We start from the raw sequence: 144,179 nt of genomic DNA on the forward strand, positions 1-144,179 counted from the left end.
GGCACATCGACAGATTATTCACCTAGTGGGCTCAGGGATTCAAACCAGCGACATTTTGGTTACTGGCCCAATGCTCTTAACCACTAGGCTACCTGCCGGTCAAAAGTAGTGACACCTGGCGGCAAAACATTCATTTAGTTCATTTCTTTCAATTTAATTTTGTCATGGGGCATAGATAAAATGTTGCAGTTTTATAGAAACAAATGCATGCAATTATACTCATTTTGCCATGGGGCAGAGAGATTGCTAATTTCGAGCAATTCTACACATTTTGTAATGACTTATGCCTAGTTTATATGATCTGAGTGAGAGTGACTAACAAAATCAATGGGGGCTCCCTGGAGGTCAGGGCCCCTGTGCATGTGCCCTGTGTGCCTGTTGGTATTCGGTCATGATTACTACTGGCTAGGCTAACAATTGTTAGCTGACATGGCTAATTGAGTGACTCAGTGACAGACATAACAAGAGAAAATAAATATATGCACAAATTTCGAAATTGCACCTGGTGTATTTTACTATTCTTACTCTCAATAGTCATTTGAGACCCCAATGAGTTCCTAAATGTTTTTTATGTTTTGGGTCGGGTGCCCTAAGCGACAGTTTATGTCGCTTATGCCTGGAACCGGCTCTGATTACTGTGCATTATAACTATTTGAAACAACATAGCTGTCAATGGCAGGTTAAAGTGGTTGGTTTTAAAAATGGTACAGCTCTTTAACGGTTTAAGCTACAGCAGACACTAGACTAAACTAACATTAACTATTTAATGTTTTAAATGTGCATACATTTGCATAAAAGGAATACATTTACCACAGTACCTAACTTCCCCTCTGGTGTCTTCAACCATCCACCAGAGGGCATTGAGGGGGTTGAGCACCTACTCCAACTACGGCAGGATGGCCAGGCCACAGCGGAGTACACGCTCACCTTTCGGACAGTGGCAGCATCCAGTGGACACCCTCCGCCTCCCTTGGACATCGAGGGGAGCCCCACCTCTGCCGTCAGATCCCCGGTCTACTAACTACAGGTCCTGGCAACCATCATGACGCACACCTGCAATTCATTACTCCCTTGATCACTTTATTTAGCACTCTTTTGTTATTAGTCACCAGGTAGTATTGTTTATGTTTCTATGTCAGAAGCTTCTCTTGTTTTGTATCGCTCCATGTTCCTTATTATTAAACTCACTAACTGCACCTGCTTCCGGACTCCCTGCGTCTATATTACACTATCTCTTTAATCAAATCAAAATCAAATCAAACTTTATTTGCCACATGCGCCGAATACAAGTTGTGGCAGATCATGGGGTTGGGTCAAAACGTTTACACAGATCAGACACGTACAGAGTAGGATTAGCTCAGTTTCAAAGGTGTTTATTAAAATAATAGTCCAAAAGAAAAGAATAGGTCTCTCCCAAGAGACCCTCTCCGGGATACCGTCCTTTGGGGATCAAAACCGAACTCCCTCCTGTTACCTCTGGTACCATCCCCAACTATACGGGAGTCCTTTCCTCCCCAAGTCTATTTCCTGTGTGCTGCCCTTCTGGCAGCTTTATGGGACTTGTACAGCTGGTGATCAATCAGCCCTTGATTACTCACCAATCCCCAATCAGCCCCAATTAGTCCTGGCAGGAGAGCCCGTTGAGACCTGGCACGTCCAGCAGATGGAGCCATCGCCTCGTGATGTATACACCGTCTGTCACCAGGCCTCGACGAGTCTCCCCCTCATGGCTGACCTGCTGTACGCCACAAAGTGTAGACTTTACTGTGAAATGCATACTTACAAGCCCTTAACCAACAGTGCAGTTCAAGAAGAAGAAAATATTTACCAAGTAGGCTAAAATAAAAAGTAATAATAAAAAGTAACACAATAAGAATAACAATAACGAGGCTATATACAGAGGCACTGGTAACGAGTCAGTGTGCAGGGGTACAGGCTAGTTGAGGTAATCTGTACATGTAGGTAGGGGCGAAGTGACTATGCATAGCTAACAAACAAACAGCGAGTAGTGGCAGTGTACAAGAGGGGGGTTGTCAATGTAAATTGTCCGGTGGCGATTTTTATTAATTGTTCGGCAGTCTAATGGCTTGGGGGTAGAAGCTGTTGAGGAGCCTTTTGGTCCTAGACTTGGCACTCCGGTACTTCTTGCCGTGCGGTAGCAGAGAAAACAGTCTATAACTTGAGTGACTGGAGTCTCTGACAATTTTATGGGCTTTCCTCTGACACCGCCTATTATATAGGTCCTGGATGGCAGGAAGCTTGGCCCTAGTAATGTACTGGGCCGTTCCACTACCCTCTGTAGCGCCTTAAGGTCAGATGCCGAGCAGTTGCCATACCAGGCGGTGATGAAACCAGTCAGGATATTCTCGATGGTGCAGCTGTAGAACCTTTTGAGGATCTGGGGACCCATGCCAAATCTTTTCAGTCTCCTGAAGGGGAAAAGGTATTGTCGTGCCCTCTTCACGACTGTCTTGGTGTGTTTGGACCATGATAGTTGGTTGGTGATGTGGACACCAAGGAACTTGAAACTCTCGACCCACTCCACTACAGCCCTGTTGATACTAATGGGGGCCTGTTCGGCCCGCCTTTTCCTGTAGTCCACGATCAGCTCCTTTGTCTTGCTCACATTGAGGGAGAGGTTGTTGTCCTGGCACCACACTGCCAGTTCTCTGACCTCCTCCCTATAGGCCGTCTCATCGTTGTTGGTGATCAGGCCTACCAGTGTTGTGTCGTCAGCAGACTTAATGATGGTGTTGGAGTCGTGTTTTGCCACACAGTCGTGGGTGAATAGGGAATACAGGAGGGGGCTAAGTACACACCCCTGAGGGGCCCCAGTTTTAAGGATCAGCGTGGCAGACGTGTTGTTGCCTACTCTTACCACCTCAGGTTGGCCCGTCAGGAAGTCCAGGATCCAGTTGCAGAGGGAGGTGTTTAGACCCAGAATCCTTAGCTTAGTGATGAGCTTCGTGGTCACTATGGTGTTGAACGCTGAGCTGTAGTCGATGAACAGCATTCTCACATAGGTGTTCCTTTTGTCCAGGTGAGAAAGGGCGGTGTGGAGTGCGATTGAGATTGCGTCATCTTTGGATCTGTTGGGGCGGTATGCGAATTGGAGTGGGTGTAGGGTGTCCGGGAGGATGCTGTTGATGTGAGCCATGACCAGCCTTTCAAAGCACTTCATGGCTACTGACGTAAGTGCCACGGGGCGGTAATCATTTAGGCAGGTTACCGTCGCTTTCTTGGGCACAGGGACTATGGTGGTCTGCTTGAAACATGTAGGTATTACAGACTCAGTCAGGAAGAGGTTGAAAATGTCAGTGAAGACACTTGAGAGGTGGTCCACGCATGCTTTGAGTACGTCCTGGTAATCCGTCTGGCCCAGCGGCTTTGTGAATGTTGACCTGTTTAATGTGTCACTGACTGTCTGTGTAGACTTGAGTTTAGGTTTTAAAAAATATAATTTTAGAATACCGCTGAGGACTTTCTCTTGACCAACAGCTTGCTCTTGTGACATTGACGCATGGAGATTTTTGTGACAGAATAGTTCATGTTCACATTTAAAAAAAGGTTTGACTACTGTAAATATTTGATCTGTGGGTTTGGGATCGATTTGATGTTACAGCCTCTAGTAAACATATAGGGCGGAATTTGAAAAAAGATTGAGGCCAGACCAAGTTTCACCATGGTCCAGAAGTAGGCTAGAGTTCCATTAATGATGACATCAAAATTATTATAATCTAGTGCAAAGAGTCTAACCCCAAAATAACGGTAAAATTATTGTTTATTTACTGGTGCTAATGTTCAAGGATGCAATTTTAAAATGTAATGTTTAAGAAAAGTCTTACTGTATTTTTGTTGTATTGCACATTGAGAAATATTTGGAGCTAAGTAAATTCATGTCAAGAACATAATAATGGCCTACTGGTTAAATACACACATATATACAGTATATATATATATATATATTTTTTAATCAATATTTTGATGGTATGATTCTTGTTTATTTACTGGTGCTATTGTTCAAGGATTCCATTTAGAAATGATGGTTTAAGAAAAGTCTTACTGTATTTTTGTTATATTGCACAAACAAATTGCACTTTACGGAAAAACGATTGATGTGTGTCTATAAAACTGGGTCCAGTCTACGCACAAGAGTTCCTAGAATGCAAATCAGATGAGCTTGAACAAAAAGCTAGGTCATAGGAAGTGTTGCTGGACTTTTACTGTGGTCAAAAATCTTAAATATAGCACTGTGCAGGAAAAACAATGATTTGTGTGATGGAAAAGTGGAGTAGGGAGTACTCAGTAAGGTCTGCAGAATCAATAATTGGTGTCATTTCATGGGGCACTGAATAATATGGAGTGTTGCTGCTGGCCTTTTAATCCACCCATTCCATTGGCCACAATGCAAATCACTGTATATGGAATACATATACGCTTATAGAGCAAAAACTATTCTATGTGCTGAGGTAAAAGTACTCTAGGGAATACTCAGTAGGGTCTGTAGAATGTATATATGGTGTCATTTCATGGGGCACTGAATAATACAGAGTGCTGCTGAACTTTTACTGTTGTCAAACAGCTTAAAATCGGGTGCCTGGACACTATACGGTACAAATATAGCGCTGTACAGGAAAAACGATTCTTTGTGCCGATGTTTCATTCTTAAGTTTTTATTTTATCAGAATATAAAAAGTTATGAATCATTGTTAATGTTTAAACAATTATTTTTCGTGTGTCGTTAATAAATACAGGCTATTGACGTTTTATACTATTACGCGGATTACTTTTATATTTTTAAATCTGAAATTCCGTGAACCGGAAGTCGCTGACGAGACAGTGATTAAATCTTTCCAATTGATTTGTACAAGTCGATAACAGTCGAGTCGTTGCTGTAGTTTGTTTATACTGTAGCCTACGTCCGCTAAAATACAGGTTTAAAAATGAATTTTAAAGTCCGCGCTGCAAGAAAAGAGGATTGTAAGGAAATATCTAGAATGATTATGGTGAGTTTGCTAAACAACGTCGTACACTCAACCTGTCACATGGTGCATGTTCAGTAAAAGAAATACTGTTTAGCCTCAATGTTAAAATTGTCATTTTATGTCCATAGCTCTATCAATTAATTTAAGAGTAGTTACATTTATACAAGTATACAATACTTCAGCTTTTTACCAAACCAGTGGTGGGGTGAAGGCTTTTTATTTTTATTTATTTTTTATTTAACTAGGCAAGTCAGTTAAGAACAAATTCTTATTTACAATGACGGCTTTGTTGTTTTTTGAACTGCAGATTGTCCCTTTAAGAACCAGTGGGTATATATCAAGATGAGGAATATTGAACAGATTCCCAGATGGCAGTTTGCATGTGTGTCTTACATGAAAAAACACGTTTACATTACCAAGTACATGAATGGGGTAAACCTACTCTAAGAGTATGTATTAGAGAGATTTGAATGCTAATCAACCCATCCACTGTGAGTACATCTGTTGTTGAGGTACAGTAGATCAACAAAGGTACAATACTCTAGCAGTAGTCAAGTTGCTGGTGCTGAAAAGCCTTGTTAGTGCATAGGTCAAATTAGATTGACAATGTCCTGTCTTTTTCGGCTTCAGAAAAAAGCTAATATTTTTGCTAGCTTTTTGTATTAATTTCAGTAAAAGTAATTTTGCTGCACTCACTGCTTTTTTACATTGTAGCGATCGCAAGCCAAATAGCCTATCATTCATAATAGCTGCATTTACATTGCAGTATAATTGCCTGTGTCCAAGTTGTGTTAGGCTACTACAGTTTGCTGAGTGCAGTAATTTTGCAGTTCAAGTGCAGATGTATTTTTACATTCTGCAAGTTATGTAAGGATGGAAGTAGAATGTTGGTTAGAAACCTGGGGTGCATTGTTTGATTAAAGGTTTGTTACGTTGCGTAACGGCTTGTACTGTGTAATCATTCGTCCAAAACGTTTTGCAATGGAAACCGTTAACTCCAAACGGAAAACGTTTGGATTTTTTTTTACACTGCTGCTACTTGCTGTTTGTTATCTATGCATAGTCACTTTACTCCTACCTACATGTACAAATGCCTCGACTAACCTGTACCCCCGCACATTGACTCGGTACCGGTACCCCCTTTATATAGCCTCTAGGGAACCAAATGGCTACCTGGACTATTTGCATTGTGTGCCCCCCCTCTCTTTTTACGCTGCTGCTGCTCTCTGTTTATCATATATGCATAGTCACTTTAACTATACATTCATGTACATACTACCTCAATTGGGGTGACAAACCAGTGTTCCCGCACATTGGCTAACCGGGCTATCTGCATTGTGTCCCGCCACCCACCACCCACCACCCGCCAACCCCTCTTTTATGCTACTGCTACTCTCTGTTCATCATATATGCATAGTCACTTTAACCATATCTACATGTACATACTACCTCAATCAGCCTGACTAACCGGTGTCTGTATGTAGCCTCTCTACTTTTATAGCCTCGCCTGTCTTTTTACTGTTTTATTTATTTACTTACCTATTCTTCACCTAACACCTTTTTTGCACTATTGGTAAGTAAGCATTTCACTGTAAGGTCTACCTACACCTGTTGTATTCGGCGCACGTGACAAATAATAAACTTTGATTTGACAATGACTCGGTACCGGTACCCCCTGTATATAGCCTCCACATTGACTGTGTACCGGTACCCCCTGTATATAGCCTCCACATTGACTCTGTACCGGTACCCCCTGTATATAGTCTCCACATTGACCTCGGTACCGGTACCCCCTGTATATAGTCTCCACATTTGACTCTGTACCGGAACCCCCTGTATATAGCCTCCACATTGACTCTGTACCGGTACCCCCTGTATATAGCCTCCACATTGACTCGGTACCGGTACCCCCTGTATATAGCCTCCACATTGACTCGGTACCGGTACCCCCTGTATTAGACCGCATATTGCATTGGATGCATACATGTTTACTGTATAGCCTTACCTATAGTGTGCACCCATAAAATGGGGTATCGGCCTACTCAGTGACACTCAAAGATTACAACTCTGTAGATTTTACAATAAAATTAGCATCATAGCTCTTATTGCAGCTTTTTGAATGTGGTAAGTGAGGACCCATATAAAGGTCATTTCGAGGTGTCATGAAAAAAAATTCACCTCCCTTCTCCATTGTTAAACATATTTTCACATGACTCCTCTTGTAGGGTAAACATTTTTTTGCACCCCCTCATTGAATTAATTCAAAAATAATGATTACGACCACAAATGACAATAACTGTAGAGACCCTTTATTTATAAGAGTGGATATCGACTACCACTTCAGCATGCTTTTGTGGCACAGTGGTTGCCACGCAGGTCTACAGGCCAGAAGGTCGAGAGTTCGCCGACCACCACAGACGAGACGCTGCCTGCCTGTTTTATCACACTACAATCAGAGCCAGCTGCAGAGAGCAAGGGGGCACCTGGACGGTACGTTGGCTGTTGGTGAGAAGGGCCTGGGGGTTGGGAAATGGGCCGGAGAGGTGATGAACCAGGCCGGGGAGATGATAAATCAAGGGCCGATGAACCATCTGTAGATTGGCCCTCAGGGCCCTGCGCCGTCTCTGGACTGTCGAAAACACCATCCCCTTTCAACACCTACAAGCAGATGGCGAATACAATACAAGCAATCTTAAATCATCTCCATGGGCTCCTTTGAGTTAAAAAGCTTAATCAAAAGAACTGATTTCATAAACATCTCAATCTAATTAACACATTTGTAGTGGCCTTTCAAGTGTCTTTTTCCACATGCTCTAACTAGGTCTGCTAATTCATTATGATGACAACACAGGAATCTAATATTTCCCTCTCACAATTTCTCCCATCCAGAAAAGAGCTGATTTGACATGTTCTAACTAGGTCTGCTAAACCATAAGATCACAAAACACACACTGTACAAGAGGACTCGGCTGCATGACAAGTACATACCGTACCTGGCTTATTAGTCGTCTGTCTGACGATGTTTCACGTGAACACGAAGACAATCCAGTTGTCAGATAATAGGTGGGACACACACGCCAGCCCTACTCCTAGCCGCCTTCAACATTTTCAGATTGCGAATGGAGCCACTCCTTTTGTGACGAAAACGAAATTGCAACACTGCACTACGCTCCGTCGACTTTGTTTGAAGATACATCTTCAGCCTTGCGGACAAACACGCTGCTATGGCCTAATAGTCATTGCATAGGCTATAAACCTAAATGTAGGCCTACAACGTTTTACATTGGGGATGGGCACGATTATTTGAAAAGATGTTAGTATTGAATTACTTCGGAGAGTATATCATTTTTAGAAAAAATATATAGGCCTATTTTAAGAGGCTCCATGTGAAGTGGGGTTTTTCTAATCAATGCAAAATGGAATTAAAATGATGGAATTAAGTTGGCTAAATGAGGAGTAGGCTACATGATCATACCTAATACTAATACTTCCCAGAGATCTAGACCGCCGTGTGCCCGGTGTGTTGATGCTCAGGAGGAGACCTGTGCGTAATCCTCTCTGCCAACTCCTTTTCTCTACTCAACCCAACCCCCCTCCTAAATGATCTTTTTAATTTATCTTCTTTGCATTATATTATCCAATAAAGTTTGTTTTAATTCAAACCAAGTCGCGGAAAACCAAAGGAGAACTCCAACACCCCTCCCCTTGTCCCTTTCCAAACTTCACCTCACCCTATTGCTGGTGACCAGCATGCTGCTACACTGGTGCTGGTGACCAGCATGCTGCTACACTGGTGCTGGTGACCAGCATGCTGCTACACTGGTGCTGGTGACCAGCATGCTGCTACGCTAGTGCTGGTGACCAGCATGCTGCTACACTGGTGCTGGTCACCAGCATGCTGCTACACTGGTGCTGGTCACCAGCAAAAGAAAAACATGAAGGCATTGCTAACAACAGCTAAGAATTTAGCCCACTAAGCTACTACTAACTAGCCGAGCTGTACAGACCCCACGGTCCGGCTTTAAGTAGCACACGTATAACCCAGCTAACGGAACATCTCGCCCATAGCTATGGCTACTGCTTTCCCCGTACTGGATGAACTAAACCAAGCACTCGAATTTGAACGCTTCGTGCTGCTTATTCCCACCAAGGTGGAAGAAAGAAAAGGGGTGATTCTAACGCCAGAATAGCCCAATAAATATATGTTAACAATATGTTCACCTGACTGGATGAGTTTAACATGCAGTATTTTTTTTAAATTCCTTAGACGAATTAGCATGTTACATATATAGTTAGCATAACGTTTTCTAATTTCATACATTTCTTCGAATTGTTACAAACTCTGTTTTACATAAAGCATGTAGATATGTTAATAATATGACCACCCTACTTTAAGTGATATGGCTTAAGTTACTGTAATGATGTATTCCGTGCAAATAGTCTGGGTTGCCATTTGATTAGGTGTTCAGGAGTCTTATGCCTTGGGGGTAGAAGCTGTTTAGAAGCCTCTTGGACCTAGACTTGGTGCTCCGGTACCGCTTGCCGTGCGGTACCAGAGAGAATACCAGCACGGCTGGAGTCTGACATTTTTTAGGGCCTTCCTCTGACACCGACTGGTATAGAGGTCCTGGATGACAGGAAGCTTATATGGTTACTAATGTCATAACAATATTACCACCTTATCTTGAGATATTGGACAGAAAGTGTTGAATTTAAGATTCCAGACAGGTAATTTGGTGCCTCATCGGAAGGGATTATCATTGACCTTTTCCGATTACTTGAAAATAAGATCTCAACAATAGTAAGTCCTATCCTGATGAAATAAAGTGTTCTGTGTTTCTGAGAAGCTGCTCTATATCATGGAATACACCAGAACAAAAGTTTTATTTTGACCCCCATCAAAATGGGAATTGGGAAGTGAAGTGGTCCGCTATTGGCCGTTGCTCTTGTCAGTCTATGAAAGACATTGTGTCATTGGATCTTCCTGAGACTGCCCCTACGAGGAGTTACCCCACAGTGAGACACCATCATAGAACCATGGTTACTTTAAGTAACCTTCAGTTTCTTCATGTAGGCCTACTGTCTTTTTACATTTCCACCCCCCACATTTGTCTGTTTCTCTAGGAGTTGGCTGTGTATGAGAAAATGGCAGACCAGGTGAAGACTTCTCATGAAGGTCATTTGACAACTTTTGCCAGTAATTTAAAGTTATTTCCTTTAAACTTGAACCTGAACTTAACCTGTCTCCGTTTCTCTGGCAGAGTTGGAGCGTGATGGGTTCTCTCCAAACCCCTTCTATGAATGCCTGATCGCTGAAGTGCCAGATGAACACAAGACCAAAGATGGTAAAAGATCTGCATTTCAATGGAACTTAACATACATGTACATGTACATGTGAAAATGTGTTGTGCTTGTATGGAAGCTCATATGTTCATATCAAATTTGATCAGATTGCAGTGCCTAATCATTAGTATTCAACCCCCTTGGGTTTCTTCACATTTTATTACAAAGTGGGATTAAAATTGATTGAATTGTCATTGATCTACACCAAATACTCTGTCAAAGGTTTTTTTTTTCTCGACTGAGGGACCTTACAGATAATTGTGTTTGCGGGGTACAGAAATGGGCTTGTTGCACACAGAGTGAGTTCATACAAATGATGTGATTTGCTAAGCAATTGTTTATTCCTGAACTGTTAATACTTTGTGCACCCTCCCCTGGTGAGGATAATGGCACTGAGCCTTTTTCTATCATGTTTTATAAAATGGGAGAACACATTGGGAGGGATCTTAGACCATTCCTCCATAGTGAATCTTTCCTTATCCTTGATGTCTTTCGATCTGCGCTTATGGACTGCCCTCTTCCATTCAAACACACATGTTTTCAATTGGATTCAAGTATGGAGACTGAGATGGCCATTGCAAAATGTAGATGTTTTTTATGTGTTTGAGGTCATTGTCTTGCTGGAAGATCCACTTGCGGCCATGTTTCAGTCTCCGGGCAGAGGCAACCAGGTGTGTGGCTAAAAGGACTTGGTAGTTGGTAGAGTTCGTGATGCTGTTGACCATAAGGTCCCCAGGACCAGTGGAAGCAAAACAGCCCCGTCACCATGTTTTACAGCTTTAGGTATGGTATTATATTCTGTGCATGCATCATTCTTTCACAGCCAAACCCAGCACTGGTCTGCATGGCCAAATAGCTCTATTTTCATCTCATCTGCCCGTAGCACCCAATTCCAATGCCATTTAGCAAACTGCAGCCGTTTACATTTTCTGATTGCTCTCAATAAAGGCTTTTTTATGTCAACCCTTCCAAGTAGCCTATTATCATGGATGTGGTGTCTAATTGTAGATTTGTAGACCCCAAGATGCAACCAAGTTCTGAAATTCTCCCACTGTGGCCTTTGGACTTTTCTTTGCCTCCTGAAGCATCTTCAGACACAAGATACACTTGGATCCTCTACCGGGCAGGTTAAATGTTGCCTTAATGATGGTAAGATCTATATTCGTTTTTTCAGTAGTTTTCTTTTGTTCCCATTGCCTGATTTATGAAAGTCAACAACCATTTGTTTCTTTCCCCATGGTGATGATGACAGAGATTGTACACACTCATTTTATACCCCAGTGGCGACATGAAAAAATGCTATAGTACACTATGGTCTAAATACTGTAGTATTACTATATTTATATACTATAGTATTCAGTAGTGTTTTTGGACATGACTGTAGTAAAATATAGTATTCACTTGTGTTTTTGAGGACTTAACTGTAGTATATTATAGTAACACCTGCCGATTTAGAGTTAGCAAAAATGGCATAACTACCAGACTAAGCCGGTTACTGTTTAATGAGGGGAACACCTCAACCAGAACATAAGACACACAGGTTTGTGACAGGCCACCTATTGAGTTGGGTCAACCGTTCTGAGAAATGCAACAGACCATACAACACCTTAGCAAAAATATAAACAATGTATTACAATTGTAACATCTAAACGTCAGACAGGTTCTAGGCCAAATAAAGGGAACCCGTATAGAGGCAGATATGAAGAACAAGCAACGTTTAAAGCTTAGAGGATTAGGTTTGCTTGTTTTACACAAATAACACATTAACAAGAGTACACCAAAATGACTTATTTGATCTGTTACCTCTACTGGATATACACCAGTGGTTTCAGAGATTCAAGTTCACAAGATGCCCAAAAACAGAGAGAAACAATACTGTACTTCTGATGGTAGAAAATAACAGTAAACTTAATTTATGTAAATCAATATTTTAGAAATACAAATGACTACTTAAAGACAGTCACCTTATTGGAGGGCGCTGCCAATAAACTGCCTGGACCACAAACCAGCAAAGCCTCTTCAAACAAATCAGCTGAAAACAAAATGACATTGCAGTGGCTTTACATAAGGAACATCTTAAAATTGTAACACATGAATAAACTCACTGATGGTCAAACTCAACACACCATTCAGAACTATCGACCACACCCCTGACATTTATTCAAGACAGCATGGTCACCAAATGGTTGCTCACAGAAACAAACCGACGCTCTCCCCTGAACATGATCAAGGGGTGCTTTTTATACAGTTCTTGCATGTCCTCCCCTAATAAGGGTGCTCAGAGAAACACTGACCAAAACTTTGGTTCCTAGCCTGTCACACAATATTCTTCTGTTACAAGATTGTAACTTGATTGAGGTTAAGATGAGGGTTATGGTGATGCCCATCTACTGTGTGACTCCAGTTAAAGAGCAGGTGGAGGCAGAGATGCAGTTCAGTTTAAGAGTCTTTATAGATTCAGGTAATGGAGACGATACAATACAGGGAATGAGTGACAGTTGTTGACATGAGACCAAGACTCTTGAATTGAGTCTTGGTTGGCTTTGTATGGAGTAAAGTTTATCTAAAAGGAGACGCAAGGTGCAAATAATAACAGCAATGAACATACATAATCATCTTTTAATGGCAATAATCAATGACTATATGCAAATGCAATACGCATATAAATGGGTAAAGCTATGCATATATACAGTGGGGAGAACAAGTATTTGATACACTGCCGATTTTGCAGGTTTTCCAACTTACAAAGCATGTAGAGGTCTGTAATTTTTATCATAGGTACACTTCAACTGTGAGAGACGGAATCTAAAACAAAAATCCAGAAAATCACATTGTATGATTTTTAAGTAATTAATTTGCATTTTATTGCATGACATAAGTATTTGATACATCAGAAAAGCAGAACTTAATATTTGGTACAGAAACCTTTGTTTGCAATTACAAAGATCATACGTTTCCTGTAGTTATTGACCAGGTTTGCACACACTGCAGCAGGGATTTTGGCCCACTCCTCCATACAGACCTTCTTCAGATCCTTCAGGTTTCGGGGCTGTCGCTGGGCAATACGGACTTTCAGCTCCCTCCAAAGATTTTCTATTGGGTTCAGGTCTGGAGACTGGCTAGGCCACTCCAGGACCTTGAGATGCTTCTTACGGAGCCACTCCTTAGTTGCCCTGGCTGTGTGTTTCGGGTCGTTGTCATGCTGGAAGATCCAGCCACGACCCATCTTCAATGCTCTTACTGAGGGAAGGAGGTTTTTAGCCAAGATCTCGCGATACATGGCCCCATCCATCCTCCCCTCAATATGGTGCAGTCGTCCTGTCCCCTTTGCAGAAAAGCATCCCCAAAGAATGATGTTTCCACCTCCATGCTTCACGGTTGGGAGGGTGTTCTTGGGGTTGTACTCAACCTTCTTCTTCCTCCAAACACGGCGAGTGGAGTTTAGACCAAAAAGCTCTATTTTTGTCTCATCAGACCACATGACCTTCTCCCATTCCTCCTCTGGATCATCCAGATGGTCATTGGCAAACTTCAGACGGGCCTGGAAATGCGCTGGCTTGAGCAGGGGGACCTTGCATGCGCTGCAGGATTTCAATCCATGACGGTGTAGTGTGTTACTAATGGTTTTCTTTGAGACTGTGGTCCCAGCTCTCTTCAGGTCATTGACCAGGTCCTGCCGTGTAGTTATGGGCTGATCCCTCACCTTTCTCATGATCATTGATGCCCCACGAGGTGAGATCTTGCATGGAGCCCCAGACCGAGGGTGGTTGACCGTCATCTTCAACTTCTTCCATTTTCTAATAATTAAGCCAACAGTTGTTGCCTTCTCACCAAGCTGCTTGCCTATTGTCCTGTAGCCCATCCCAGCCTTGTGCAGGTCTACAATTTTATCCCTGATGTCCTTACACAGCTCTCTGGTCTTGGCCATTGTGGAGAGATTGGAGTCTGTTTGATTGAGTGTGTGTACAGGTGTCTTTTATACAGGTAACAAGTTCAAACAGGTGCAGTTAATACAGGTAATGAGTGGAGAACAGGAGGGCTTCTTAAAGAAAAACTAACAGGTCTGTGATAGCCGGAATTCTTACTGGTTGGTAGGTGATCAAATACTTATGTCATGCAATAAAATGCAAATTAATTACTTAAAAATCATACAATGTGATTTTTTGGATTTTTGTTTTAGATTCCGTCTCTCACAGTTGAAGTGTACCTATGATAAAAATTACAGACCTCTACATGCTTTGTAAGTAGGAAAACCTTCAAAATCGGCAGTGTATCAAATACTTGTTCTCCCCACTGTATATATACATAGTAGCCGTTAATAGTGAAGGGCCAGAAAGGGGGTGGAATAGCATGCAGCATGGTAGGCCGAAGCTATAGCAGACTAATTTATCAATGGCTGCATAGTATGGCAAGCAAACAAACAAAATGAAAATAGCAAGCATAGCCATAAAACAGGCCTAGTTAGCATAACAAAGGCAATGCACAAAAAGGGCAACAATTATTAACGTGTCAATCATCAGACAATCATAAATATGCTAGGTATTTGAAATGCTCCTCTTTGATAATATGATATGTGACTTCAAGTCTTACGTATTTATGATTGTCTGAGTAGAGCAAGCCACTATCTTCCAAAAATACCACAGCTTCCAAAATATAAACACATGTAACAACTTGTAAGATTTTACTGAGTTACAGTTCATATGAGGAAATCAGTCAATTTAAACAAATAAATTAGGCCCTAGTCTATGGGTTTCACATGTCTGGGAATACAGATATGCATATGTTGGCCACAGATGCCTCACAATGGGCCTCGGGATCTCATCACGAAGACACATTTCCGAGTTGAGCAGGACTATTATGAGATGGCGTTACATTGAGATGCCACCGGGCTGCAAGCAAAGTCGGGAGAAGAGGAATATTGGGACAGGGACTATTGAGAATTTTCCAGAACATGTGTGGCCGTTATACATTTCAGGATAGTCAGCAAGATGAGTGCACTATATGTGGGTCTGGGTCATTAGACACCATTAGACATGCACCTGTCTGGGGAGTGGACATGACTGGTTATTTCTGTGACGGTGTTGTGGCCTAATATGTACTGTTGCTATGGTTACACCTATTGGGTCTTTTCCAGAACACGGGTGTTCCTGTCGGAGGAACTAGCAGGATGACGTGTGTTTGTTTTTGTAAAGTGCTATGGACTGTTGCTATGGTCCTACATCCATGCACCTGTCTTAGTCGAGAACAAGTCTCTATGTTTGATCTATTGGTGTGGCTCTACAGTTTCCATGCCCTAATATGAAACCAAACTAAAATGAGTGCAAGGCAATAAGATAACGGTGGCTAAATGCCAGAGGGGATGAGTCCTTAAGAGGAGTTACTATGTGTGACATAAGGAGGAAAAATGTATAAGAAGTATGTGCCAAGACTGGAAAGTGAGTTACTTTCATGAACCAACTCAGCTTTTATAATGGTGTAATAAAAGTCTGTTTGACTGAATATTTCCACGATAGGACACCGAAAGGTGGATTTCCGAGGAGGAATGGAGGGGGGAAAAATATGAAGAAGAGGTTGAAGGGAATGTGGAAAGCAGAGGTTGGATTTGAATTTGAGGAAGATGGCAATAAAAATGGAGATGGAGTGTCGAAGAAGATTGGTGTCACGTGCGAACAGAGTGAGCTGTGCACCAGACCGAGTTCTGGAGGTGAAGTGGAAGTGAATGAGGGCGAGTTAAGTGAGGTGGAAGGTGTGGTGAAGAGCTCAGAACCTGAGCCTGACATCAATGAACACGATAAAGAAGAATCTGGTGCAGTAGGAATGGGTGGGAAAGGAGTTGGGTGCAGTTGAATCAGTGAAAGTATCTTGAAGTGGACCTGTGATATTTGTTTGTTTCTTCCGACCAGATGGAGCGGGTGATCCGTGTCACGCAACTTCGGTCAAGACCTGTTTTTTTGCTTTGCTCTTAGGAACAGGGCACCGTTGAAAGGAGTGATTACTGGGGTAGCGTTAAGCGTCGCGGTGGAGCAATTGAAGTTGAAGATTCCTGGTGTTTGTGACGCCCATCTTTTGTTGTGACGCAGACCCGGTGGGAAGCGTGGTGAAATAGAGGAGTCACTGTCAGTCCTTTTGAGTTTTGAGTCAGTCTTTACCCAGCATTCATGCTAGGATACAATTGAAGTCGGAAGTTTACATAAACTTACGTTGGAGGCATTAAAACTCGTTTTTCAACCACTCCACAAAATTCTTGTTAACAAACTATAGTTTTGGCAAGTCGGTTAGGACAACTACTTTGTGCATGACACAAGTTATTTTTCCAACAATTGTTTACAGACAGATTATTTCACTTATAATTCACTGTATCACAATTCCAGTGGGTCAGAAGTTTACATACACTAAGTTGACTGTGCCTTTAAACAGCTTGGAAAATTCCAGAAAATGATGTCATGGCTTTAGAAGCTTCTGATAGGCTAATTGACATCATTTGAGTCAATTGGAGGTGTACCTGTGGATGTATTTCAAGGCCTACCTTCAAACTCAGTGCCTCTTTGCTTGACATCATACGAAAATCAAAAGAAATCAGCCAAGACCTCAGAAAACAAATTGTAGACCTCCACAAGCCTGGTTCATCCTTGGGAGCAATTTCCAAATGCCTGAAGGTATCACGTTCATCTGTACAAACAATAGTACGCAAGAAAAACACCATGGGACCACGCGGCCGTCATACCGCTCAGGAAGGAGACGCGTTCTGTCTCCTAGAGATGAACGTACTTTGGTGCGAAAAGTGCAAATCAATCCCAGAACAACAGCAAAGGAACTTGTGAAGATGCTGGAGGAAACAGGTACAAAAGCATCTACATCCACAGTAAAAGGAATCCTATATCGACATAACCTGAAAGGCCGCTCAGCAAGGAAGAAACCACTGCTCCAAAACCGCTATAAAAAAGCCAGACTGCGGTCTGCAACTGCACATGGGGACAAAGATCGTACTTTTTGGAGAAATGTCCTCTGGTCTGATGAAACAAAAATGGAACTGTTTGGCCATAATGACCATCGTTATGTTTTGAGGAAAAAGGGGGAGGTTTGCAAGCCGAAGAACACCATCCCGACCGTGAAGCACGGGTGTGGCAGCATCATGTTGTGGGGATGCTTTGCTGCAGGAGGGACTGGTGCACTTCACAAAATAGATGGCATCAGAGGAAGGAAAATTATGTGGATATATTGAAGCAATATCGCAAGACATCAGTCAGGAAGTTAAAGCTTGGTCGCAAATGGGTCTTCCAAATAGACAATGACCCCAAGCAAAATGGCTTAAAGACAACAAAGTCAAGGTATTGGAGTGGCCATCACAAAGCTCTGACCTCAATCCTATAGAACATTTGTGTGCAGAACTGAAAAAGTGTGTGCGAGCAAGGAGGCCTACAAACCTGACTCAGTTACACCAGCTCTGTCAGGAGGAATGGGCCAAAATTCACCCAACTTATTGTGGGAAGCTTGTGGAAGGCTACCCGAAACGTTTGACCCAAGTTAAACCATTTAAAGGCAATGCTACCAAATTACTAATTGAGTGTATGTAAACTTCTGACCCACTGGGAATGTGATGAAAGAAATAAAAGCTGAAATAAATCATTCTCTCTACTATTATTCTGACATTTCACATTCTTAAAATAAAGTGGTGATCCTAACTTGACCTAAGACAGGGAATTTTTACTAGGATTAAATGTCAGGAATTGTGAAAACCTGAGTTTTAAATGTATTTGGCTAAGGTGTATGTAAACTTCCGACTTCAACTGTACAGTACCAGTCAAAAGTTTGGACACACCTACACATTTCTAAAAACAATTTTCTACATTGTAGAATAATAGTGAAGACATCAAAACTATGAAATAACATATGGAATCATGTAGTAACCAGAAAAGTGTTAAACAAATCAAAATAAATTTGAGATTCTTCAAAGTAGACACCATTTGCCTTGATGACAGCTTTGCACACTCTTGGCATTCTCTCAACCAGCTTCAAGAGGAATGCTTTTCCAACAGTCTTGAAGAAGTTCCCACATTTGATGAACACGTGGAGTGGTTGAAAAACGAGTTTTACTGACTCCAACCTAAGTGTATGTAAACTTCCGACTTATATTATTATTATTAATATATATTTTTTTGCTAAATAGGTGGGGCTCACCTGCCCTGAATGACGGGTCACCACTGATCTTGGTGGCAAATGCTGTTTGCCTCCAACCTTGTTTTAGTACCACAGCTTCCTCTGAGCTTGATGTCAGTGGCCATCGACAACAGGGCATCATAGATCTCCCCGAGTTGGTAACGCACAGGTTTCACAGCCTCCACCCGGCTCTCCCAGCTCGTGGTGCCTGGTGGTTTCACTGTGAGTCCATCTTTTACGTACTTTTTCGGCAAGTCCCAGCGGTGTGTAGATCCGGATAAAAAAATCTCTTGGATGGTGTTAAAAAAACTCAGGAGCCTCCAAGCAACATGATGCTTCATCAGAGAGAAGCAGGTTCAGTGAGTGCGCGCTGCATGGCACAAAAAAGGACCTTGGATTGATATCCTGCACTCTCTTTTGAACTCCGCTGTGCCTCCCCCATATATTCGCTCCGTATTCATACCCTTGCCCTCTCATGTCCATGTTGTCATGTTTCTGTAGTTTTGAACTGAGCAACTCGGTCATACCCGCCCCTGTTGCGTCAAGCAGTTCACTAAACTCCAGGAAGTGCTCTCGTGCGCACTGACCCATCATCCTCGGTTGAAACAAAATGCACCACCATGGCCGTCTGCTCTGTTTTGCTCTTGTCTGGTGTGCTGTCCAAAATTATAGAAAAATATTTAGCTGCTTTTAGCTCACTGCACGCTGTCTGCTGGATCTCTTGTGCCAGCATGTCAATGATTTTGTTCTGGATTATTTTAGAGGTAGTGCATGTGTTTCTTTGGATTGTACTCTCCTTACATGCTCCTTCATGATTCCATCAAAAATAACCAGCATTTCCACAAACTTCAGAAAGTTCCCATTATTTGGCTCGTTCAGCCTGTCAGTGGTCCCACGTAGCGCAATGTTCTGGGTGGCCATTACACGTATCAGGGCTATGAGTCAATGCAGCATCTACTGCCATTGGAGAGTCTCCGTCAATAGCTCGCTGGGCTTGGGCATCAATAGTTTGCTTGGACACCAGCCTGATCTCCAGCTCCTTCCACCTCTGGACACTATCTAGGTGGTCATGCGACTTGTCATGCGAGCTGAGGAGGTGGCACAGATTCGTCCAGTCCCTGGTTCCATCCCTGACCATCCCTGGTTCCATCCCTGACCAGCGCAGATTTGCAATCGTGTGAAAAAAGTTTGAGGCAAAAATAGAAGGCTGGATCATTTTGCTTGGAATAGACAAGCCATGGTCTCTCCACTCTCTCCCTGTTCGCCATCCTCCTATTGTGTAGTGGCCCCTCATCTCTTGGGAAATTCCCCCCCTTTCCCTGACGTGGCCCAGCCTGCACTAACATGTCCCGTAAAGATCCATTCATATATTTTTGCCACTCACCGGGATCTTTTATGTTTTTTGTCTGGTAGTCGGATTTAGCAGCAGCACCACCACTGTCATCGGGGACGGGGAGCGACGAATCTGATTCTGGGTCCAAGATAGTAGCTCTCCGCCAGCATTGCTTGGTGTGGCTAGGCCTGGTGCTACCACCTGTTCTTGTCCACGCAGAGAGCTGTCGTCATCGGTGGAAGTGTATGGCTCGGACTCCTCCGGTTCGCCCTCTTCGCTGTTAGAACCAGCGAACTGGGGCTCGTCCATCTCGGCGAATGAACAGCTTGTCCTAGGAGGCTTGCCCTTCTCCACACCGGCTGATGGACAATGCTGCACGTTCATACATTTAAGCAGAGATTTTATTTGTTTTAGAGATTGCGCCACTTTTCTCATTCATTTTGTTTAAATATTTGCTTCCTGATAGTTTTTGTCTCTTAGACATGGTAGCAAATCTTGTTTGAGATCTCCATAGCTTACTTTTAGCTGAATTTATATCCACTAGTAGTAGCTAGCTAATGTTAACAGGCTAGGTTAGGCTACTGCCTTAATCACTAATCGTCTTAGTCACACACAAACACTAAAAAACAAAACAATAATTTGATTAGCAGATTAATTTGTATTAATGTTTCACAATTGGATAATCCCATATAAACACACACATCACCATAGCTACCAAGGATAGTGGGAGTGAACTTCGGGAGAAGCGGGAATGGGGTGGGGGCGGGAACTGAAGCAACGGCTATGAGCTGGTGGCTGGGGCACCGGCTGTGTAGTAGCCAATCGGGGGCGCCGGAGGGCGGTAGTCAATTGCCAAAATGTCACCCCAAATTCAAGTGCCGACATAGGCAGCCGCCAAATCTTGCCTAATGGGAGAGCCAGCCCTGAGTATACTACAGTCATGTCCGCAAAAACACGACAGTGAGTACTACCGTAAAGTCCGCAAAAATACTACAGTGAATACTGTAGTATAATACAGACATGTCCACAAAAAACACTATAGTGAATACTAGTGCTGAGCGATTTAAAAAAACGTTGTCGGTTCAAATACTTAAATTCCATTTAGTTAGTATTTTTTTTGTGAGCCCAACGCACTGTTTCTCGAGAGACATGAAATCATTTGCGAGAGAACTCAAATCTAGAACCTTGTGAGACGCTGGGCTAATGGGATTTTTCATTAAGCAAATATTCAAACCTAGTTCAGTGCAGAAACGTGGTAATTAACTACAATGACCATAATCCACTGCCTCAGTTTTTTCTGTTTCGAACAGAGACCGATCAGAGAGGAAGTCGAAGTGAGAGGTTTCACTCTCGCCAAAATCTGTCAAAAATAAGTCCTTCGCGTTTCTATGGGATTATTTTGTCGCCTGTCTTCCTGCCTTTGGGACAATGACTGCTATTGTTAGGGCGGAGGCATGAGCATCTCATCGTTATACAGATCTCTGGATGGAAACACTTTCACGCCTGCTACGTTACAATAGATGCACGCAAACTGCATAGATCGCATGAGAGGAATGTACACAACAGAACCACGAAAGGGACAGAGACAGTTTGTGAAAGTATAACTTATCTACTTTGAAGAACAAGTCATGATTTCATCAGACCGCTCTGAAGAATACTTAGGCAATCTAGCTAAATAGGGAGAATAACTGGTTGGCTGACTGCTACTGCCTGAGCAGAGATGAGATGATAACTTTAAGGTAAAAAAAGAAAAGTCATCAAATAAAAACAAAGTAATATACACAACATAAATATTTAATTATTTCATAGTAACTTCAAATTGTTCTATTGAGGTCTACCCAATGTGGACCTGACAAAGACAATGGAATATTTTTTGTTGTTGAATTTCCTTTAAAAAGCTCTAAAATCATTGTAATGTCAATATAAAAGTACCCAGGCAAGATGGCGCCGACAGACATGGCAGCTCTGCTTCTAGCTCCTAAGCAACTTTGCAGTATTTAAAAAATATGTATTTATTTTACATTTTTTAATTTAACCTTTATTTAATTATATGCAAGTCATTTAAGAACAAATTCTTATTTACAATGACGTCCTACCCCGGCCAAACCCAGACGACGCTGGGTCAGTTGTGCTCTGCCCTATGGGACTCCCAATCACAGCCGGTTGTGATACAGCCTGGAATCAAACCAAGGCCTGTAGTGACGCCTCTAGCACTGCGATGCAGTGCCTTAGACCGCTGCCTGTGTTATTTCTTACATTATTAGCCCAGAACGATTTTTGTGTTATTACATACAGCCGGAAATAACTTTTGGATATCAGAGCGGTGGTAACTCACCAGCATTACGACCAGGAATACGACTTTACCGATCCTTTGTTCGTTCCCCCCAGGGCAATTGAACTTATCCTAGAGGCTTCTAGTCCGACTCAGGAGGCGTGCACACCATCCACTGCTTCCGAGTATATTACTTGCTAATATACAGTCTCTGGACAATAAAGTAGACGAGCTCAGGGCGAGGATCTTCTTCCAGAGAGACATCAGGGACTGTAACATACTCACGGAATCATGGCTCTCTCCGGATATACTGTCCCCGTTCAAACAGCCAGCTGGGTTCTCAGTACATCGCGCAGACAGGAATAAAGAACTCTCCGGGAATAAATATGGTAGTGAGAGGAAGCCCACTGGTGGGCAGTGGGAGAAGATGTAGCGAGAGGGATTTTGGCCAACATTCTGCAAATTTTCTCATCAATGAAACATTTGCTCTCAATACAGTTTTTTGTTCCCAGAACTATAGTCTACAATGGACAGAGTGGACTAAGTTTTGTAGACTTTACCCTTTGCAAAAGTTTTTTTAAATTGCGCTGTGTAGAAGGAGTGCAAAGGCGAATTGAGTTACTGCACACGCGCACTTCACAGAGTAGGCTTTCCCAAACGGAAATATGCAGACGCATGCTAGAATGTTCCAATAGGATCTCGCTAGTGCGTGCCTGGCTCTGCCCATCTCCTTGCTTGTTCAGCCCACTATGACTCATTTTAATACAAACAGTGTAGTTATTCCCTCTGTAAGGCAATCAAACAGCCAAAACGTCAGGACAGAGACAAAGTGGAGTCGCAATTCAACAGCTCAGACACGAGACGTATGTGGCAAGATCCACAGACAATCACGGATTACAAAGGGAAACATCGCGGACACCGACGTCTTGCTCCCGGACAAGCTAAATACTTTATTCGCCCACTTTGTGGATAGCACAGTGCCACCGACGTGGCCCGCTCCCAAGAGTTGTGGGCTCTCGTTCTCCATGGTCGACGTGAGTAGGACATTTTAAGCGTGTTAACCCTTGCAAGGCTATTGGCCTAGACGGCATCTCTAGCCACTTCCTCAAAGCATGTGCAGACCATCTGGCTGGAGTGTTTACAGACATATTCAATCTCTCCCTATCCCAGTCTGCTGTCCCCACTTGCTTCAAGATGCCACCATTGTTCCTGTACCCAATAAAGCAAAAGTAACTGAACTAAACGACTATCGCCCCTTATCACTCACTTCTGTCGTTATGAAGTGCTTTAAGAGGATAGTTAAGGATCATATCACCTCTACCTTACCTGACACCCTAGACCAGGAGTGTCAAACTCAAATACCCAGTGGGCCAAAATGTAAAACCTGAACAAAGTCGCGGGCCAACATTGAACAAATGAACCTTTTAATATGGACCCAAACAAGTTTTGCTTTAACATTGAATATGGAACAAGCATCGCTTATTACCATACAATATATAATTTAATAGTGGAGACATGCAAAATCGAATTTCAAATGAAAAAACACATCAATGGCATTCATTTATTAAATAAATAAAATTGAAATAAAAATCGTATGCCTCCTTTCTATTTGCAGCCTTCTGATTTAAATACCAAAATAAACATTTTCCACTGGCTAATAATTTTACAAATAAAATGATAATAAATCAATCAACCATTCAAGCCCATGCCTTGTAGCAAGAAAAAGTGCACAAAGAAAACGTTAATTATTGCACACTGATCTAATCTGATGTGCCCAAGCCAGATACCTGGCATCTCTTCTTGGATGCTAGTTCACTCCTTACTTACAGCCACGTTGACTCCACAAACAAGACAAACAGGTTTGTCTTTTACATATGTAAACAGATATTCTGCCTCCCACTTGTCCAGAAAGCTCCTGTTTTCTGCCTTTCTTTTCGCCATTTTTGGGAAGGGATAGCGCGCTGACAGTTGTAGCGTCTATGTTGCTATGACTACTGTCACAGAGGAGAGGGCGTTTCTGGGTCCTGTCCTGATTGGCGCGCGAAAACAACAGCAGAGCATTATGGGATTCGTAGTATTAGCGGTGAATGCGCTGTATAATACCGGCGGGCCAGCTCTAGTAGTAATTTGGTATTGTCTCGCGGGCCAAATATAATTACCCCGCGGGCCAAATTTGGCCAGAGTTTGACACCCATGCCCTAGACCCACTTTAATTTGCCTACCGCCCCAAAAAACAGACGATGCAATCGCCATCACACTGCACACTGTCCTATCCCTATCTGGACAAGAGGAATACCTATGTAAGAATGCTGTTTATTGACTATAGCTCAGCATTCAACACCATAGTACCATCCAAGCTCATCATTAAGATCGGGGCCCTGGGTCTGTGCAACTGGGTTCTGGACTTCATGACGGGCCGCTCCCAGGTGGTGAAGGTAGGAAACAACACCTCCACTTTGCTGATCCTCAACACAGGGGCCCCACAAGGGTGCGTGCTCAGCCCCCTCCTGTACTCCCTGTTCACCCTTGACTGCATGGCAACGCAGGCCTATAACTCAATCATCAAGTTTGCAGACGACATCACAGTAGTAGGCCTGATTACCAACAATGACAAGACAGCCTACAGGGAGGAGGTGAGGGCCCTGGGGGAGTGCTGCCATGAAAATAACCTCACCCAACGGCAACAAAACAAAGGTGCTGATCATTGACTTCAGGAAACAGCAGAGGGAGCACCCTCCCCTATCCACATCAATGGGACTGCAGTGGAGAAGGTGAAAAGCTTAAAGTTCCTCAGCGTACATAATCACTGACAAACTGAAATGGTCCACCCACACAGACAGTGTGGTGAAGAAGGCGCAACAGCGCCTCTTCAACCTCAGGAAGCTGAAGAAATTTGGCTTAGCACCTAAAACCCTCACAAACTTTTACAGATGCACAATTGACAGCATCCTGTCGCGCTGTATCCGCCTGGTACGGCAACTGCACCGCCCGCAACCGCAGGGCTCTCCAGAGTGTGATGCGGTCTGCCCAATGCATCATCGGGGACAAACTACCTGCCCTCATTTTGACAGCTATCTTTTTGAGATGTAATTTTTTACTTTTTAAACAAAAGCTCTTTCTCTGAGAAATTATATTAGTATAATATAATTTCCCCCTTTTTTGCATACAATATAGCTCAGAATTGTATTATTTATTTCGTATTTTTTGCTCATCTTTATCAAGGGTGTCAATAATTTGAGGTGACTGCATATAACTAAGACATTTTAGTTATTTAGTTTTTATTTAATTGTAAACATTTTTATTTCTTTTCACTTTGACATTATGGAGTATTTTGTGTAGATCCGTGACAGCCGTTTATTATCCCATCACGAAAGACGGCACCCTACACAGAGCAATGTCCCCAATCACTGCCCTGGGGCATTGGGAAAAGTTTTAGACCAGAGGAAAGGGTGCCTCTTACTGACCCTTCAACACCGCTTCCAGCAGCATCTGGTCTCCCAAGTTCTAGAGTTTCATCAGAACGTTCCAACAACATTAATGTAAAAAATTCATTACACCTCATGTCTTGTTCCTGTTGTCGAACCAATAAAGTCCCTGTTAGATGAGCTACTGATCCATTCATAGCTGTTTGTCTGTTGGCAAGGTTAGAGATACTCACACACAGTGCTTTTAACACACAGTGCCTTCAGAAAGTATTTATACCCATATTCCACATTTTGTTGCGTTGTTTTCACCCATCTACAGAAAATACCACAGGGACATTCAATGTCGTCTAGGTAAGCAACTCCAGTTGAACTTGATAGGTGTAAGCAATAGGGGGAATGCACGTTGAAGTAAATCTCAGCTGTGTTAGAAGTCAATAGAACACTTTTGATCATAGTGATTGAGGAGTATCTTTAGAACAGGCTAATATGCCCCACCAACATTAGACAACTATTCAGAATCAATGATGACCAACACAGACATGGTGGCGTAGCAGGAAGATCTGAATGCTGTGAGCCAAGAGGTTGTAAATTCAAACCCAGGTAAGGACATGTTGAATAATAATGACTGAATAAATGAACATGCACAATATCATATATGTCAAATACTGTATATAAGTTTAGGCCTCCCGAGTGGCGCAGCGGGTTAAGGCACTACATCACATCGCTGTACTGAGGTGCCACTACAGCTATGACTAGGAGCCCCATAGGGTGGCACACAATTGACCATCCGGGTTAGGGGAGGGTTTGGCTGGGGGGCTTTAGCTCATCGTGCTCTAGCGTCTCTTTGTGGGGGGCCGGGCGAAGCTGACTCGGGTTGTCAGTTGAATAGTGTTTCCTCTGACACGTTGGTGCGGGTGACTTCCAGGTTAAGCTTTGTGTCAAGCAGCGCGGCTTGGTGGGACATGTTTTGGCGATGAGACAAGGTTGTAACTACCAATTGGGTATCTCGGAATTGGGGAGAAAATTGTGTTTAAAAAATGTATACTGTAAGTATGTTAAAAGCACTGTGTGTGAGTATCCCAAACCTTGCCAACAGACAAAAAGAGCTGTGAATTGATCAGTAGTTCACCAATCAAGGAATTTATGGGCTTGGCAACAGTAACAAGGTGTATTGAAACATAAACATTTGGGACCATCAGGCGACGTCCTGACAACCGACACACATTAATGTTCTTGCACTGTCCCATAAAACGTGTCTAGAACATTAATATTCTGAAAACCTAACCGTGCTCTAGATAAGTTTTGCTTGACATTAAGGGAATGTTCTCCTAACTTTAACACCAAAACATTCTAAAACGGCTCTCAGAAGGTTTTTTGCTAACATGGATAGAATGTTCTCCTAACTAACGGAAAACTGGACGCTCAAACATGAGGGGAACATTACGGGTAACACAGTTGGGTATCAGCTGACACTGCTTGTTTGTTGTGTGAAGGGTACACCGTCGTTGGGTACGCCCTTTACTTCTACACCTACAGCACGTGGAAGGGGCGGTCCGTGTACATGGAGGACCTCTATGTAATGCCTGACTTTAGAGGTAAATATGCATGTACACTTATTAGCCTACTGTACAACTATACTACCGTGTCTGTACAACAGTATCTGTTAAGTTCATAATTGAGTCAGCCAAATGTTCTACCAGATGTATAGAAAGAAATGGGAAAATTGGAAGAAATAAATCACACTTTGGGCTTTGCATTTGGTGTTTAAACACGGGAATGATTTGAGAAAGTACTGCTGTTAGGCTAGAAATGCTCCACCTCATGTCTGTTTAAATTTCTCCCTGTAGGAAAAGGCATCGGAAAGGGACTGATGGCCAAAGTAGCTCAGGTCGGTTTCACGTTCCACTGTATGGCCGATCCCAACTGGGACTCCTGCATCTATCTACCATGTTCATTATTATGTATGACTGACACATGAAGGACATTGTGTGATAAGAAGGTTCATTTATTGCCATTGAACCGCGTCCTCTGAATAGAAGTGATGCTGTGTTCTCTCTATGCTTGATTAGTTGTGTGTGGTTGCTTCTCCAGGTAGGGGTGGAGAAGCAGTGTGTGCGGCTGCAGTTGTCTGTCCTAGAATGGAACAAACCTTCACTAGATTTCTACATTGCCAAGGGTGCCGAGGACCTGACTGCCAAAGAAGGTTGGCACTTCTTACGGTTTGATGGACAAACCCTGGACACATTAGCTAAGGAAGCACCTAAAGATTAGAGCATTTTATAGGCCTGGGTCTAGTTTAGTTCCGCCCATAACATCACACAGTGGGCAGGTTCATTTTGCATTGGTGGGTGGAGATTTCACTTTTCACTTTAGGACTAATGGAAACGCAGCTCAGCCGGAGCCCTGGGCGATGCAAAACAAACAAACCCAGTCCTCCTTTATGTTTAATGTGCATTTAAATATAGTCAAACATTATTAAATTTTTATATATACAGTGGGGAGAACAAGTATTTGATACACTGCCGATTTTGCAGGTTTTCCTACTTACAAAGCATGTAGAGGTCTGTAATTTTTATCATAGGTACACTTCAACTATGAGAGACGGAATCTAAAACAAAAATCCAGAAAATCACATTGTATGATTTTTAAGTAATTAATTTGCATTTTATTGCATGACATAAGTATTTGATACATCAGAAAAGCAGAACTTAATATTTGGTACAGAAACCTTTGTTTGCAATTACAGAGATCATACGTTTCCTGTAGTTCTTGACTAGGTTTGCACACACTGCAGCAGGGATTTTGGCCCACTCCTCCTTACAGATCTTCTCCAGATCCTTCAGGTTTCGGGGCTGTCGCTGGGCAATACGGACTTTCAGCTCCCTCCAAAGATTTTCTATTGGGTTCAGGTCTGGAGACTGGCTAGGCCACTCCAGGACCTTGAGATGCTTCTTACGGAGCCACTCCTTAGTTGCCATGGCTGTGTGCTTCGTGTCGTTGTCATGCTGGAAGACCCAGCCACGACCCATCTTCAATGCTCTTACTGAGGGAAGGAGGTTGTTGGCCAAGATCTCGCGATACATGGCCCCATCCATCCTCCCCTCAATACGGTGCAGTCGTCCTGTCCCCTTTGCAGAAAAGCATCCCCAAAGAATGATGTTTCCACCTCCATGCTTCACGGTTGGGATGGTGTTCTTGGGGTTGTACTCATACTTCTTCTTCCTCCAAACACGGCGAGTGGAGTTAGACCAAAAAGCTCTATTTTTGTCTCATCAGACCACATGACCTTCTCCCATTCCTCCTCTGGATCATCCAGATGGTCATTGGCAAACTTCAGACAGGCCTGGACATGCACTGGCTTAAGCAGGGGGACCTTGCGTGCGCTGCAGGATTTTAATCCATGACGGCGTAGTGTGTTACTAATGGTTTTCTTTGAGACTGTGGTCCCAGCTCTCTTCAGGTCATTGACCAGGTCCTGCCGTGTAGTTCTGGGCTGATCCCTCTTCTTCCTCATGATCATTGATGCCCCACGAGGTGAAATCTTGCATGGAGCCCCAGACTGAGGGTGATTGACCGTCATCTTGAACTTCTTCCATTTTCTAATAATTGCGCCAACAGTTGTTTCCTTCTCACCAAGCTGCTTGCCTATTGTCCTGTAGCCCATCCCAGCCTTGTGCAGGTCTACAATTTTATCCCTGATGTCCTTACACAGCTCTCTGGTCTTGGCCATTGTGGAGGTTGGAATCTGTTTGATTGAGTGTGTGGACAGGTGTCTTTTATACAGGTAACGAGTTCAAACAGGTGCAGTTAATACAGGTAATGAGTGGAGAACAGGAGGGCTTCTTAAAGAAAAACTAACAGGTCTGTGAGAGCCGGAATTCTTACTGGTTGGTAGGTGATCAAATACTTATGTCATGCAATAAAATGCAAATAAATTATTTAAAAATCATACAATGTGATTTTCTGGATTTTTGTTTTAGATTCCGTCTCTCACAGTTGAAGTGTACCTATGATAAAAATTACAGACCTCTACATGCTTTGTAAGTAGGAAAACCTGCAAAATCGGCAGTGTATCAAATACTTGTTCTCCCCACTGTATATATATATATATATATATATATATATATATAAAGTATGGACACAGCTACTCATTCAAGCTGTCATCAAGGCAAACGGTGAATACTTAAAATGTATTTTGATTTGTTTAACACTTTTATGGTTACTACATAATGTGTTATTTCATAGTTTTGATGTCTTCACTATTATTCTGCAATAGTAAAAAATAAAGAAAAATTCTGGTACTATGGACTGTTTGTGTATAAATATAATTTGTTTAGGTTGATGTGTCCTCAAGCTGTATTAAACCTAAATCTATAATTCAGAAAAGCAGCAACATTGAACTAGCACATAGCCGGTTGAGCGTTTGTCTGAACATTGTGAGCAAGCATTTTAACCCTCTACCACTTGAAGGTGCCAAATCATTTGTGAAAACTCAACTTTAGTTTTGCTAAATAATTAAAGTCATAACTTTTAATATAGATTTTAGCAACCTACATATACAAATATAGATAATAAAAAAGGTTTTACATAAGAAATATGTACTTTTTGTGAGGTAATCTTGACCTGAGTACATGTTAAAAATCATTTCATGCCATAAAAATAGTAAGCCCTAAAACACATTTAGAACAAACATAGAGAGATGCACCATTGTTTCAACTACAAAATAAATATATTGCAATTAGGCTTTAATCATCTCTACCCACTGGCCACATCGTCAATTCAACATCTAGGTACCGGAGCGCCAAGTCTAGGGACAAAAGCCATAAGACTGCTAAACAATTAATCAAATGGCCACCAGACTATTACATAGATTTTTTTTTTGTATCAGTGATGTCCATTTCAGAATCCAGTTGAAATCGCTGTCTTGTCTGAAAAACTAAACAAGATGCACTGTTATTTATTATGCCAGTAAATATTTATACAAAATGCTATACCATTACCAAAATATATTATATTTAAGATGACTGTTTTTCCGGTCCACAGCTCTACAGCCTATTAGGAATGAAGCCAGTGTATTGCCCTAGGGGATCAACAAACTTGTTTCGAACACGCCAGACACAACATCTAGGGATCACCCACTCTGTTCCCTTGTCCCAGGGCTCCATACTGCCAAACAACATATTGTCTGTATGCTGCATTTCGGTACACCTCGTGGTCTGTGCCTGGATCCTGCAGATCACCCAATGCCAACATGTCATTTCTTACCATTTGGATTAGCCGCAAAATCCCCTCATTGCATGTGTGCCGTCCTGGTCACACATCTGTTGGGGCCCTGGTCGCAGCACTTCCTCTCCAGGTCAGTGGGCATCGCCTGGAAATTCAGGCAGGTGCAACAGCCTGAATTTCGGATAGCGACTTGCTCCAGGACCTCTTTCTTAAGAACAAATTCTTATTTACAATGACGGCATACCAAAAGGCCTCCTGCGGGACCGAGGGCCTGGGATAAAAAATGTATACAATATATAAGACAAAACACACATCCCAAGAGAGACACCACTACATAGAGAGAGACCTAAGACAACAACATAGCAAGGCAGCAACACATGACAACACAGCATGGTAGCAACACAACATGACAATAACATGGTAGCAACAAAACATGGTAGCAGCACAAAACATGGTACAAACATTATTGGGCACAGACAACAGCACAAAGGGCAAGAAGGTAGAGACAGCAATACATCACACAAAGCAGCCATAACGGTCAGTAAGAGTGTCCATGAGTCTTTGAATGAAGAGATTGAGATAAAACTGTCCAGTTTGAGTGTTTGTTGCAGCTCGTTCCAGTCTCTAGCTGCAGCGAACTGAAAAGACGAGCGACCCAGGGATGTATGTGCTTTGGGGACCTTTAACAGAATGGGACTGGCAGAACAGGTGTTGTATGTGGAGGATGAGGGCTGCAGTAGATATCTCAGATAGGGGTGAGTGAGGCCTAAGAGAGTAATATAAATAAGCATCAACCAGTGGGTCTTACGACGGGTATACAGAGATGACCAGTTTACAGAGTATAGAGTGTGTCCTATAAGTAGCATTGGTGGCAAATGTGATGGTAAAGAACATCGAGCCGCTCGAGAGCACCCTTACCTGCCGACCTATAAATTAAGTCTCCGTAATCTAGCATGGGTGGGGTGAAAGAGATTACAATAGAGGAAACCAGGTCTAGATGTAACTTTAGCCTGCAGCTTTGATATGTGCTGAGAGAAGGACAGTGCACCGTCTAGCCATACTCCCAAGTACTTGTATGAGGTGACTACCTCGAACTCTAAACCCTCAGAGGTCGTAATCACACCTGTGGGGAGAGGGGCATTCTTCTTACCAAACCACATGACCTTTGTTTTGGAGGTGATCATAACAAGGTTAAGGGTAGAGAAAGCTTGTTGGACACTAAGAAAGCTTTGTTGTAGAGCGTTTAACACAAAATCCGGGGATACTACGGGTGTGTTTGAAAATGTTTTCTGGAGTGCCAGAGAGTGCTCTGAGCGTTAGTAAATTCAGAGCATTGTCAGCTTGGCCGTTCGTAAATTCAGAGCGTTTCTCTCTCGGAGCATTAGGTACCTGCGCACACTGCAGGTACCTAACCAAAACAAATTCAAATAATAATATATTCCATTGTGGGAAAGGGGGGGGCTGAGATAATACAAAATACAAAAATAAATTAAACAACCATCTCACTCTTTCAGTCACATTTAAATCACATCCTTACACAGGCTCAGGTACCTGTGAGCATTAATCGACAGGATTCCATGTAATGCCGTTACAGAAAAGTACTTGAGTCCCAAAAAACGCTCAGCTGCACTCACAAGGATCCCTATTGTCTCCGATTTCCTCTTCGTTTACGCTGTGCAGTTGATAACCAAAGTAATAAACAAGAAACATCATCTGGTGTCTCTGCTCCTACGACCATTACTTCTTCAACTTCACTCCTTTCTTCCACTCTTCTCACCGCCTCCAGATAGGAAACTTTCTGGACAGCCATTATTCTTGCCATATCCGTCTCCTTCACCCTAACAGGACACTTCAGAAATGTGGGTGTATGTTCACCACCACAAATGCAGCATTTAGGTTCAGCTGGCATATAATACTCCTCCCGTCTACATACACTTGACACATTACGGAATAATTGACATTTATCACACTGCATGGGTTTGGGCACGAAGGCTTTCACAGGGAATCTTATATAACCCAAATACATGAAAGAATTTTCATCCAAAAACAATAGAATGGATGGAGTGGGCTTCTGCACTCCATCTACCATGCGGGTCAGTCGTTGTGCACCAACCACTTGATCAAATTCTTCATGTATATCCTTTGAATTTACTTCTAGCGGATTGATTTTGATTGCTGAGAAACGCTGCCTGCATGTCTGTCTCGTCCTGAGTCCCGACACATTCACTACTATGGGACAGCTGGAGATCGAATTTGAATATTGAAACAATGTTGCAAATGTCGGAGAGACAGACAGTAAGGTTTATACAAATCTCTGCTGTTGAAAACTAAATGTTAGTCTGAAATAAATGTGAGATAATGTATAGATGCTTTTTATAGTGGAGATCAAGTTTATAAATTGCCTGGCTGGGCTGATGAGACAGTCGATTGCGCAGTCAGATGGAACAGAGTAAATAAGCATTTTAACATCATAGATTTAGCCGGTGGTAACTTGTGGAATAGCATAGCATTCAGGATTAAAACCACCCAATGTATAACATGTTACAGGTCACGACATCCTATTCAGACTTCTTCTTCGATGAGGTTTCATGGCGGTTGGCATCCCAAATTTTTTTACATTACCTCCACCTACTAGACTGAAATATAACTCCCTTATAATTTGCTTAAAAATATATATTTTTTAATAAAATAAATAAATCAACAAATACCCTACCATCTACATTTCTTTCCTCTTAATGCGAGGAAATGCTCAAACTTAATGCTCAAACGCATTAAGAAGAAATGTCACAAATAAACTTTAAACAAGGCACATCTGTTAATTGAAATGCATTCTAGGTGACTTCCTCATGAAGCTGGTTGAGAGAATGCCAATATTGTGCAAATCTGTCATCAAGGCAAAGGGTGGCTACTTTGAAGAATCTCAAATACAAAATACATTTTGACTTGTTTAACACTTTTTTGGTTACTACATGATTCCATATGTGTTATTTCATAGTTTTGATGTCTTCACTATTATTTTATAATGTAGAAAAGAGTAAAAAATAAAGACAAACCCTGGAATGAGTAGGTGTGTCCAAACTTTTGACTGGTACTGTACACACAGACACACACATACATACACTACCGTTCAAAGGTTTGGGGTCACTTAGAAATGTCCTTGTTTTTGAAAGAAAAGCACATCCAATTGATCAGAAATACAGTGTAGACATTGTTAATGTTGTAAATGACTATTGTAGCTGGAAATGGCTGATTTTTAATGTAATATCTACATAGGCCCATTATCAGCAACCATCACTCCTGTGTTCCAATGGCAGGTTGTGTTAGCTAATTCTAAATTTATAACTTTAACAGGCTAATTGATCATTAGAAAACCCTAAAATTATGTTAGCACAGCTGAAAACTGTTGTTTTGATTAAAGAAGCAACAAAACTGGCCTTCTTTAGACTAGTTGAGTATCTGGAGCATCAGCATTTGTGGGTTTGATTACAGGTTCAAAATGGCCAGAAACAAAGAACTGTCTTCTGAAACTCATCAGTCTATTCTTGTTCTGAGAAATGAAGGCTTTTCCATGTGAGAAATTGCCAAGAAACTAAAGATCTCGTACAACGCTGTGTACTACTCCCTTCGCAGAACAGCGCAATTCTGGCCTAAACCAGAATAGAAGGAGTGGAAGGCCCCGGTGCACAACTGAGCAAGGACAAGTACATTAGAGTGTCTAGTTTGAGAAAGACGCCTCACAAGTCCTCAACTGGCAGCTTCATTAAATAGTACCCCCAAAACACCAGTCTCAACATCAACAGTGAAGAGGCGACTCCGGGATGCTGGCCTTCTTGGCAGAGTTGCAAGGAAAAAGCCACATCTCAGACTGGCCAATAAAAAGAAAAGATTAAGATGGGGTAAAGAACACAGACACAGACAGTTGGATTTCTTTGACATGCTTTTGCATGCGTATGCGTGTGTAGCCTCACATTTGAACAGGTTACCGCTGATGCACTAACCTGGAGGAGGATCCTGATGCACCAGGGGTTCCGCAGGTACTTGGTCAACATCGTGCAAACACTGTCAGAGGACTGGGAGCGAGAGGAGATCAAATCAAATCAAGTTTATTTTATATAGCCCTTCGTACATCAGCTAATATCTCGAAGTGCTGTACAGAAACCCAGCCTAAAACCCCAAACAGCAAGCAATGCAGGTGTAGAAGCACGGTGGCTAGGAAAAACTCCCTAGAAAGGCCAAAACCTAGGAAGAAACCTAGAGAGGAACCAGGCTATGAGGGGTGGCCAGTCCTCTTCTGGCTGTGCCGGGTGGAGATTATAACAGAACTATGCCAAGATGTTCAAATTGTTCATAAATGACAAGCATGGTCAAATAATAATCATGAATAATTTTCAGTTGGCTTTTCATAGCCGATCATTAAGAGTTGAAAATAGCAGGTCTGGGACAGGTGGCGGTTCCATAACCGCAGGCAGAACAGTTGAAACTGGAATAGCAGCAAGGCCAGGTGGACTGGGGACAGCAAGGAGTCATCATGCCCGGTAGTCCTGACGTATGGTCCTAGGGCTCAGGTCCTCCGAGAGAGAGAAAGAAAGAGAGAAGAGAGAATTAGAGAGAGCCAAGATTTTCAAAATGTTCATAAATGACAAGCATGGTCAAATAATAATCAGGAATAAATGTCAGTTGGCTTTTCATAGCCGATCATTAAAAGTTGAAAACAGCAGGTCTGGGACAGGTGGCGGTTCCATAACCGCAGGCAGAACAGTTGAAACTGGAATAGCAGCAAGGCCAGGCGGACTGGGGACAGCAAGGAGTCATCATGCCCGGTTTGCCGTGACGTATGGTCCTAGGGCTCAGGTCCTCCGAGAGAGAGAAAGAAAGAGAGAATTAGAGAGAGCCAAGATTTTCAAAATGTTCATAAATGACAAGCAGGGTCAAATAATAATCAGGAATAAATATCAGTTGGCTTTTCATAGCCGATCATTAAGAGTTGAAAACAGCAGGTCTGGGACAGGTAGGGGTTCCATAACCGCAGGCAGAACAGCTGAAACTGGAATAGCAGCAAGGCCAGGCGGACTGGGGACAGCAAGGAGTCATCATGCCCGGTTTGCCGTGACGTATGGTCCAAGGGCTCAGGTTCTCCGAGAGAGAGAAAGAAAGAGAGAACGAGAGAATTAGAGAGAGCATACTTAAATTCACACAGGACAAGATAAGAGAAGTACTCCAGGTATAACCAACTGACCCTAGCCCCCCGACACATAAACTACTGCAGCATAAATACTGGAGGCTGAGACAGGAGGGGTCAGGAGACACTGTGGCCCCATCAGAAGAAACCCCCGGACAGGGCCAAACAGGAAGGATATAACCCCACCCACTTTGCCAAAGCACAGCCCCCACACCACTAGAGGGATATCTTCAACCACCAACTTACAATCCTGAGACAAGGCCGAGTATAGCCCACAAAGATCTCCACCACAGCACAAACCAAGGGGGGGCGCCAACCCAGACAGGAAGATCACGTCAGTAACTCAACCCACTCAAGTGACGCACCCCTCCCAGGGACGGCATGAAAGAGCACCAGTAAGCCAGTGACTCAGCCCCTGTAATAGGGTTAGAGGCAGATAATCCCAGTGGAGAGAGGGGAACCGGCCAGGCAGAGACAGCAAGGGCGGTTCGTTGCTCCAGAGCCTTTCCGTTCACCTTCACACTCCTGGGCCAGACTACACTCAATCATATGACCTACTGAAGAGATAAGTCTTCAGTAAAGACTTAAAGGTTGAGACCGAGTCTGCGTCTCTCACATGGGTAGGCAGACCGTTCCATAAAAATTGAGATCTATAGGAGAAAGCCCTGCCTCCCGCTGTTTGCTTAGAAATTCTAGGGACAATTAGGAGGCCTGCGTCTTGTGACCGTAGCGTACGTATAGGTATGTACGGCAGGACCAACTCGGAAAGATAGGTAGGAGCAAGCCCATGTAACGCTTTATAGGTTAACAGTAAAACCTTGAAACCAGCCCTTGCCTTAACAGGAAGCCAGTGTAGGGAAGCTAGCACTGGAGTAATATGATCAAATTTCTTGGTTCTAGTCAGGATTCTAGCAGCCGTATTTAGCACTAACTGAAGTGTATTTAGTGCTTTATCCGGGTAGCCGGAAAGTAGAGCATTGCAGTAGTCTAACCTAGAAGTAACAAATGCATGGATTAATTTTTCTGCATCATTTTTGGATAGAAAATTTCTGATTTTTGCAATGTTACGTAGATGGAAAAAAGCTGTCCTTGAAACAGTCTTGATATGTTCGTCAAAAGAGAGATCAGGGTCAAGAGTAACGCCGAGGTCCTTCACAGTTTTATTTGAGACGACTTTACAACCATCAAGATTAATTGTCAGATTTAACAGAAGATCTCTTTGTTTCTTGGGACCTAGAACAAGCATCTCTGTTTTGTCCGAGTTTAAAAGTAGAAAGTTTGCAGCCATCCACTTCCTTATGTCTGAAACACAGGCTTCTAGCGAGGGCAATTTTGGGGCTTCACCATGTTTCATTGAAATGTACAGCTGTGTGTCATCCGCATAGCAGTGAAAGTTAACATTATGTTTTCGAATAACATCCCCAAGAGGTAAAATATATAGTGAAAACAATAGTGGTCCTAAAACGGAACCTTGTGGAACACCGAAATGTACAGTTGATTTGTCAGAGGACAAACCATTCACAGAGACAAACTGATATCTTTCCGACAGGTAAGATCTAAACCAGGCCAGAACTTGTCCGTGTAGACCAATTTGGGTTTCCAGTCTCTCCAAAAGAATGTGGTGATCGATGGTGTCAAAGGCAGCACTAAGGTCTAGTAGCACGAGGACAGATGCAGAGCCTCGGTCTGACGCCATTAAAAGGTAATTTACCACCTTCCCAAGTGCAGTCTCAGTGCTATGATGGGGTCTAAAACCAGACTGAAGCATTTCGTATACATTGTTTGTCTTCAGGAAGGCAGTGAGTTGCTGCGCAACAGCTTTTTCAATTTTTTTTGAGAGGAATGGAAGATTCGATATAGGCCGATAGTTTTTTATATTTTCCGGGTCAAGGTTCTGGCTTTTTCAAGAGAGGCTTTATTACTGCCACCTTTAGTGAGTTTGGTACACATCCGGTGGATAGAGAGCCGTTTATTATGTTCAACATAGGAGGGCCAAGCACAGGAAGCAGCTCTTTCAGTAGTTTAGTAGGAATAGGATCCAGTATGCAGCTTGAAGGTTTAGAGGCCATGATTATTTTCATCATTGTGTCAAGAGATATAGTACTAAAACACTTAAGTGTCTCTCCCGATCCCAGGCCCTTGCAGAGCTGTGCAGATCCAGGACAGCTAAGCCCTGGAGGAATGCGCAGATTTAAAGAGGAGTCCGTAATTTGCTTTCTAATGATCATGATTTTTTCCTCAAAGAAGTTCATGAATTTATTACTGCTGAAGTGAAAGCCATCCTCTCTTGGGGAATGCTGCTTTTTAGTTAGCTTTGCAACAGTATCAAAAAGAAATTTTGGATTGTTCTTATTTTCCTCAATTAAGTTGGAAAAGTAGGATGATCGAGCAGCAGTGAGGGCTCTTCGGTACTGCACGGTACTGTCTTTCCAAGCTAGTCGGAAGACTTCCAGTTTGGTGTGGCGCCATTTCCGTTCCAATTTTCTGGAAGCTTGCTTCAAAGCTCGGGTATTTTCTGTATACCAGGGAGCTAGTTTCTTATGACAAATGTTTTTCGTTTTTAGGGGTGCAACTGCATCTAGGGTATTGCGCAAGGTTAAATTGAGTTCCTCAGTTAGGTGGTTAACTGATTGTTGTCCTCTGACGTCCTTGGGTAGGCAGAAGGAGTCTGGAAGGGCGTCAAGGAATTTTTGTGTTGTCTGAGAATTTATAGCACGACTTTTGATGCTCCTTGGTTGGGGTCTGAGCAGATTATTTGTTGCGATTGCAAACGTAATAAAATGGTGGTCCGACAGTCCAGGATTATGAGAAAAAACATTAAGATCTACAACATTTATTCCATGGGACAAAACTAGGTCCAGAGTATGACTGTGGCAGTGAGTAGGTCCAGAGACATGTTGGACAAAACCCACTGAGTCGATGATGGCTCCGAAAGACTTTTGGAGTGGGTCTGTGGACTTCTCCATATGAATATTAAAATCACCAAAAATTAAAATATGATCTGCTATGACTACAAGGTCTGATAGGAATTCAGGGAACTCAGAGAGGAACGCTGTATATGGCCCAGGAGGCCTATAAACAGTAGCTATAAAAAGTGATTGAGTAGGCTGCATAGATTTCATGACTAGAAGCTCAAAAGACGAAAACGTCATTTTTTTTGTTGTAAATTTACATTTGCTATCGTAAATGTTAGCAACACCTCCGCCTTTGCGGGATGCACGGGGGATATGGTCACTAGTGTAACCAGGAGGTGAGGCCTCATTTAACACAGTAAATTCATCAGGCTTAAGCCATGTTTCAGTCAGGCCAATCACATCAAGATTATGATCAGTGATTAGTTCATTGACTATAACTGCCTTTGAAGTGAGGGATCTAACATTAAGTAACCCTATTTTGAGATGTGAGGTATCACGATCTCTGTCAATAATGGCAGGAATGGAGGAGGTCTTTATCCTAGTGAGATTGCTAAGGCGAACACCGCCATGTTTAGTTTTGCCCAACCTAGGTCGAGGCACAGACACAGTCTCAATGGGGATGGCTGAGCTGACTACACTGACTGTGCTATTGGCAGACTCCACTAAGCTGGCAGGTTGGCTAACAGCCTGCTGCCTGGCCTGCACCCTATTTCATTGTGGAGCTAGAGGAGTTAGAGCCCTATCTATGTTAGTAGATAAGATGAGAGCACCCCTCCAGCTAGGATGGAGTCCGTCACTCCTCAGCAGGTCAGGCTTGGTCCTGTTTGTGGGTGAGTCCCAGAAAGAGGGCCAATTATCTACAAATTCTATCTTTTGGGAGGGGCAGAAAACAGTTTTCAACCAGCGATTGAGTTGTGAGACTCTGCTGTAGAGCTCGTCACTCCCCCTAACTGGTAGGGGGCCAGAGACAATTACTCGATGCCGACACATCTTTCTAGCTGATTTACAGGCTGAAGCTATGTTGTGCTTGGTGACCTCTGACTGTTTCATCCTAACATCGTTGGTGCCGACGTGGATAACAATATCTCTATACTCTCTACACTCACCAGTTTTAGCTTTAGCCAGCACCATCTTCAGATTAGCCTTAACGTCGGTAGCCCTGCCCCCTGGTAAACAGTGTATGATCGCTGGGTGATTCGTTTTAAGTCTAATACTGCGGGTAATGGAGTCGCCAATGACTAGGGTTTTCAATTTGTCAGAGCTAATGGTGGGAGCCTTCGGCGTCTCAGACCCCGTAACGGGAGGAGTAGAGACAAGAGAAGACTCGGCCTCAGACTCCGACTCGCTACTCAATGGGGAAAACCGGTTTAAAGTTTCTGTCGGCTGAATGAGCGACACCGGTTGAGCATTCCAACAGCATTTCCCTCCAGAAGCCATGAGAAAATTGTCCGGCTGCGGGGACAGTGCGGGGGGATTTATACTAACGTTACTATCTGTACTTACTGGTGGCACAGACGCTGTTTCTTCCTTTCCTACACTGAAATTACCCTTGCAGCACAGCTATCCTCGCCGTAAGGCGATCATTCTCCTGTATATTATGAGTACAGTGAATGCAATTAGAAGACATCATGTTAATGTTACTACTTAGCTTCGGCTGTTGAAGGTGCTGACGAACCATGTCCAGATAAAGCGTCCGGAGTGAAAAAGTTGAATGAGGGAAAAAAGTTGTGATGGAAAAACTAAAAATATAAACGGTAATTAAAAAGAAAAAAAAAACGTAAAGTTGTCAGCTAGCAAAGCAAAGTAAAGTTGGCAACAAAACGCACAGCAACACGTCTGCAAATTCAAGAGGAAGTGACGTGTGACTCCTGAGAATACATTGACATTGATTGATGGAAGTCCTGAGACAAAATGTCTATGATGAGACAAAATGTCTCTCATGATGTCTATCATGAGTTAATATTGTCCGAAACCCAAGGTTCTTCATCGATCATCGCCGATGTTTGGGTTTACACTCTGTCGTCAAAGGATCTGCAACCCCTTTGTGACTTCACCACAGCGCACCTCAGACATTTCTGTGCATGTTATACAGTGGAGGCTCCTCAGAGGAGGAAGGGGCGGACTATCCTCAGTGAATTTCAGAAAAATCGTAAAACAGTTTGCCTTTTTAGATTAACTATATTAAATATATTCACGTCACCAAAGAATTGATTAAAACACAATGTTTTGCAATGAAGGTTTACAATAGCCTCAAAAGCACTCTTTAGGGTAGCGCCATGGTCTAGCTGGAGGACAACTAGCTTCCGTCCTCTTCTTGGTACATTGACTTCAATACCAAACTTAGGAGGCTCATGGTTCTCACCTCCCAAGATTTACACAGTAATTATAACTTCCAGAGGACATCCTCCAACCTATCAGAGCTCTGACTGACATGCTGTCCACCCAATCAACAGATCTGAGAGTGAATCTAGTACAGAAAGCATAAGCTACAGCTAGCTAGCACTGCATAAAACGTGGTGAGTAGTTGACTTAAATACAATAGTTGAACAGTTTTGAACACATTTTTTGCCTACTCAAACACAGAGCTCAAACAGAGGGATGTTATGTTAGCTAGCTGGCTTTGACCATCCAACAATACTGGAACCCTTCCAATTCAAGGTAAGCTTTCGGTTTTACAAATTTATTGCCACCGGTGGAACTGCTAAACTGCACACTAATGTTACTGCATGATTGTAGCAGGTTTACTAAGGCGTTAGTTATATTAGCTATGTTGACTGTGACGTTACTTTAGCCAATATGGTGACAATGATGTAGGCTGTGTGTAGCGGTTTTGAAATGGTTTGGAAAGATTTTTTCACCTGGTCATATACAGCTGATGTGTTGTGAATTGAAGTACACAAGCAAAGGGAAAATATGAGAGGAGAGCGCATAGATGTGAGAAGGAATACAATGTGGCTGCTATGAAAGTAAACTCTTTACGTGTGATCGGGGGGGTATTCATTCTGCCGATTCTGTTGTAAAATGTTTATTAAAACAGAAGCAAACGGAGCGGGGATAAACATACCTGGATTTGTCCAATAGAAACTCTAATTTTCAACTGCTGGACTAATGATTGCGCCTTAGATCAATTTTCTCTGGATCTGTGTGCACCTACGTTGTAAACTTTCAGTATCATGTAGTAGCCTAAACCTATCACTGTTCCATTGAACTGGATGAATGGAATATGAATGAGAGTCATCCAATATGCTGTAACAGAAATAAGGCCATGCTCATGAGACAAATAAAATCATCCTCCCTCATCTTAAAACGACAGACCGCCACTGACATTTATTCCAACTTTAACCAATCAGCGACCTCTCATTTTACATAGCATAATTCCACCGCTTTCTAGATTTGAGGTGGCACAAGTAAAGTTTAACCAGAAATTGAATCTTTGTCAACCTTCAACTGCACTTGGATGTTTTGTTCACAGGAGGTTGGTGGCACCTTAATTGGGGAGGATGGGCTCATGGTAATAGCTGGAACGGGATGAGTGGAATGGTATTAAATACAAATAGTTTCCATGTGTTTGATGCCATTCCATTTACTCTGTTCCGGGCATTATTATCAGCAGTCCTCCCCTCAGCAGCCTTCACTGATTGTGTTGTGTGTGTATGTTTTAAAATGTCTACTATTAAACACTTTACACTAAAAAGTCTCCAAATAAAGTTGGCAACTTCAATAAGTCCTGAAGTGTCTAAAAGCTAGGTAAATATCAAGTTACAGTGCAACAGTTCTTTAAGCAATGGACATTTATTAAGGTGGGAGTTAAGAGTGTACAACAGCGACAGATCAAGGTTTAAACGGCGTATCCAACAATGCCTCCTTTTCCGATGCACTCTCCAATGTAGAACCACATCAACACTTCAGTGCACACCAATCCATTCCTGAACGCATCCTGTAACAAAAGCATATTGACATTAATCCCAAACAAATACCATTGAGTCAAACAAATCTAAAAACCAACATGACAGACAATTCCATATTTCCCAATTGGTTAGGATGTTGGCCTAATGTCTCCTCTAGTGGATTGCAGCTACTTATTTTGAGAATGATACTTGTAAGAGTTGAGATAAGGCACAACCAATGTTCCCGCTAAGCTGTGCGCTTGTGCAAGCAGCAGCCCCAAGACTACCACGAGCTGCCGCTCAGAAATATCAGCCCACAGAGAGAAGCAGGAGATTGAACTTGACAACATTTTCTAGAGCAGTTGTCACAAACCAGTCGATAGCAAACCTGGTCAATCTCCAAGGCATTCCTAGTCGGTTGACTGTCAACACTTTGTATTCAACCCTTTTATAAACCATAAAATGCATGTTCCTTCCATTTCCACTCAGCGCTACAACAGTAATGAATGAGTGGGAAATTATCTATAGGCTTGGGTTATGTGGCCTGGGTCTTTTTTTAATATCGAGGAATATTTCACTTCCTCTGTTCATAGGCGTAATGTGATTTTGTACATGAGGAAATAATGGAACACTGTGTCCCTTTTTGGTCAGTGTCAGCGGAGGAAAGGGAGAGCGAAGGGATGAGAGGCGGAACCTCAGTCTGCTCCTCTCTGCCTCCACTAAAGCTGACTACAGATGTAGACTCCATCATTCCAGTAAAATAAAAAGCGAATTATTGAAATGTAGGCTCACTCAGCTGTTTCACAAGTAATACAACAGATCCATTACCAGTGTGATCATATAGCCTACCTCTTACTTCAAAAGAAAATGTCCCGAACAGTGCATTGGCAGGGCAATTCAAGCAAAGCCAATATGAGGTGGTAATATATTGGGCCTATAGCTTACTGCACAAACCTCATTGCTAGAGTACTGTTTTTAATTGGTTAATGTTGCATATTCTTACAAGCCATCAGCGGTAGATCTCGGCTTGTATTTTGACTCAGTAAAGTTTGTGACCACTGTTATGGAGTTCCCTGTTAACACGATCGACGTTTCCCTTTACTGTGGTAATTGTGACACGCAATATTAGCCACTTTCAATGCAACATACCAAAACAAACTATGCAACAGATTTTGTTGTAGGCAGAATGCATTGCAGTAGGATTCTATTGCATTGACACGCACTACTCAGACCGTACTCTACACAGACCAGTGCACCATAACCAATCAGTGCTGCAGTAGGCCTATATGCAAATAGACCATTTCCATTGAACTGGACAGTGTTTACAGCATTAGCGGTCGTGAGTAGATGCGCTTGTTTTGAGATCAAAGCGAGAGCTGCATGTAGCCACGTGTGCACATTTGTTCATATCCTTTGCTAGTTAGTGAGTTATTAGCCCAGTTATAGATCATTCGTAGTCGGCACAAAACGTGTACATTTCAAGACATATTTGAAAAGCGAGTCAGGTAAGGAGCTTTTTTTGTCTTAAAGGGGCAGTGATGTATTTTGAGACAGGCTTGAATAAGTTATTTAGCCAATAGGCAGAGGGTAGCATAATTTGTCAGATTCTCTGTAATAATGGTATGAGAATAATAATGCATTTTATTTTGTAAAGTGGTTTCTTACATCAAACAACATTTTCAGTCATCCCCTTGTCTGAAGAACAAGTGGATAAACAGGTTTATGTCAAGCCCTGCATGTTCTTTTTTTTCTTCTCAAAAGTCTCATGGAATGTAGGCCTACATGGATTGGATTCTACTGTAGGCTGAATGATAGAACAGCTATTTCCGTGTTAAAATGTTATGGGATGCATTTTATCCATCGTTTTTGATGGTAGGCCTACATTATGATCAAATAGCCACAGTACAGCCTCAGCGTCTACAGCAAACGCACGCTGGAAGTTCACCACGATCAAATTTGCGCTCAGCAGACCTGAAATTTGCTCAGTGACAAATTGTTTTGGAGGGAACATTGATCACAACACCCACATTCAGAGAGCCAATGGGCAAAAGAAAGAACTTGCTAGCTACTTGTACACTATTGTATTGATAACCACTCAAGCAATCTTCTCAGTTCTCACCTTCACTGTCGTCTGTCCAAGGCGTCCACTGTTGAGACCGGTGAGGATGTTCTTGATTCCTGCAATGGCCTGGGGAATCTCGGCAGGGGAAGGGGGCACGAGCTCGACTTTAGCGTAGTGCCAGAAGGTTGCTAGCCGGGGCTTGGAGTAGGTGGCAGCGGCTGAAAAAACAAGATGAACACGCCATGTCATGAAATGTGTCCTCTGCTGCACGCTGCTGGGTCAAGCGAGATAAGAAACATTAGCTAACGTTAGATATAGTTTACAGGTGACCAGCTAGGTGACTCAAAGAGCTTGTCAGAACACCTACCTGAGATTGACATTTAGCTAGTTAGGTAGCCAAGTTACCTAGCTAACTAACACTATCTACTATAATTAGTTACCACATCTAGCTAGCCAACACTTAGTTGGAAACAAGTTTTTATTCGAGATTGATGGTGACTTGGCTTGTTCGTTTGTCTACCACTAGCTAACTACACTGAGTGTACAAAACATTAACACCACAAGGATATGCACTTTATTCAGTACTACTGCAGTTACTAAATAATTCCAATAGGTGGCAGCATAAGACCACAAATTACATTTCTGAATAATATTTAGCTTCCTCCCTGGATACACCACTCCCCTCACATGAAAATTCCTGCTTTTTTCTGCCCTTTCCACACTGCTAACGCAAGAGGAAGAACTGAAAATGTGTTTAACAGATTACTGTGACGTAATATAATGATGCTTCATGTCTATTATTACCTGTTTTTATGCTCATGTTTATACTTCATTACTATAACGATTATCAATAAGGCTGAACATTAATTCAGTCACCTCTGGTTGACAAAAACTTATTTTCCTAATACATTCATTGTCAAATTCATCAAACAGCATCGACCCGCTCTGCCTTCTCGCGCAAGCGAGGGGCATGTTGAGGTAAATTTGCTAACCGCGAGGGTTGCATAATGTAATTTATTGGCGGGCTGGAAGATGCACTCGTCCTCTCTATTCCCGAAGCAGTTTACTCCCAATATGATACGGTAACAAGGTCTTTTCATAATGCAATTCTACTAGGGTTGAGGTTAGCGCATCTGACTAGTGATTATTTGGCCGGGGATTATTTGTACCTGCTATCGTCACTATTTTTTTGCTCTCCCAAAAGCAACACAGCCTTAATACGAGATATATAGCTAACTGTAAAGTAATGAGTGACCATTTTAGAAAATCATGGGACATATAGTCTTTGGTTGCATGCTATTTTATGTCAATCATATTGCTGCTATAACCTATAACTGATGCTTCGGGATCTTATGCTGCCATCTACTGGAAATATTGAGCAATTAAAAGTTATAAATTCATGTAAAGACATCGGTGAGGCAGCTGAGAAATAGTGTATTTTTCCTGTTAATTCCTTAGATCAGTCAAACCTGCCCCACGCCAATTGCTGGACTTTCACAGAGGTTACTAGGTCACCCAGTTCATACCACATTTGAAAAAGAAAACAAATGTGGCTTGTTAAAAGTTCTAGGCTACCCTACCTTAGAATTAGGGGTTAGGGTTAAGGCTAAAATAGGTTATACGTAGGGTTAGAGTTTCTGTATAGCACTCTGTGACATCTGCTGATGTAAATCAGGCTTTATAAATTAATGTGATTGACTGTTAGGGTTAAGGCAAAAAACAGTATTGGTTTATAGCGCTCTTGCGCCTCCCTGTGGCCTTGTGGGTACTACAAACATAATTCGCGACACTTGCTAGGCTCTTAATCTGAGGTAGCAACTGTGTCAGATCTACAAATCAATGAGCTAGCAACTCAATTCGCTCAATTCGATGCCTACGAAGGAAGATTGACGCATATCAAATTCCCCAGCAGCCATTTAAAAACAACAAATCGTCAAAGATTAATAGTTAAAAATGTATTTTGGTTGTTTAAAATTAAATCAAAGTTTTTGTCACGTGCGCGGAATACAACAGGTGTAGTACAGTGAAATGCTTACTTACAGGCTCTAACCAATAGTGCAAAAAATGTGTTAGGTGAACAATAGGTAAGTAAAGAAATAAAACAGTAAAAAGACAGGCTATATACAGTAGCGACGCTACATACAGACACCGGTTAGTCAGGCTGATTGAGGTAGTATGTACATGTAGATATGGTTAAAGTGACTATGCATATATGATGAACAGAAAGTAGCAGTAGCGAAAAAGAGGGGTTGGCGGGACACAATACTGATAGCCCGGTTAGCCAATGTGCGGGAGCACTGGTTGGCCACATCTTGAAAAAGATGACAGGGACCTTCGTTTTTCTTAGGTTTGACACCTTTTTCTGAAAAAAATATGGTTAACCATGACCAGAAAAAGTTTAACGTTAGATGCGTCCTTAGCATCGTGTGTCACCACAACGTGTACTCTAAGCGAACAAAATAGCCGTAACCTTGTTAATAATTAAGTTACCTGAGGTAAACCTGCAACCTTAACGAGGGATCAACTCATTGCAAACAATGCGAAGCTGGCATGGTGACGCAAACCAATGGGCTGGGAATAGAACCGTTCTGAAGGCGGTTTGGTGCAGCGGTGCTCGATACAACTAATAGGAGCTGGCAGGGGTGAAAGATGCACTAAAATAAGGCCAGAGATTTCGCGATTACTTCATAAGTAAAGCTGGAACATAAGGTCTTACTTTTTTTTTTTTTTTTAAGCGTTACAAATGTCAGCCTACTGTGGGAAGCATTGGCGTCAACATGGGCCAACATCCCTGTAGAACACTTTCGAGACCTTGCAGAGTCCATGCCCCGACGAATTGAGTCTGTTTTGAGGGCTACAACTAAATATTAGGAAGGTGTTATTGTTTTGTACACTCAGTAGTTAGCTAGCTGCAGCCGGCTAGATGCGCTAAACTGTGACATAGCTAACTAACTACTAGCATAGCCACCGATGCCATGCCAGCGTGACTGTCAACTTGAATACAATAACACGCTGGTTTTAATAGCGTCGACGTTAAGCGTATGTCTATATACAATCATTTAATTTACCTCCGATCAAAGTAGGTACTTTGGCCACAAATTTCTGGACTGCCTGTGCCATGATGGTTTTCTTCAGAGTCGTGAATACGCAATCGGCTATTTGCTGCAACTGAATGTCACCTCCAGCAAGAAGGACCCCTCAAGTGCGGCTGCCCTATGATCTGCCTGAACGGAAATAGCTGCAGAGCTGCCTAATTTATTATTATTATTATATATATCTATATATTTTTATAAATCTTTATTTAACTTGGCATGAATCATAAACTACTCTGTTTGTTATTCTTTTTTCCCCACCTAATCTTGCTCGATGTCGAAATCCTTTCAGAAAGGTGAAAAATCGTTGTTTTCAATGTCAATAACAGACTGGCAAATTGAGGCCAGTGTATGAAAGTAAAATAGTCACTTAAAAATATACACGAATGTAAAGTATGATTAGCACATAAAATATGAGTTGCACCTGTATAATCAAATTTAATTTGACACGTGCGCTGAATACAACAGGTGTAGACCTTAGTGAAATGCTTACTTACAGGTCCTACTAACCAACAGTGCACTTTTTAAGGAAAAAAAAGTTATTACGTGAACAATAGATAAGGAAATAAAAAATAGAAAGACAGTGAATAATAACAGTAGCGAGGCTATGTACAGGCACCAGTTAGTCAGGCTAATTGAGGTACTATGTACATGTACGTATGGTTAAAGTGACTATGCATATATGATAAACAGAGAGTAGCAGTAGCGTAAAAGAGGGGGTGGTGGGTGGCGGGAGACAATGTTAGGGGGCACCGGTTAGTCGGGCTAATTGAGGTCCTATGTACATGTAGGTATGGTTAAAGTGACTACGTGTATATGATAAACAGAGAGTAGCAGCAGCATAAAATAGAGGTTGGGGGGGGACACAATGCAAATAGTCCAGGTAGCCATTTGATTACCTGTTCAGGAGTCTTATGGCTTGGGGGTAAAAGCTGTTGAGAAGCCTTTTGGTCCTAGACTTGGCACTCCATTACTGCTTGCCATGCGGTAGTAGAGAGAACAGTCTATGACTGGGGTGGGTGGGGTCTTTGACAATTTTTAGGGCCTTCTTCTGACACCGCCTGGTGTAGAGGTCCTGGATGGCAGGCAGCTTAGCCCCAGTGATGTATTGGGCCGTACGCACTACCCTCTGTAGTGCCTTGCGGTCGGAGGCCGAGCAATTGCCGTACCAGGCAGTGATGCAGCCAGTTAGGATGCTCTTGATGGTACAACTGTAGAACCTTTTGAGGATCTGAGGACCCTTGCCAATTCTTTTTAGTTTCCTGAGGGGGAATAGGCTTTGTCGTGCCCTCTTTACGACTGTCTTGGTGTGTTTGGACCATTCTAGTTTGTTGGTGATGTGGACACCAAGGAACTTGAAGCTCTCAACCTGCTCCACTATAGCCCCGTCGATGAGAATGGGGGTGTGCTCGGTCCTCCTTTTCCTGTAGTCAACAATCATCTCCTTAGTCTTGGTTACGTTGAGGGATAGGTTGTTATTCTGGCACCACCCGGCCAGGTCTCTGACCTCCTCCCTATAGGCTGTCTCGTCGTTGTCGGTGATCAGGCCTACCACTATGTTGGAGTCGTGCCTGGTCGTGCAGTCATGAGTGAACAGGGAGTACAGGAGGGGACTGAGCACGCACCCCTGAGAGGCCCCTGTGTTGAGGATCAGCGTGGCGGATGTGTTCTTACCTACCCTTACCACCTGGGGAGCGGCCCCTCAGGAAGTCCAGGATCCAGTTGCAGAGGAAGGTGTTTAGTCCCAGGGTCCTTTGCTTATTGATGAGCTTTGAGGGCACTGTGGTGATGAATGCGGAGCTATAGTCAATGAATGGCATTCTCACATAAGGTGTTCCATTTGTCCAGGTGGGAAAAAGCAGTGTGGAGTGCAATAGAGATTGCATCATCTGTGGATCTGTTGGGGCAGTATGCAAACTGGAGTGGGTCTAGGGTTTCTGGGATAATGGTGTTGATGTGAGCCATGACCAGCCTTTCAAAGCACTTCATGGCTACAGATGTGAGTGTTACGGGTCGGTAGTCATTTAGGCAGGTTACCTTAGTGTTTTTGGGCACAGGCACTATGGTGGTCTACTTAAAACATGTTGGTATTACAGACTCGGACAGGGAGAGGTTGAAAATGTCAGTGAAGACACTTGCCAGTTGGTCAGCGCATGCTTGCAGTACATGTCCTGGTAATCCGTCTGGCCCTGCGGCCTTGTGAATGTTGACCTGTTTAAAGGTCTTACTCGCATCGGCTATGGAGAGCGTGATCACACAGTCTTTTGGAACAGCTGGTGCTCTCATACATGTTTCAGTGTTATTTGCCTCGAAGCAAGCATTGAAGTAGTTTAGCTCGTCTGGCAGGCTCATGTTACTGGGCAGCTCTTGGCTGTGCTTCCCTTTGTAGTCTGTAATGGAATGCAAGCCCTGCTACATCCGACGAGCGTCAGAGCCGGTGTAGTAACGATTCGATCTTAGTCCTGTATTGACGCTCTGCCTGTTTGATGGTTCGTCTGAGGGCATAGCGGGATTTCTTATAAGCTTCCGGGTTAGAGTCCCGCTCCTTGAAAGCGGCAGCTCTAGCCTTTAGCTCAGTGCGGATGTTGCCTGTAATCCATGGCTTCAGGTTGGGGTATGTACATGCGGTCACTGTGGGGACGACGTCATTGATGCACTTATTGATGAAGCCAGTGACTGATGTGGTGGTTTCATCAATGCCATCGGAGGAATCCCGGAACATATTCCAGTCTGTGCTAGCAAAACAGTCCTGTAGTTTAGCATCTGCATCATCTGACCACTTTTTCATTGCGCTAGTCACTGGTGCTTCCTGCTTCAAATTTTGCTTGTCAGCAGGAATCAGGAAGATAGAATTATGGTCAGATTTGCCAAATGGAGGGCGAGGGAGAGCTTTGTACGCGTCTCTGTGTGTGGAGTAAAGGTGGTCCAAAGTTTTTTTTCTCCTCTGGTTGCACATTTAACATACTGATAGAAATTTGGTAAAACGGATATAAGTTTCCCTGCAATAAAGTCCCCGGCCACTAGTAGCGCCGCCTCTGGGTGAGCATTTTCTTGTTTGTTTATAGCGGAATACAGCTCATTCAATGATTTCTTAGTGCCAGCCTCAGTCTGTGGTGGTATGTAAACAGCTATGAAAAATACAGATGAAAACTCTCTTGTGTTAAATTGAGGGTTTTGAGTTTGAGTGACCAATTTAAATTACTGAGCAATGTCATTCTACATTTTGGTTGGATAATTAAATTGGGTTTTGATTATGATATGGAAACTGAATGATTTTTAAAAACTGACAGATTGATTTGGGTTTAGTATGTTAACTATATGAGTGAAGCAATTAATATATTATGGATTGATTGTTTTGATTGTTGTTGTGTACTAAAGATGTTGACACTATTCTCAGCATGCCCTGGTGAATGGAGAGGGTGAACTCTGATCCTGAAACTGATCCTAATCTATTTGATCTGTAGGAGTTGCCTTATAAGTTAGTATCTTTCATACAAATCTTAATCTTGTGACCCATTCAATACATCTGTTGTTTGTCATGAACATTCAGGAGGATGTACTTTGCTATAAAAAGGTGTTATATTCTTTGTCTCGGGGCTCTCAACTAATCATCTGAGGGTGATTCGTCAACCAGCCATCATTATCGCAGAGCACTCAATCAATTCACTTTGTGTGTGTGTGTGTTGTATTGACCTGCTCCCTTATTAAGTGAATAAAGATTTAGTTGAAGTTTAACTCTGAATTGTGTGATATGTTTGTCTGTCCTCATTTGATAAAGAAATTAACCACCACAGGGTGCTTTGCTGGTGACACTGTAATTTATTATTTATTTAGAATTCAAGGCACACTTAACCAGCATGGCTACCACAGCATTCAGCAGCGATACGCCATCCCATCTGGTTTGCGCTTAGTGGGACTATCATTTGTTTTTCAACAGGACAATGACCCAACACACCTCCAGGCTGTGTAAGTGCTATTTGACCAAGAAGGAGAGTGATGGAGTGCTGCATCAGATGACCTGGACTTCACTATCATCCAACCTCAACCCAAATGAGATGGTTTGGGATGACCGCAGAGTGAAGGAAAAGCAGCAGCCAACAAGTGCTCAGCATGTGGGAACTCCGTCAAGACTGTTGGAAAAGCATTCCAGGTGAATCTGGTTGAGAGAATGCCAAGAGTGTGCAAAGCTGTCAAAGCAACGGGTGGCTATTTGAAGAATCTCAAATATAAAATATTTGGATTTATTTAACACTATTTTGGTTACTACATGATTATTTGAGTTTTTATGTCTTCACTATTATTCTACAAAGTAGAAAATAGTCAAATTAAAGAAAAACCCTTGAATGAGTAGGTGTGTCCAAACTTTTGACTGGTACCGTATATCTTACAATCAATAAAGCCAGTCCAACCAATGGCTGTAACATGAGAAATAAAGAGTTCTAACAAAGTGTATTCCACCCATTTACAAATACACTCAAACACATTGCATATTATGTATTCCATCCATTCACGAATAAAGATTTCTCAACAATGTCAATCCAAGCTACTCTATCTCCACATAAACATGCTGTTACATAGTTAACTTGGCCTTCTCTCTGACCTCCACCTCTCCTCTTCCCTGGGCTGGTGTGGGTAACACGAGTAAGGTCTCAACCCCACAACCAGCTCATTCCAGGTTCCAGGATAGATTGAATGAGCAGGTTGAGCTAAGCGACAACTCATTATTCCCAACATAACCTCTTTGCTAGGAGACGCCCCCCCCCGTCACCACTGTTACTCTACGCCTCATGACTACTTACGGAGTTTGTTGGGGAAACGGAGAAAAAGTTGTATCTTTGCCTCCACGGTGTTCTATGCGTTAGCCCTATGAGGTTGTTGAGGTTAGGTCCACAGTAGTCCCTCGCAATAGACTGTTTGTCCCAAAGAGTCTCTCTAGGTTTCCCTTTGATCAGGAAAACCTAGAGACTCGGTATATAGCAGTCACACACAAGACTGGTATATACCGGTTCCAAACTTTTTCCATTTAAGAATGATGGGGGCCACTGTGTTCTTGGGGACCTTCAATGCTGCAGAAATGTTTTGGTACCCTTCCCCAGATCTGTTCCTCGACACAATCCTGTCTTTGAGCTCTACGGACAATTCCTTTGCCCTCATGGCTTGGTTTTTGGTCTGACATGCAGTGTCAACTGTGGGACCTTATATAGACGGGTGTGCTGTTCCAAATCATGTCCAATCAATTGAATTTACCACAGGTGGACTACAATCAAGTTGTAGAAACAAAGGATGATCAATGGAAGCAGAATGCACCGGAGCTCAAGTTCGAGTCTCATAGCAAAAGGGTCTGAATAGTTATGTAAAGAAGGTATTTCTGTAATTTATTTTCAATACATTTGCACACCAAAAAATATATAATGAAAAAAATATATATAACTTTGTCATTATGTGTGTAGGTTGATGTGGATTTTTTTTAATACATTACAGCCTTATTCTAAAATGTAACAAAATGTGGAAAAAAGGAAGCGACTTAAACAAGTTCCAGGATATAAGCTCAAAGGTGAGTGATGTATTGTATTTTGCATCGCTAAAAGAAAGCAATCAGTTTATTGTGCAGAAAAAAAAGAAAAAGAGTCAAATCGAACTGCTAAAGGGTATACTACAAAGCAGGATCAATGAGTTTGACAGCAATTTTCTTTATACAGAAAGAAGTATTGATCTTGGTTCAATAAGTTTAACTTAGATACATGTTTCTAGTTGAGTCAATTTGACCATGCCCAATTCAAGCTTATCTTTCTAAATAAAATTAAGTTATATTAGAATATTTGTGACCGACCAGCTCGATTCGGTCTTAAGTAGCAACATTTGAAATTGTGTTTTTTTTTTTTTTACATTGGATAAAAGTATAGATTCAGAACTAGAAAATTGTATAACATACACTACAGTTGAGGAACAATGGGAAAGTAATTCTGCTTTGGAAGTTAATAAACCCACTTTTGAGAAAACGCCCCCTGAATGTTTTGGTACACCTACTGGAGAGCCCTTCTTTGTCTACATCCATTCAGCATCGTTCACACCCTCTTCATACTTAACTCCACCCATCTCTTTAAGGATTCACATGTGAGGCCAGGTGCTAAACAGAGAGTACGATAGTGTACTAAACAACCTAAGGATATCAAGACTAAAGGCTGGTTTCTACTGGAGTCTGGTTTTAGGTCTGTAGACAGTTGTCTCAGTGACATCATGAACATTCTATTGTCATCCGACATCAAACTTGTCATTGTTGTTATGAAAAAGTATAAACACAAAAACGACAGGCTGCATGACATCAGCAGCCTGGTGGTCCAAAATAGTATAACTGGTGTATTTTAACACCAATAAACCCATCTGTTTAAACACAAATGTACTATATATATATATATATATATATATATATATATATATAACTTGGACAGTCTCGTTGACCTAACGTTATATCCTAATTTGACTTTGGTGCAAATCATGTTATTCTTCACATTACTGGCTCTCGTAAACTCACACTATATCAAAGTTTATTTTTCACATGCACAGGATACAGAAGGTATAAATGGTACAGTGAAATGGTTACTTGCATAGTGGAGTCTTTTGTTTAGACATGTAGCTAGCTAGCTAAATAATGAACCATAATCCCAACTCATAACGTTACTACCCTGCATGAATCTGCAGGTAGCTAAAGCTTACCAACTAGGTTCAATGTTAGCTAGCTAAAATTAGGCTATAACTAGCAATGCATATGGCTCAGAGATACAAATAATATTACTACACAGACCATACACAAAAGCTAACAGTATGCTTTAAATTGCAATGAAAACAACTTTGGCAAAATTAGAAACGTATAATATCTGAAAATGTAGCTAGACTCTCTTACTCGTATACATGGATAAACGCTTCTCCCTCTTTTTAAAAAACATTTATACGTCATTTTACCAGGTAAGTAGACTGAGAACACGTTCTCATTTACAGCAATGACCTGGGGAATAGTTACAGGGGAGAGGAGGGGGATGAATGAACCAATTGTAAACTGGGGATTATTAGGTGACCGTGAAGGTTTGAGAGCCAGATCAGGAATTTAGCTAGGACACCGGGGTTAACACCCCTACTCTTACGATAAGTGCCATGGGATCTTTAATGACCTCAGAGTCAGGACACCCGTTTAACGTCCCATCCGGAAGACGGCACCCTACACAGGGCAGTGTCCCCAATACATTGGGGATGTATTTTTTAGACCAGAGGAAAGAGTGCCTCCTACTGGCCCTCCAACACCACTTCCAGCAGCATCTGGTCTCCCATCCAGGGACTGACCAGGACCAACCCTGCTTAGCTTCAGAAGCAAGCCAGCAGTGGTATGCAGGGTGGTATCTTTGTCATGTATGCTATGGTTGCCCTTAGTTTGAAGATGTAATCCGGAGACAGGTGTTTTATACAACAGCCTTCTGTGTGTTCTCTGACTCCCTCTGCATATTTGCAATCAAAAGCCAGAATTTTCTCCATCTCCTTAGCTATCAAACTCTGCTTCCACCGGGCATGCCGCTGATTTTAAAACTCGGTCCTCCAGAAAGTGGAGAACATTAGCAACACTTTTGCAGTTCTTTGTAATATCTTTCAAAAAATACATGTTAGAAAGGATTACCTACACATACTGACCAGCTCATGTTACAGACAGAAGAGTATTACCTACACATACTGACCAGCTCATGTTACAGACAGAAGAGGATTACCTACACATACTGACCAGCTCATGTTACAGACAGAAGAGGATTACCTACACATACTGACCGGCTCATGTTACAGACAGAAGAGGATTACCTACACATACTGACCGGCTCATGTTACAGACAGAAGAGGATTACCTACACATACTGACCGGCTCATGTTACAGACAGAAGAGGATTACCTACACATACTGACCAGCTCATGTTATAGACAGAAGAGGATTACCTACACATACTGACCAGCTCATGTTATAGACAGAAGCGGGCTACATGGCAGACCAATCCAAACTCATCTCTCGGCATGTCCAGCCAATCATGGCTAGAGGGAAGGTTCCTGGCTTTTTCCATGGCTCGTATTTTATTCCTATTTACAGATGGCATACACATTTGTTATTAAGGCACATGAAAGTTCACATGTTCCAGAACACATTTCTGCCAACAAAAACAAAAATAAAAGTTTACGTTCAAATGCCTCCTGTGAAGTAGTGACGCTTGACATACGGATAGTTTCCTGAAACAAGTCACATTTACGCAAGTTAGCTGGTTCATTTATTGATCCTGCATTATAATATAGGCTACCCCTATCGAGTCCCTTCAGTTTAGCTCAAAAATGTTTATGATGCAAAACATAGCAACTGTCTGGGTCTCCACAAATGATGGATCAGATGTTGGAAAACACCTCTTCAGTTCAACTCCACATCTTCTAAAATTTGTGCTGTGAAGCATGTGCCCTGCACTGAGGGCAGATAAGGCCAGCTCTGCTGGTTGAATCGCAATATTTAGGAGCCACTGTTAATTTCCCTCCATACTCTGAACCCTTGAAGAGGTCCTCCTCCTCACACAGGTGTGCCTAGTGACAGGTGCAGCTCTTCCGTCTCAACATTCCTTAAGTCCTGGTGCCTCTCTGTGCTGGGTCACTGCCCAGATGCGAGAGCCATGAGAGGAGCAGTATGTGTGAGGAGTTGTAGTAGTTATACGACCTGCATGCCAAGCTGCTGAGCAGTGTCCTGTAGCATCACAGTGTCCTCCCCTGCCTGAGACGGGTCACCACTAGTCAGAACATAGAACACCCCCTCCCCCTGATCCCCCACCCCACCCTCCTCCAACAGCACCCCTCTCATCTCCACCTGTATGTCCGTGGAGTGTGCTACCGCCCTGGCATCCTCCTCGTCCTCCCCAGGCCCCAGGCTATCTGTCTGGGAAGCATCGTCTCCCTCCTCCCCCTCCTGGCCCTCCGGTCTCTCTCTCATCAGTTGTTCAGTCAGCTCCACGCTCTCATAGCGAATCAGCTGCAGACGCATAAAGCCGTCCTCGTGTTTCTTATACCTGGGAGAGAGAGGGAAGAGAGAAAGAAGTTAGCCACAAGACCAAAATGATGATCCAAATAGGCTCAGACTTTCTCATTCATTCCCATTCACCTACTAATGATACTGGTGCCAAACTACGTATATTGAATGAGATCTTACCAATGCAGACTATCTCCACATAAACATGCTGTTAGATACAATCTCAACCACACGCACTATAGAATTGGTTGTCCTAGTATGCTGGCTATAAATGCTCTGTTTGCCATGTTGAATGGCTCAGTGGTTGGTACCTGAATCGGGGGTGTCCGGAGGGCCATTTGAACTGGTGCTTCTTGAGGAGGTGGGCAGTGAGGTTGTTTCCCCTAGTGAAGCACTGCTCACAGACATGACACTTGTAGCGAGCCACAAAATCTCCCTGAGTTGTCAACACAAAAGGTAAACATGTTCAAATATAGTTTAGGCTTTGAGCGCATACATTAGAGTTGTCTTTACATGGCCGACTTGCACAACAGGGCTTCAAATGGTTATTTTCAGCACGGTTCCAGCAACTATGGCGGATGCATAACTAGGCCTGTCCAGTACAGCTTGGCTCAGCAGTGTGAAAAGTATACATCTCCCTCTCTCACCTCATGTACTTTCTTGTAGTGGTTCTTGATGGAGTGCAGTGAGCGTGTGGTGTAGTCACAGTTAGTGAGGTCACAGCGGTAGGCCGGCTCAGTGCTGTGGGTGTCCAGGTGTTTACGAAGGTCGATAAGGTTTTTACAGCTGAGATACACACACCACAGGAAAGATGGGTCACCCTTTACTAACATTCAGGCAATTGTTAACACTTGACCACACTAAAACAGGTACTTCTAAGATATAATTAATTTCCTTTTATAATAAAGTATGGACATCATCTCTGTCAAAGACGGATAGTGTTGGTTTATAATACAGACCGGGAGTCCTGGGTATTACTTTAGTATCTACTAACCTACCTGTACTCGCAGTATTCACAGCTGTAAGGCTTCTCCTTGCTATGGCGGAACTTGATGTGGTTCCGCAGCGATGAGGGGGACGGGCAGGTCATGTCACACAATGGACACTTGTAGTGGTTGACTAACAGCAGATAGGGGCAGAGAGAAAAAGGAACCGATCAGAACACTGCACTACTCGGCAGCAAACGATAGTAGCGATTGATCAACGTGTGATCTAAATACAAAGGGAATTCAAGGGGCTGACCATGATTCCTCATGTGGTCCCGCAGTAGTCTCTCCGTTGCAAAGCGCTTGGAGCAGTGGGAGCACTGAAACCTCTGACCTACGAGAGACAAGGGAAGGAACACACACACACGCGAGACAGTCATTAAGTAGTAAATATGTTATTGGGTTATACTTCAATGTTAACAAAGCCCTAAATCCAATCCACCCCTGAACATCCCCTCTCACCCTCGATGGTGGTCTGCCGTCTGATGTGGTCAAAGAACTTGGTGTTGTTGGCGAACATCCCTCCACAGATTGGGCAGGCCACCACCTTCTCCCCAGTGTGGCTCCGCAGGTGCTCCCGCAGCTTAAAACGCCCTTTAAACTTGGCCTCGCAGTCTAGAGAAAAGTCAGGGGGAAATAAGTAGTTGATATTCTCAGTTGTGGTATTCACTCTGGTTCCAGGTATCATTACAGCCGGTTATAGGCCAACCCTGCTCTTACCTATTTTATCCAGTCAATTCAAAGATAATTTTAAAAAAATACACACCAACTGAAAGACTCAGTCACCTCTCAGTTTCTCCTGAATAGTTGTAAGCTGCCACCTTCTGTACTACCATCTTGACAGGGGTCAGTGGACTCACCCTTCCAGCCACAGCACACCAATGTCTCCTTATCAGCAGAGGGTACGTCCATACACATGCTGTGCATCTCCACATGGCGGTAGAACCACTCTGGGTTGACCAGAGAGGGTTGCTGCAAACACGCATACAAAAAGACGTGTTCCTGTCAAAGACCGTTACTACGAGAGTGAGACCAACAAAAGCACATGATCTGATAACTTCCCCACTTAAACTGAGGTGCTTCATCCACTTGAATAGAACCTAAACCCATCTAAAGAAAACAGCTGTGTGTTCTGTGCATGTCCCTTGTCTATGCCCGGCTTAATACTAGGTCTGTCTGTCCACGAGCTTCACATCTAAGCTAGATATGACCCACACTAACAGCGTCTCACCTCACATTGTTCCCACTGGCAGATGAAGTTGTCTGTTATGTCAGGCACGATGTTGCGGTTGTGGAGGCCAATGGTGCAGGTGCCGAGGCTGGGCTGGGCCTTGAATACCCCCTGGCCCCACTGCTTCAGCTTGGTGTGGTAACAGTGAAAATACACATGGCGCTTCAACTCCTCAGCACTCTCCACAGAGCAGAACCCACAGTCTTTCCATATACAACTGTGCTCCTCTAGTGACAGAAAACAAACAAGAGACATGAATTTCAATGTGTGACCATGAAATTCCAAATACAAACTCGCAGAGTTCGGTCATCATTATTATCCCATAATTGTGGAAGACACTCATGATGTACACTGTTTACAGTGCATTCGGAAAGTATTCACACCCTTTGACTTTTTCCACTTTGTTACTTTACAAAGTGGGGTCACTTAGAAATTCTTGTTTTTGAAAGAAAAGCACATTTTTTGTCCATTAAAATAACATAAAATTGATCAGAAATACAGTGTAGACAATGTTAATGTTGTAAATGACTATTGTAGCTGGAAATGGCTGATTTTTTATGGAATATCTACATAGGCGTACAGAGGCCCATTATCGGCAACCATCACTCCTGTGTTCCAATGGCACATTGTGTTAGCTCATCCAAGTATATAATTTTTAAAAGGCTAAAACCCTTTTCCAGTTATGTTAACACAGCTGAAAACTGTTGTTCTGATTAAAGAAGCAATAAAGCTGGCCTTCTTAAGACTAGTTGAGTATCTGGAGCGTCAGCATTTGTGGGTTCGATTACAGGCTCAAATTGGCCAGAAACAAAGAACTTTCTTCTGAAACTTGTCACAACAGACAAAAACAGTGTGCTTAATCTAATAACACACAATTATACGTGTTCATGTCTTTATTGAACACACTGTGTAAACATTCAGTGTACAGTTGTGGGTATATGTGGGTTTTGGTTTGTCCACCTGCCTCTTGAGGATTGACCACAAGTTCTCAATGGGATTAAGGTCTGGGGAGTTTCCTAGCCATGGACCCAAAATATCGATGTTTTGTTCCCCGAGCCACTTAGTTATCACTTTTGCCTTATGGCAAGGTGCTCCATCATGCTTGAATCAACTTTAGGAGACGGACCTGGTGCTTGCTGAACTTTCTTGGGTGCCCTGAAGCCTTCTTCACAACAATTGAACCGCTCTCCTTGAAGTTCTTGATGGTCCGATAAATGGTTGATTTAGGTGCAATCTTACTGGCAGCAATATCCTTTCCTGTGAAGCCCTTTTTGTGCAAAGCAATGATGACGGCACATGTTTCCATGCAGGTAACCACGGTTGACAGAGGAAGAACAATGATTCCAAGCACCACCCTCCTTTTGAAGCTTCCAGTCTGTTATTCGAACTCAATCAGCATGACAGAGTGATCTCCAGCCTTGTCCTCGTCAACACTCACACCTGTGTTAACGAGAGAATCACTGACATGTCAGCTGGTCCTTTTGTGGCAGGGCTGAAATGCAGTGGAAATGTTTTTTGGGGATTCAGTTCATTTGCATGGCAAAGAGGGACTTTGCAAATAATTGCAATTCATCTGATCACTCTTCATAACATTCTGGAGTATATGCAAATTGCCATCATAAAAACTGAGGCAGCAGACTTTGTGAAAATGTATATTTTGTGTCATTCTAAAAACTTTTGGCCACGACCGTAGGGTGGAAAAAGTATGTGAACCCCTGGATTTCATAACTTATTGATCCTCTTTTAGGCTGGGTTTCTGTATAGCACTTTGTGACATCGACGGATGTAAAAATGGATTAATACATTTGATTGAATAACCTAAACCAAACGTTTTCTGTAGTTGCGGATCAGACCTGCACAACAGTCAGGAGGAATTTTGGACCATTCATCTTTACGAAACTGTTTCAGTTCAGCAATATTCTTGGGATGTCTGGTGTGAACCGCTCTATAGGTCATGGCACAGCATCTCAATCAGGTTGAGGTCAGGACTCTGACTGGGCCACAGCAGAATGCGTATTTTCTTCTGTTGAAGCCATTCTGTTGTTGATTTCCTACTGTGTTTTGGGTCGTTGTCCTGTTGCATTACCAAACTTCTGTTGAGCTTCAATTGGCGGACATATTTTTTTATTTTATTTATTTCACCTTTATTTAACCAGGTAGGCTAGTTGAGAACAAGTTCTCATTTGCAACTGCGACCTGGCCAAGATAAAGCATAGCAGTGTGAACAGACAACAACACAGAGTTACACATGGAGTAAACAATAAACAAGTCAATAACATGGTAGAAAAAAAAAGAGAATCTATATACAATGTGTGCAAAAGGCATGAGGTAGGCAATAAAACGAATAATTACAATTTAGCAGATTAACACTGGAGTGATAAATCATCAGATGATCATGTGCAAGAAGAGATACTGGTGTGCAAAAGAGCAGAAAAGTAAATAAATAAAAGCAGTATGGGGGGTGAGGTAGGTAAATTGGGTGGGTAGTTTACAGATGGACTATGTACAGCTGCAGCGATCGGTTAGCTGCTCGGATAGCAGATTTTTAAAGTTGTTGAGGGAGATAAAAGTCTCCAACTTCAGAGATTTTTGCAATTCGTTCCAGTCGCAGGCAGCAGAGAACTGGAAGGAAAGGCGTCCAAATGAGGTTTTGGCTTTAGGGATGATCAGTGAGATACACCTGCTGGAGCGCGTGCTGCGGGTGGGTGTAGCCATCGTGACCAGTGAACTGAGATAAGGCGGCACTTTACCTAGCATAGCCTTGTAGATGACCTGGAGCCAGTGGGTCTGACGACGAACATGTAGCGAGGGCCAGCCGACTAGGGCATACAGGTCGCAGTGGTGGGTCGTATAAGGTGCTTTAGTAACAAAACGGATGGCACTGTGATAAACTGCATCCAGTTTGCTGAGTAGAGTATTGGAAGCTATTTTGTAGATGACATCGCCGAAGTCGAGGATCGGTAGGATAGTCAGTTTTACTAGGGTAAGTTTGGCGGCGTGAGTGAAGGAGGCTTTGTTGCGGAATAGAAAGCCGACTCTAGATTTGATTTTGGATTGGAGATGTTTGATATGAGTCTGGAAGGAGAGTTTGCAGTCTAGCCAGACACCTAGGTACTTATAGATGTCCACATATTCTAGGTCGGAACCGTCCAGGGTGGTGATGCTAGTCGGGCGTGCGGGTGCAGGCAGCGAACGGTTGAAAAGCATGCATTTGGTTTTACTAGCGTTTAAGAGCAGTTGGAGGCCACGGAAGGAGTGTTGTATGGCATTGAAGCTCGTTTGGAGGTTAGATAGCACAGTGTCCAAGGATATAGGATACATATAGCCTAACATTCTCCTGCAAAATGTTTTGATAAACATGGGAATTAATTTTTCCGTCAATGATAGCAAGCTGTCCAGGCCCAGAGGTAGCAAAGCAGCCCAAACCATGATGCTCCCTCCACCATACTTTACAGTTGAGATGAGGTTTTGATGTTGGTGTGCTGTGCCATTTTTTCTCCACACATAGTGTTGTGTGTTCCTTCCAAATAACTCAACTTTAGTTTCAACTGTCCTGCACAGAATATTTTGCCAGTAGCACTGTGGAACATCCAGGTGCTCTTTTGCGAACTTCAGACGTGCAGAAATGTTTTTTTTTGGACAGCAGTGGCTTCTTCCGTGGTGTCCTCCCCTGAACACCATTATTGTTTAGTGTTTTTCGTATCATAGACTCGTCAACAGAGATGTTAGCATGTTCCAGAGATTTCTGTAAGTGTTTAGCTGACACTAGGATTCTTCTTTACCTCATTGAGCATTCTGCGATGTGCTCTTGCAGTCATCTTTACAGGATGGCCACTCTTAGGGAGAGTAGCAACAGTGCTGAACTTTCTCCATTTACAGACAAAAAAAAGGCATGCACTGATTCTCGCACACAAGCTTGGCATCATTCACAAGCGATAGTATAATCATTCACAAGTGATGTGGTAATATTGTCACCCATCAGACTGTTCTTGATCTAATCTTGTCTTTACATATACTAAATAATATGTGACATTTGTTTTGATTTAGAATGGACTATTATCATGCACCCGTTTCGAAACAGGGGCAGGGAGGAGAAAAAAATCTACGCACTTAAATAGCAAACAGAGGATGCTTTTCCTATGGTTTATTTTCATGCCAGCCAGATAGGCTATATTCCTGTTGTAAAGAGAAGCAAATGTGCTTAATATCAGGAAAGTTGAGAAATACACATAGTAGGCCTAGCCTATATAAAGCTGATGGGATTCTCCTCTTTTTAATAGAGGCCATTCTCTATTACTCTATCACACAATGCCTTTAGAAATGTTGCGCAACATGAGCTATCATGAAGTGTTTGATTAGATTTTTGATTACATTTGCATTGACGTCAGAGTGATTAGTGGGACAATAGTGTGCGGAGCACCAGGTAATTAGTATGTTTGGTAGGCTACTAATGACCATCAGCAGCAGCAGAGCTTGGAGGAGCCTAATTATCGTGATTAAACAGTCACATGGAATTTGACTGCCCTCATGACTCGTGACCATCGGTGTGGCAGTAATACGATCACCGTAACAGCCCTAGTCCTGCTAAGCATTCAAAATGGAACAAGTACTTTTGGGTGTCAGGGAAAATGTATGAAGTAAAAAGAACATTATTTTCATTAGGAATGTACTCAGTAAAGTAAATATTTTCAAAAATATAAATAGTATTTATATTTTTGAAAATGTTTACAGTCCATGGTAAGACAAAAATATAAATAGTATAGATACCCCAAGAAAAGACTTAAGTAATTTAGTATTTTTACTGAAGTACTTTACACCACTGAGCATATCACTCATCCCTTGGTGCTAGCACAGATCCAATACTCAGAGATCATCTCAGGACCCCTCACCCTTGACCCATCCTCCTCTACTTTCTTCACTGCCTCAGCATACGACACCTTCTGCGCTACTCTGACCACCTCCACCTGCCTCTCTCGCACCGGACACTTCCGAGCCCCAGCAACATGGTCACCCCTACAGCTGACAACTTTACCTACCGAAACTACACAATCCTCTGTCCCATGCCCACCTGTATAATTCCCACATCTTGGCATCTCCCTCCTAAATACTGCTGCTACATGACCATAAACGTTGCACCTGAAACACTGCAGTGGATTCGTCACAAAAGCTCTAACAGGTCTGCGTCACACCAAACAGCGGGAGCCACAAACACCAGGAATCCTCAACCTGTACACTTAACGCTACTCCAGAAATCACTCCTTCAAATGGTGCCCCATTCCTAATCGCAAAGCAAGAAACAGATCTTGACCCATGTTGCGTGACACAGAGCACTCACTCCCTCTGGTCCAAAGAAACAAACTAATTTCACAAGTCCACTACAGGTTACCTTCACTGATTCAACAGCTTCCCCACCCACCCTGAAACCACAAATAGGTCCGCCAAAAGGCAAGGATCCACTTTCTCCAAAAATGTCTCTCCTCCTGGACCATATTCTTCTTCAACATGTCCATCAATGCCAGACACGGGCTCCAAGCTCTTTACTACACCTTCCACCTAGCTTAACTCACCCTTATTCACTTACATTTCACCACCAGGACTAGGTCTGGCACTGTTTGCACTTGACACCAATCATCTTCGACACCCCATTTCAATTTTTACTACTTTCTGAAATTTGATTGATGGAACAATCCAGCCAATAGGAGGCTGATTGGTCAGAAGTAAAAAAAGGTACTGGCTCCACAGCAGCTCAAATAAAACATTTGACTTATGAATCTCTGTTTACAAACTTTAAAAAACTTTCTTCGAGTTTACGAATCTCTTGGTAACGTGACAGAACTCAGCGCGCAGATTAAAATGTACAAGTGTATTTTTGATTCACAGCAGAATATTCATAGTCGTAAAAATAAATGCTTGCAAATCTTATTCAATGTATTCAAATGTCAAGTTACACATGATACAAGCTCACTAAATGTAATCACATATTTGCAAGTCGTACTTGCAGCCACAAATAATGTGCAACAACGAAATTCAAAATACAAACTCACAGGGTTCATTATTATCCCACACACTATAGGCGTAGGTACTTTATCTCAAATCATATTAACTTTTCTTTGTCCTGTGTTTTGATGAAAAGTTAAAGTTGAGCATTCACTGGCTTTTCCTCTCATGTAATGTCTCTCACAGAGTGCCACTCCACGTCGGAGGCACAGGCTGTGAAAAGAGACGACTCCATTCTCCCCCCCCACCCGCTCACCAAATGAGAAATTGTCACCTTCCTCTATGTCCAGCGCCTTGAAGTGACCCTCCACATGCCCGCAGAACTCCTGCATCTGATCGAATGACTCTTGACAAGAACCCCACTCACACGCCAACTCAAGCGGTGAGTCATCTTTTCTCGCCGGTTTGTTTGCAGGAGGCATCTCTCACTATGAGTCTTATGCACGGTCGTGTATTGGGAAAAAGATAACGTCGTTATATGGAAACGAAAATTGTCTTGCTAGCTAGCTAAACTGGACAGCTGCCATTAGCCAACGTTAATATCCACGTGTGACAACAACGTTCTGATATCGTTACAACAAATGTGATCATGTTGAAAAGTCCAAAACACAATTGCTCAGTTATTTAGACTAAGAATAAACAAATCTACAAGTTCGCTAGCTACCTGGATGTTGTTAGCCAAACGTTTCCTGATGTGTTTCTGAGCTCCAATCAGAAATCACTTCATAGTCAGTGTCCAATGGACTTTCAGTAAAAGTCAGCCCAATAATGTATTGGCCAATCACGTAAGGCGGTTCCATGGGCTAGATGGGTACGACTGGAAAATTGACCTCTGAAAACAGGAACGATTAGAAACAGTTCCATTTAGAAATATCAGTTGTGTCTGTATTCGGCATTAGACTCAAAATAATGAAATAACAATTTCATAAAGGACATGATTTGTTCTGAGCACTTATTTATTTCCTGGTTTGAGCATTCCATTACAAACGTAAAACACATCATAAAGTATTGTACACTTGTATTTACATTCTTACAACCAGCAGAATTAACCCAGTGTCAAATGAGCCTAACAGCATGAACGCAAAGCTTACAAATACATTATGGATTGAGAAAAAACTGTTTTCACATTCCATGTCCTTCTTTAATAAGTTCGTAAAAATACACCTCCTAACCAATAATACAAAGAAAAGTCTTGGTATATTCATCTAGCTCTTGCAGTGGTGTAAAGTAAAAAATACTTTAAAGTACTACTTAAGTAGTTTTTTGGGGTATCTGTACTTGGCTTTACTATTTATATTTTTGACTACTTTTACTTTTACTTCACTACATTACTAAAGACAATATTGTATTTTTACTCCATACATTTTCCCCGACAACCCAAAGTACTCTTTACATTTTGAATGCTTAGCAGGACAGGAAAATTGTGAAATTCACGTACTTCAGGCGGACTCACTTGACGGTCTGACGGACTCACTTGACACAAATGCATCTTTTTTAAATAATGTCTAAGTGTTGGAGTGTGCCCCTGGCAAGCCGTACATTTTAAAAACAAAAATATGGTGTTGTCGGCTTTGCTTAAAATAAGGAATTTGAAATGATATATACTTTTTACTTTTGATATTTAAGTATATTTTAGCGATTACATTTACTTTTGATACTTAAGTATATTTAAAACCAAATACTTTTAGACTTTTACTAAAGTAGTAATTTAGTGGGTGACTTCCTTTTTAATTGAGTAACTTTCTATTAAGGCATTGTTACTTTTACTCAAGTATGACAATTGGATACTTTTTCCACTATTGAGCTCTTGTAATCGCACCCATATTACTCTCCACCCTCAACTCCTCTAGAATTAAAGTAAGGCTTTAAACCCCTCAGAGAATAACTACAGATATCCTCCTAATCCCTCAATATGTTTGTGTCACAAAGAGTAGAAATCCTCGATATAGTCTTGGCTTGGACCTGGATATGGCCCCCCTGTGTTTCTTTTCACAACTGTATGATTGTGATTCAGTGCGTCATCGTTCATCCAAAACATGGTAAATTTCCCATACTAAATGCAGATTCTCAACCTAGCCTCAGAGCATTTCGTATTATTCTGCATGTAAATCTGAGACACCCCATTTAGTATGATATGTTACGTTTCGTATGGTATGTATTCATTTGTGGATGTCCATCACACATTAATTGCAATGCTCTAGAGGGGCATGATTTTTCACCGTCCCTTTTTCTTTGAAGAACTGAAGTCATCCTCAGCTCTCAGTCTTGTAAACGGACCAATTGTAACGCAAAAAGGGAGATGTGTAGCAATAATCAAGGAATCTGAGAGCGAACCGGCTCTACATGTTTTCTGACCTGTGACCCACTGACACCTCCACCAGTTAGAGAGGAGTAAGGGACAGTTATACATTTAATGGGGTGGGTGGGATGGTCCAAAAAACGGTAGGGTTGTGTGATTTGGTTTTTAGCTTTGGGGAGGGTTGTGTGATTTTACTATTGTCTACAGAGCTGTAGACCACACTAGAGCTGTAGACCATACAAAGAGAGCGTACAAAGGTCTCCCTCGCCCTCCATTTGGCAAATCTGACCACAATTCTATCCTCCTGATTACTGCTAACAAGCAAAAATTAAAGCAGGAAGCACCAGTGATTCGGTTTATAAAAAAGTCGTCAGATGAAGCAGATGCTAAACTACAGGACTGTTTTGCTAGCACAAACTGGAATATGTTCCGGGATTCTTCCGAAGGCATTGAGGAGTGCACCACATCAGTTACTGGCATCGAGGACGTCATCCCCACAGTGACTGTACGTACATACCCCAACCAGAAGCCATGGATTACAGGAAACATTCACACTGAGCTAAAGGATAGAGCCACCGCTTTCAAGGTGTGGGACTCTAACCCGGAAGCTTTTAAGAAATCCTGCTATGCCCTCAGACGAACCATAAAACAGGCAAAGTGCCAGTACAGAACTAAGATTTAATCGTACTACACCGGCTCCGACGCTTGTCTTATGTAGCAGGGCCTGCAAACTGTTACAGACTACAAAGGCCGCAAGCTGCCCAGTGACACGAGCCTGGCAGTCGAGCTAAATCACTTCTATGCTCGCTTCGAGGCAAGCAACACTGAGGCATGCATGAGAGCACCAGCTGTTCCGGACGACTGTGTGATCACGCTCTCCGTAGCCGATGTGAGTAAGACCTTTAAACAGGTCAACATTCACAAGGCCGCGGGGACAGACGGATTACCAGGACATGTGCTCCGGGCATGTGCTGACCAACTGGCAGGTGTCTTCACTGACATTTTCAACATGTCCTTGATTGAGTCTGTAATACCAACATATTTCAAGCAGACCACCATAGTCCCTGTGCCCAAGAACACTAAGGTAACCTGCCTAAATGACTATACACCCGTAGCGCTCACGTCCATAGCCATGAATTGCTTTGAAAAGCTGGTCATTGCTCACATTAACAACATTATCCCAGAAACCCTAGACCCACCCAAACAGATCCACAGATGATGCAATCTCTATTGCCCTTTCCCACCTGGACAAAAGGCACACCTACGTGAGAATGCTATTCATTGACTACAGCTCAGCATTCAACACAAGTGCCCTCAAAGCTCATCACCAAGCTAAGGATCCTGGGACTAAACACATCCCTCTGCAACTGAATCCTGGACTTCCTGACGGGCCGCCCCCAGGTGGTGAGGGTAGGTAGCAACACATCCGCCACACTGATTCTCAACACTGGAGCCCCTCAGGGGTGCATGCTCAGTCTCCTCTTGTACTCCCTTTTCACCCATGACTGTGTGGCCAGACACGACTCCAACACCATCAATACGTTTGCAGAAGACACAACAGTGGTAGGCCTGATCACCGACAACGATGAGACAGCCTATAGGGTGGAGGTCAGGGACCTGGCCGGGTGGTGCCAGAATAACAAACTATCCCTCAACGTAATCAAGACAAAGATGATCGTGGACTACAGAAAAAGGAGGACCGAGCACTCCCCCATTCTCATCGACAGGGCTGTAGTGGAGCAGGTTGAGAGCTTCAAGTTCCTTGGTGTCCACATCCCCAACAAACTAGAATGGTCCAAACACACCAAGACAGTCGTGAAGAGGGCACGACAAAGCCTATTCCCCCTCAGAAAACTAAAAAGATTTGGCATGGGTCCTCAGATCCTCAAAAGGTTCTACAGCTGCAACATTGAGAGCATCCTGACTGGTTGCATCACTGCCTTGTACAGCAACTGCTCGGCCTCCGACCGCAAGGCACTACAGAGTGTAGTGCGTATGGCCCAGTACATCACTGGGGCCAAGCTGCCTCCCATCCAGGACCTCTACACCAGGCGGTGTCAGAGGAAGGCCCAAGACCCCAGCCACCCCAGTCATAGACCTTTCTCTCTGCTACCGCATGGCAAGTGGTGCCGGAGCACCAAGTCTAGAACCAAAATGCTTCTCAACAGCTTCTACCCCTAAGCCATAAGAGTCCTGAACAGGTAATCAAATGGCTACCCGGACTATTTGCATTGTGTGTGTGTGTCCCCCACCCCTCTTTTACGCTGCTGCTACTCTCTGTTTATCATCTATGCATAGTCACTTTAACTATACCTACATGTACATATTACCTCAATTAGCCCGACTAACCGGTGCCTGTATATACAGTTGAAGTCAGAAGTTTACATACACCTTAGTCAAATACATTTAAACTCAGTTTTTCACAATTCCTGACATTTAATCCTAGTAAAAATTCCCTGTCATAGGTCAGTTAGGATCACCACTTAAGCCATTTTGCTACAACTTTGGAAGTACGCTTGGGGTCATTGTCCATTTGGAAGACCCATTTGCTACCAAGCTTTCACTTCCTGATTGATGTTTTGAGATGTTGCTTCAATATATCCACATCATTTTCTCTCCTCATGATGTCATCTATTTTGTGAAGTGCACCAGTCCCTCCTGCAACAAAGCACCCCCATAACATGATGCTGCCACCCCCGTGCTTCACGGTTGGGATGGTGTTCTTCGGCTTGCAAGCCTCCCCCTTTTTCCTCCAAACATAACAGTTCTATTTTTGTTTCATCAGACCAGAGGACATTTCTCCAAAAAGTACAATCTTTGTCCCCATGTGCAGTTGCAAACCGTAGTCTGGCTTTTTTATGGCGATTTTGGAGCAGTGGCTTCTTCCTTCCTGAGCGGCCTTTCAGGTTATGTCGGTATAGGCCTCGTTTTACTGTGGATATAGATACTTTTGTACCTGTTTCCTCCAGCATCTTCACATGGTCCTTTGCTGTTGTTCTGGGATTGATTTGCACTTTTTGCACCAAAGTACGTTCATCTCTAGGAGACAGAATGCGTCTCCTTCCTGAGCGGTATGACGGCTGCGTGGTCCCACAGTGTTTATAGATGTGTACTATTGTTTGTACAGATGAACGTGGTACCTTCATCCATTTGGAAATTGCTCCCAAGGATGAACCAGACTTGTGGAGGTCTACAATTTGTTTTCTGAGGTCTTGGCTGATTTCTATTGATTTCCCCATGATGTCAAGCAAATAGGCACTGAGTTTGAAGGTAGGCCTTGAAATACATCCACACTTCCAATTGAGTCAAATGATGTCAATTAGCCTATCAGAAGCTTCTAAAGCCATGACATCATTTTATGGAATTTTCCAAGCTGTTTAAAGGCACAGTCAACTTAGTGTACTTCTGACCCCCAGGATTTGTGATACAGTGAATTATAAGTGAAATAATCTGTCTGTAAACAATTGATGGAAAAATTACTTGTGTCATGCACAAAGTAGATGTCCTAACCGACTTGTCAAAACTATAGTTTGTTAACAAGAAATGTGGTTGAAAAACGAGTTTTAATGACTCCAAACTAAGTGTATTTAAACTTCTGACTTCAATTGCATGTGATCAACATGCAGTAGGAAAACACGCAGTATGTAACCAAAACAGTCACATTCCACTTACTCTATTCTCCAATTCGTCATCCCTGCTGGGGTGTTTCTCAGACAGACACTGTTGGAATTGGTCACCCTATTGAATAATTGGTGACAGTTCAGTTTTGGACAGACCTGCATTTTGTGTTCATGGATATACAGAAAACCCATGAGGACCACATGGCTTAGTAAAATGGTCAACATTTTGTGACATACCCAAATAAGGCAAAATCCATTAACAAATAAGACCAACCTGTTGATCAATGGTCGATCGTTCTTCTTGGTGGCACACTTATGGCCAGAGAATTTTGCACCCAGATGCCTTGCCTTCGCTTTATTGGCATAGGACTTTCCACACTTCCGCCAATGGTCAGTACAGCAGCCAGTCGGTAGACACCCGTCTGGGCGCTGTCCGATGAGGAGCAGTAGCACGTCTCCGTTGGCAACAGGGTAATAACATGCTGCTTTGTCTGGGAAGCCCTGTTAGAGGAATGATTGGGTGCTTGGCACCAGAATGATTCGTCCTTTTGCCACAGTCATCCTGGCCAAGGCCTCCGCTCCAGTTTCTGCCATGTCAACCTCTTCCTGTGCCACACAGGACTGGATGCCTTCAGCAAAGGACACCATGTCTTTCTCCAATGTGTGGTAGGGGACAGTGGTGGTGGTTATTCGCCTGGAAAATTGCTCATGGCACTCAGGGGTCAGCTGGAAATTTTCTAGGTTACAGTAGCCCCGCAGCACTTCCCTCAAGGCAAGGGTTTGGAGTTTTTTTTACTCTGACCTTCCATCCAACCAATGCCTTGAGGACAGCATTGAAGCTCTCTGAGCAGTTGTTGGTAATTCCGTCTGACTGGATGCCCAAGCTGTTTAGCACATATTGTGTGTGCTCTCTTGTCCATGGCGTCGGACACCGACTGATAGAAATAAGCTTTAAAATCAGGGCTCCAGTGTGCATTCGTAGTCACTCCTTGATTTTGAGGCCAAGAGCTCTTGGGTGGCGTTCTGGTAATCGGCCACAGCTTGGGCACCCTCTGACCCCATCTTGTGCTTCACATTGTTCGAGATGTGGTTACAGCAATTGACCATCCTGGCTTGCAGGAGGTACAGACTGGATTACTCCCTCAATAGTCACCTCACGGTCTGTGCAGAAGATTGCTGTTGATAGTTGGGGAAGGAGTGAAAGGATGGTGTGAAAGAACTGTTTGTGGTTTTCCATGTGCCGGGTGGTGTGAATGAGGAATGCCAGGGGAAGGACAGGTGCCTCTTGAAATGCTACATTACGGAAAACAAGGGGTAAGCATAAAGATTGCCGAGGTCAAACGTGGTGTCATAGTGAAAAATGCGTGCTCCTTGGTGTTTTGATTTTAATGCCTGCCTTGGCCTCTTCAACCATTTCTGGTGCTGCCACCACTAGAAGGGTTGTGGGTCGAGTCTCCATATGTGTGACAATTCCAGGGAGAATATCACATATTATATGTGTTGCCACCAACTCGCCCCTGTCCAAAACAGTCAGGTCCCTTGCTCGATGAATTGTGTTCTTGACTTGTGCCAATTTGTGAGGTTGATACTCCGGCATGAATGATGCATTTGCGGGTGGTGGTGGGTTATGTCCGAGTATACAGTTGTGGCCAAAAGTTTTGAGAATGACACAAATATTAATTTCCACAAAGTTTGCTGCTTCAGTGTCTTTAGATATTTTTGTCAGATGTTACTATGGAATACTGAAGTATAATTACAACCATTTCATAAGTGTCAAAGGCTTTTATTGACAATTACATGAAGTTGATGCTAAGAGTCAATATTTGCAGTGTTGACCCTTCTTTTTCAAGACCTCTGCAATTCGCCCTGGCATGCTGTCAATTAACTTCTGGGCCACATCCTGACTGATGGCAGCCCACTCTTGCATAATCAATGCTTGGAGTTTGTCAGAATTTGTGGGTTTTTGTTTGTCCACCAGCCTCTTGAGGATTGACCACAAGTTCTCAATGGGATTAAGGTCTGGGGAGTTTCCTGGCCATGGACCCAAAATATCGATGTTTTGTTTTTTAATTGAAATTCATCTGATCACTCTTCATAACATTCTGGAGTACAGTAATCCCTCGTTTATCGCGGGGGTTACGTTCCGAAAATGACCCGCGATAAGTGAAATCCGCGAAATAGAAAACTTTTTTTTTTTTTACAATTAGCAACTATTACATGTATACAAATACAGTGACTCACGTGTAGGCCGTTTCACTGCTCACGTGTAGGCCGTTTCACTGCTCTTTAATGTAAATTTGCCAAGCTGTTTTATGTACGTACACATAACTGCACGAGACGACAAAATGATAGCACAATTCGTAGCATGTTTTGATACAAGAAGCGGGAGTGAGTTTTTAGCGAATCAGAATGCAGAGCACAATGCACCAAAAAAAAATGCATTATGAAAATCCGCGAAATAGCGAATCCGCGATAAGTGAACCGCGAAGTGGCGAGGGATCACTGTATATGCAAATTGCCATCATACAAACTGAGGCAGCAGACTTTGTGAAAATTGATATTTGTGTCATTCTCAAAACAATTGGCCACGACTGTACTTTGCCAGGTGTTTCAGTCGTTCGCCTGGACATTTCATCTATAATTGAGGTCGGATTAAATCCCTTGTTTGCTGCTGTTGGCTGTTGCCGTGTGGGACAGCAGAGTAGTGAATTAGCATGGGAGTATGAGGTTGGTGCAGGAACTCGTACTCCCTGTTTTGGAGCCCTGGTGCTTCCTTCCCTGCATAGTACCCGTATTTCTGGTGAACGCCGAAGGAAGGCTATGGGATCCCTTCTGAATCCATTGCTTTTGGTCTGCCTCCCAGTCCTCACATGACGAGGAACTACCCACAAACATAAAAATGTCTCCAGGCTTGGGGTGGAGTGGTGGAAAGTGGGATACCTTAGCGGGATCAACCGTTTCAATCATTTCAGCTGTTTGTGCTGGAGTTAACTTCTTATGGGCAGGTAGCTAGCGTCCCACCTGGCCAACATCCTGTGAAATTGCAGAGCGCCAAATTCAAAATACAGAAATAGTCAAATTAAACATTCATAAAAATACAAGTGTTATACATCGGCTTAAAGATGAACTTCTTGTTAATCCAGTCGCTGTGTCAGATTTCAAAAAGGCTTTACGGCGAAAGTATATCATGCGATTATCTGAGGACAGCGCCCCGCATACAAAAGCATACAAACATTTTACAACCAAGTAAATTAATTACAAAAGTCAGAAATAGCGATAAAATTAATCACTTACCTTTGATGATCTTCATATGGTTGCAGTCACAAGAGTCCCTGTTACACAATAAATGTTTGTTTTGTTCGATAAAGTCCCTCTTTATGTCCCAAAAACTCTGTTTTGTTGGCACGTTTTGTTCAGTAATCCACTGGCTCAAAGGCGGTCAGGACATGCAGACGAATACATCCTAATAGTACCGGTAAAGTTTTTCGAAACAAGTCAAACGATGTTTATAATTAATCCTCAGGTTGTCTATTGTCTAAATAATCAATAATATTTCAACCGGACAATAGCGTCTTCAATAGAAAGGAAAAACAACGAACGGTGCGCAATCGGTCACGCGTGCAAAACAGCTCTGGTTCATTCTACAGTCCACTTAGAAAATGTTCTCATTCTTCCTCATTTTTCAGAATACAAGCCTGAAACAATGTCTAAAGAATGTTGACATCTAGTTGAAGCCATAGGAACTGCAATCCGGGTCCTATCCCATTACATACTGTATAGGCATTCAACAGAAAAGTACCCACATCAAAAATATCCCACTTCCTGGATGGATTTTCCTCAGGTTTTCGCCTGCCATATCAGTTCTGTTATACTCACAGACATTATTTTAACAATTTTGGAAACTCTAGTGTTTTCTATCCAATATTACCATGCATATGCATATCCTAGCTTCTGGGCCTGAGTAACAGGCAGTTTACATTGGGCACCTCATTCATCCAAAATTCAAAATACTGCCCCCTACCCAAGAGAGGTTTTAAAGGCAGTGGGCGTGTGATGTATACTTTCTGGGGTAGTGATTGGGGGACCTGGGGTAGTGATGGGGCAATCTGGGATTGACGGAGTGGGGTTGTGCATTGGCCATCCTTCCCTTTGTCCACACATCGTAGAGTTGACGGCGATAGCTGAGGGTGGTCGACCTTTCCAGTTCATTGACCAGCACAGGGAAAAAAATTATTTTGATGATGGTAGCCTGCTGCTGTAACTTCCTCTGAACGGAGGCAATGTCATCAAAAGTTGCTGCCCTCTTTCTCTTTGGCATTCTGATAAGGAAAATGACATTGGGATAAATATGGAGATAGCACAAGACACTTAGGACAAGGGCCCTGACCTCCAGGAGGCCCCCAATGATTGATTGTGTTAGTCACTCTCACTCAGATATGGTCTGCATTGCATAACTCTTAGCAAAATGTGTAGAATTGCAGGAAATTAGCTGGAAAACTGCACTTTTTTCTCAGTTCCATGGCAAAATTTGTAGAATTGCATGAAATGTCTTCTAAAATTGCTAAACTTCTCTCCGCCCAATGGCAACATTTCTACAATTTAAATATAATTAACTTGAAAACATAACCCTAACCTGCTGTAATTTCTCCCCGCTGTTTTGCCAGCGAGGTGGGGGGCCCCCAACCAAACCTTGGTTATGGCCCCCAAAAAGCATGTTAAGATCCAAATGAACATCATCACATGGACAGAGAGGGACCTGGAACTTCATCCACAAATCATCTGAGTCAGAGTGCTGATCTAGGATCTGTCTATAATCATATTCTTGATGTAAATGGCAGAACTGATCCAAGAGGAACACTCCTACTCTGAGACACTTGATACGTAAGGCCCCAGGTTTGACTGAATGTTGACACTTGGCCACTGGGGTTGAGTGGGGTCATATGGGTAGCAAACTTCTTGATAATGAATTTACCTGCAGTAGAAGTGATGAGTTATCGCTGACGTGGACGAGGCAGAGGCTCAAGTGTTTCCACTCTACGAGATATCTGTGGAATGGTTACAGACAGTATACAGGTCAAAAGTCATATATACAAATAACACGATTGGGTTGTGTAGCTGACAATAGTGGCTTGTTCAATCTTTACATACAACCCTCCTTTCTCCCTCCCAAGAAGTAATCACTGATTAGAAATGACTAGACAGGTTAAAGCCATGTAGTGGAGCCCTTGGTTTCACCTGCCCAATGCTTTGTAAGCAGCGATTACTTCAAGGAGGGAGGAAGGAGTTGCTCAGTAATTTGTACCAAACATCTCAGTTCTCCCAAAGGGCACCCATTCAGTTCTCTGCATGAACAGGAAATATAGTGGACACTCCTTTTAGCCCATGCATACGCCAATCTAATGCTTTCACATTTGTGGCGAATAGTGAATGTGTGCGCCCTTCAGCAGAAGTGAGTGTTTGATGTTATTACACTGACTTGAAATAATGAACAACCTAAGTGATTTCTTACAGACATCCTACCAAATGATCTTAAAATATTTGCAGACGACTCAAAACAACCAAGAAAGACTACAAATGAAATGATTCACCCACATATTAAACATATTCAAAGTATTTCTACATGAACAAATAAAATGTGCCGAACAAATGAGCAATTTCAATTGTCATTGATTGACATTTCCTCTCATCCCAAATCACATGTCATGTCTACATCATGTAGAACCTTTCCATTTAACTGCATAGTAGGTCAGCCAACATGGGACAAGTGCTGGGGGAAAAACTGTCACACGCTAGGTCAAACAATGAAATGGGAACACAGTTCGGCAGGATGTCATCCAGAATTTGGAAATGTAAGGTCATTTGCAAGGGGTCACAATGGTCGGAATGGAAAGTTTATGAAGGTTGTAAGTTTAAGTCCTTGACAAGGCATGCTTTCTTGTTTCATTTCCTTTGTGGCCTTGACAACAATGTTGAGGTGGGATTCGGAAGGACATTGAAGAGAAGGGAAATGGTTTCCCATCAGCTGGCGTTAATGGAGTGACAACTTGTAAAGTTTTTTCTTCGAGCTTTAATAACAGAAGTCTTGACGTAAGAGGCAGGGTTGGGGTCAATTCCATTACACTGAAATTCCAATTCCAATCCTCTTCAATGCTTTTCAATGAGGATCATTTTATTTATAGGAATTGGAATTTGGTTTATTTGCAGAATTCGCTGGAATTGAAACAGTATTCAACCCAACCTGGTAAGAATACAAACCTTCTCTGCAAAAAGGCTACTTTGTCCTGGGGGCGTGCTTTGTAGACCATTCAGAGGCGTTCTTAATCTTGGTCCCCAAGAAGAAACCCACATGTTATGATAGTTTAGAAAGAGTAGTAGTTAGTAGTAGTAGTAGTAGTAGTAGTAGTAGTAGTAGTAGTGGTTGTGGTGGTGGATTCCCAAAGAAGAGGTTGTGAGTTAAAACCCTTGCAAGAACATGCCATCTTGCTTTTGTGGCCTTGACAGAACAACAATTACATTAGACAGCAAGGGAAAATGGATTATAAAATGTTAGGTTATAGCAACTGGCGTTGAGTAGGAGTGCTGATCTACGATCAAATCCTGTCCATATTATCTTATTCCTGAGAAAACTGAATCTAGACAAAGCTGATCCTAGAACAGTATTTATTAAATGTCTCAGGCTAAGAATGCTGAACTAGAATCAGGTATCCCCTCGTCAAAGTCATTCATTAGATCCTAGTTCAGCATTTCTACTACAAGCCACCAAGTGAATGTTGGGTCTTGGGTGCTAAATGACTTGAACAGTGGTGGAAAAAGTACCCAATTGTCATACTTGAGTAAAAGTAAAGATATCTTAATAGAAAATGACTCAAGTAAAAGTGAAAGTCACCTAGCTAAATATTACATGAGTAAAAGTCTAAAAGTATTTGGTTTTAACTTTAGTATCAAAAGTAAACGTAATTCCAAAATATACTTAAGTATCAGTGGTAAAAGTATAAATTATTTCACATTCCTTATATTAAGCAAACCAGACGGCACAATTTTCTTTCTTTCTTTTTTTTCTTTAAGAAATAGCCAGGGTGTCACCACTTCCGCTGAAGTCGGTCCCTCTCTTTGTTCGGGCGGTGTTCGGCGGTCAACGTCACCGGTCTTCTAGCCATCGCTGATCCACCTTTCATTTTCCATTTGTTTAGTCTTTGTTTTCTACACACCTGGTTTCATTCCCCAATTACATGTTCATGTATTTAACCCTCTTTTTCCCCCATGTTTTTGTGCGTGATTGTTTCTATGTTCATTCGGTACGTTATGGTTGGTTTTTGACGGGTGCTGTTTTCACCCATGCGTAATTGATTACCGTTTATTGTTGGTCAAGTGCATTGTTACCTTGTGCCTTTATTTTGAGAAAAGTAAAGTACGTTGCTCACTCATTCTGCTGTCCTGCGCCTGACTTCATGCACCAGCTACACCCACCTTCTGACACAGGGTCACACTCCAACACTCAGACATACAGTACCAGTCAAAAGTTTGGACACACCTAATCATTCAAGGGTTTTTCTTTATTTTTACTATTTTCTACATTGTAGAATAATAGTGAAGATATCAAAACTATGAAATAACACATGGAATCATGTAGTAACCAAAAAAGTGTTAAACAAATCAAAATATATTTTATATTTGAGATTCTTCAAAGTAGCCACCCTTTGCCTTGATGACAGATTTGCACACTCTTGGCATTCTCTCAACCAGCTTCATGAGGTAGTCACCTGGAATGCATTTTAATGAACAGGTGTGCCTTGTTAAAAGTGAATTTGTGGAATTTCTTGCCTTCTTAATGCATTTGATGGGCAGAGCCCCACCTGTTTTGAGACCCACATTTTTAGCAACACATTTTTTTTATTTTTTATATTAATATTTTTTTTGGGGGGGGGGCTTGCCTGTTTTGCATGTTATTTTGGCTTTAATAAGTGTCACATATCAGTTTGCAAACAATGCAAAAAATAATAATATATACAAACATGGTCGCATACAAACATGGTCTCTTTTTTGTTTTCTTGAGTAAGGCAGCTCCAAAATGAAGGTGTTTCAGCCTAGCTCAGTGCTTTCTGTGGAAGTGGGGTGGGCCAGCAGAAAATAGGAGCATTGCCCCGTGTTTGGCTCAGTGTTCTGTCACTCATGGGGACCTTACGCAATCGCCAAGCTTAAGTCCTTAGAAAGGGTAGACATCCGACATTTCAGCCCTTTGGGTCCTGCCATAGAGTTATATTACAAGTGCCGTTCCAAGAAGGCTCAAGGTCATTGGCCACAGAAATTATGTCAAATCACGTTAAATGTACAGTAGCTTTGATTGGACTGATCATGTCAACATCTTACTATCACAATCTTAGCTAGCAGTCATCATCATGAATCAAGTCTGCTGGCAAATCCTTTTTAATCCTTGTCATATGAAGAGAAATAATGAAGAGAAAATATAGATAAAACATATCGGTGCTCATCGGCCATTGGACATAAACATTATACAACAATTTTGAGATCGCAAATTCAACAATGAGTGGCAGTGGCTGACTGCAAGCATTGCAACTGGGAAGTCGGGAATAAATAGCTCAAACTGGGAAAATACGTTTGGAACGGTCATTCAACTCGGAATTGTAAATCCGGCATCTTTCTCTTTGATGACAAAATTTGCCCACGAAGGACTGCCGCGCCACTTTCCTGTTCAAGCACATCACAACAATGTGAGTCAAAAAATGTCTTATGCTGCTTCATAAATTATGTAGAATGCCAGAAAGATATGTATCATGTAGTGTTGTGGAAAATCTTGAGTCAAATATTTGCACAGATACCGGAACTTGTAGATTCAGTTAGACTTAATTACAGAGTAACAGAGCCGAGGATTTCCAAGAAAAAAGCTAAGTTCTCTCATCACAGAGCCCTGCCTTTATAGTATTCCGTCTTTGCATAACGTATAGAGTCCCCTCCCTCTATATGAAAATAGCTTCCCTTGACCTTTCTCCACCATTATCTTTCCATCTCAGTTCTTGCTTGTTAACTCCCACATCTGACAGCTGTTTAGGTTATCCTTTCTAGCCCAGGGGTTCCGCTAGCGGAACACCCACAACATTCCGCTGAAAAGGCAGCGCGAAATTCAAAAATATTTTTTTGAAATATGTAACTTTCACACATTAACAAGTCCAATACAGCAAATGAAAGATAAACATCTTGTTAATCTACCCCTCGTGTCCGATTTTTTAAAATGTTTTACAGCGAAAACACAACATATATTTATGTTAGATCACCACCAAATCCAAAAAACACAGCCATTTTTCCCAGCCAAAGATAGACACACAAAAGCAGAAATAGAGATAAAATTAATCACTAACCTTTGATAATCTTCATCAGATGACACTCATAGGACATCATGTTACACAATACATTTATGTTTTGTTCGATAATGTGCATATTTATATCCACAAATCTCGGTTTACATTGGCGCCATGTTCAGAAATACCTCCAAAATATCCGGAGTAATTACAGAGAGCCACGTTAAATAACAGAAATACTCATCATAAACTTTGATGAAAGATACATGTTTTACATATAATTAAAGATACACTTGTTCTTAATGCAACCGCTGTGTCAGATTTTTTTAAACTTTAGTAAAAAGCACACCATGCAATAATCTGAGACGGCGCTCAGATAGTAACAACATTTCTCCGCCATGTTGGAGTCAACAGAAATACGAAATTACATCATAAATATTCCCTTACCTTTCATTATCTTCATCAGAATGCAGTGCCAGGAATCCTAGTTCTACAATAAATTGTTGTTTTGTTCGATAATGTCCATTACTTATGTCCAATTAGCAACTTTTGCTAGCATGTGTAGTACACGTGTCCAAACGCTGGCGCAGATGCAGGCAAGCGTCGGACGAAAACTTCAAAAAGTTATAATACAAGTCGAATAAACTGGTCAAACTTAGTAGAGAATCAATCTTCAGGATGTTGTTATCATATATATCCAAAAACGTTCCAACCGGAGCATTTCTTCATGTCTGTATAAGTAATGGCACACATGGCCATTTCATGACTAGTGCGCATGACCAGGAACTAGCATTCTGCCAGACCACTGACTCAAATAGCTGCCATCCGGCCCCACATCACACTAGAGGCTTCATTCCACGTTCTACAGACTGTTGACATCTAGTGGAAGGCGTAGGAAGTGCAAACAGATCCATATATTACAGGGAATTGAATAGGTGATGACTTTCACATCAACCCTTCTCAGAATTCTCACTTCCTGTTTGGAAGTTTGCCTGCCATATGAGTTCTGTTATACTCACAGATATAATTCAAACAGTTCTAGAAACTTCAGAGTGTTTTCTATCCAATAGTAATAATAATATGCATATATTATCATCTGGGACAGAGTATGAGGCAGTTCACTATGGGCACCAATTCATCCAAAAGTGAAAATGCTGCCCCCTATCCCAAACAGGATTTATAATGGTAGCGGGGCCCTGGTCCTATATGTTCCATTCCTTATATAGCCATTCTGTCTCAGCTCTTCAAAGTGGACAGCCTATATGCTGCTAATAATGGAAATGTAATCATAGTCATGAGTTTGCTCCCACAGTAGCTAAGAAAGTAATACTAAGTGTATGTTGTGTAGTAAGCTGTTAGTAGCCCATGTGTCTCACCCTTATAATTTGGTCTATTGTAAACATATCGTTCCTGGTCGGTGTGTGCTTGTTTACTAACTTTTTTTGTACAGCTTTGACTGTGCTACTGATAGTAGTAGTGGCACTTGGCTTGCACGTGCAAATTCAGCACACACAACATTCTATAATAGAATTGTGTTATTTGACGTGTCAAATTAAAAGCTTATTTAATGCATCAAATAGTGTTATGACGTGTATCTTTTTTTCACACACAAAGACCCAAACGGCGTTCAATGTGCCTCACCCTAATAATTTTGTCTATTTTCACCTCTTAATTTTGCCTAATGTTGGTGGTGCACATGTAGCCTATAACCTGTTTTAGAGAAATATCATTATTGAATATTGTAAGAGCTTTCATTATTATCCTACGGTTCTGACTTGGTGTACAGGGAGAACACTGTAAGAACGGCCCATGTTCTGAATTATGTCGCTGTACATTTCAAAAGTGCTGAACAAATAGTTATTGATTTTGACAACGTCCGTTGTCGCTCGCTCATTAATGTCTTAATCGAACTGACAGATTGCCTCTTATCCGCTTGTCGTCCCGTTATGTCATAGTTTGTACATCTCAATTGTCAGTAGAAACCACATTTGTTTAAGCAAGTCAGCCATATATTTTTTTAAAGACAGTAAATGAAGCTGAATGAACTGTTTCGCTGCTAGACAAGGCTCTGCTGAAAGACCGGTGTAGCAGTGGTAAGGTGTTGGGACTGCTGTTGGGACTATGCTGTTTGGACAGCTTTTATGTAGGCCCTAACAGTTTTTGGGCACCGTTTGTCACCGTTATAGTGCAATTAATGTATTGTTTAGTGTTGTGTTGTGTTGTGTAGTGGCTTTGCTGGCATGCATCCCACATTTTTGTTTGTTTGTTGCCCCACCAAGATTTACATGCTAAAATCGCCACGGCCTCTGCTGCAGAGGATAAGTTTATTAGAAATTGCAGCCCAAATAAATGCTTCACAGAGTTCAAGTAATAGACATATCTCAAAATCAACTGTTCAGAGGAGGCCTTCATGGTCGAATTGCTGCAAAGAAACCATTACTAAAGGCTAAAGGACACCAATAAGAAGAAAATTACTTGCTTGGGCCAAGAAACACGAGCAATGGACATTAGACCGGTGGAAATCTGTCCTTTGGTCTGATGAGTCCAGATTTGAGATTTTAGGTTCCAACTGCCGTGTCTTTGTGAGACGCAGAGTAGGTGAACGGATGATCTCCGCATCTGTGGTTCCCACCATGAAGCATGGAGGAAGAGGTGTGATGGTGTGGGGGTGCTTTGCTGGTGACACTGTCAGTGATTTATTTACAATTCAAGGCACACTTAACAAGCATGGCTACTACAGCATTCTGCAGCGATACGCCATCCCATCTGGTTTGCGCTTAGTCCCACTATCATTTGTTTTTCAATAGGACAGGACACCTCCAGGCTGTGTAAGGGCAATTTGACCAATAAGAAGAGTGATGGAGTGCTGCATCAGATGATCTGGCCTACACAATCACTCGACCTCAACCCAATTGAGATGGTTTGGGTTGAGTTGGACCGCAGAGTGATGGAAAAGCAGCCAACAAGTGCTAAGCATATGTGGGAACTCCTTCAAGACTATTCGAAAAGCATTGCATTCCCTCTTCTCCAAATCTCAGTCCAGTCCAACATCTGCATCTCATTTGAACTTCATTTGAATATGATGACAATTTATTTTATATACGTAACTAAGCCATCTGACTGACATCTGATAGACCAATAAATGCGACTTTGAAAAACACATCTCCATACTTGATCCCACCTACTCGGCTCACTTGCCTCCCATTGGAAACGACAGGATGTGGTCTATCTTGGGTTAGTAAAAAAAAAAAAGAAGCTTTTAGCGAGCTAGTTGCTCTGCAGTGCAAGCTAGCTTGACTTGCTATAAAGTTGAGGAAAAAGTAACTAAATAAAACATGTTTATTATCACCTGAAACAATATATTTATCCTGTCTTGAATTAAAATATATTTTACAATCTCCCAAAATAAATGTGATATCTGACGAGGGACGGTCTCCTCACACTGAGTACAGTAGGTGGCGGTAATTTTATTTATTTATTTTAACCTTTATTTAACTAGGCAAGTAATGCACCATAACGTTGGATGCCAACCACTGATAAACATCAACTCAATCTTGCGATAATAACGCTACACTCACAGGGTTAATTAGAAAAAATCTTTGCTACAAGACTCCGTGAAGATGACGTACGGCGTAATAAAGTACGTCACGATGTAAACGGGGCATTAGTTCCTGTTTTGAAACCGTTTGCTCGCATCATGGCCGCAGTACGCAGCCTACGGGTTTCGGTAAAGCCAGACTGCTCAGAGTCGGATTCAGACCGCGATGCCCGCGAATTTGAACCGATGGAGGTGGAGGAGGGCGAACTCGAGGCAGAGGACATCCCTGTTAACCGGTCCTTGAATGAATTGCTGCCGGTGAGTGAAGTAGGCTTCACAAGACCGCGGGCTCGCGTACCTTCTGGGCCTGCGAATAGTGTCTGGTTATCGGAGGAACTCAGTGAGCTACTGTAGCAAGATGGCCAAGTAGCTAACGGTAACTAGTCAATATCCTCGCTATAAGTGCCTCTGTTTTTAGCTTGCAGCTAACTAGCAAGCTACAGTAGCTATACTTGTTGGTTTTTAGCGTTAGCAAACTAACGTTAACTTTACATATTTTATGACGAACTAGACTGGACACATTTTCTGATTTAAAAACGAGTTTATTGCATCCACCACGGAGCCCAGTTTCATAATGTTGCCGTATAGTAATATAAACAGGCCTTCTTTTAGGGCATTTTTCACCCTGCCAGTTCTTATTAGTTCTATTGGGCACCATCTCATTTTAAGGACTTTATTTTCCCAGCTCATTGTTCTGCGTTAAAATGCCAGCTTCGCTATTGTTAGCAATGATAATTACCCGCACAAACCTTGAAGGCTTACCTCAGGTAACTTAATATTAACAAGGTTAAGGATAGTTGGTGAGCGATATCACTGTTTTGCCTAGGTACAGGTTGTAGTGACCCACGGTACAAGAGATGGCTGGCGCCAAACCATCAAAAATGAAACATGTTCTACCCCATTTTTTTCCCCTTAAGAAATTGTAAACAAAACTCGTGTCCCTGTCCTCGTTTTCAAAATGTTGCCAATTTTAGGCTGGACAATACATTTTAAACAACACTTTGTTTCAGGTCAAATCTAGAGCTGTGTTAGAATATTCCTACTGACTGCACTAACCATACTATTTGTGAAGTGAATTGAGTATAGAGTATGCTTATTGGTTATAGTATTGTAACGACCCTGGGTTTATAAGCGCGGAAATCGACTCTGTCACAAGAGCATGCTTTTGCGGCACAGTCGATAGCGCGCCGGACCTCGGGCTAGAAGGTCGAGGGTTCGAGACCTGCTCCCTGCTGTTTCATTACATTGGTGTCAGAAGTGATCGGACCTTGCATCCACGACAGTGCGTGTGCTTGGCCGGTGAGCGTGTTCCTGTAAGGCGTAGAGTTGCAAGCTAGCGCGAGGACGCGTCTTTGAAAGGAGGGAGTATTGTAAGCGCGAATGTGGACTCTGCCGCACGAGTATGCTTTTGCGGCACAGTCGATAACGCGCCGGACTTCGGGCTAGAAGGTCGAGGGTTCGAGACCTGCTCCCTGCCTGTTTCATTACAGTATGGATATTGTTAATATGTCAAAAGTTCCTGGATGTTGTACTAAATTTGCCAAAATATGAAGTAATCATGCAGTGGACAAAGTATACTTGCAGTGGAAACTGGCTACGTTTCAAACTCAAAATAGACGGCCCTATGCCCTTGGGGGAATCCCTGCAGCCATATTTGTAGTCGGTCCAAATGATTAGCCAAGCAAGGGAAGTTTGCAATTTAAACCTTCAGCCCTCGTTTTCTTTGGATGAATAGCGTTCCCAGAGTGAACTGCCTCCTACTCTGTCCCAGATGCTAATATATGCATATTATTATTACTGTTGGATAGAAAACACTCTGAAGTTTCTAAAACTGTTTGAATGATGTCTGTGAGTATAACAGAACTCATATGGCAGGCAAAAACCTGAGAAAAAATCCAAACAGGAAGTGGGAATTCTGAGGCTGGTCGATTTTCAACTCATCGCCTATTGAAAGCCCAGTGGGATATGGATCTGTTTACACTTCCTACGGCTTCTACTAGATGTCTGTAGAATGTTGAATGAAACTTCTACTGTGATGTTGAGCCGGATGGGAGATGTTTGAGTCAGTAGTCAGTGGTCATGCGCATTCCACATGATAGCGACTTGCATTCCATTACTTCTATAGACACAAAGGAATTCTCCTGGTTGGAACGTTATTGAATATTTATGATAACAACATCCTAAAGATTGATTCTATACTTAGTTTGACAAGTTTATTCGACCTGTAATATAACTTTTTGAAGTTTTCGTCCGACGTTATGCGGGACCTGCACGAGCGTTTGGATATGTGTACTAAACGCGCTAGCAAAAGTAGCTACTTGGACATAAATAATGGACATTATCGAACAAAACAACAATTTATTGTGGAACTAGGATTCCTGGGAGTGCATTCTGATGAGGATCATCAAAGGTAAGGGAATATTTATAATGTGATTTCGTATTTCTGTTGACTCCAACATGGCGGAGAAATGTTGTTTCTATCTAAGCGCCGTCTCAGACCACGTGCCTTACATTGCACTCCACGAGGAGCCTGCCTGAGACGCGAATGCAGTAAGAAGCCAAGGTAAGTTACTAGCTAGCATTAAACTTATCTTATAAAAAACAATCAATCAATCATAATCACTAGTTAACTACACATGGTTGATGATATTACTAGTTTATCTAGCGTGTCCTGTGTTGCATATAATCGAAAAAGGACAGTCGTTGCTCCAACATGTACCTAACCATAAACATCAATGCCTTTCTTAAAATCAATACACAGAAGTATATATTTTTAAACCTGCATATTTAGCTAAAGGATATCCAGGTTAGCAGGCAATATTAACCAGGTGAAATTGTGTCACTTCTCTTGCGTTCATTGCACGCAGAGTCAGGGTGTATGCAACAGTTTGGGCCGCCTGGCTCGTTGCGAACTAATTTGCTAGAATTTTACGTAATTATGACATAACATTGAAGGTTGTGCAATGTAACAGGAATATTTAGACTTATGGGTGCCACCTGTTAGATAAAATACTGAACGGTTCCGTATTTCACTGAAAGAATAAACGTTTTGTTTTCGAAATGATAGTTTCTGGATTCGACCATATTAATGACCAAAGGCTCGTATTTCTGTGTGTTATTATGTTATAATTAAGTCTATGATTTGATAGAGCAGTCTGACTGAGCGATGGTAGGCAGCAGCAGGCTCGTACGCATTCATTCAAACAGCACTTTTGCCAGCAGCTCTTCGCAATGCTTCAAGCATTGAGCTGTTTATGACTTCAAGCCTATCAACTCCCGAGATTAGGCTGGTGTAACCAATGTGAAATGGCTAGCTAGTTAGCAGGGTGCGCGCTAATAGCGTTTCAATCGGTGCCGTCACTCGCTCTGAGACTTGGAGTAGTTGTTCCCCTTGCTCTGCAAGGGCCGCGGTTTTTGTGGAGCGATGGGTAACGATGCTTCGAGGGTGGCTGTTGTCGATGTGTTCCTGGTTCGAGCCCAGGTAGGGGTGAGGAGAGGGATGGAAGCTATACTGTTTCACTGACAATACTAAAGTGCCTATAAGAACATCCAATAGTCAAAGGTATATGAAAGGTATAGAGAAATAGTCCTATAATTCCTATAACTACAACCTAAAACTTCTTTACCTGGGAATATTGAAGACTCATGTTAAAAGGAACCACCAGCTTTAATATGTTCTCATGTTCTGAGCAAGGAACTTAAACGTTAGCTTTTTTACATGGCACATATTGCACTTTTACTTTCTTCTCCAACACTTTGTTTTTGAATTATTTAAACCAAATTGAACATGTTTCATTATTTATTTGAGGCTAAATTGATTTGATTGATGTATTCTATTAAGTTAAAATAAGTGGTGTTCATTCAGTATTGTTGTAATTGTCATTATTACAAATAAATATATATGATTAATCGGTTACGGCTTTTTTTGGTCCTCCAATAATCGGTATCGGCATTAAAAAATCATAATCGGTCGACCTCATCTTAATATCTCATGTGACCGTGCGAATGAACAGCGTCTGAATATAAAATATATAAGCGTGTATCTTCCATAGCCAGCCAAGAAATTTACCCCAACATGCCCCTCGTTTGAGCGAGAAGGCAGAGTGCTCGCTGCTGTTGACGGCACAAGCTTTTGGCGGGGCTTGTTGAGTTGGCTACTTGTGCGAGAAGGCAGAGCGGCTGGTTGATGAATTTAACAATGAATGTACTGGGAAAATACGTTTTTGTCGACCAGGGGTGACTGAATTAATGTTCAGGATTATTGATAATCGTTATAGTAATCAAGTATAATATAAAAACAGGTAGTAATAAACATGAATCATCATATTACAAAGTAATCGGTAAATACTTTTTCAGTCTTGTGTTAGCAGTGTGGAAATGGATGGGGGAAAAACTTCTGCAGAGTTTTCCTGTGAGGGGAGTGGTGTATCCAGGGAGAAACTAAACTAATCTTCTGAAATTTCATTCGAGATCTTATGTTGCAATCTATTGGAATGATTTAGCAATTGCAGTAATACTGAATAAGGTGTATATTCTTACTAAAGTAGTAATTACTCAGAATTGCAAAATATAACATTTTATAGTTAAGTTGATCACTTACAACCTTAAAATAACAATTTATAGCATAGCAATGAAACTGACATTAACCAAAAACACCATTCTATTTATACGTCAATATAAATCTGGTAGCTCTCAAAAGAGCCTTTGCTTTGCGGAGCAGTTCGTTTTCAGTAGTGTGCTGCCTGCCATGTCGTCAGAGGAGGCTGCCTGCCATGTCGTCAGAGGAGGCTGCCTGCCATGTCGTCAGAGGAGGCTGCCTGCCATGTCGTCAGAGGAGGCTGCCTGCCATGTCATCAGAGGAGGCTGCCTGCCATGTCGTCAGAGGAGTAGATCTGTGAATAATACAACGTTAATAAGTTATTGCCACGCGTTCACAGAGAGGCCTAGTTTACATTTAACATTCTTGTCATTTAGCAGACGCTCTCGTTCACAGCGACTTACAAGAGCAATTCGGATGAAGTGCCTTGCTCAATGGTACATTAACAGATTTTTCACCTAGTCGGCTCGGGGGTTCGAACCTGCCACCTTTTGGTTAATGCCCTTAACCGCTAGACTACAAACTACAAAAAGGCAAATGGTGGTAGATAAATCATATGCTGGTTAAATAAGACTGCTCTTAGAACTTTCATACAGTCATTATTTTGGGGAAATGGGGACATGTCTGTCTATTTCTCCAAGTATCTCAATGTATGTATTTTGATGCTTTGAAGTTCTACACCATTTTAAATCGGGATAACATATTATTTCTAATGTACGTTTGGGCAGCATACAATGCTGTGAACAATTGCTGGTAGTTAAAATGTACTCATGGAAGTCTGAGGTCGTCCCATTGTTTCCTATAGGTGGAGATATAGGTATGTCTGTTTATATTTTTAAGTGCGTGTTGTGATTGGTATTTTTTTACCATTCCTGAACCTGTGATCAGAAACAAGCTACATAGGGGCAATACCAGAATAAATGATTCTGTCTCTTCACAGCAAAATCTAAAAAGCTGAGATTGTTGTATGCACCATACACAGTTGAAGTCGGAAGTTTACATACACCTTAGCCAAATGAATTTAAACTCAGTTTTTCACAATTCCTGACATTTAATCCTAGTAAAAATTCCCTGTCTTAGGTCAGTTAGGATCACCACTATTTTAAGAATGTGAAATGTCAGAATAATAGTAGAGAGAATTCTTTATTTCAGCTTTTATTTCTTTCATCACATTCCCAGTGGGTCAGAAGTTTACATACACTCAATTAGTATTTTGTAGCATTGCCTTTAAATGGTTTAACTTGGGTCAAACGTTTCGGGTAGCCTTCCACAAGCTTCTCGGAATAAGTTGGGTGAATTTTGTCCCATTCCTCCTGTCAGAGCTGGTGTAACTGAGTCAGGTTTGTAGGCTTCCTTGCTCGCACACGCCTTTTCAGTTCTGCCCACAAATGTTCTATAGGATTGAGGTCAGGGCTTTGTGATGGCCACTCCATACCTTGACTTTGTTGTCCTTAAGCCATTTTGCCACAACTTTGGAAGTATGCTTGGGGTCATTGTCCATTTGGAAGACCCATTTGTGACCAAGCTTTAACTTCCTGACTGATGTTGCTTCAATATATCCACACAATTTTCCTACCTCATGATGCCATTTATTTTGTGAAGTGCACTAGTCCCTCCTGCAGCAAAGCACCCCCACAACATGATTCTGCCATCCCTGTGCTTCACATTTGGGATGGTGCTCTTTGGCTTGCAAGCCTCCCCCTTTTTCCTCCAAATATAACAATGGTCATTATGGACAAACAGTTCTATTTTTGTTTCATCAGACCAGAGGACATTTCTCCAAAAAGTACGATCTTTGTCCCTGTGTGCAGTTGCAAACCGTAGTCTAGCTTTTTTATGGCGGTTTTGGAGCAGTGGCTTCTTCCTTGCTGAGCGGCCTTTCAGGTTATATCGATATAGGACTCGCTTTACCGTGGATACAGATCCAGCATCTTCACACGGTCCTTTGCTGTTGTTCTGGGATTGATTTTTACTTTTTGCACCAAAGTACATTCATCTCTAGGAGACAGAACGTGACGGCTGCGTGGTCCCATGGTGTTTATACTTGCGTACTATTGTTTGTACAGATGAACGTGGTACCTTTGGGCGTTTTGGAAATTGCTCCCAAGGATGAACCAGACTTGTGGAGGTCTACAATTTTTTTTCTGAGGTCTTAGCTGACATTTCTTTTGATTTTCCCATGATGTCACGCAAAGAGGCACTGAGTTTGAAGGTAGGCCTTGAAATACATCCACAGGTACACCTCCAATTGACTCAAATTATGTCAATTAGCCTATCAGATGCTTCTAAAGCCATGACAATTTTCTGGAATTTTCCAATCTGTTTAAAGGCACAGTCAACTTAGTGTATGTTAACTTCTGACCCACTGGAATTGTGATAGTGAAATAATCTGTCTGTAAACAATTGTTGGAAAAATTACTTGTCATGCACAAAGTAGATGTCCTAACCGACTTGCCAAAACTATAGTTTTTTCACAAGAAATTTGTGGAGTGGTTGAAACAAACTAGTTTTAATGGCTCCAAACTAAGTTTATGTAAACTTCCGACTTCAACAGTATATAGCATTCTGTTGGTGGCAAGAATGTCATATAATTTTAAAAACGGTTGAATCAAGTGTTTTTCTTTCTTTTTTTTTACCGGTTCATAAACATGTGCCATGGAATCGGTACATCAAAAATATCTTCCCATTTATTTTGCAACCTGTACGGCACAGCTGTCAACATTTTCGTCCTCCAATGAAACTGGTATACTTTTCTATTTATGCCAATTCCTTTCAGCCAACTTGTATCTTTAATATATGGCAGGCAAACAAGTTCCCCGCTTTCTCCCTTTTCTACTTGCTGCCTCCATTTTTGTGGTAGTGCTGCAATCAGTTGGTTGTAAATTTCGATTGAGCAGATTTTCCCATATATTTTCAATAGCTGCATGTGACAACTCCTCTAATCATAATTTAATAAATATAATACAATTTTTAAAATCCTAATGAAAAAAATATATATTTTTATTTATCAGTATATTTGAGTTTAACCATAGAACAAAATGTTATCTTTTCTGGAGGATAAAACTGAAAATGTAACCAGCTTTGTATGGCTTGTTTAAGAAAGGATGATACTTTAAACAAAATTTCATTTTCAATTAGTCGGAAATGAGAAGTTGTAATCTGTGTAAAGGCCGTTTTTGAACAAAGGATGAGTCTAGAGATACCTTCAGCCTTGGTTATTAGGACTCTTCCTTTTAAAGATAAGTCCCTCTGTAGCCATTGATTTAGCTTATGTTTTTTTTTAATAAGAGGGTTAAAATTTAGTAAGCTTCTAGACTTCTGATCCTTTGTAATGGTTATGCCTAAATGTGTAAGTTCTTCTTTCACTGGAATACCATAATATGAGGTTGTCACACAATCTTTGACAGCCATGAGTTCACATTTATTAATGTTAAGATATAGACCAGACGCTTTGGAAAATGATTTTATCACATTGATCGATATGGGAATTTGGTTAGCGTCTTTCCCATCTTTCTAATGACATAAGGTTGGACAGCGTACTCTGCTGACATCGATGGCTAGACCAGAAATAGATGTAGCCATTTTTTCCCCTACTTCCTCGTTATGCAGACATGCAGTGCATTCGGAAAGTATTCAGACCCCTTGACTTATTCCACATTTTATGTTACAGCCTTATTCTAAAATTGATTTAAAAAATCCTCATCAATCTACACATAAACTGGGCTCCACGGCAGATGCAATGAACTAGTTTTTATCAGAAAAAATCATTGTTAAAAATGTCATGTGTCCAGCCTAGTTAGGCTACCCATATTACCGGAGCTTAATCTTATTCTTTCTTTCTATGGGCAAACATTTTTTTCCCCTAAATCCTTATGAAAAATTCTGCTCCTGAACCAGCCATAGTCTAGCCAACTGGCTAATCTTTTGAATACGGTGTAGCAACAGATGCATATTAGCTAGCTAGCACCATGTTATTCTCCACCACACGTGGAAATCCATGTTAGCTAGCTAGCAGCATGTTATTCCTCCACCACACGTGGAAATCCATGTTGGCTAGCTAGCAGCATGTTATTCCTCCACCACACGTGGAAATCCATGTTGGCTAGCTAGCAGCATGTTATTCCTCCACCACACGTGCAAATCCATGTTGGCTAGCTAGCAGCATGTTATTCCTCCACCACATGTGGAAATCCATGTTGGCTAGCTAATAGCATGTTATTCCTCCACCACATGTGGAAATCCATGTTAGCCAGCTAGCAGCATGTTATTCCTCCACCACACGTGGATATCCATGTTAGCTAGCAAGCAGCATGTTATTCCTCCACCACACGTGGATATCCATGTTAGCTAGCAAGCAGCATGTTATTCCTCCACCACACGTGGATATCCATGTTAGCTAGCAAGCAGCATGTTATTCCTCCACCACACGTGGAAATCCATGTTCAGTATGCATATTCATAAACATTCTAAATGAAACTGAGAATGTCTTCAAGAGGAAAAAAAGTATCTGCAGTGATAAAATATCTCTTGACACGGATCAATAACCTTTTTTTGTGTGTTAGTAAACACCAAACAAAGTATTGAATGTCTCTGCTTCGTGCCTAAATGCGCTGTACCTCTGGTGCATAGATTTGCACACGGAGTCCAGTGGCTATCATGCAGATCTGAATGGACACTGCACCAAGTGTGACCGGTGTAGATTGCCTCTACATCGCATTTTGATCTGTTTTATTTTCTGATAATTACAGGAAAAACTTCCATAAACAAATGCTGTAATGCCCTTATGCGCCAACTCCTCTCTTCCACATGGGTACAGTATTCCGGGCCCAATAATACAATCTCATTTCACATAACAGTACAATATAATGCAAACTCAATGTACAGTATGAAATGTAAATGTACAGTATAGGCTTATGCTGCCCTCTACAAAGTCACACGGAAAGGGGACATGAATAGCCATGCAAGCCCAACGACGACATGTAACCTACAGTAGCTAGCTAACATGTACAGTAGGGACACATTACAAGATAGAAAGTTAATACATGACAAATGCATACATATCACAAAAATGGTGGGAGACCATTTTATAATGCCCTGTCAGTGACCATATAAACTCATTTTATAAGTGTCTTAACATAGGATTGATTATGATTTATGGGACAATTTGACAGTAACCTACCTACCTCTTCCACATGGGTACAGTAGACAGGGATGAGGTAACGGGGGCAGGTGACGTTTATATAGGGGAATGCAGAAGGAGGTGTGCAACATTAAAAGGGCACGAACAACAACAAAAGGAATGTACACCGATATCAGGCATGGAACTATTCAGATTGTGTAATTATTATGCGACATGAATTTCAGAACTTGTTACATAACCACACCTGAAAGTGATCTGGCAAACATTTGCATGAATACTAGTTCCATCGTTGAAAGATGAGGCTAAACCAACAGTCAAACTTTCACTGCCATAACGCATCTTGCCTTTGTTGACTTTGTGTTTCTAGGAGGCGATTGAGAGGACGGAGAAGAGCGCAGAAAGGTTCCACTTCTGTGCAGAGGCCAACCCAGCCCAGATTGTGGTGCTAGACAGAGACACCATGAAGAAAGGTACATACACACACACACACAGTGCTGGATAGAGACAAACTGAAGATAACTACACGCAAATAGACTTAGCTGGTGTTTCTATCACTTTCACACCTGAATACACTCTCCCTTTCTCAGCCATCTCTAACTTGCGTCTGGAGGCGTTGCACGTGGCGGGTGTGGATGATATGAGCACCCAGGATGTGTTTGGCTACTTTAAGGAGTACCCTCCAGCACACATCGAGTGGATCGACGACACCTCCTGTGAGTAACACACAGCGGCAACTGACAATAAATGGTCTGTTTTAACATGTCATTAAATATTGTTTCCTAGGTAATGTGGTGTGGCTGGATGATGTCACTTCCACCCGGGCTCTGATCAACATCAGCCACGTGCCTGACCCAGAGGTGGTTACCAAAGAGACAGACGACACCAAAGAACTTGGTGATCCCACCCAGGAGAGCAAGGGTGAGTGTACAGGTACTGTGGGTAATTCTGTGTTAATGGTCAGAACTGCGATATGGTGCTTGTGTGGTCAGTCATATGAAGCATGTACTTGATGTGTTTTGTCACTGAAATTTGCCTGCCATTCTCTCAGCTCGAGGGCAATCAGGTTCCGATGATGATGATGATGATGATGGAGAGGTGGAGGAGGAGCAAAAAGAGCCGGTGAAAGAGAACCGTGAGGAAAGTGAGGGAAAAGCCAGCGAGGGAGAGACTGAGAAGAAAACAGAACCTGAGATCACCCAGGTAAAACTGTATGCGAGACTGTTTTCTGTGGAAAACATTGCATGTTAGTAACCTGTGTTTGTGTGGAAACGCTGCATGTTATTTACCTGTGTGTTTCAGGTGGACCTGCTGTCCCAGGCAGAGATTGAGTCACTGCTCCGGAACGACTTACGTCCAGCCACCAAACCCTTCAAGGGCAACAGACTCTTCCTGAGGTTGGCCACTCACGGTGAGATGCTTGCTTGCTTGCATGCATACTTATGTACATGCATACCTACCTACCTACCTACCTACCTACAGTACCAGTCAAATGTTTGGACACACCTACTCTTTTCTTTATTTTTATTCTTCAAAGTAGCCATCCTTTGCCTCGATGACAGCTTTGTACAATCTTGGCATTCTCTCAACCAGCTTCATGAGGTAGTCACCTGGAATGCATTTCAATTAACAGGTGTGCCTTGTTTAAAGTTAATTTGTGTCATTTCTTTCTTTTAATGAGTTTGAGCCAATCAGTTGTGTTGTGACAAGGTAGGGGTGGAATATAGAAGATAGCCCTATTTGGTAAAAGACCAGGTCCATATTATGGCAAGAACAGCTCAAATAAGCAAAGAGAAATGACAGTCCATCATTACTTTAAGACATGAAGGTCAGTCAATCCGGAAAGTTTCTTCAACTACAGTTGCAAATACCATCAAGCGATATGATGAAACCGCCACAGGAAAGGAAGACAAAGAGTAGTAGGATGGTCAAATAAAAATCCTTGAATGAGTAGTTGTGTCAACTTTTGACTGGTACTGTACAGACACGCTCACAAGACGTATACACACTACAAACAAAGGCTTCGGACGCCAAGCTAGCAACATTTATTTAGCAACTATCATAACTCACAAGTATTAGTTTCTTCTTAAGAATTTGAAGTTGTATTTGACGTCTGAAGGAGTGGTAAGATTAGGATTCTGGTACAATGTTTCTCTCACTGTGTGTTCAGATGATAAGAAGGAGCTGGGTGCTGTGAGGAAGAGCAGATATTACATGAAGTACGGCAACCCCAACTACGGAGGCATGAGGGGCATCCTCAGCAACTCCTGGTAACCACACACACACACCCACTTCCTTACGTTCATTCATTCATACATGCTGGATAGGCGCACCAGATGACCCTGTGGTGCGGCTCCATGGCGATACAGTGGTGTGCTAAGCCATCATGGCAGCCGCCACCAGACAGTCAGATCCTCAGCACCACCATGGCTGACTGGAACGGATATGCTGCTACACTGTTGTACATTGTCCTCCTTTTTGTCTTTTTGCTCACTATTTCCTGACACCATCTAACTTTTTCTTTGTCTGCACTTTCCCTTTATCAGGAAAAAAAACAAGGTTCTACATTACTAACATTCAGGGATGCAAACGAGTCACCTTTCGGCTGAATTTCGACGTTTTAAAGCAAATATAGGTGACCTACGTGAATCGTGTAGATCTGATGAGAAGTTTGGCGGGGGGGCTTTGGATCACTACTGGCTGTAAGCGAACGAGTGATGTGCGTTTGTAAGCGAACGAGTGACGTGCGTTTGTAAGTGAACGAGTGACGTGCGTTTGTAAGTGAACGAGTGACGTGCGTTTGTAAGCGAACGAGTGACGTGCGTTTGTAAGCGAACGAGTGATGCGCGTTTGTAAGCGAACGAGTGACGCTGGCTCAGCCAATCCAAGGCCCAGCCAATCATTCACATAACAGAATGCAGCACGCGACTGAAGAGAGAAGAGCCGACCTATTTGCTAGTTACAAAATCAGTGCGCGCTCTGGAAAGACCCCAGTAGGGTGCAAAGGCAGTTTGCCAGTTACAGCAGCGTTTCCCTGAAAGATAACGAAGAGGTAGGTGGAGAGGCCTGACCACGGAGCCGGGGGTAAGAAGGCGATGAAGCGTACTTCATAAGCTATAACCAAAAAACAACTGGCATTTGGAAAATTTGATGTGAGGGAGAAAGTGTGGTGGAACAAGTATTGTTAGAATTAAGAATTCTCCGTTAGCTCGCCAGAGAAATGTTGAGCAACATTAGCCAACTTTAGCTGGCTAATAAAGTCAGACAGCTAGCTAGCTAGCTAACGTTACAACATCAGATGAGCTAACGTTAGTAGCCTAACCTCCCGAGTGGCGCAGTGGCCCACTGTTAACTCGAAATGACACAACGACAAGGTTCCAGTTTAACAAAGTTTACTCTACTATATGAACACACTTACAAGGTAGCCATTACACTCAAGGCTAGGTCCAACAACGACAAGACTTCCTGCGCATGCGCACTCTTGACTGAGTGATAGCCCCGTAATAACAGAAATATAGGGATACTTAGAACATGAACTTAACAATCTCACCCTTTTCTTTAAAGACAAAAAAAACATCAACAACATAATTAAATGTCCAAGTATTATTCAAGATCCCCATTACAAATGGGTTGTGTGACAGTTTTTATTTGTATTACTCAAGCTGCCACTTTCCATTACTGAGAGCCTGTAGGAGCACAAGACCGGATGCTCCCTTTTTAGTCAGACAGTCAGCAAGCTGTTCCTTTGTGGTCGACCACAGAATCCGCTGGATTCTCTGTGCTTGAATAAGTTCCTTGATGCTGCTAATCTCAAAGTCTTTTCTCTGTGACAGACTTGGTTGACTTCACAGCATCAACTAATGAGTAGTTGTCAGTGACACAAACTACAGGTAGGAAGTGCCGTTTTGTCCCACCAGTGTTAACCTAGCGAAGCATCACGGAAGACAACTAGTTTCAAAGAGTCATCTTTTCCAACATGCTGAAACATGCTGAAAGTCACTTGTTGTGATTTCAGTTTACGAACAACTTTGTTTGCCTCATGAATGGTTTGTACAGTGGCGTGTTTTGTGTTAGATGCCAAGTTGCAACCATCAAACCAGGTCTACTCTGTCTCGCAGCCCATAAAATTTGTCCCATCTTTGACCTCAATTGACCAGCTTCAATTCCACATAGAGGGGAATTCCTTTGTACGGCTCTTGAAGAATCCATGTGGATGGGTTGAAGATTCTTGATATAGCTCTCCTGTTGCATCAGTATTTTTCCATCAACTGTAATAAACTATGCCAACATAACAAAAATGATCATGCTCCTCACGACCAACCTAGAAAACAGCTTTGAGGTGTGGAATCACAGTTGAAGCAAAGGTCTGTGAGCCACCCCAGATAAAGTCATCAACATGACAGGCAAGTACTCCAGTCACATTGCAGTCTTGATCAAGCCAATAGAAGACTGCAGGATCCACTTGTGACATTTTTCCACCTGTATTCAGCATTGTTGCCTTGACTTTGTTGTACCAGTAGAGTGATCCATCTGCCAGTCCATACACACACTTTTTTAGTTTCCACAGTGGTCCTTCACTTTTAGCTTCGGGCGGAGGTCGGATGTGAATGTCCCTTGACAGCTCTGTTCCCTGCAAAAATCCAGATTTGATGTCTATGGAATTAAGTTTCCATTTTTTCTGGCAGATCACTGACATCAGCAATCTGAGTGACTCTGAGGCGCATGTCGGTGAGTCTTTTGGGAGTTCTTTAGCAGCCAGCTCCTCAAAACCTCTAGCCACTAGACGTGCTTTGGGCACTATTCCAGTTAAGGATTCTTTAAGGGTACACACCCACCTTGTTGAGACGCACTTGGCCAATGTCTTTGACTTCCTCAAACACTCCATTTTTCCTCCAATTACTGAGCTCATCTAGCTTAGCTGAGTCAAATGACACGTCCTTTGTTTCAAGTACATCATCATTTTGAATGTCATTCTGTTTTTCTCGATTTTCCATTGGTTCAATTCTGATATTATCTACAAGTGGCAGGTCAGCTGACCCTGTTGTACCAGAAAGTGTAGCTGGTTCAGAGTACTGCAAGTTGTACCAGTTCTTGTGTTTTGCTTTTCCTGCTCGTCCAATGACGGTTGCTGTATGTGGAATACCACTTTCTCTGTCCGTGTATTTAACAGTTTGTCCAGTTTTCAGATTGGAACAACCATGTTCTCTTAACACATGTGGCTGTTGAATGTTTTCCTCATTTGAACGCTCAACAGTATTACCTGTGGCAGGGTTGAAGGTCTCTGCTCCATTTCCTGTGTCAGTTTCGGTGTCCATATCATTGGATGCGACATCTGGTAGGTTTGTGTCTGTTACTGTGTCCTTTTTGTCATTTTCATTAGGAGACTGATTCTCAGCAACAGCCCCTCTATCTTGTTGATCATTTACTTTCCGCAATCTTGAGTGATGCACCCTGACAATCATGCCTCCGTGCCTCACAAATATCACCACACCCTCTTGACCAATGACTACTCCCGGTCCTTTCCACTCTTGACAGTCAACTCGTTTGTAGTACACTTTGTTTCCAGTTTCGTACTTCTCATCATCATTATTCCCTGAACTGCTGAGTAACTTCTGAAGTCTGTTAACTGTATCATGTCCAAACTGTTTGTAAAGCTTTAACAATACTTTGTTTTTCTTTAGTGCTCATGTTCTCGTCAGAATCTTCATGTGCTCTGTGTCAGTCAGAATCTCATTTTTGCATGGACTCTGTGTGATGTCTTTGTCTAAAATGTTTACACAATAGTGGCCTGAGGTAGTAAGTTCAAGAGTCACTGGTTGTTTAAACATCACTGCCTTGTCATTTTTTATGTCTAGTACAGCCTCTGCCTTCTTGAGGGAAGCTTTGCTTAATAGTAAGGGGATATCTGTAGGGACCACCTCTGTTTCAATGTGACACTTAGTCTGACCAATTTTTGCTGGTATCTTAACTCTCTTGGTAGAATGGACAATTCTCCCATCTCCAAATTTGAAAGCTCTGTTGCTTGGTGTGTCAATCACATTTTGTACTTCTTTCATATTTAGTTCACTGACATAGCTATCAAGCCATTTTGCACCACACACTGTCCGTGTACATGCAGTATCAATCACAGCAGATCCTAAGGATTCAACTATAAAAATCTCAGTATCAGAAGCAGATTCATTTGAAAACAGTGTAATGTTACACTGCTCTATCTCTGTGTTTACATTTTCCTCTGTTAGTTTAACTTGTTCATTTTTATGAGGACAGTCTTTAACCCAATGGTAAGTGCTTTGACAAATAGCACATTTCGATCTCCTTCCATATGTGTCCAGTGGATTTGTGCCGGGAAATGGCGCCCTCTTCTGGTTGTCTTGAGAACGTGACTTGTTGGCGCCTTTTCTCTGCTGCTCCGTGTAATATGCTGCGTCACTCACTTGCATTCCATCTGTTATTGGCGCGACAGACGTCTTCTCACCAAATATTCTTTTTAGTGCCGACTTCATAGATGCAAAAGTCAGCACAGTACAAGCAGTCAAAGCCGACTGTTTCTCCCTTTCTCCCAAGTGTCTAGCAACTTGAACGCTAACAATGCATCTGGGAGAACCATGTCGTACTTGCGCATTAGTTATAACGCATAAAGTTATAACGCATTAGTTGCTTACTGGCAATCTGTGTGAAATGTTGACTAGCTAACAAACTGTTTTCCTTCTGTGGTTAATTTTCAGAATGAGTGAATTGGGTGAAAATGAGGCATTGCTTGTTAAACAAGTGGATTCAGGGATCAAGTGTAGCTGGAGCTGGGCCTGGCTTAAGCTGGATGAGGTGAAAGAACACACTTTACTTCGTTCAATACAGTGGGTAAAAAGGGGTATGCCAGGTGTACTCGCTGCCTGAAAGAGATCAATTATGCCAACAAATGGTATCCTGCTCTGCTGGCACATTGTAGAACAGATGTCCACAATGTAATACCGTGCAGTGTAGCCCAAATATACTGCTTTTGTTGTGTTGAACTTGACAGTAAAACTTTTGTATGAGTGAGGGGGGATTATTCAATGGTTTACTCAGTGAACGTTATTTTTGAACACTTGTAGCCTTGTGCACCTGATCGATGTCTACTATACTGGCCACTACGATAGAGCAACAATAGAATGCCTGTTTGCTTCATTCTATTTCTACTTTAAGATGTTTTTTTCCCAAGTTCAATATTTAGATGTGTGTGTGGTCACAAGCGTTCTGTTATAAAGGCTGTCATGGCTAACTGTAATATTAGTGCATTGTTTTTTTCTCTAGACTTCGGTGTCATTTGCAGTAAAGTCTTGGCAACAAATATCATTGGATTGCTTTCTGTACATGTTTTAGCTGTGAGTTAGGTTCACATGAACCACTTTATTTTCCACACAGAGACTGATCATGTAGATCATATTATTTGTTTAATTTCCCCCTAGCAGGGACTTTTCTTCACTGAAAACATGTCCTGACAGGTTTGCATCCCTGAACATTTCTTTGTCATCCACTGCTTGAACACCCTTTTATTCCCTTCCCTTTTATTCTCCCCTCACTCATTTTCTCTACTTCTCATCTATTTTTCCGTCTTTTTTCCCCAGTTTATTTTCCATTTTGACCCCCTTCCTTCTATCACAAAGACATGCTGGTTAGTCTAGGATCCCCAAATGTATAACTGGACCTGGTAGTCAGTTCCACCGCTTTTATTCATTCTTCCCTCTAATCAGAGACTGATTTTAAACCTGGGACACCAGGTGTGTTCAATTAATTATCAGGTAGAACAGAACCAGCAGTACTGTGGACCCTGTAGGGAAAGATTTGAATACCCCGGACTAGAAGGTTAAGGGGATGTGGTTAGGTTAAATGTTGAAGGTATACTGTGGGTACTAGGTGAGGTATAGACTGTACTGTGTGAAGTATAGGGTGGGTACTAGGTGATGTATAGACTACTGTGTGAAGTATAGAAGGTATAGGGTGGGTGCTAGGTGATGTATTGACTGTACTGTGTGAAGTATAGGGTGGGTACTAGGTGATGTATAGACTACTGTGTGAAGTATAGAAGGTATAGGGTGGGTGCTAGGTGATGTATAGACTGTACTGTGTAGGGGTGGGTATGTTTATTGTTGCTAATGTCTGTCACCTTCTGCAGGAAGAGACGGTATCACACACGCAGAACTGTGAGCAAGAGCAAGAAACCTCTCATAGGGGACAGCATGGGGGACACACCGCCCTACAAACACAGCCACTCTGGTAAGTACACATAAACACACCCTGCCCTGCATACATGCACTGCTCTACAAACCCCAACCCTGGGAACAACACACTCACACGTCACCCTAAATATACTTGGGTGACAACGCGCACACACACACAAACGTTTACAGATGAGGCCCAACATGTGCAAATGTTAATTTACAGATCCCCTGTGTTAATCTGACTTCCTCCCCCTCTCTCTCCTTCATCCTCTCCCTCTTTCTGCTCCCCCCCCCTCTCCAGCTGACCTGATCAACCTGCCAGAAGAACCAATAGAGGAAGAAGAGGATGAGGAAGAAGACATGGACTCAGACGACAGGGTGGTGGAGTACAAGGAGAAGGGGGAAAGAGGGAGGGTGAGGGTGGGGGACCCAGTGGTGGCCCTGTGGAGTCGTTTGGGCAGACCCTCTTCCCCCTCGGTCTTGTCGGACTCAGACGAGATGGACTATGACTTGGAGCTCAAGATGATCTCCACCCCCTCTCCCAAGAAGAGCATGAAGATGACCATGTATGCAGACGAGGTCGAGACCAACCTCAAGACTATACGGTCAGTGGGTGGTGGGTGACCCTGTGTTCAGACAAGGCCATGACCAACCTCAGGAGCCTACAGTCTGTGTCTTTGTCTGTGCGTGTGTAGAATGTGGACCTTTTTAATGTAGGTAAACATAGGGGAAACATTTGCTGTCTGTGTTTTTCAGACACTCTGCTGTTCGGAGTGACAGCGGCAGTGGCATCCGGAACAGGATTGGTGGAGGATCAGTGGGCGAGACCAAAAGCAGTGCGGTGGAGAAAGTGATGGACGTGAGGCAGCTATTGGAGGAGAAGAGACGTGGCCTATCCCAGCACAAACATGGCCACCCTGTGGCCAGCATTGGAAAGACAGGTCAGTTGTCCACCAGTCTACAAAGTCAATCTAATCAAATGTTATTAGTCACGTGCCGAATACCACAGGTGTAGACCTTACAGTGTAATGCTGAATTACAAGCCCTTAACCAACAATGCAGTGTTAATAAGAAAAGTGTTCGATTATTTACAAAAATAAACTGAAGTAATACATAAATAACAATATCAATGTAATCTTGTTCCCGGACACTATATGTTGTATTTAACCATGTTCTGGGTTGTGTGTGTGTGTAGATGTGAGGCAGCGGTTAGGGAAGAGGCCGTACTCTTCTGAGAGACGACCCTCCACCTCTCCCGTCGCCTCCCGAGACTCACCCCCTCCCCGACAGCCGATCACAGATGTGCACAGGCGACTGGGCGTGGTCAAACAAGACACCCGCCGCCTCTACCCTGATTCGTCCAAAGACAGGAAATCAAGTAAATAAGGAAGAAAAACGCACATGTCCATATACTGCTATTAGTCAATAATGCAGTAGGTTTGTTGAAAAGACACTGAAAGAAAGCGCTTTAATATTGAACCCCCTCCCTCTCCAGGTCGTCTGTGGAGCAGGCTCGGCCCCTCCTCCTATAAGGGCGAGGTTCCCGAGCGGAAGCCTCCCAGTCACGGAGCGGGTTCGGGATCAACCATCTCCAGGTTGGGGGGGCAGGGAGGAGAAGATGTTGAGAAGGAGAACGACTCTGCACTGCAGAAGGTGTGGGGGGCCTTGATCAAACAGAAGGAACAGCAGACCCACAAGATGAAGAGGAGTCGGCTTGACAACCTGCCCTCGCTACAGATAGAGGTCAGCCGGGAGAGCAGCAACGGGTCTGACTCAGACTCCTGAGAGACTGAGGGAGAGGAGGGAGGCAGAGAATGGGTAGGGGAGCGAGACGTGTTGATAGAAACTGAGAATGGGAAGAGAGGTGTGAGTGAAATGGAGAATAAATACCACTGGTGGGGGAGGGTTTAGATCAGTGTGGATTGGGTCATGCCTTCATCTAGAGCAGCAAGGTGACCACCTCCACCCCTGCTCTCCTTGAGTTACTCGTCTCTGTTTAGATCCTTATGGGCCCCTGTTGCTGTGGCCTGGTCCATCGTACGAACACAAGAACTGGACAGAATTGTCTGATGTGGAGAGAAGTTATGTTTGTCAGGACAGGAGGCACTTTTTTTTTTGTTTAATCACATGATCTCTGCAGCCCATGGGACTGGTGTTCTGATCAAACGTGTTCCTGTGACATTTTACTGATGGCCTACCTACACTTCAAGTCATGTCAAATATTTAAAGGGCAATATAAATGTCTCTGTTAGCCCCTGTGATGTCAACTACAGAAGAACTGGGACGAGGATAAGATGCAGATACTGAGAGCTCTCCCTGTCTCTTTGTGTGGTACCAGACACAGGATCATACAGTATATGGTATCTGTGTGTGAGTGACTTTGAACAACAATTATTGGGTTTGTGGCAATTTATTTCCTTCCACAGGTTTGGCCCATAGAGACAACTAAACCAGATGAATCGATTCTCTACGGAAAGGTTTTGTACTGTCTGAATGTTTTATGTGCAAATGGCCAATGTTCATATTATGTTTTTCAAGGCAGAAGATTCTTCAATGACTGTGCCGTCCTTCAAAGCCCCATAGTGCACTACTTTTGACCAGAGCCCTATGTAGGGAATAGTGTGCCGGTTGGAGGACAACCTTACATTCCCAGACAGAAAAGGAATTGATTTCATTAAGGCCTAAGCAGAAATAAAACATGTCAACAACTGTCTGCTTGTCTTGGCAATTGTAACAACTCTTTATTTGACTGAGAATACAATCAACTAGAAGGCAATTTTCCAAGAAATTGACTAGCTTCGGCTCTTTGAAAGTATTTTGGTGGATAGGATAGCCTTAAACATGTTAGTTTGGTGTCTCTAGCTTTAACAGATCAAGAGTTAAGTTTGGTGAGTTATTTTATGTGTGTACACAGTCAAGTTTGGACACTATGGTTTTTTATTTTTCCATTTTCTACATTATAGAATAATAGTGAAGACATCAAAATGATGAAATAACACATGGAATCATATAGTAACCAAAAGTGTTAAACAAATCAAAATATGTTTGAGATTCTTCATAGTAGCCACCCTTCCCCTTGACAGCTTTGGACATTTGGCATTCTCTCAACCAGCTTCATGCGGTAGTCACCTGGAATGCATTGCAATTAACAGGTGTGCCTTGTTAAAATGTAATTTGTGGAGTTTCTTTATTCCTTAATGTGTTTGAGACAAATAGTTGTGTTGTGACAAGGTGGTATACAGAAGATAGCCCAATTTGGTAAAATACCAAGTACATATAATGGCAAGAACAGCTCAAATAAGCAAAGCGAAATGACAGTCCATTACTTTAAGACATGAAGGTCAGTCATCTGGGAAATGTCAAGAACTTTGAAAGTTTCTTGAAGTGCAAGCGCTATGATGAAACTGGCTCTGATGAGGACCGCCACAGGAAAGGAAGACCCAGAGTTACCTCTGCTGCAGAAGATAAGATCATTAGAGTTACCAGTCTCAGAAATTGCAGCCCAAATAAATGCTTCAGAGTTAAGGTAACAGACACATCTCTGTTCAGAGGAGACTGAATCCGGCCTTCGTGGTCAAATTGCTACAAAGAAACCACTACTAAAGGACACCAATAAAAAAGAGGAGACTTGCTTGGGCCAAGAAACACGAGCAATGAACATTAGACTGGTAGAAATCTGTCCTTTTGGTCTGCTGAGTCCAAGTTTGAGATTTTTGGTTCCGACCGCTTTGTCTTAGTGAGACGCAGAGTAGGTGAATGGATGATCTCCGCGTGTGTGGTTCCCACCTTGAGGCACTGGAGGAGGTGTGATGGTGTGGGAGTGCTTTGCTGGTGACACCGATTTATTTAGAATTCAAGGCACACTTAACCAGCATGGCTACCACTGTATTCTGCAGCGATACGCCATCCCATCTGGTTTGCGCTTAATGGGTCTATCATTTGTTTTTCAACAGGACAATGACCCAACACACCTCCAGGCTGTGTAAGGGCTATTTGACCAAGAAGGAGAGTGATGGAGTGCTGCATCAGATGACCTGGCCTCCACAATCACCCGACCTCAACCAAATTGAGATGGTTTGGGAGGAGTTGGACCGCACAGTGAAGGAAAAGCAGCCAACAAGTGCTCAGCATATGTGGGAACTACCTCAAGACTGTTGGAAAAGCATTCCAGGTGAAGCTGGTTTAGAGAATGCCAAGAGTGTGCAAAGCTGTCATCTAGGCAAAGAGTGGCTAAATATATTTTGATTTAACACTTCTTTTTTGTTACTAAATGATTCCATATGTGTTATTTCATAGTTTTGTTGTCCTCACTATTATTCTACAATGTGGAAAATAGTAAAAATAAAGAAAAATCCTTGAATGAGTAGGTGTGTACAAACTTTTGACTGGTACTGTATGTGTGTGTATACCGTGAAATGCTTCCTTACAAGCCCTTAACTCTATTTCTTGAACTGCATTGTTGGTTAAGAAATGATTTACTAAAAAAAGTAAATCAAATAATAAAAGTAACACAATGACATAACAATAACGAGGCAAATATACAGGGGGTAACCAAAGTGTTAAACAAATCAAAATATATTTTAGATTTTTCAAAATAGCCACCCTTTGCCTTGAAGACAAAAACATTTGAAACCCTGGAATGAGTAGGTGTGTCCAAACTTTTGACTGGTACTATATAGATATACATAAACGCAACATGTGTTGGTCCCATGATTCACGAGATGAAATAAAAGATCCCAGAAATGTTGTTTACATCCCATTTAGTGAGCAGTTTATTCTTTGACAAGATAACCCATCCACCTGACAGGTTTGGCATATCAAGAAGCTGATTAAACAGAAGGCTCATTACGCAGGTGCACCTCGTGCTGGGGACAATAAAATGCCACTCTAAAATGTGCAGTTTTGTCACAGCACAATGCCACAGATGTCTCAAGTTTTGAGGGAGCATGCACGAGGCATACAGACTTTAGGAAAGTCCAACAGAACTGTTGCCAGATAATTTAATGTTCATTTCTCTACGATAAGCCACCTCCAAGGTTGTTTTCAAGCATTTAGCAGTACGTCCAACTGGCCTCAAAACCGCAGACTCTGTAACCACGCCAGCCCAGGACAACCACATCTGGCTTCTTCACTTGCAGGATTGTCTGAGACCAGCCACCCGGACATCTGATGAAACTGTGTTAGCACAACTGAAGAATTTCTGCACAAACTGTCAGAAACAGTCTCAGGGAAGCTCATCTGCGTGCTCGTCGTCCTCAGCAGGGTCTTAACCTGACTGCTGTTCGGTGTCGTAACCGACTTCAGTGGGCAAATGCTCACCTTTTGATGGCCACTGGCACGCTGGAGATGTGTGCTCTTAACGGATGAATCCTGGTTCAACTGTATCGGGCAGATGGCGTTGTGTGGGCGAGCAGTTTGCTGATGCCAGTGTTGTGAACAGAGTGCAGCATGGTGGCGGTAGGGTTATGGTATGGGCAGGCATAAGCTACGTACAACGAACACGATTGCATTTTTTCAATGGCAATTTGAATGCACAGAGATGCCGCGATGAGATCCTGAGGCCCATTGTCATGCCATTCATCCGCTGCCATCACCTCATGTTTCGGCATTATAATGCATGGCACCATGTCGCAAGGATCTGTACACAATTCCTGGAAGCTTAAAGTGTCCCAGTTCTTCCATGGCCTGCATACTCACCAGACATGACGCTCATTGAGCATGTGTGAGACACGACAGTGTGTTCCAGTTCCCGCCAATATCCAGCAACATCGCACAGCCATTGAAGAGGAGTCGGACAACATTCAACAGCCCACAATCAACAGCCTGATCAACTCTGTGTCATGCTGCATGAGGCAAATGGTGGTCACACCAGATACTGACTGGTTTTCAAATCCACTCCCCTACTTTTTTTTTTACGATATCTGTGACCAACAGATTCAAATCTGCATTCCCAGTCATGTGAAATACATAGATTAGAGCCTAATAAATTTTTCAATAGACTGATTGCCTTATATGAACTTTAACTCAGTCAAATCTTTGAAATTGTTGCATGTTGTGTTTATTTTTGTTCAATGTAGTTATAGTTGATAAAGATTATAAAGAATTTGAAGTTAGCCTGAATGTTTTAAAGTTGGTCTTGTAGCTTATTTGGCCAAGGAGCAGGACAATTTTGAACAGCTACCTCTGTATTCTTGTGGTTCTCATTCAAACCATGTTAATTTATGCAAATGTAAAATGGTTATAGTTCAAAAAGTGTGTATATATAAACTCATTAAAAAAAGAAATGTCCTCTCACTGTCAACTGCGTTTATTTTCAGCAAACGTAACATGGGGCGGCAGGGTAGCCTAGTGGTTAGAGCGTTGGGCTAGTAACCGAAAGGTTGCAAATTCAAATCGCCGAGCTGACAAGGTACAAATCTGTCATTCTCATCCTGACATAACCCTGAGGGCTAGGGAATGGCCCTAGCCCTCACCCTCCGATCCAACAGGTCCCAGACCTGCTCAATGGGATTGAGATCTGGGCTCTTCGCTGGCAATGGCAGAACACTGACATTCCTGTCTTGCAGGAATTCATGCACATAATGAGCAGTATGGCTGGTGGCAATGTCATGCTGGAGGGTCATGTCAGGATGAGCCTGCAGGAAGGGTACCACATGAGGGAGGAGGATGTCTTCCCTGTAACGCACAGCGTTGAGATTGTCTGCAATGACAACAAGCTCAGTCCGATGAGGCTGTGACACACCGCCCCAGACCATGACGGACCCTCCACCTCCAAATCGATCCCACTCCAGAGTACAGGCCTCGGTGTAACGCTCATTCCTTCGACGATAAACGTGAATCCGACCATCACCCTTGGTGAGACAAAACCGTGACTCGTTAGTGAAGAGCACTTTTTGCCTGTCTAGTCCAGCGATGATGGCTTTGTGCCCATAGGCGAAGTTGTGGCTGGTGATGTCTGGTGAGGACCTGCTTTACAACAGGCCTACAAGCACTCAGTCCAGCCTCTCTCAGCCTATTGCGGACAGTCTGAGCACTGATGGAGGGATTGTGCATTCCTGGTGTAACTCGGACAGTTGTTGTTGCCATCCTGTACCTGTCCCGCAGGTGTGATGTTAGGATGTACCGATCCTGTGCAGGTGAAATCACACGTGGTCTGCCACTTGAGGATGATCAGCTGTCTCCCTGTAGCGCTGTCTTAGGCGTCTCACAGTACGGACATTGCAATTTATTGCCCTGGCCACATCTGCAGTCCTCATGCCTTCTTGCAGCATGCCTAAGGCACTTTCGCACAGATGAGTAGGGACCCTGGGCATCTTTCTTTTGGTGTTTTTCAGAGTCAGTAGAAAGGCCTCTTTAGTGTCCTAAGTTTTCATAAATGTGACCTTAATTGCCTACCGTCTGTAAGCTGTTAGTCTTAAACCCTTTACAATGAAGATCTGTGAAGTTATTTGGATTGTTACGAATTATCTTTGAAAGACAGCGTCCTGAAAAAGGGACGTTTCTTTTTTTGCTGAGTTCATTATTATTACAGTCAATAGGCTGTTGGCAGTCGCAAATATATACATTTTCTTTCATGCCTGTCTCAATGGACTAATCCATTGCTGAGGCCGCGGGGGTGGCAAGAGGCATTAGTCATACCTTCAAATTCATGGAACCTGCAGATACCCTGTAAACGTATTCCCCTCATCAAACCTCTGAAGACAGGATATCCATTTGTCCTCAGGTTTGACTGGGAAAGGGTGAAACTGGGACAAATAGGGTACATTTACTCAAATTCCTTAAAACTACAGTATGACATAAAGATACAATAGCATGGCAGCTAGACACAGCTACAAAGGCCCCTATTGCAATGCAATTTAACATTACTAATGCAGAACAGTATGTACTGTCATAGACATAATCAATCTTCTGACTAATACAACCAAAAGAGCTCAATGCATTCTTATACAAAACTAGCATGATCTAACATGAGAAAACACGCAATTTGTGTAGCTAACATGTAAACTATTAGAGCCATAGCTAAGATACAATCTCTACAAAATAATTATATCAATGTTTCAAACTTCACCAGAATAAACTTCCACAACATGAGATAAGTAGTTAAAGAATAAGTTACGTGTAGGGCTGTTACAGTGGCCGTATTACCGCCACACCGGCGGTCACGAGTAATGAAGGCGGTCAAATTCCCTATCGTCATGGTAATTAGGCTTCACCACCAAGCTCTGATGCTGCTGATGGTCATTAGTAGCCTACCAAACTTGCTAACTGCCTGGAACTCAGCACTCCATTGTCCCTTTAATCACTCTGACATCAATGCAAATGTGATCGAAAATCTAATCAATCACTTAATGAGAGCCCATTAATGAGAGCCCCGCTCATGTTGAGCAACATTTCTATAGGCTATACAATTGCGTGAGAAAACAGAGTTTTGATGGCCTCTATTAAAAAGAGGAGGATCCCATCAGCTTTCTATAGGCCTACTATAGTTATTTCTCAACTTATTAAGCACTGATGGGTTTGGACTTCTAAACTTGAAATAGTGTTTGACATCAGGTATCCTATGGAAAGGAGAAGGGCCACAGTCTGGTTGCTACACCAGAAGTTAATGGTTATCTGTAGGAGAAATGTATATGGTGGAGTCAATTAAGGTTGGATATGAGCCAGGGGCTTGGAATTGAACTGAATAAGGGAAAGGCAATCACATGGTTGCGGTCACTGATAAGGGTGGAGAGATGTGGTTTAGTGAGGAATGGGGGCTGAGGTCCGGCCACATTAAGGGAGAAGGAACCGTTTATTGCCGGCATCACTTAACTTCCTGCCTAGACATGAAGATGTAATGTTTAGAGAGAAGGAGGAGACTTCACCTAAATTGGGGTATATTTACTTGTGCTGGGGGAAAATGTCTTTGTCTGTTCAGCTGTCTGACCCATTGGGTGAATAAGCTTGGTTTGAGCTTTTCATAGTTGTCCGACATTGCTTATCTTTCTAACAGGAGTATAGCCTACCTGGCTGGCATGAAAATGAACTACGGGAAAAGCATCCTCCATTCGCTATTTAAGTGCACATAGACTGTTTCGAGACAGGTGCATGATAATAGTCCATTCTAAAATAAAATGTCACACATATATTTTTTAGTATATGTAAAGACAAGATTAAATCAAGAACAGTCTGATGAGTGACAATATTAGCCTATCACTTGTGAATGATATATTGTCACTTGTGAATGATGCCCAGCTTGTGTGCAGTAAGGCAAGAAACAGCGCATGCCTTTTTTTGTGTGTCACTTTTTCAAATCATAGTCTCACACCTCATAGCCTAGCCCATAAGCCTACATGTTTTGATAAGGTTTGTATCCCAATTAAAGTGGGCAAATAACTTCTTAAAATTGAGCATGTTGATCTGCTTTTGGGTGTAGAGCCGAACTGGCATACTGTCACGCCCTGACCATAGAGAGCTTTTTATTCTCTATGTTGGTTAGGTCGGGGTGTGACTAGGGTGGGTCATCTAAGTAATTATATTTCTATGTTGGCCTGGTATGGTTCCCAATCAGAGGCAGCTGTTTATCGTTGTCTCTGATTGGGGATCATATTTAGGCAGCCATTTCCCCTTTGTGCTTTGTGGGATCTTGTCTATGTATAGTTGCCTGCGAGCACTACATTAGCTTCACGTTTTGTGCTTTATTGTTTTCTGTAAGTTTCACTTTGTAATAAAGAGGATGGAACCATACCACGCTGCATCTTGGTCCACTCATTCAGACGAGCGTGACACATACATACATACCTCGTGAGTTTCAAGTTTGGGGAAAATCATTTTCACCATAAAAATGCACCTTCATAATAAAAGCATTACATGCATAATCGCATTTGCGGTCACTTCTGAGAATGGTGTTTTCCCACTAATTGATTGCATTTTGGAACATTCGTGCTCATTGCCTACTGCCGTGTGCGCATTGCTGTGCTTATAATGTGAAGAAATGGGCTAATAGTTTATCAACATTTTAAGCTAAACATTCTGATCTGTTGCGTTAGCCTCATTGCTTTAAAATAGTTTTTTTTTATGCTAGTGGTTGTATTAATTTGGGATCTATTGCAGCCCACAACTGTCCCAGACTATGCTTGGAATATTTATTTCTCACACAGAATAAAATACGTCAACTTCTGTACTATGGGGGATAATAGATTGACATGGGCTAGTGCTTTTGCTGTTCGTTAGCCCTACTCATCTTGTTGGCTGCCGAAAAGTAAATGTGGACAGTTCTTCCAACATCTTCAATATGCACCTCGGAATTGGATAAGGACTTGCGCAGTTGCGTCACCGATGTGTCTGTCTTCACTTGTAGCCTGTGAGAAGGACCCGATCATGTGACAGGCATTGGTTAATAAGAATTAAGATACACTACGTAACCAAAAGTATGTGTATACCTGCTTGTCGAGCATCTCAATCCAAAACCATAGGCATTAATATGGAGTTGGTCCTCCCTTTGCTGCTATGCTGTCCACATCCTTTTGGCCATGTAGTGTATCTGAGAGAGCCATGTGAGTGAGAGGTGCTTCGGAGCACGCAGCCGGGAGAAGGGAATTATATTTGTTATTTTCAGCCGAAGGGCACAACGGCCACGGATCGCAAAAGGCATGGATTTATTTAATGGGCATTACGGCCACACAAAGGGGATGCCGCCTGGAAATTTGAGCCCTTAAGTTCTTGTCAAATTGGGAATGAGAGACTGATGAAGCGTGTTCAGCCTGCGATAAAAAATAAGCATAGTTCATGCCTTTCGTACAACTTTTTTCAAATCATCATGAGAGTTTAATCATGCAGCCTTAGAATGTATTGAAAATCAAAACATATGCCCAAAGTTTGTTTCAAAACTAAAGTTGCATAAATAACTTACAGTATATTTTATTCAGCTGCAGTACCAGTAAAAAGTTTGGATACACCTACTCATTCAAGGGTTTTCCTTTATTTTTGCTATTTTCTACATTGTAGAATAATAGTGAGGACATAAACTATGAAATAACACATAAAACGTGTTTAACAAATCAAAATATATTTACATGAGATTCCTCAAAGGAGCCACCCTTTGCCTTGTTGACAGCGTTGCAAACTCTTGGCATTCTCTCAACCAGCTTCATGAGGTAGTCACCTGGAATGGATTTCAATTAACAGGTGTGACTTGTTAAAAGTTAATATGTGGAATTTCTTTCCTTAATGCGTTTGAGCCAATCAGTTGTGTTGTGACAAGTTAGGGGTGGTATACAGAAGATAGACCAAGTCCATATTATGGAAAGAACAGCTCAAATAAGTAAAGAGAAACAACAGTCCATCATTACTTTAACTTCTTATGGCTGCAATCCCGTTAATGGGATGATATGACAACAGCCAGTGAAAGTGCAGGGCGCCAAATTCAAACAACAGAAATCTCATAATTAAAATTCCTCAAACATACAAGTATCTTATACTATTTTAAAGGTAATCTTGTTGTTAATCCCACCAAAGTGTCCGATTTCAAATAGGCTTTACAGCGAAAGCACCACAAACGATTATGTTAGGTCACCGCAAAATCACAGAAAAACACAGCCATTTTTCCAGCCAAAGACAGGAGTCACAAAAAGCGGAAATAGAGATAAAATGAATCACTAACCTTTGATGATCTTCATCAGATGACACTCATAGGACTTCATGTTACACAATACATATATGTTTTGTTCGATAAAGTTCATATTTATATCCAAAAACCTCAGTTAACATTGGCGCCATGTTCAGAAATGCCTCCAAAATATCCAGAGAAATTGCAGAGAGCCACGTCAAATAACATAAATACTCATCATAAACTTTGATGAAAGATACGTGTTTTACATAGAATTAAAGATACACTTGTTCTTAATGCAGCCGCTGTGTCAGATTTCAAAAAGCTTTACGGCAAAAGCACAATATTCAATAATCTGAGAACAGCGTTCAGCCACAAAAGGAAGCCATACAGGTACCCGCCAAATTGTGCAGTCAACAAAACTCATAAATAGTATTATAAATCTTCACTTACCTTTGCTGATCTTCGTCGGAATGCACTCCCAGGACTCCCACTTCCACAATAAATGTTCATTTTGTTCGGTAATGTCCATCATTTATGTCCAAATAGCTATTTTTGTTAGCGTGTTTGGTAAACAAATCCAAAGTCAGGAAGCGCGTTCACTAAAAGCAGACGAAATGTCAAAAAGTTCCGTAACAGTCAGTAGAAACATGTCAAACGATGTATTGAATCAATCTTTAGAATGTTTTTAACATAAATCTTGAATAACGTTCCAACCGAAGAATACCATTGACTTCAGATGTGCGATGGAACAGAGCTCCCTCTCATGTGAACGCGCATGGTCAGAGCATGGTCACCTCATGGCAAACCTGACTAATTCCTGTCTCCTTCGGCCCCACTTCACAGTAGAGGCATCAGACAAGGTTCTACAGACTGTTGACATCTAGTGGAAGCCGTAGGAAGTGCAAACAGATCCATATCCCACTGTGTATTCAATAGGGGCTGGGTTGAAAATCGACCAACCTCAGATTTCCCACTTCCTGTTTGGATTTCTTCTCAGGTTTTTGCCTGCCATATGAGTTCTGTTATACTTACAGACATCATTCAAACAGTTTTAGAAACTTCAGAGTGTTTTCTATCCAATACGAATAATAATATGCATATATTAGCAACTGGGACTGAGGGGCAGTTTACTATGGGCACCTCTGTGCACCGTTCATCCAAGCTACTCAATACTACCCCTGCAGCCATAAGAAGATACGTTCATCAGAGTTACCACCTCAGAAATTGCAGTCCAAATAAATGTTTCGCAGAGTTCAAGTAACAGACACATCTCAACATCAACTGTTCAGAGGAGACTGCGTGAATCAGGCCTTCATGGTCGAATTGCTGCAAAAAAACACTACCAAAGGACATCAATAATAAGAAGAGACTTGCTTGGGCCAAGAAACACGAGCAGTGGATATTAAACCGGTGGAAATCTGTCCTTTGGTCTGATGAGTCCAAATTGGAGATTTTTGGTTCCAATCACCGTGTCTTTGTGAGATGCAGAGTAGGTGAACGGATGATCTCCGCATGTGTGGTTCCCTCTGGGAGTTGTGATGGTGTGGGGGTACTTTGCTGGTGACACTGTCAGTGATTTATTTAGAATTCAAGGCACACTTAACCAGAACTGATGTCATATTCTGCAGCAATATGACATCCCATCTGGTTTGTGCTTAGTCAGACTATCATTTGTTTTTCAACAGGACAATGACCCAACAAACCTTCAGGCTGTGTAAGGGCTATTTGACCAAGAAGGAGAGTGCATCAGATTATCAAATCTGCTGCATCAGATTACCTGGCCTCCACAATCACTCAACCTCAACCCAATTGAGATGGTTTGGGATGAGTTGGACCGCAGAGTGAAGGAAAAGCAGCCAACATGTGCTCAGCATATATGGGAACTCCTTCAAGACTGTTGGAAAAGCATTCCATGTGAAGCTGGTTGAGAAAATGCCATGAGTGTGCAAAGCTGTCATCAAGGTAAAGAGTGGCTACTTTGAAGAATCCAAAATCTAAAATATATATTTATTTTTTGAACACTTTTTTTGAACACTTAGCTTTGTCTGAATCCTGGCTTAGGAAGGCCACCAAACTTTCTGAAATGTACATCCCCAAATACAACATTTTCCATCAAGATAGAACTGCCAAAGGGGGCGGAGTTACAATCTACTGCAGCGATAGCCTGCAGAGTTCTGTTTTACTATCCAGGTCTGTGCCCAAACAGTTTCAGCTTCTACTTTAAAAAATCCACCTTTCCAGAAATAAGTCTCTCACTTTTGCCGCTTGTTATTGACCCCCCTCAGCCCCCAGTTGTGCCCCTGACACCATATGTGAATTGATTGCCCCCCAACTATCTTCAGAGTTCATACTGATAGGTGACCTAAACTGGGATATGCTTTATACCCCGGCCGTCCTACAATCTAAGTTAGATGCCTTCAATCTCAAACAAATTTCCAAGGAACCTAGCAGGTACAACCCTAAATCTGTAAACATGGGCACCCTCATAGATATCATCCTGACCAACTTGCCCTCCAAATACACCTCTGCTGTCTTCAACCAGGATCTCAGCTATCACTGCCTGCGTGCGTAATGGGTCCGCGGCCAAACGTCGACCCCTCATCACTCTCAAAATATTTCAGCGAGCAGGCCTTTCTAATCAACTTGGCACGGGTATCCTGGAAAGATATTGACCTCATCCTGTCAGTAGAGCATGCCTGGTTTTTCTTTAAAAGTACTTTCCTCACCATCTTAAATAATCATGCCCCATTCAAAGAAAAATTGAACTAAAAACAGATATAGCCCCTGGTTTACTCCTGATTTGACTGCCCTTGACCAGTACAAAAACATCCTGTAGCTTACTGCATTAGCATCGAATAGCCCCTGCGATATGCAACTTTTCAGGAAAGTCAGGAACCAATATACACAGTCAGTTAGGAAAGCAAAGTTTAGCTTTTTCAAACAGAAATTTGCATCCTGTAGCACTAATTCCAAAAAGTTTTGGGACACTGTAAAGTCCATGGCGAATAAGAACACCTCCTCCCAGCTGCCCAGGCTAGGAAACACTGTCATCACCGATAAATCTACGATAATCGAGAATTTCAATAAGCATTTTTCTATGGCCGGCAATGCTTTCTACCTGTCTACCCCTACCCCGGTCAACTGCCCTGCACCCACCGCAGCAACCTGCCCAAGACCCCCCCCGCTTCTCCTTCACCCAAGTCCAGATAGCTGATGCTCTGAAAGAGCTGCAAAATCTGGATCCCTACAAATCAGCTGGGTTAGACAATCTGGACCCTCTCTTTCTAAAATTATCCGCCGCAATTGTTTCAACCCCTATTCCTAGACTGTTCAACCTCTCTTTCGTATCGTCTGAGATCGGAAAGCTGCTGCGGACTTCCCCCTCTTCAAAGGGGGAGACACTCTAGACCCAAACTGTTACAGACCTATATCCATCCTACCCTGCCTTTCTAATGTCTTATAAAGCCAAGTTAGCAAACAGATCACCGACCATTTCGAATCCCACTGTACCTTCTCCGCTATGCAATCTGGTTTCCGAGGTGGTCATGGGTGCACCTCAGCCACGCTCAAGGTTCTAAACGATATCATAACCCCCATCGATAAAATACAGTGCTGTGCAGTCGTCTTCATCGACCTGGCCAAGGCTTTCGACTCTGTCAATCACCGCATTCTTACCGGCAGACTGAATACCCTTGGTTTCTCAAATGACTGCCTCGCCTGGTTCACCAACTACTTCTCAGATAGAGTTCAGTGTGTCAAATCGGAGGGCCTGTTGTCCGGACCTCTTGCAGTCTCTATGGGGGTGCCACAGGGTTAAATTTCTCTGTATATATCAATGATGTCGCTCTTGCTGCTAGTGATTCTCTGATCCACCTCTACGCAGACTACACCATTCTGTATACATCTGGCCCTTCTTTGGACACGGTGTTAACAAACCTCCAAACGAGCTTCAATGCCATACAACACTCCTTCCGTGGCCTCCAACTGCTCTTAAATGCAAGTAAAACCAAATGCATGCTCTTCCACCGATCGCTGCCCGCACCCACCCGCCTGACTAGCATCACTACTCTGGACGATTCTAACTTAGAATATGTGGACAACTACAAATACCTAGGTGTCTGGTAGACTATAAACTCTCATTACAGACTCACAGTAAGCATCTCCAATCCAAAATTACATCTAGAATCGGCTTCCTATTTCTCAACAAAGCCTCCTTCACTCATGCTGCCAAACATACCCTCGTAAAACTGACTATCCTACCGATCCTTGACTTCGGCGATGTTATTTACAAAATAGCCTCCAACACTCTACTCAGAAATTTGGATGTAGTCTATCACAGTGCCATCTGTTTTGTCACCAAAGCCCCATATACTACCCACCACCGTGACCTGTATGCTCTCGTTGGCTGGCCCTCGCTACATATCTGTCGCCAAACCCACTGGCTCCAGGTCATCTATAAGTCTTTGCTAGGTAAAGCCCTGCCTTATCTCAGCTCACTGGTCACCATAGCAGTACCCACCCATAGCACGCGCTCCAGCAGGTATATTTCACTGGTCCTCCCCAAAGCCAACACTTCTTTTGGTTGCCTTTCCTTCCAGTTCTCTGCTGCCAATGACTGGAACGAATTGCAAAAAAAGCTGGAGTCTTATTTCTCCCTCTCTAACTTTAAGCATCAGCTGTCAGAGCAGCTTACCGATCACTGTACCTGTACACAGCCTATCTGTAAATAGCCCACCCAACTACCTCATTCCCATATTGTTATTATTTTTTTGCTCTTTTGCACCCCAGTATCTCTACTTGCACATCATCATCTGCACATATATCACTACAGTGTTAATGCTAAATTGTAATTATTTCGCCACTATGGCCTATTTATTACATCATTTGCACACACTGTATATGGATTTTTCTATTGTGTTATTGATTGTACGTTTGTTTATCCCATGTGTAACCCTGTGTTGTTGTTTTTGTCACACTGCTTTGCTTTATCTTGGCCAGGTCACAGCTGTAAATGAGACCTTGTTCTCAACTGGCCTACCTGGTTAAATAAAGTTTAAATAAAATAAAATAAATAAAAAACAATGTAGAAAATAGTAAAAATAAAGAAAAACCCTTGAATGAGTAGGTGTGTCCAAACTTTTGACTGGTACTGTATGTTCAATTGTATTCTTCATACTATAAAATAATCTAAAATAATGCCACGGAAGTCTAAGCAAATCTTGTCTGCTTAATCAAATCAAATCAAGTTTATTTTATATAGCCCTTCGTACATCAGCTAATATCTCGAAGTGCTGTACAGAAACCCAGCCTAAAACCCCAAACAGCAAGCAATGCAGGTGTAGAAGCACGGTGGCTAGGAAAAACTCCCTAGAAAGGCCAAAACCTAGGAAGAAACCTAGAGAGGAACCAGGCTATGAGGGGTGGCCAGTCCTCTTCTGGCTGTGCCGGGTGGAGATTATAACAGAACATGGCCAAGATGTTCAAAATGTTCATAAGTGACAAGCATGGTCAAATAATAATCAGGAATAAATGTCAGTTGGCTTTTCATAGCCGATCATTAAGAGTTGAAAACAGCAGGTCTGGGACAGGTAGGGGTTCCATAACCGCAGGCAGAACAGTTGAAACTGGAATAGCAGCAAGGCCAGGTGGACTGGGGACAGCAAGGAGTCATCATGCCCGGTAGTCCTGACGTATGGTCCTAGGGCTCAGGTCCTCCGAGAGAGAGAAAGAAAGAGAGAAGGAGAGAATTAGAGAGAGCCAAGATTTTCAAAATGTTCATAAATGACAAGCATGGTCAAATAATAATCAGGAATAAATGTCAGTTGGCTTTTCATAGCCAATCATTAAGAGTTGAAAGCAGCAGGTCTGGGACAGGTAGGGGTTCCATAACCGCAGGCAGAACAGTTGAAACTGGAACAGCAGCAAGGCCAGGTGGACTGGGGACAGCAAGGAGTCATCATGCCCGGTAGTCCTGACGTATGGTCCTAGGGCTCAGGTTCTCCGAGAGAGAGAGAGAAAGAAAGAGAGAAGGAGAGAATTAGAGAGAGCATACTTAAATTCACACAGGACACTGGATAAGACAGGAGAAGTACTCCAGATATAACCAACTGACCCTAGCCCCCCGACACATAAACTACTGCAGCATAAATACTGGAGGCTGAGACAGGAGGGGTCAGGAGATACTGTGGCCCCATCCGATGATACCCCCGGACAGGGCCAAACAGGAAGGATATAACCCCACCCACTTTGCCAAAGCACAGCCCCCGCACCACTAGAGGGATATCTTCAACCACCAACTTACAATCCTGAGACAAGGCCGAGTATAGCCCACAAATATCTCCACCACAGCACAAACCAAGGGGGGGGGCGCCAACCCAGATTAATGAATTAGCGTAGCCCACAACCATATGGCATAGAGCCAGATCAGGACCTAACATAAGGACAACTCAGAGTATGCTATTCTGTTTTTCTGAAATAGGCTACATTTTCTTCATATCATGTTTCTTTAGACCTGTCTAAAATAAATAATAGATTTACTGTGAATGTGTAGGCTATATTACATGGATTTATTAGACTTTTTAAAATGTAGAGGTCTGCATCAGTGGCTTGTAGGCTATGCGTGGAAGCCAGGAGATGCTAAATTTGTTTATATTAATTAACGGTCAGTTACCATGAGAACGGCAGTTATTTGCTTGACCATCACCGGCTTGACCATCACCGGCTGACACAATTTCATGGCCACCACAGCCCTATTTACGTACCAACAATGCTATGATAGGCATAATACATTTGCAGATTTGGTGGAGATAGCTAAGGTACTGTATGCAGAATCAAACATGGTTTTCTTCATTAGAGAAACCAAAGTTCTGTTTACTGTAATGTCAAGGTGACAAAAGGAAAGCTGCTTATATAAAACCCGCCTGCAGAGGGAGATAAACAAACCCAAATGGTAAATAAACACTCATGTAACAGAACAGTGAAGATTAATTTATAGTTAAAGTTAGGGATTTGAACCTCCATTCTTGGCATGCACACTGTTCATCTGTACTCATGTTTGTGTGTGTTAACAAGTCCAGTGCTATGTCTTCGGTGCCAGAATGTTCCCCGTCTTCTGGCGCTATCCTCAATCGCCGGGACATTCTCACGTCATGCTGCTGTAGCCTGTGTATTATGTCATGTTATGTTGTTAATTAGACACTGCACATTGTCAGAACGTTGTTAGATTCTAACTTCTCTTTCCTCCTCTGTCTGTGTGTAGACGTGTGAGATCTGCCAGAAGCAGTTTCAGATTTACTGGGAAGACGAGGAAGAGAAGTGGCACCTGAGGGACGACGAGAGGGACGACGAGTCGACGAGAAGGTGGTTGTTCACTACAGAGATCACTCGTAGCACAATACATTAATAATGGAATGTACAGATGGAAATTCTTATCATGTTTTTGTCTTAATCAAATGTTATGTTTTTGTCTTAATATATTTCTGCAGATATATCATCCTTCGTGTTTTGAAGATTACAAACATTTAAGTATCAGCTTACACGCTTGATCTTACACGCTTGACGTCTTTGTTCCTGGACGTCACCCCGTCCCTCATCAAGCTACTGATGGAGAACCCACTGGGTGAGGCCAATGAGTAGGATGAGGGCACTTCCTGCTGCGCTGCGGTGAAACAGGAAGTGGAGGCTTTGTTGTCGGGGAGACTGGCGGTGAGGCTCACAATGTGAAGGAGGTTCAGGTGAAGATGAAGGGAGAAACACAATTTCCTGAAAAATTTAAATAAAACTATGCTGCTTTCTCTTTCTTTTTCTCTTCGCTTTTACGGGCTGCTCTCATCCGTACATACTGACTGCAGGAATGTCCACAAGAGATATTGCCAGAGAATTGAAGGTTAATTTCTCGACCATTAGCCGCCACCATCGTCGTTTTAGAAAATTTGGCAGTACGTCCAACTGTCCTCACAACAACAGACCAAGTGTAACTACGCCATCCCAGGACCTCCACATCCGGCTTCTTCACCTGCGGCGTCGTCTCAGACCAGCCACCCGGACAACTGATGAAACTGTGGGTTTTCACAACCAAATAATTTCTGCACAAACTTTCAGAAACCTTCTCAGGGAAGCTCATCAGTGTGCTCCTCGTCCTCACCAGGGTCTTGACCTGACTGCAGTTCGGCGTCGTAACTGACTTCAGTGGGCAAATGCTCACCATCAATGGCCACTGGCATGCTGGAGAAGTGTGCTCTTCACGGATGAATCCCGGTTTCAACTGTATCAGGCAGATGGCAGATGGCGTGTATGGCGTCGTGTGGGCGAGCAGTTTGCTGATGTCAACGTTGTGAGCAGAGTGCCCCATGGTGGCAGTGGGGTTATGGTATGGGCAGGTATAAGCTAGGGACAACGGAAAAACAATTTGGAATGCACAGAGATACCGTGACGAGGTCCTGAGGCCCATTGTTGTGCCATTCATCCGATCCTGGAACGACGTGTACGACAGCGTGTTCCACTTCCTGCCAAAATCCAACAACTTCGCACAGCCCAGAGGAGTGGGACAACATTCCACAGGCCACAATCAACAGCCAGATCAACTCTATGCAAAGCAGATGTCGCGCTGCTTGGGGCAAATGGTGGTCACACCAGATACTGTGACCAACAGATGCATATCTGTATTCCCAGTCATGTGAAATCCATAGATTAGGGCCTAATGAATTTCTTTCCATTGACTGATTTCCTTATGAACTGTAACTCAGTAGAATCTTTGACATCGTTGCATGTTGCGTTTATATGTGGTAAATTAATTTGAAAATAAGCAGTTTAGTTTATTAATTTATCGATGGTTTAAGTTTACAATAGGTAAGGAGGAATAACATTTTGACCTTTACACTGCTGTGTACATACGACAAGACATAGCTAGTGACTAACGTTTCTACACAGTTGTCTGTGATCCTTGTTTACAATCACATTGTTGGAAATCTTAAATACATTATTTGCAGAAGTTTGAGAAACAATAGCAATTTTGTTTGGTAAAAAATACTGAATATTCAATAAAAAACAAATCTGACAATTTGTTTGTGTGAACAGTGATTGGTGTGGCTTTCTGTATTGCGTCTCCCTGGTTCCTCCTACCCCTTTTACAAAGTTTGCTTTTTAATTTTTTTGTCACCTTGGGGCTTGAATTCCAAATAAAGTTCTCTAGAATTAGTTTGTCTTTTATTTCCTGTGATCTTAGATCATTTTATTTCCAGTGAATATCTAGCATCTGCCATTAAACCTATGGATTGGGTGGGATTTCTTTCTGAGTAACGTGTTTGTCTCAGAGACAGTATACTGAGGCTGCGTTTACACAGGCAGCCGAATTCTGATATTTTTTCAACTAATGGTCACATCAGATCTTTGTCAGAGTGAAAAAATATCAATTGGACTGCTTGTGTAGCAGCAGGCTGGGAGCCCTTGGCCCTCGTCTGGCCCAGGGGGCCATGGTTCCGATCTGGAAGCACACTTTCCACTGTGCTCAGAGGGCACTTTCGGTATGGCAGTTTAGCTAAAGCTGAGCCCAAAAGGACAATTCCCATAGATGGCCCCATAGAGACGTAAAATTTTCCTCTTCTCTTCTGTTAGACTGCAGTACCAAATAAGACACTTTCATTATCACCTTTGTACCAAAAATATGCACTGAATTTTTTTCCAGTAATTGTCATGAAGGCCTTTTTTTTCTCACTCGCTGCCGAAGATATTAGAGCGACTGCCCCTAAAAAGCAACTAATCCCTTTGAAAACGACCTGTGGCATCGATTTAAATCAGAAGCATTTATTATAGTGTCAACATTTACTACAAGTGTAAATATGTAATGTGTAATGCACTTAGATTATTCTGTATAATGAAAAGTGCTTTACAAATGTAATACATTATTATTAAATAGGAGAATTTTGGTCATAATGTCAGTTTCTTCTGAAACAGAGTTTGGAACCTGAGTGCGTCACAACGAGTTAATTGAAGTTGGGTTTGGATTACAATTGTCAACAATTCATGCCCCCTTTTGGCAAGCAGTACGTGCAAATCGCCCCTCCTACCACTTTGCTTCCCTTCATTGAATGGGGGCACTCCATTGTTTCATCACCCCCAACTCGTTTAAAGTATCATGGCTGAGACTGAATAGCCTTATACGGATTGACCACAGCCAACTATGGTTTGCATGCCCTGCCGAAGGACCCTAGTACACTACCATGCGGAATAGGTGGTTGGAGTTCGTTGGTTCCCAATGGTGGTGAGTATTCAGGTAGCTAGACCATAGACTATGTATCTGGTTATGTAAATACTACTGTTAATCATCCTACTTCAATTATTTATTAATGGGGCTTGCGAAGCAAGGGTTGCCACTTTAAATCTTCAACATACTACTTATTATTATTAGTGGGGCTTGCGAAGCAAGAGCCCACATTTAAATCTTCAACATACTTATTATTAAGTGCATGCAAAGCAATGCACAACTGTAGATTTCTTACATACTCATATTATTAGGTGTGACTTGCGAAGCAAAAGTCCCGACATTAAATCTTCGTCATACTTCTGACTTTTCAGGTGGGACCTGCTCATTATTACGCACACCTGTCACCATCGTTACGCGCACCAGCGCCTCATCAGACTCCATCACCTCCCTGGACTCCATCACCTCCCTGATTACCTTCCCTATATACAGTGGGGAGAACAAGTATTTGATACACTGCCGATTTTGAAGGTTTTCCTACTTACAAAGCATGTAGAGGTCTGTAATTTTTATCATAGGTACACTTCAACTGTGAGAGACGGAATCTAAAACAAAAATCCAAAAAATCACATTGTATGATTTTTAAGTAATTAATTTGCATTTTATTGCATGACATAAGTATTTGATCACCTACCAACCAGTAAGAATTCCGGCTCTCACAGACCTGTTAGTTTTTCTTTAAGAAGCCCTCCTGTTCTCCACTCATTACCTGTATTAACTGCACCTGTTTGAACTTGTTACCTGTAGTAAAAGACCACCTGTACACACACTGCAATCAAGGACTATGACTCCAATCTCTCCACAATGGCCAAGACCAGAGAGCTGTGTAAGGACATCAGGGATAAAATTGTAGACCTGCACAAGGCTGGGATGGGCTACAGGACAATAGGCAAGCAGCTTGGTGAGAAGGCAACAACTGTTGGCGCAATTATTAGAAAATGGAAGAAGTTGAAGATGACGGTCAACCACCCTCGGTCTGGGGCTCCATGCAAGATCTCACCTCGTGGGGCATCAATGATCATGAGAAAGGTGAGGGATCAGCTCATAACTACACGGCAGGACCTGGTCAATGACCTGAAGAGAGCTGGGACCACAGTCTCAAAGAAAACCATTAGTAACACACTACACCGTCATGGATTGAAATCCTGCAGCGCATGCAAGGTCCCCCTGCTCAAGCCAGCGCATTTCCAGGCCCGTCTGAAGTTTGCCAATGACCATCTGGATGATCCAGAGGAGGAATGGGAGAAGGTCATGTGGTCTGATGAGACAAAAATAGAGCTTTTTGGTCTAAACTCCACTCGCCGTGTTTGGAGGAAGAAGAAGGTTGAGTACAACCCCAAGAACACCCTCCCAACCGTGAAGCATGGAGGTGGAAACATCATTCTTTGGGGATGCTTTTCTGCAAAGGGGACAGGACGACTGCACCATATTGAGGGGAGGATGGATGGGGCCATGTATCGCGAGATCTTGGCTAAAAACCTCCTTCCCTCAGTAAGAGCATTGAAGATGGGTCGTGGCTGGATCTTCCAGCATGACAACGACCCGAAACACACAGCCAGGGCAACTAAGGAGTGGCTCCGTAAGAAGCATCTCAAGGTCCTGGAGTGGCCTAGCCAGTCTCCAGACCTGAACCCAATAGAAAATCTTTGGAGGGAGCTGAAAGTCCGTATTGCCCAGCGACAGCCCCGAAACCTGAAGGATCTGGAGAAGGTCTGTATGGAGGAGTGGGCCAAAATCCCTGCTGCAGTGTGTGCAAACCTGGTCAATAACTACAGGAAACGTATGATCTTTGTAATTGCAAACAAAGGTTTCTGTACCAAATATTAAGTTCTGCTTTTCTGATGTATCAAATACTTATGTCATGCAATAAAATGCAAATTAATTACTTAAAAATCATACAATGTGATTTTCTGGATTTTTGTTTTAGATTCCGTCTCTCACAGTTGAAGTGTACCTATGATAAGAATTACAGACCTCTACATGCTTTGTAAGTTGGAAAACCTGCAAAATCGGCAGTGTATCAAATACTTGTTCTCCCCACTGTATGTAACTCCCTTTGGTTCTTTCTCTAGGCTTTACTGTTTCTGTTCCAGTGTTCATTTCTGTACGCTACCTGTGTTTCTTGTTTTGTTCTATGTTCATTTAGTTATTAAATACACTCCCTGAACTTGCTTCCCGACTCCCAGCATACACGTTACAGAATAACGCTTCACCAAAGGGTTTAGTGTAGGTGACGTCGGGTTCGGGTGTCGCTACCAGAGCAACCGGGGATGCCTCAGCTGGCTAGTCAGGTTCACAAGACTCGGTAGGCGCGACAGGCTCCCATGCCTCAGCTGGTTCTGGGAGTGTATTTATTAAATACACTCCTTGAACTTGCTTCCCGACTCCCAGCATGCACGTTACAAAGTCACACAAAAACGTTGTGTATTAAATCTTCCTCTACATCTCTGCTATTCAAATTTGGTATTTGAACAAAAATATCTTCTACCAATAAAAATGTACAGGGGTTTAGACAAAAAGCAGTTTAGTTTAGACAAAAAGCAGCTAGCTAACGGAAACTAGTCGTCGCGGGTTCCTACTTCACAGGAGAGGCATTTGAACGTATTTTTTTTTTTTTCATGCGTTTTTTGGGGTAGAAATGCCTTCTGGAACATGAACTTTAATGTGCCTAAATAACAAATGTGTATGCCATCTGTAAATGTAAATAAAATTGTTAAATTACGAGCCAAGTTGGTTTAGCCACAGAAAGAGACAGGAACCTTCCCAACTACAGTGCCTTGCAAAAGTACTCACCCCCTAAGCGTTTTTCCTATTTTGTTGCATTACAACCTGTAATTTAAATAGATTTTTATTTGGATTTCATGTAATGGACATACACAAAATAGTACAAATTGGTGAAGTGAAATAAAAAAAAATACTTGTTTCAAAACATTCTACAAAAAGAAAACGGAAAAGTGGTGTGTGCGTATGTATTCACCCCCTTTGTTATGAAGCCCCTAAATAAGATCTGGTGCAACCAATTACCTTCAGAAGTCACATAATTAGTTAAATAAAGTCCACCTGTGTGCAATCTAATTGGCACATGACCTGTCACATGATCTCAGTATATATACACACCTGTTCAGAAAGGCCCCAGAGTCTGCAACACCACTAAGCAAGCGGCACCATGAAGACCAATGAGCTCTCCAAACAGGTCAGGGATGAAGTTGCGGAGAAGTACAGATCAGGGTTGGGTTATAAAAAAATATCCGGAATATCCCACGGAGCACCATTAAATCCATTATTAAACAATGGAAAGAATATGGCACCACAACAAACCTGCATAGAGAGAGCCACCCACCAAAACTCACAGACCAGGCAAGGAGGGCATTAATATGAGAGGCAACAAAGAGACCAAAGATAACCCTGAAGGAGCTGCAAAGCTCCACAGTGGAGATTGGAGTATCTATCCATAGGACCACTTTAAGACGTACACTCCACAGAGCAGGGCTTTACAGAAGAGTGGCCAGAAAAAAAAACATTGCTTAAAGAAGAAAATAAGCAAACACGTTTGGTGTTCGCCAAAAGGTATGTGGGCGACTCCCCAAACATATGGAAGAAGGTCCTCTGGTCAGATGAGACTAAAATGTAGCTTTTCGGTCATCAAGGATAACACTATGTCTGGCGCAAACCCAACACCCTGAGAATACCATCCCCACAGTGAAGCATGGTGGTGGCAGCATCATGCCTTGGGGATGTTTTTCATCGGCAGGGACTGGGAAACTGGTCAGAATTGAAGAAATGATGGATGGTGCTAAATACAGGGAAATTCTTGAGGGAAACCTGGTTCAGTCTTCTAGAGATTTGAGACAGGGACGGAGGTTCACCTTCCAGCAGGACAATGACCCTAAGCCTACTGCTAATGCAACACTTGCGTGGTTTAAGGGGAAACATTTAAATGTCTTGGAATGGCCTAGTCAAAGCCCAGACCTCAAGCCAATTGAGAATCTGTGGTATGACTTAAAGATTGCAGTACACCAGCGGGACCCATCCAACTTGAAGGAGCTGGAGCAGTTTTGAGTTGAAGAATGGGCAAAAATCCCAGTGGCTAGATGTGTCAAGCTTATAGAGACATACCCCAAGAGACTTGCAGCTGTAATTGCTGCAAAAGGTGTCTCTACAAAGTATTGACTTTGGGGGGGGGGATGAATAGTTATGCACGCTCAAGTTTTCAGTTTTTTTGTCTTATTTCTTGTTTGTCTGAACCAGAAAAAATATTTTGCATCTTCAAAGTGTTAGGCATGTTGTGTAAATCAAATGATACAACCCCCCCCAAAATCTATTTTAATTCCAGGTTGTAAGGCAACAAAATAGGAAAAATGCCAAGGGGGTGAATACTTTCACAAGCCACTGTAGCCATGATTGGATGAGATAATGGATGGGCTGGACATAACGAGAGATGAGTTGGAATTGGTCTGCCATGTAATATGTTTCCATAACATGAGCTGCTCAGTATGTGTAGGTAATCCTTCTAACTCAGCTTTTTTGAAAGATATCATGAAGATCTGAAAAAGGTGTTGTTAATGTTCTCCACTTTCTGGAGGACCGAGTTTTAAAATCAGCGGAATGCCCGGTGGAAGCAGAGTTTGATAGCTAAGGGGATGGAGAAAATTCTGCCTTTTGATTGCAAATATGCAGAGGGAGTCGAAAAGAGAACACACAGAAGGCTGTTGTATTAAACACCTGTCTCCGGATTACATCTTCAAAGATGTAATCCGGAGACAGGTGTTTTATACAACAGCATTCTTTATGTGTTCTCTTTTTGGACTCTCTCCGCATTCGGCAATCATCTTTCTGCTTCAACCGGGGATTCCACTGATTTCAAATCTGGGTCAACTTCTTCCATCATAACTACACCGTTTCTTTCTCACCATTGTCATCGGGAGACTTGTATGTCTGGTTAAATAAAAAATATTTTTACCTAAATCAGGGATTTCCTCATTGTCTGATTCATTTTCAGAGTCAGAGTCAGCATGGCACAATCATCCCCCAAGAAAGTAGTCCATCACAACATTTTCCCACTGAGCTTTGTCGATATTAACATCAGGGCAGAAATGTCGAGAGCAGTAGCACAACTTTTTCAGTTCTTCATGATATCTTAAAAAAAAAGGTGTGGTAGACAGGATTATCCACACATACAGCTGTTATAGACAGAAGCATGCTACATGGCAGACCAATCTAGACTCATCTCTTGGCATGTCCAGCCCATCCATTATCTCAGCCCATCCATTATCTCAGCCAATCATGGCTAGTGGGAAAGTTCCTGTATTTTTCTGTGGCTGAATCAACTAGGGTTGTTTTATTCATATTTACAGATGGCATACACATTTGTTACTGAGGCACATGAAAGTTCACCTGTTCCAGCAGGCATTTCTGGTCAGAAATGTATTTAGAAAAAAAACTAAAATAAACGTTAAAATGCCTCTCCTGTGAAGTAGTGACGTGCAACATATGCCTAGTTTCTTGAAACGGGTCACATAACTTCTTCTGTGTGCGATTTTTAAATAATCAGTTCAAGAACATGCATCTGGTAGAATAAATTATTGGTATCATGATTGTCTTCTACATTTTTTTATTTACACGAAGAGTGACCATTTAGATTGCCGTTTTTCCATTCACTGTAATGGGGGATCCTGTTTTCTACTAACAATGTACTGTAGTCGGCCTTGAAATTCTGTGGCTTCAATGAGAAGGTGCAGTCGTTCTCCCCTGGTTGTACCCTAAATGAACAGGAACCAGGTTTATCCATGCCCAATCTACTGGGACCCTCAGCCAATCAACAAGCTAATAGCAGCTTTTAATGACCAATCATGTGTGAGAGAAATACAATGATGTTGTAAATATTCCATCAGATGAGACTTGTTTCACAAGGAAAGAATGCTGATCAAAACGAGAGTTTAAACAAGACAGTGTTATTAAGCTGTTCAGCTGTTGTTGTGCATACATACCACATGCATTCAAGATTTGAATGTGAAGCTGTAGCCATTGCAGGGCCGGCTCTAGCGGGGTGCAGGATTGAGCACTGCCCACTCAAAATGTAATGTTGCTCACCCAACTGATTATTTTAAATGGTTAAAATTGCAATTAACAAGCTTTGAAACAAACCGACAAAAATTGAACTGCCATTCCAGACATTTGCTCCTAGAACCAGCCCTGAGCAATAAAAATGGAACTGCCATTCCAGACATTTGCTCCTAGAACCAGCCCTGAGCAATACAAATGGAACTGCCATTCCAGATATTTGCTCCTAAAACCAGCCCTGAGCAATAAAAATGGAACTGCCATTCCAGACATTTGCTCCTAGAACCAGCCCTGAGCAGTAAAAACAGAACTGCCATTCCAGACATTTGCTTCTAGAACCAGCACTGAGCAGTAAAAATTGAACTGCCATTCCAGACATTTGCTCCTAGAACCAGCCCTGAGCAATAAAAATGGAACTGCCATTCCAGACATTTGCTCCTAAAACCAGCCCTGAGCAATAAAAATGGAACTGCCATTCCAGACATTTGCTCCTAAAACCAGCCCTGAGCAATAAAAATGGAACTGCCATTCCAGACATTTGCTCCTAGAACCAGCCCTGAGCAGTAAAAACAGAACTGCCATTCCAGACATTTGCTTCTAGAACCAGCACTGAGCAGTAAAAATTGAACTGCCATTCCAGACATTTGCTCCTAGAACCAGCCCTGAGCAGTAAAAATGGAACTGCCATTCCAGACATTTGCTCCTAGAACCAGCCCTGAGCAATAAAATGGAACTGCCATTCCAGACATTTGCTCCTAAAACCAGCCCTGAGCAATAAAAATGGAACTGCCATTCCAGACATTTGCTCCTAAAACCAGCCCTGAGCAATAAAAATGGAACTGCCATTCCAAACATTTGCTCCTAAAACCAGCCCTGAGCAATAAAAATGGAACTGCCATTCCAGACATTTGCTCCTAAAACCAGCCCTGAGCAATAAAAATGGAACTGCCATTCCAGACATTTGCTCCTAAAACCAGCCCTGAGCAATAAAAATGGAACTGCCATTCCAGACATTTGCTCCTAAAACCAGCCCTGAGCAATAAAAATGGAACTGCCATTCCAGACATTTGCTCCTAGAACCAGCCCTGAGCAGTAAAAACAGAACTGCCATTCCAGACATTTGCTTCTAGAACCAGCACTGAGCAGTAAAAATTGAACTGCCATTCCAGACATTTGCTCCTAGAACCAGCCCTGAGCAGTAAAAATGGAACTGCCATTCCAGACATTTGCTCCTAGAACCAGCCCTGAGCAATAAAATGGAACTGCCATTCCAGACATTTGCTCCTAAAACCAGCCCTGAGCAATAAAAATGGAACTGCCATTCCAGACATTTGCTCCTAAAACCAGCCCTGAGCAATAAAAATGGAACTGCCATTCCAGACATTTGCTCCTAAAACCAGCCCTGAGCAATAAGAATTGAACTGCCATTCCAGACATTTGCTCCTAAAACCAGCCCTGAGCAATAAAAATGGAACTGCCATTCCAGACATTTGCTCCTAGAACCAGCCCTGAGCAGTAAAAACGGAACTGCCATTCCAGACATTTGCTCCTAGAACCAGCCCTGAGCAGTAAAAATTGAACTGCCATTCCAGACATTTGCTCCTAGAACCAGCCCTGAGCAATAAAAATGGAACTGCCATTCCAGACATTTGCTCCTAGAACCAGCCCTGAGCAATAAAAATTGAACTGCCATTCCAGACATTTGCTCCTAGAACCAGCCCCGTGAAATAGGTAAATGGACACCGCACCTCCGCTAGACATTCTGGGTTTAAGTTGCCTAGGGACAGATCTTGGATCAGTTTACCCTTCTGTAATCCTAAACTTAAGGGGGCAATGCAAAATTGACTTTAGATCAGTGTCTAAAGGCAATGTCATCCTACTCCTCTGGATGACAAACAGGAAATTACTGAAGGGGAGAGGCCTAGACCAGGAAGTCAACGTGTCTCTGTCTCTCCCTCAGCAAGAAAAACATATAAGGAAGAGTTGTGACAGGAAATGAGCATTGCATCTGTGTGCTACATCAAAGTCTACATCAGTGTGAACGTGCAAATTTGATATGGGTCACATATAAAACTATGTGTGGACAGTCAGAAATGAAGACCAGATATAGAAAGAAAATCTTGTGTTCTTAGACATCAATCAATCAATCAATCAAGTTTATTTTATATAGCCCTTCGTACATCAGCTAATATCTCGAAGTGCTGTACAGACACCCAGCCTAAAACCCCAAACAGCAAGCAATGCAGGTGTAGAAGCACGGTGGCTAGGAAAAACTCCCTAGAAAGGCCAAAACCTAGGAAGAAACCTAGAGAAGAACCAGGCTATGAGGGGTGGCCAGTCCTCTTCTGGCTGTGCCGGGTGGAGATTATAACAGAACATGGCCAAGATGTTCAAAATGTTCATGAGTGACAAGCATGGTCAAATAATAATCAGGAATAAATGTCAGTTGGCTTTTCATAGCCGATCATTAAGAGTTGAAAACAGCAGGTCTGGGACAGGTGGCGGTTCCATAACCGCAGGCAGAACAGTTGAAACTGGAATAGCAGCAAGGCCAGGTGGACTGGGGACAGCAAGGAGTCATCATGCCCGGTAGTCCTGACGTATGGTCCTAGGGCTCCGGTTCTCCGAGAGAGAGAAAGAAAGAGAGAACGAGAGAATTAGAGAGAGCATACTTAAATTCACACAGAACACTGGATAAGACAGGAGAAGTACTCCAGGTATAACCAACTGACCCTAGCCCCCCGACACATAGACTACTGCAGCTTAAATACTGGAGGCTGAGACAGGAGGGGTCAGGAGACACTGTGGCCCCATCCGATGATACCCCCGGACAGGGCCAAACAGGAAGGATATAACCCCACCCACTTTGCCAAAGCACAGCCCCCGCACCACTAGAGGGATATCTTCAACCACCAACTTACAATCCTGAGACAAGGCCGAGTATAGCCCACAAAGATCTCCACCACAGCACAAACCAAGGGGGGGCGCCAACCCAGACAGGAAGATCACGTCAGTAACTCAACCCACTCAAGTGACGCACCCCTCCTAGGGATGGCATGAAAGAGCACCAGTAAGCCAGTGACTCAGCCCCTGTAATAGGGATAGAGGCAGAGAATCCCAGTGGAGAGAGGGGAACCGGCCAGGCAGAGACAGCAAGGGCGGTTAGTTGCTCCAGAGCCTTTCCGTTCACCTTCACACTCCTGGGCCAGACTACACTCAATCATATGACCTACTGAAGAGATAAGTCTTCAGTAAAGACTTAAAGGTTGAGACCGAGTCTGCGTCTCTCACATGGGTAGGCAGACCGTTCCATAAAAATGAAGATCTATAGGAGAAAGCCCTGCCTCCCGCTGTTTGCCTAGAAATTCTAGGGACAATTAGGAGGCCTGCGTCTTGTGACCGTAGCGTACGTATAGGTATGTACGGCAGGACCAACTCGGAAAGATAGGTAGGAGTAAGCCCATGTAACGCTTTATAGGTTAACAGTAAAACCTTGAAATCAGCCCTTGCCTTAACAGGAAGCCAGTGTAGGGAAGCTAGCACTGGAGTAATATGATCAAATTTCTTGGTTCTATTCGGGATTCTAGCAGCCGTATTTAGCACTAACTGAAGTTTATTTAGTGCTTTATCCGGGTAGCCGGAAAGTAGAGCATTGCAGTAGTCTAACCTAGAAGTAACAAATGCATGGATTAATTTTTCTGCATCATTTTTGGACAGAAAATTTCTGATTTTTGCAATGTTACGTAGATGGAAAAAAGCTGTCCTTGAAACAGTCTTGATATGTTCGTCAAAAGAGAGATCAGGGTCAAGAGTAACGCCGAGGTCCTTCACAGTTTTATTTGAGACGACTTTACAACCATCAAGATTAATTGTCAGATTTAGCAGAAGATCTCTTTGTTTCTTGGGACCTAGAACAAGCATCTCTGTTTTGTCCGAGTTTAAAAGTAGAAAGTTTTCAGCCATCCACTTCCTTATGTCTGAAACACAGGCTTCTAGCGAGGGCAATTTTGGGGCTTCACCATGTTTCATTGAAATGTACATCCGCATAGCAGTGAAAGTTAACATTATGTTTTCGAATAACATCCCCAAGAGGTAAAATATATAGTGAAAACAATAGTGGTCCTAAAACGGAACTGTCAGGTTTTGGCCAGGACTGTTCTGGTTTTTTGTCACTAGATGTCCCCATTGCACCTTTTTTGTACCTTTTGTTTTTGCCCTTGCTCTAATTATTGTTTGCACCTGTATGTCGTTCCCTTGTTAGTATTTAATCCCTGTGTGTTCCTCAGTTCCTTGCTCAGTGTTTGTATGTTAGCACCCAGCCCCAGCCCAAGCCTTGTTGTGGACATATATTTTTCTCTTGTTGGATTTTCCAGAGGTTCTCTGGTTTTGTTCTTTTGTATTTTGGATTAGTCTTTTGAGGTTTGTTTTTTCCCTTGCTGTTTTTACCACTTTGTGGATTTTCTTTGTATTTTGGAAGATATCTATTTTTTTATTAAACCACCATCTCTAGTACTGCTGTGTCTGCCTCATCTTCTGGGTTCTGCCGATTTAGTGACTGTTTCTCGCACCGGGTCCTGACAGAAACACTGAGCCATTAAAATGAACCCAGAGGCCGCCAGTACCCAGGACTTTTTTCCCATGCTGTCCCACCACGAGGGGACTGTCCAACGTCACGAAGCTGCTCTGGTTCAGCAAGAGGCCTTAATGGCTGGACATTCTCAACTTCTGTCGGAGATGATGACTTCCATAAAGCAGATTTCTGATCAACTTTCTCCTGCAACCGCTTCTGCTCCAGTTCATCAGATTCAAGTGCCCGTGGCAGTTAACCCCCTGGCTGAACCTCGTCTGCCGCCTTCCCAACGGTTCTCAGGTGATCCGAGTGGTTGTAAGGGGTTTTTCACCCAATGTTCTCTCTCCTTCGAGCTGCAACCCTCGTCATTTCCTACCGACCGGTCCAAGATAGCATATATCATCACCCTGCTGTCGGAAAAAGCCCTAGCCTGGGCTACTGCTGTGTGGGATGCCCAAAGTCCCTGCTGTGCCAGCTACTCTACCTTTGCTGAAGAATTCAAGCGAGTGTTTCAAGGTCCTACCAGCGGTCCTGACTCAGCCAAACAGCTCCTGACTCTCCGCCAAGGTCGGCGCAGCGTGACGGACTATGCCATCCAGTTCCGCACGGTGGCAGCAGCGAGTGGCTGGAATGACGAGGCGCTCACAGTGTGCTTTTTGAAGGGTCTTTCCGACACCATCCAAGATGAACTGGTCACTCGGGAACCACCGGACAACCTCGAGTCCCTGTCCCTGAAGAATGGGCAAAAATCCCAGTGGCTAGATGTGTCAAGCTTATAGAGACATACCCCAAGAGACTTGCAGCTGTAATTGCTGCAAAAGGTGTCTCTACAAAGTATTGACTTTGGGGGGGGGGATGAATAGTTATGCACGCTCAAGTTTTCTGTTTTTTTGTCTTATTTCTTGTTTGTCTGAACCAGAAAAAATATTTTGCATCTTCAAAGTGTTAGGCATGTTGTGTAAATCAAATGATACAACCCCCCCCAAAATCTATTTTAATTCCAGGTTGTAAGGCAACAAAATAGGAAAAATGCCAAGGGGGTGAATACTTTCACAAGCCACTGTAGCCATGATTGGATGAGATAATGGATGGGCTGGACATAACGAGAGATGAGTTGGAATTGGTCTGCCATGTAATATGTTTCCATAACATGAGCTGCTCAGTATGTGTAGGTAATCCTTCTAACTCAGCTTTTTTGAAAGATATCATGAAGATCTGAAAAAGGTGTTGTTAATGTTCTCCACTTTCTGGAGGACCGAGTTTTAAAATCAGCGGAATGCCCGGTGGAAGCAGAGTTTGATAGCTAAGGGGATGGAGAAAATTCTGCCTTTTGATTGCAAATATGCAGAGGGAGTCGAAAAGAGAACACACAGAAGGCTGTTGTATTAAACACCTGTCTCCGGATTACATCTTCAAAGATGTAATCCGGAGACAGGTGTTTTATACAACAGCATTCTTTATGTGTTCTCTTTTTGGACTCTCTCCGCATTCGGCAATCATCTTTCTGCTTCAACCGGGGATTCCACTGATTTCAAATCTGGGTCAACTTCTTCCATCATAACTACACCGTTTCTTTCTCACCATTGTCATCGGGAGACTTGTATGTCTGGTTAAATAAAAAATATTTTTACCTAAATCAGGGATTTCCTCATTGTCTGATTCATTTTCAGAGTCAGAGTCAGCATGGCACAATCATCCCCCAAGAAAGTAGTCCATCACAACATTTTCCCACTGAGCTTTGTCGATATTAACATCAGGGCAGAAATGTCGAGAGCAGTAGCACAACTTTTTCAGTTCTTCATGATATCTTAAAAAAAAAGGTGTGGTAGACAGGATTATCCACACATACAGCTGTTATAGACAGAAGCATGCTACATGGCAGACCAATCTAGACTCATCTCTTGGCATGTCCAGCCCATCCATTATCTCAGCCCATCCATTATCTCAGCCAATCATGGCTAGTGGGAAAGTTCCTGTATTTTTCTGTGGCTGAATCAACTAGGGTTGTTTTATTCATATTTACAGATGGCATACACATTTGTTACTGAGGCACATGAAAGTTCACCTGTTCCAGCAGGCATTTCTGGTCAGAAATGTATTTAGAAAAAAAACTAAAATAAACGTTAAAATGCCTCTCCTGTGAAGTAGTGACGTGCAACATATGCCTAGTTTCTTGAAACGGGTCACATAACTTCTTCTGTGTGCGATTTTTAAATAATCAGTTCAAGAACATGCATCTGGTAGAATAAATTATTGGTATCATGATTGTCTTCTACATTTTTTTATTTACACGAAGAGTGACCATTTAGATTGCCGTTTTTCCATTCACTGTAATGGGGGATCCTGTTTTCTACTAACAATGTACTGTAGTCGGCCTTGAAATTCTGTGGCTTCAATGAGAAGGTGCAGTCGTTCTCCCCTGGTTGTACCCTAAATGAACAGGAACCAGGTTTATCCATGCCCAATCTACTGGGACCCTCAGCCAATCAACAAGCTAATAGCAGCTTTTAATGACCAATCATGTGTGAGAGAAATACAATGATGTTGTAAATATTCCATCAGATGAGACTTGTTTCACAAGGAAAGAATGCTGATCAAAACGAGAGTTTAAACAAGACAGTGTTATTAAGCTGTTCAGCTGTTGTTGTGCATACATACCACATGCATTCAAGATTTGAATGTGAAGCTGTAGCCATTGCAGGGCCGGCTCTAGCGGGGTGCAGGATTGAGCACTGCCCACTCAAAATGTAATGTTGCTCACCCAACTGATTATTTTAAATGGTTAAAATTGCAATTAACAAGCTTTGAAACAAACCGACAAAAATTGAACTGCCATTCCAGACATTTGCTCCTAGAACCAGCCCTGAGCAATAAAAATGGAACTGCCATTCCAGACATTTGCTCCTAGAACCAGCCCTGAGCAATACAAATGGAACTGCCATTCCAGATATTTGCTCCTAAAACCAGCCCTGAGCAATAAAAATGGAACTGCCATATTCCAGACATTTGCTCCTAGAACCAGCCCTGAGCAGTAAAAACAGAACTGCCATTCCAGACATTTGCTTCTAGAACCAGCACTGAGCAGTAAAAATTGAACTGCCATTCCAGACATTTGCTCCTAGAACCAGCCCTGAGCAATAAAAATGGAACTGCCATTCCAGACATTTGCTCCTAAAACCAGCCCTGAGCAATAAAAATGGAACTGCCATTCCAGACATTTGCTCCTAAAACCAGCCCTGAGCAATAAAAATGGAACTGCCATTCCAGACATTTGCTCCTAGAACCAGCCCTGAGCAGTAAAAACAGAACTGCCATTCCAGACATTTGCTTCTAGAACCAGCACTGAGCAGTAAAAATTGAACTGCCATTCCAGACATTTGCTCCTAGAACCAGCCCTGAGCAGTAAAAATGGAACTGCCATTCCAGACATTTGCTCCTAGAACCAGCCCTGAGCAATAAAATGGAACTGCCATTCCAGACATTTGCTCCTAAAACCAGCCCTGAGCAATAAAAATGGAACTGCCATTCCAGACATTTGCTCCTAAAACCAGCCCTGAGCAATAAAAATGGAACTGCCATTCCAAACATTTGCTCCTAAAACCAGCCCTGAGCAATAAAAATGGAACTGCCATTCCAGACATTTGCTCCTAAAACCAGCCCTGAGCAATAAAAATGGAACTGCCATTCCAGACATTTGCTCCTAAAACCAGCCCTGAGCAATAAAAATGGAACTGCCATTCCAGACATTTGCTCCTAAAACCAGCCCTGAGCAATAAAAATGGAACTGCCATTCCAGACATTTGCTCCTAGAACCAGCCCTGAGCAGTAAAAACAGAACTGCCATTCCAGACATTTGCTTCTAGAACCAGCACTGAGCAGTAAAAATTGAACTGCCATTCCAGACATTTGCTCCTAGAACCAGCCCTGAGCAGTAAAAATGGAACTGCCATTCCAGACATTTGCTCCTAGAACCAGCCCTGAGCAATAAAATGGAACTGCCATTCCAGACATTTGCTCCTAAAACCAGCCCTGAGCAATAAAAATGGAACTGCCATTCCAGACATTTGCTCCTAAAACCAGCCCTGAGCAATAAAAATGGAACTGCCATTCCAGACATTTGCTCCTAAAACCAGCCCTGAGCAATAAGAATTGAACTGCCATTCCAGACATTTGCTCCTAAAACCAGCCCTGAGCAATAAAAATGGAACTGCCATTCCAGACATTTGCTCCTAGAACCAGCCCTGAGCAGTAAAAACGGAACTGCCATTCCAGACATTTGCTCCTAGAACCAGCCCTGAGCAGTAAAAATTGAACTGCCATTCCAGACATTTGCTCCTAGAACCAGCCCTGAGCAATAAAAATGGAACTGCCATTCCAGACATTTGCTCCTAAAACCAGCCCTGAGCAATAAAAATGGAACTGCCATTCCAGACATTTGCTCCTAGAACCAGCCCTGAGCAATAAAATGGAACTGCCATTCCAGACATTTGCTCCTAAAACCAGCCCTGAGCAATAAAAATGGAACTGCCATTCCAGACATTTGCTCCTAAAACCAGCCCTGAGCAATAAAAATGGAACTGCCATTCCAGACATTTGCTCCTAAAACCAGCCCTGAGCAATAAGAATTGAACTGCCATTCCAGACATTTGCTCCTAAAACCAGCCCTGAGCAATAAAAATGGAACTGCCATTCCAGACATTTGCTCCTAGAACCAGCCCTGAGCAGTAAAAACGGAACTGCCATTCCAGACATTTGCTCCTAGAACCAGCCCTGAGCAGTAAAAATTGAACTGCCATTCCAGACATTTGCTCCTAGAACCAGCCCTGAGCAATAAAAATGGAACTGCCATTCCAGACATTTGCTCCTAGAACCAGCCCTGAGCAATAAAAATTGAACTGCCATTCCAGACATTTGCTCCTAGAACCAGCCCCGTGAAATAGGTAAATGGACACCGCACCTCCGCTAGACATTCTGGGTTTAAGTTGCCTAGGGACAGATCTTGGATCAGTTTACCCTTCTGTAATCCTAAACTTAAGGGGGCAATGCAAAATTGACTTTAGATCAGTGTCTAAAGGCAATGTCATCCTACTCCTCTGGATGACAAACAGGAAATTACTGAAGGGGAGAGGCCTAGACCAGGAAGTCAACGTGTCTCTGTCTCTCCCTCAGCAAGAAAAACATATAAGGAAGAGTTGTGACAGGAAATGAGCATTGCATCTGTGTGCTACATCAAAGTCTACATCAGTGTGAACGTGCAAATTTGATATGGGTCACATATAAAACTATGTGTGGACAGTCAGAAATGAAGACCAGATATAGAAAGAAAATCTTGTGTTCTTAGACATCAATCAATCAAGTTTATTTTATATAGCCCTTCGTACATCAGCTAATATCTCGAAGTGCTGTACAGACACCCAGCCTAAAACCCCAAACAGCAAGCAATGCAGGTGTAGAAGCACGGTGGCTAGGAAAAACTCCCTAGAAAGGCCAAAACCTAGGAAGAAACCTAGAGAAGAACCAGGCTATGAGGGGTGGCCAGTCCTCTTCTGGCTGTGCCGGGTGGAGATTATAACAGAACATGGCCAAGATGTTCAAAATGTTCATAAGTGACAAGCATGGTCAAATAATAATCAGGAATAAATGTCAGTTGGCTTTTCATAGCCGATCATTAAGAGTTGAAAACAGCAGGTCTGGGACAGGTGGCGGTTCCATAACCGCAGGCAGAACAGTTGAAACTGGAATAGCAGCAAGGCCAGGTGGACTGGGGACAGCAAGGAGTCATCATGCCCGGTAGTCCTGACGTATGGTCCTAGGGCTCCGGTCCTCCGAGAGAGAGAAAGAAAGAGAGAAGGAGAGAATTAGAGAGAGCCAAGATTTTCAAAATGTTCATAAATGACAAGCATGGTCAAATAATAAATCAGGAATAAATGTCAGTTGGCTTTTCATAGCCAATCATTAAGAGTTGAAAGCAGCAGGTCTGGGACAGGTAGGGGTTCCATAACCGCAGGCAGAACAGTTGAAACTGGAACAGCAGCAAGGCCAGGTGGACTGGGGACAGCAAGGAGTCATCATGCCCGGTTTGCCGTGACGTATGGTCCTAGGGCTCAGGTTCTCCGAGAGAGAGAAAGAAAGAGAGAACGAGAGAATTAGAGAGAGCATACTTAAATTCACACAGGACACTGGATAAGACAGGAGAAGTACTCCAGGTATAACCAACTGACCCTAGCCCCCCGACACATAGACTACTGCAGCTTAAATACTGGAGGCTGAGACAGGAGGGGTCAGGAGACACTGTGGCCCCATCCGATGATACCCCCGGACAGGGCCAAACAGGAAGGATATAACCCCACCCACTTTGCCAAAGCACAGCCCCCGCACCACTAGAGGGATATCTTCAACCACCAACTTACAATCCTGAGACAAGGCCGAGTATAGCCCACAAAGATCTCCACCACAGCACAAACCAAGGGGGGGCGCCAACCCAGACAGGAAGATCACGTCAGTAACTCAACCCACTCAAGTGACGCACCCCTCCTAGGGATGGCATGAAAGAGCACCAGTAAGCCAGTGACTCAGCCCCTGTAATAGGGATAGAGGCAGAGAATCCCAGTGGAGAGAGGGGAACCGGCCAGGCAGAGACAGCAAGGGCGGTTAGTTGCTCCAGAGCCTTTCCGTTCACCTTCACACTCCTGGGCCAGACTACACTCAATCATATGACCTACTGAAGAGATAAGTCTTCAGTAAAGACTTAAAGGTTGAGACCGAGTCTGCGTCTCTCACATGGGTAGGCAGACCGTTCCATAAAAATGAAGATCTATAGGAGAAAGCCCTGCCTCCCGCTGTTTGCCTAGAAATTCTAGGGACAATTAGGAGGCCTGCGTCTTGTGACCGTAGCGTACGTATAGGTATGTACGGCAGGACCAACTCGGAAAGATAGGTAGGAGTAAGCCCATGTAACGCTTTATAGGTTAACAGTAAAACCTTGAAATCAGCCCTTGCCTTAAAAGGAAGCCAGTGTAGGGAAGCTAGCACTGGAGTAATATGATCAAATTTCTTGGTTCTATTCAGGATTCTAGCAGCCGTATTTAGCACTAACTGAAGTTTATTTAGTGCTTTATCCGGGTAGCCGGAAAGTAGAGCATTGCAGTAGTCTAACCTAGAAGTAACAAATGCATGGATTAATTTTTCTGCATCATTTTTGGACAGAAAATTTCTGATTTTTGCAATGTTACGTAGATGGAAAAAAGCTGTCCTTGAAACAGTCTTGATATGTTCGTCAAAAGAGAGATCAGGGTCAAGAGTAACGCCGAGGTCCTTCACAGTTTTATTTGAGACGACTTTACAACCATCAAGATTAATTGTCAGATTTAGCAGAAGATCTCTTTGTTTCTTGGGACCTAGAACAAGCATCTCTGTTTTGTCCGAGTTTAAAAGTAGAAAGTTTTCAGCCATCCACTTCCTTATGTCTGAAACACAGGCTTCTAGCGAGGGCAATTTTGGGGCTTCACCATGTTTCATTGAAATGTACAGCTGTGTGTCATCCGCATAGCAGTGAAAGTTAACATTATGTTTTCGAATAACATCCCCAAGAGGTAAAATATATAGTGAAAACAATAGTGGTCCTAAAACGGAACTGTCAGGTTTTGGCCAGGACTGTTCTGGTTTTTTGTCACTAGATGTCCCCATTGCACCTTTTTTGTACCTTTTGTTTTTGCCCTTGCTCTAATTATTGTTTGCACCTGTATGTCGTTCCCTTGTTAGTATTTAATCCCTGTGTGTTCCTCAGTTCCTTGCTCAGTGTTTGTATGTTAGCACCCAGCCCCAGCCCAAGCCTTGTTGTGAACATATATTTTTCTCTTGTTGGATTTTCCAGAGGTTCTCTGGTTTTGTTCTTTTGTATTTTGGATTAGTCTTTTGAGGTTTGTTTTTTCCCTTGCTGTTTTTACCACTTTGTGGATTTTCTTTGTATTTTGGAAGATATCTATTTTTTTATTAAACCACCATCTCTAGTACTGCTGTGTCTGCCTCATCTTCTGGGTTCTGCCGATTTAGTGACTGTTTCTCGCACCGGGTCCTGACAGAAACACTGAGCCATTAAAATGAACCCAGAGGCAGCCAGTACCCAGGACTTTTTTCCCATGCTGTCCCACCACGAGGGGACTGTCCAACGTCACGAAGCTGCTCTGGTTCAGCAAGAGGCCTTAATGGCTGGACATTCTCAACTTCTGTCGGAGATGATGACTTCCATAAAGCAGATTTCTGATCAACTTTCTCCTGCAACCGCTTCTGCTCCAGTTCATCAGATTCATGTGCCCGTGGCAGTTAACCCCCTGGCTGAACCTCGTCTGCCGCCTTCCCAACGGTTCTCAGGTGATCCGAGTGGTTGTAAGGGGTTTTTCACCCAATGTTCTCTCTCCTTCGAGCTGCAACCCTCGTCATTTCCCACCGACCGGTCCAAGATAGCATATATCATCACCCTGCTGTCGGAAAAAGCCCTAGCCTGGGCTACTGCTGTGTGGGATGCCCAAAGTCCCTGCTGTGCCAGCTACTCTACCTTTGCTGAAGAATTCAAGCGAGTGTTTCAAGGTCCTACCAGCGGTCCTGACTCAGCCAAACAGCTCCTGACTCTCCGCCAAGGTCGGCGCAGCGTGACGGACTATGCCATCCAGTTCCGCACGGTGGCAGCAGCGAGTGGCTGGAATGACGAGGCGCTCACAGTGTGCTTTTTGAAGGGTCTTTCCGACACCATCCAAGATGAACTGGTCACTCGGGAACCACCGGACAACCTCGAGTCCCTGATCAAGTTGGCTTCACGCATAGACCAGCGTCTGAGAGAGAGAGAGCTCAACCGTAGATCTCTCACCCTAGCTCCTATCGGTCCCAGCTCCGAGTCTCCACCTTTATCCCCGCTGACTCCACCGGAACCCATGCAGGTTGGACGCATCTCCCAGGCTGAGAGAGACCGCCGGATGAGGGAGCGATGCTGTCTATATTGCGGCAAACCGGGCCATTTCCTCTCCACGTGTCCCGGGCTCCAGGGAAAACGCACTCTCCCGTGCAGGCCTGGGAGGACGGTAACGGGAAACATAACCTCCTCTCATCCATCCAACTCCCGCCTGCTCATTCCAGTTACCCTTTCCTGGGACAACCACGAGCTTCCCCTTCAAGCCTTGGTAGACTCTGGAGCCGCAGGTAACTTCATGGATGGTGTCTGGGCGAAGGAGAATGGCGTTCCCTCTGAACCTCTAAGTGACCCCATAAGGGTTACTACGTTGGATGGAAGCCCTTTGGGATCTGGACTTGTCACTCGTGTCACTACCCCCTTGCGTCTTTCAGTTTCCCAACACCAGGAAGTGATGAACTTTCATCTGACCTCGTGTTCCGAGTTCCCTCTCGTCCTTGGATACCCCTGGCTTCACAGCCATAACCCTCACATCGACTGGTCTGTGGGCACTATCAAGCAGTGGGGTCCTACGTGCCAAGCCACTTGTATCTTCCCAAGTTCCCCGAGTTCCCCTCCCGAGTCTCTAGAATCCATCGACCTGTCCCGAGTTCCCGAGTGTTACCATGACCTCAAACCGGTATTTAGCAAACAGAGGGCCACCAAACTACCACCCCATAGACCTTACGATTGCCCCATCGACCTGTTTCCGGGCACCTGCCCCCCCAGGGGTCGGATCTTTTCCCTATCTCCTCCCGAACGAGCTGCTATGGATACCTACATCAAGGACGCTCTGGCAGCAGGCCTCATGCGTCCATCCACCTCGCCGGCGGGAGCAGGGTTTTTCTTTGTGGCCAAAAAAGACGGGGGATTACG

At 42.8% G+C, this 144,179-nt stretch overlaps 4 protein-coding genes and 1 pseudogene across 9 annotated transcripts; 3 read left to right on the forward strand and 2 right to left on the reverse strand.

The window, feature by feature from the left end:
- The first annotated feature begins 4,820 nt into the window (after positions 1 to 4,820).
- sat2b (spermidine/spermine N1-acetyltransferase family member 2b) lies at positions 4,821 to 27,928 on the forward strand. The gene is made up of 6 exons (XM_071326596.1): positions 4,821 to 5,006; positions 10,110 to 10,161; positions 10,247 to 10,330; positions 27,009 to 27,110; positions 27,363 to 27,403; positions 27,607 to 27,928. Exons 1-6 carry the CDS (start codon positions 4,944 to 4,946, stop codon positions 27,784 to 27,786), a joined length of 522 nt encoding a protein of 173 aa, XP_071182697.1. The 5' UTR covers positions 4,821 to 4,943; the 3' UTR covers positions 27,787 to 27,928.
- A 14,683-nt stretch (positions 27,929 to 42,611) lies between these two features.
- LOC139530312 (ATP synthase subunit g, mitochondrial-like) lies at positions 42,612 to 48,291 on the reverse strand. Its single transcript, XM_071326597.1, has 3 exons — positions 47,853 to 48,291; positions 44,842 to 45,002; positions 42,612 to 42,772 (listed from the first exon to the last, which is right to left on the reverse strand). Exons 1-3 carry the CDS (start codon positions 47,902 to 47,904, stop codon positions 42,674 to 42,676), a joined length of 312 nt encoding a protein of 103 aa, XP_071182698.1. The 5' UTR covers positions 47,905 to 48,291; the 3' UTR covers positions 42,612 to 42,673.
- A 6,113-nt stretch (positions 48,292 to 54,404) lies between these two features.
- On the reverse strand, positions 54,405 to 65,820 carry LOC139530314 (histone H4 transcription factor-like). Of its 2 annotated transcripts, none has more exons than XM_071326605.1 (9): positions 65,396 to 65,820; positions 59,125 to 59,351; positions 58,754 to 58,865; positions 58,356 to 58,508; positions 58,150 to 58,227; positions 57,906 to 58,026; positions 57,555 to 57,693; positions 57,219 to 57,343; positions 54,405 to 56,947 (listed from the first exon to the last, which is right to left on the reverse strand). In XM_071326605.1, exons 1-9 carry the CDS (start codon positions 65,541 to 65,543, stop codon positions 56,593 to 56,595), a joined length of 1,458 nt encoding a protein of 485 aa, XP_071182706.1. In that variant the 5' UTR covers positions 65,544 to 65,820; the 3' UTR covers positions 54,405 to 56,592. The 2 variants fall into 2 exon arrangements, with proteins under 2 accessions (XP_071182706.1, XP_071182704.1); XM_071326603.1 differs by having other exon boundaries at positions 65,378 to 65,820.
- Positions 65,391 to 106,638, forward strand: LOC139530313 (nuclear cap-binding protein subunit 3-like). Of its 5 annotated transcripts, none has more exons than XM_071326599.1 (13): positions 84,014 to 84,210; positions 94,057 to 94,159; positions 94,277 to 94,402; positions 94,473 to 94,607; positions 94,738 to 94,889; positions 94,989 to 95,097; positions 95,857 to 95,956; positions 101,839 to 101,939; positions 102,186 to 102,489; positions 102,641 to 102,825; positions 103,080 to 103,262; positions 103,380 to 103,627; positions 105,838 to 106,638. In XM_071326599.1, exons 1-13 carry the CDS (start codon positions 84,052 to 84,054, stop codon positions 105,868 to 105,870), a joined length of 1,938 nt encoding a protein of 645 aa, XP_071182700.1. In that variant the 5' UTR covers positions 84,014 to 84,051; the 3' UTR covers positions 105,871 to 106,638. The 5 variants fall into 5 exon arrangements, with proteins under 5 accessions (XP_071182701.1, XP_071182700.1, XP_071182699.1 ...); XM_071326601.1 differs by lacking the exon at positions 105,838 to 106,638 and adding an exon at positions 93,298 to 93,359 and having other exon boundaries at positions 84,073 to 84,210; positions 103,380 to 104,597; XM_071326600.1 differs by lacking the exons at positions 84,014 to 84,210; positions 105,838 to 106,638 and adding an exon at positions 65,391 to 65,503 and having other exon boundaries at positions 103,380 to 104,597.
- Positions 106,639 to 120,490: 13,852 nt separating this feature from the next.
- On the forward strand, positions 120,491 to 120,615 carry LOC139531184 (small nucleolar RNA SNORA57; annotated as a pseudogene).
- Positions 120,616 to 144,179: the final 23,564 nt, after the last annotated feature.

This window comes from Salvelinus alpinus, chromosome 9 (genome assembly GCF_045679555.1).
Source record: "Salvelinus alpinus chromosome 9, SLU_Salpinus.1, whole genome shotgun sequence".
NCBI lineage: Eukaryota > Metazoa > Chordata > Actinopteri > Salmoniformes > Salmonidae > Salvelinus > Salvelinus alpinus.

Bases quoted from the DNA above. Each gene is read 5' to 3' on its own strand.
- LOC139530314 (XM_071326603.1), bottom strand. From the start codon at position 65,543: ATGCCTCCTGCAAACAAACCGGCGAGAAAAGATGACTCACCGCTTGAG. The intron at 58,866-59,124 runs GTGAGACGCTGT...GCGTGTTTGCAG, and splicing joins GCCAGTGGGAACAATGTGAG to CAACCCTCTCTGGTCAACCC. The intron at 56,948-57,218 runs GTACCAACCACT...TCTCTCTCCCAG, and splicing joins TCCGGACACCCCCGATTCAG to GTATAAGAAACACGAGGACG.
- sat2b (XM_071326596.1), top strand. From the start codon at position 4,944: ATGAATTTTAAAGTCCGCGCTGCAAGAAAAGAGGATTGTAAGGAAATA. The intron at 27,111-27,362 runs GTAAATATGCAT...TTCTCCCTGTAG, and splicing joins TGTAATGCCTGACTTTAGAG to GAAAAGGCATCGGAAAGGGA. The intron at 27,404-27,606 runs GTCGGTTTCACG...TTGCTTCTCCAG, and splicing joins TGATGGCCAAAGTAGCTCAG to GTAGGGGTGGAGAAGCAGTG.
- LOC139530312 (XM_071326597.1), bottom strand. From the start codon at position 47,904: ATGGCACAGGCAGTCCAGAAATTTGTGGCCAAAGTACCTACTTTGATC. The intron at 45,003-47,852 runs GTAAATTAAATG...TTGTTTTTTCAG, and splicing joins AGTACCTACTTTGATCGGAG to CCGCTGCCACCTACTCCAAG. The intron at 42,773-44,841 runs GTGAGAACTGAG...CTTTTGTTACAG, and splicing joins TTGGACAGACGACAGTGAAG to GATGCGTTCAGGAATGGATT.
- LOC139530313 (XM_071326598.1), top strand. From the start codon at position 84,052: ATGGCCGCAGTACGCAGCCTACGGGTTTCGGTAAAGCCAGACTGCTCA. The intron at 95,098-95,856 runs GTGAGATGCTTG...CTGTGTGTTCAG, and splicing joins CCTGAGGTTGGCCACTCACG to ATGATAAGAAGGAGCTGGGT. The intron at 102,490-102,640 runs GTCAGTGGGTGG...TGTGTTTTTCAG, and splicing joins ACCAACCTCAAGACTATACG to ACACTCTGCTGTTCGGAGTG.